At 40.6% G+C, this 132546-nt stretch overlaps 6 protein-coding genes across 16 annotated transcripts in view; 3 read left to right on the plus strand and 3 right to left on the minus strand.

Moving 5' to 3' along the window:
* The window catches only part of stbd1 (starch binding domain 1), a 7562-nt gene extending 3051 nt beyond the window's left edge, over nucleotides 1-4511 (plus strand). The window contains exon 3 of the mRNA XM_051413375.1: nucleotides 649-4511. Coding sequence (XP_051269335.1) covers nucleotides 649-3174 — 2526 coding nt within the window. The 3' untranslated portion in view covers nucleotides 3175-4511. The remainder of the gene's footprint in view (nucleotides 1-648) is intronic.
* Nucleotides 4512-9347: 4836 nt separating this feature from the next.
* On the minus strand, nucleotides 9348-23627 carry LOC127370893 (phospholipid-transporting ATPase ID-like). The gene is made up of 28 exons (XM_051413373.1): nucleotides 23265-23627; nucleotides 21986-22069; nucleotides 21739-21797; nucleotides 21511-21624; nucleotides 21187-21285; nucleotides 21003-21064; nucleotides 20782-20854; nucleotides 20501-20571; nucleotides 20276-20358; nucleotides 19381-19539; nucleotides 18476-18564; nucleotides 17775-17968; nucleotides 17459-17667; nucleotides 17319-17362; nucleotides 17056-17221; nucleotides 16609-16797; nucleotides 16098-16213; nucleotides 15850-16014; nucleotides 15346-15457; nucleotides 15034-15139; nucleotides 14480-14630; nucleotides 13845-14028; nucleotides 13502-13725; nucleotides 13177-13260; nucleotides 12809-13054; nucleotides 12389-12527; nucleotides 12005-12135; nucleotides 9348-11499 (listed from the first exon to the last, which is right to left on the minus strand). Exons 2-28 carry the CDS (start codon nucleotides 22038-22040, stop codon nucleotides 11233-11235), a joined length of 3591 nt encoding a protein of 1196 aa, XP_051269333.1. The 5' UTR covers nucleotides 22041-22069; nucleotides 23265-23627; the 3' UTR covers nucleotides 9348-11232.
* Nucleotides 23628-25137: 1510 nt separating this feature from the next.
* Nucleotides 25138-92217, minus strand: LOC127370892 (protein unc-13 homolog B). 10 transcript variants are annotated; one of them, XM_051413362.1, is made up of 42 exons: nucleotides 91953-92217; nucleotides 83688-83717; nucleotides 75721-75820; nucleotides 73571-73688; nucleotides 73090-73213; nucleotides 69508-69581; nucleotides 69170-69227; nucleotides 68757-68786; nucleotides 67314-67527; nucleotides 55358-65599; nucleotides 53761-54054; nucleotides 53559-53649; nucleotides 45834-45880; nucleotides 45541-45619; nucleotides 44508-44582; nucleotides 44072-44291; nucleotides 43668-43895; nucleotides 43427-43568; nucleotides 43018-43187; nucleotides 40972-41087; nucleotides 40664-40827; nucleotides 40030-40180; nucleotides 39768-39836; nucleotides 39218-39307; nucleotides 38881-39018; nucleotides 38601-38731; nucleotides 38334-38419; nucleotides 36516-36642; nucleotides 36289-36385; nucleotides 35936-36079; nucleotides 35261-35338; nucleotides 34883-34960; nucleotides 30843-30931; nucleotides 30572-30718; nucleotides 30149-30272; nucleotides 29970-30023; nucleotides 29750-29827; nucleotides 28995-29142; nucleotides 28756-28812; nucleotides 28445-28537; nucleotides 28169-28328; nucleotides 25138-27775 (listed from the first exon to the last, which is right to left on the minus strand). In XM_051413362.1, exons 1-42 carry the CDS (start codon nucleotides 91972-91974, stop codon nucleotides 27490-27492), a joined length of 15063 nt encoding a protein of 5020 aa, XP_051269322.1. In that variant the 5' UTR covers nucleotides 91975-92217; the 3' UTR covers nucleotides 25138-27489. The 10 variants fall into 10 exon arrangements, with proteins under 10 accessions (XP_051269322.1, XP_051269323.1, XP_051269325.1 ...); XM_051413363.1 differs by lacking the exon at nucleotides 68757-68786; XM_051413365.1 differs by lacking the exon at nucleotides 28756-28812.
* LOC127370896 (uncharacterized) lies at nucleotides 47421-51813 on the minus strand. Its single transcript, XM_051413378.1, has 2 exons — nucleotides 51476-51813; nucleotides 47421-49343 (listed from the first exon to the last, which is right to left on the minus strand). Exon 2 carries the CDS (start codon nucleotides 49273-49275, stop codon nucleotides 47515-47517), a length of 1761 nt encoding a protein of 586 aa, XP_051269338.1. The 5' UTR covers nucleotides 49276-49343; nucleotides 51476-51813; the 3' UTR covers nucleotides 47421-47514.
* Nucleotides 92218-93390: 1173 nt separating the features above from the next.
* stoml2 (stomatin (EPB72)-like 2) lies at nucleotides 93391-97796 on the plus strand. Its single transcript, XM_051413382.1, has 10 exons — nucleotides 93391-93561; nucleotides 94379-94531; nucleotides 94644-94743; nucleotides 94848-94906; nucleotides 95010-95111; nucleotides 95221-95355; nucleotides 95693-95837; nucleotides 96025-96104; nucleotides 96217-96345; nucleotides 96453-97796. Exons 1-10 carry the CDS (start codon nucleotides 93520-93522, stop codon nucleotides 96558-96560), a joined length of 1053 nt encoding a protein of 350 aa, XP_051269342.1. The 5' UTR covers nucleotides 93391-93519; the 3' UTR covers nucleotides 96561-97796.
* Nucleotides 97797-98160: 364 nt separating this feature from the next.
* pigo (phosphatidylinositol glycan anchor biosynthesis, class O) lies at nucleotides 98161-107381 on the plus strand. 2 transcript variants are annotated; one of them, XM_051413377.1, is made up of 11 exons: nucleotides 98161-98489; nucleotides 98830-99308; nucleotides 99827-99970; nucleotides 100127-100250; nucleotides 100536-100695; nucleotides 102013-102195; nucleotides 102313-103909; nucleotides 104019-104222; nucleotides 104724-104908; nucleotides 105113-105183; nucleotides 105873-107381. In XM_051413377.1, the coding sequence occupies exons 2-11, from the start codon at nucleotides 98831-98833 to the stop codon at nucleotides 106000-106002; spliced, it is 3276 nt and encodes a 1091-aa protein (XP_051269337.1). In that variant the 5' UTR covers nucleotides 98161-98489; nucleotide 98830; the 3' UTR covers nucleotides 106003-107381. The 2 variants fall into 2 exon arrangements, with proteins under 2 accessions (XP_051269337.1, XP_051269336.1); XM_051413376.1 differs by having other exon boundaries at nucleotides 98163-98489; nucleotides 98824-99308.
* The last annotated feature ends 25165 nt before the right edge of the window (nucleotides 107382-132546 follow it).

Below are 132546 nucleotides of genomic sequence, written 5' to 3' on the forward strand. Positions count from 1 at the left end.
TAACAAAATCCGACAACTGGCACCTATAAAGCTCACTAATAAACACGTAATATCTTATTTCTAACCATACCAAAACTGAAGTGTAAAAACAATAAAAACAATGGCAACCTCAGAGAGGGCAACCTTAACAAGACTCAAGGAAGTCACAACACCCGGCCTAGAAATAGACAAACACATAACCCCGTGTTCCACCACACTTATAATATAATATAATGTGTTCATTTTGTTACCTTTGGACAGAGCCAGGTTAGCTGTTAACCTTGTTTTCCATTCTAAACTAACCTAACCAGTGGCATGGCTGTAGCTCCATATTTAGCAAATGTATAGAGTGGCGCCAATCTTCTCATCTAACTCTCGACGAACTTCTGATCTACCACTCGGCAAGAGAGCAAATAAGTATAATTCCCAATTTGTCTGAACTGTTTCTTTAAGGATTTGGAGCACCAACACACATTTCTCTCTCACCTACATATCCGTTATCCTTAGACCTCATTCTCTCTGTGGTTTCAGACTAGTGCAGACCAGGGAAATTACAGGCAGTGTTTCTGGTTTACCCCTGTGTACTTTATATTTTGTCTTGTATGCATTTTTATCCACAGTCTGACAAACTTAGACCTGCAGATACTAACTTTCTATTCATGTGTCTAGGTGTTAAAGGGAGAATGCCAGGAAGATGAGGATGTGACCACAGACAAGGATGTTTCAAACAAGACCAAACAAGAGGAGGAAAACTTTGAGTGTGCTTTGAACAATCCAGTGTGCTGCGAACAAGCCCCTCATATGGGTGAAAAGGGTGATGAAGACAGACAACAACATAATAACACCACACTGAAAACAAATTGGGTGGAATCCACCTCGGAGGAGCCAGTCATTTATACTGAAGATGTACCTGTTTCTTGCATCTCTTATAGCAAAGATGAGAAGTTTGAGGAAGAGAATCCACATAGTATTGATTACTATAATTATTCCTACAAAAAAGAAGTTTCTCCAGAGGAGGAAAAGAAAAATGAAGGTGAGGAGGCCGTAGAAGAGTGTGAAGAATTCAAGGTAATTGCTCAACAAGGTGAGATGTGGTCCTCAACATTTGAAAAAGAAACAAACCTGCCATCTACAGAGCAAGACCTGTGTGACCATGTAATGGACAAGGTGACACCGCTTTGTCGGGATAGTGATTGGGATGAAGATGGTCGTCTTGCTGCTGAGAGATATGGCGACCACTTGCCGCAGTTCAACAAGCAAGAAGCAGTGATCGAACAAAAGGAGGAAATTGGTCTTAAGTATATTAAAGAGGACAGTGTTCTTTATGATGGTGCTGATCAAGTAAACGAGAATATGCTGACTAGTGACAACATTGTTGTCTGTGGTGAAGAACATGACAGTTCAAGTGTGGCACTACCCTGTTTGAGCGTACCTATAAAGGTTGAGAATCAAGACGATAAGATAAAAGAAGATAGAGCTATTTTATCTCTGGATGAAGATACTGATTCTACTACTCCTGGCCCTCAAATGCCATCACATGAGACAGAAGATTTGCCTGAAAACAGTGGAAATGGCACAACCGTGGTGTTGGCTGAAGAATGCAATGACCAACTGTATGACCCCCATATTCAATCTTGCTTCAATGACCAACAAAGTGTCCAAATGATGAATGACGTTTTTGACAAGGCAAGTGTCGCTGCTGATCCTGATACAGCTGAAAGCATAACTGCTTCTGTAATAACTGAAGAAATATCTTGTCCTAACCTGCCATCTATTTGCCAAGACCAACAAAGTGACCACATGGAAAATAATGAAACTTTTGATGAGATATGGGTTAATTCTGCCACAGATGCACCCGCCTGTGATAATGCCAACATTGTCCCACCTAGAATGTCTGAAGAAATATATCATCCTGACATGTCTTCCTCCCAAGACCAACAAAGTGACCAAACAAAAAACAATGGAGATTTTTCAGAAGTTACCACTGGTACTGCTCCTGTCATGACTAAGGACATTAGCCCTCCCATGTGTCAAATTCACTTGCTGTCTTTCGAGCAAAGTGAGCTGAGGGATAATGACATATCATCTCCTGGTGTTGGCGAAGAGAGTGGGATTTCAAGCATGGCTGTCAGCCCTGACTTGCAGGATCCTGGTAAGGAGTTTGATATGACCGTTGAAAATATGGCACTTCCGGTGATTGATTGTGATCTACTGCCCAAGGGACAGACAGAGGCTCAAAACAGCATATTTGCTGATGATGTAGCTATATCTGTCATTGAAGAAGATACAGTAGGTAGAGTGTTCGGGCCTTACCCTTCCCAGCCACCCCACAGTGAGCACACAGATTGGACTACTTATGAATCATTTGCAGCCAATGAGGACATGTTTGGCCATGAGATTGAAGATAGTTACCACAGAGAGATGGATCAATTTACAGCTCAGATTGCAGCCAGCATTACTAGCTTAACTGATGAGCTGAAAATACAGACCGACATGAAAGCTGTTGTTGAAGTCGTAGAGATTAAAGAGAAGAAGGCAGGAGTCATTGTTGAAAAGAAAGAGGAAACAAAAGCAGAGGAGGAGGAGGAAGAGGACAATGAAAAGACTGAAATCAGTATCATGGAGGCAACTATGGACAATAACGAATGGATCACGGAGAGTAACTTCCAAGTCCTTCCCTGGATGAAGCTTTCTCCCCCATCTTTTTCCCAAGAACACACAAAAACCAGCCAGCTTCCCACCGAAGACAGCCAATGCAGCTCAGCTGTAACAGACACCACTTGTACAGATACATCAGATACCCCCCCTTCCACTGAAGTCAAAGAAAACAACACCCTCTCCCTAGTTGACGAAAGCATGGGAAACAACAAGAAGGTTGTGGCAGTCCAGCCCATGCCCCAGAACGTCAACGTGACCTTCTGTGTCCATTATTTTACCCAATCACCATACCAGACGGTGGCTGTCACAGGGAATCTGCAGGAGCTGGGAAACTGGAAGGGATTCGTCCCGTTAGAGAGATCCAAGGATGGGCACTGGGCCACGGTGGTCAGCCTGCCCGCAGAGAGCCATGTGGAGTGGAAGTTTGTAGTAGTTGACAAGGGTGAGGTTTGTCGCTGGGAGGAATGTGGCAACCGCCTCCTTGATACGGGTTTTGGAGATGACCTGCTTGTGCAAAAATGGTGGGGACTCTTTTAAGAGGTGAGGTGAAAGGAATATTGTGAATGATATGTACAGTAAGCTTTGGTACTGGACACTGGACCAGGTAAAAGTCAAGTATTTCTACAGCCCATCACAAGACCCACATGATGATCCAGTATATTAAATGTCACCTAGGACCCTTTTGTACTGTATCACAATATTATGAATACATACTTGTAAGATTTGGTAAATTTGGGGGACAAAACACATCTAGAGGTCAAGGATAACAACTGGGTTTAATATCAAGGTAACTAACCAATGTTTCAGCAACAATTAAGATCAATTGGATATTTTTTTAAGCAAAAAGCTGGAGTTTTGGTCGGACAAAAGCAATTTAGAGATGTCACCTGATCTTGATAGGCCTTTTTAATCACTGTCTGACACTGTATTGACTAAAGTTAATCAGTCATTAAAACAATTGCTGCAGCACTATTATGTTTCAACATGTAGTTAGAACCTAATTCACACTGAAAGAGTTTTACAATTATCTTTTAAATTTTAACCATATTTAGACCAGATGTCTAGACATATTTTGACCTGCAAATTCCAACAACATGATTACTGGGATAAAGCATCGTCGAATGGGACTTTTCTTAGAGGATTTCTCTCTAATAGCCAATTATTAGGTGGATCTTTCAGGGAACTGAAAAGATTGCCATCAGAAGACAGAAGTAAATCGTCTTTCTTCTTCTTCTTCTTATGCAAACTGCACCCTTTTAAAAAGTGGGTGATTTAATGCAAGTGTTTAATTTGTATAAAGTGAGACATTATTCTACTGTCTATATGCTGCTTAAATAACCCCCAAAAATCTATGAGAATAAATGCACATAGTTCACTTTTACTACAGCAATATCAAAGCAATAATTGTTCTGTTTTCAGTATGACTGGTGTTTTATCAGGTATTCTATTGTGTTTACCACTAAACTGTGATATAGTTGTAACTTTGATGCTGCTTTTATCTTGTGGGACTTTGCATGCAAGATTGTCCCATTGTTGTTCTATGAATGTGCCTTTTAAACATGTTTTTCTATTAATGTGTTACAATGCATCAAAACAGTGTGGCTTGTCTTTTTAAACACCTTTGCTGGGCATCATTTTCTCTGTTTCACTACAACTTTAAGTGAATTAGTTACAGTATATTCATTATTTTCTCAGAACTGATGCTGTCAGTTTATTTTCTTGTTGTTTCATTACTTTATTAGTGTCAAATATAGTATATATACCTTAGATAATATCAGAGTATCTTATTATGCAAAATTGTGATGATAATGCAGTTATTGATTGTCATTAAGGTGGAGTTGGTGACCAAATAAACAAGTCTTCTGTCACGAGTATTTACGTTTCTTATACATGTTACTTTATTGAAAGAAGGTGTCTCACTCCCTAAATAAACTTGGAAATTCATTTTCAGTGATTTTAGTTACTTGAACTACTCCAGTATTTTATGCAAGCTAAACCAGATTAAGCTAATTTCAAATACTTCTGTATTACTCTGCAGCTTGTTTTTGACATGATGTGTTTGGTAAATGGTAAATGGACCTGTACTTGTATAGCGCCTTTCTAGTCTTCCGACCACTCAAAGTGCTTTTACAATACGTGCCACATTCACCCTTTCACACACATTCACTCAGTGATGGCAAAGTCCATCGAACAGAAACTAACATTCATACACACTCACACACCGATGCACGGCATCGGGAGCAATTTGGGGTTCAGTATCTTGCTCAAGGATACTTTGACATGTGGCACCAGGAGCTGGGGATCGAACCCACAACCTTCCGATTAAGGATTAAGCCTTTGACCTCTTGACCTTTAAAGTATATCATGTTGTCTCTTAGAGCAAAGATATTATTTAATATAGATAATATATAATAGGCATTGAATAGAGACATTTGCAGATCTCCCTTCCAAATAATTATCATTTTTTTTACAATTCAGTATGGCAGGTCTACTATATTATTTTTTAACCAAGCCCCAACATGTACAGATGACGTGCTGTTGAGTCTACATTTCTGTGAATCATTATCTGCTGTTGCAACAAAAAACACACACAGATTCAGTCTTGTGAGGTCTCTCTAAACCGATGCTGAAATCTTCTTTATTTCAATATCTGTGTTTCGAACAAAAAGCCAAGACTGTGACCTTGTTCTGATTCCAGCTGGCTCAGAGGTGGATCATGCAGGCAAAGCGTCATTAGCAAGCGTATTTTCATGCCAGCTTGTCAACTCCACTCAGCTCTGTGAAGGTGACTCTGCTCTATCTGAAAAGAGGGTGCTCTTCATCTTCCAGTCCAGGGACTCCATGGATGGTAAATAGCCCACACACACGTGTACGCATGCACAAGTGCAATGTTGTGCCAGTCCTGTAAATGATTAATCTGCACTGCAGGAAGCTAGGAGGTTTTGTGGGGTTATTTCAGAGGAGAAAACTAATGGGTAAGCAGTGTTGGAAGAGGAAAGGGGGAGGCATTATGGGAGGAAAGAGTGAATTGTTAATGGTTCATTTGAAGTCCAACAAATAGAATAAATTCATAGTAAGTCATGCACAGTAACAAATTAATTATCCTTCACAAAGGCAAACAAAACATTCACTGTTCATTCAGAATGAAAGAAGACTTTGTAATTGTTAAAAAAAGAATTGAACACACATTTTACCAGCCTAATAGGAACACTCCCCATGTTGACCTGCCACTGTGTGCCATTTACATGTAAATGTTACAAGTGAAATGTGATCCCTGCTGTGGTTCCACATTTGAAAGACCCCTCCACTTCTGAACCATCAGATTTGACCAGTACTCATGGGAGCCTCAAACCCTGAACCATTGCAGGATTAACACCATGCACCCCTTAGCCAAACAAGGCCTCTGGGACTCATTTGACTCACTTCAAATGGGGTCAACAGAACTCTGCCCACCTGTAAGTCACGTGATTTCAGTTTCAAAACAGGAGTTCAGGGAACTTTTGCCTGTTTGCCCTAGTGCAGAGGGCCAAATATAACAACACATGATGTTATATAGAGGCTCTGTTTGCACTGAAAGCCTCACAGCAGTAAAAAAATCTTCTATTCCTGTGTCCTGCGTCCTGATTCTAATGAACTAAATAGATAAATTATTAACGCAATAAGCTGTCCATTAGAATGACCTATAACACAGTAGTGAACATAACTAATTAGAACAGTTTGAGATTATTAAACACCTTAATGAAAAGCCAGCAGAGATTATTGGTAATATTAATGTGATCTCATGGGTCATGTGTGTTGGTTTTTGTGGTGTGTAAATGCAGCACACTGCCTCACTAGTGCTAATTTGGCAGCTGGGAGTGTGCACACTTTCTAAGGTTGAAGGTAATCCTTTATTTAGACACAAGGCTTACAACTGACACCACTTACAATCTACTCATAGGTAACGCTCTCTTTGTATGTCTCTCTCTGTCTCACATAGACGTACACATATACACACACACTATTTGTCAGATATTTAAACAGTTAAGCCACCATTGGATCAATGTTTGATCTCTGGTAAGGCAAAAGTCTTAACACTGAGTCATCGCTCTTATCTAACGCCCCTCTGTCAGGCTCTTCACATATAGAGTTAGGTTATCTAGAGTGACGAAAGCCTTCAAATCAGCACCCTAAAATGTTTTTTTCTTCCTACAATTAACAGCTAAAGAGCCTGATATTTCCCTCAGGAGTTGTTAGAGACCAAAAACAGAGCTAAAAATGAGTCAACATGGACTTACATTGGCCAGGTGGCCAGGAATTTGACTGTCAGTTTTGTGGTCATTTACTAAACATGAATGTAAATTTCAGAACAATCGTCCAACTAGATTTTGATATTTGTTGTATATTTGAAGAAATATTTTTTTTAGAATTTCAGAGACAACAAATACAATTGAAAGTCTTGCTCTTAGATTTCAAAGAACCTTTTTGTGTACCCAAGTGCTGGCCAAAGGGAAACAGATAAAAAAAAGAGAGAATCATGAAAAAGCCAGCCTCTGAGGACCATGAATGTCCATACCAAATAAAATGGCAATTTGGCAGGAAGTTATTAAGATTATTCTCTGAACCAAAGTGTTGGATGCACAGACTGAGTCACCTAACCAGGTAAAACATTGTTCAACCAACAACCAGCAATAATGTCATTTCTGTGACTGAACATTTACATGATGTCTGCTTCCTCTCCATGTTCAGACACTTCTGGAGGTTGTTCTCTCCACAGAGCTGCAGAGTGTTGCCTGTTGCCTGGGAGACTGAAACACACAGTGATCCTCAGTCCAAGTTGGACGACCAAGTGTGAAATTCTCTTTAAGTCGAGTCCGCTGTCTCCTCTTACAGAAGCTGACCAGTCCTCAGCTTTCCACTTGAACTTCGACCTAGGGAGATTGTATGATAATACCACAGCATGTGCATGTGTCTGTGTGTCTGTGTTCATTTGTACTTTACAGTGTCTTTGCCACAACATTTGTATGCATGTCTATATCTATACATGCTCACTGTACTTTGACTCCCTTTCATTTTCTTTTCTCTTCTCTGTCCCTGATTCATCCGAGTTTCTGTGTCAAATCAAACTGCTTTTTATTCCTGGCACAATAAATGTCAGCGTCTATTAATAGCACAGAGTTTAAGAGTTGAACTGACTTCTTTATTTGTCCCTGCTCCATCACTGGCATCACTGGCTTCCCTTTTTCAATGATATGGGCTGAAAGGTAATATTACGGAAGGTAATATTAAAATGACAATTCTCTGGTTAATCAGAAATAGGATCTTAGGTTGTTGCAAAATGAAAAAGTACACGGTTGTGGTTTGGGTGTTCCACACAGGCAGGCTATTTATAAAGCATACCAGTCCTCATTCCTGTCTCATAATGTGGGATCATTCAGTGACCTTCACTGTGGAGCCTGCTGACTGTGCTGCGTGGCCATAAAGGGAGGAGCAGAGCGAGGGTTAAACTGGAGGGGAAGGAGTATTATTTTCTAACCTTTATGCTGAATATGTATGGTATTCAGGCGCATCAGCAAGGTTGATTTTGTGATTTTACGACACACGGTTCCACAATTAAGTTGTATTGCATTCATGCTACACATACATATACCATATATACATCTATTTCACCTAGAAAGTTCCATGTTTATTTATTTATTTATCATGTCAAGTGGATATCTGTCTATCTAAGTGAGGAGATCTGATTTGGAAAATCTGTAACTTCTTATGGTCCTTAAAACATAATTTAAAAGCCAGCTTTTATACAATTACTACATAATTTCTCAGGATAATTTCTCTCTCTATTCCATTTTTATCTCTTTTTTTGTATTTGTTCATACCTGTTATTAACCATTGCAATTGTTTGTTATCATAAACTACTTGTTTTGTCTGTAAAACGCAGTCTCACTGTGTTTCTCAAGGTGCGTATTATTGCCCACAGCCATAAACTGTAATATACGCCAACACGTTTCTTGTTTTTTGCAGATCAGAAATCAAGCTTTTCTGGAACTGTGCCATGCTGGGACAGCCCTCTACCAGTGATGTCATTGCTCAGTAGCCCCAGAGGACACTGCAGTTGTAGGCTGAATACAATATGTCTGCAGATGTAACGGTACAGTATATATGGGACGTATGAGTGAAGATGTTGGGAGAGGAAGACGGGCAGAGAGCGAGAGAGAGAGAGAGAGAGAGAGAGAGAGAGAGAGAGAGAGCATACATAATGCAAACAAATCTGCAGGAGGTTTGGGTTGAGGCTCCCTAAAAGAGGTCAGGTTATAAAATATTTACAGTAATCGGACATTTTGGTCCTTCATACAGATTCTGACGTCTGTGTATCTTGTCACAGTGTGTATGTACAGGTTTGTGAGGCATGCATGTTTCTATCAATCAATACAACATTTACAATATCTACATAGTTTTAACTGTTTGTTTGAATCTTTTATTCTCAATTTTTATGATATGTTGTATCTGTGGGGGTTCCTAAGTACAGAAACCACAATTTGTAAACTGTTTCCCATGTGTACTTGACCTTTTGTCAAACATTAGATTTTTATCAATCAATTTTTATCATTTTTATTTGATTATATCACTCTTTTTTAATTCTTCCTACTGTATCTTTATTACTACCTTTGCCCACAGCTTTTTTGGTTCGCCTTAATGGTGAAACAATTTATCAAAAAAAGGCTATGTAAGTCAGTCAAGTTATTAGTTTTATTCACAGATGACGTAGAAACTTTGTGACGATCAAAACTTTTATCAGCCATCAAAAGTCTTATCAGATGTGAATCAGAGGAACCCGACCGAGTATAATGTGCTATCTGTTGGTCGTTGCACTGTCACTCATATGACACTTAAACCATTACTGTAACTAGTATATTTCAGTTACAAAGACAACACTGACCCCTGGCTGTACTTTGAAAGTACTGTGACGACGTGGTACCGATTGTGATAGATCCCGTCATACACAGACAGATTATTAACAAAGAGCAGAACAATAATAAAACAATGTTTAAAATCTTCATGTGAATAATCATGTAAACAAGAGTGAAAATAGGTTCATTGTAGATTTCAAATGAAACTGAAATCACAGTTTTATCTTTTCTGATGACACCCTGAGTATTGACAATTCACTTGAGGGAAACGAAAAAAATTAAAAAGGTACAAAATGCAACTTCAAGTTGCAGGCAGTGTGGTAATCCAGTTTCTCTAGATCAGATAGTGGCAACCTTTACATTTTTTAACTTCACTTTCTAAAAAAAATCACAGATCACAATACAAATTTGCATGACACAACGTTAATCTCGTCACAGTTTCTGCTTTTAAATGTTTTATATCATTAAGTACAAACTGCATACAGTTTTTCTGGCTGTTTCCCAAAGCTAACCATACATTTACTACTGACCTTCTACTGTCCAGGCTGCCTAATCATGCTTGAGACAGGTGACACTTTTATTTTTCTGTCAAATCTACATGATCTGCCCTGGCACCGGTGGAATTATCTTCACAGGTTGCACTGTCTTGGAATGACAAGACTAGTTTTGGTGTGAACTAGTCAGTGTAATGACAATAAAGTTGTTTTTTTTTAAGTATTTTTTGGGGCTTTTATTGCCTTTATGATAGTGACAGCGGAAGACAGACAGGAAAGGGGGGCAGAGAGAGGGGATGACACGCAGCAAAGGGCCACAGGTCGGATTTGAACCCTAGGCTGCTGCAGCAAGGACTCAGCCTCGTGGGTCACCAGCTCTACCCACTGAGCTAACCAGGCGCCCCCTAATTATGATAAAGTTAACAAGCTGCTGTGAAATAATGTGAATTTAATCTCTTCTTTTTGCAATTAAAAAGGTGCATTTCAGCATCTGACTCTCAAATTGCAGATAATGTATGAAGTGTGCTTGAATGTAGATTCTAGAAAAAGTCCCTGTTGACAGTGACGAATCTTAAGGCAATTAAATAGAATTAGAAATATCTGACTAAAACCTACTGGTATGCCAACAGTAATGTAGACCAGCAGTTCCCAAACTCGTCAAGGACCCCGATAATAGATGCACATTAGACAACTGACCACCAATTTGAGAGGACGATGTCTTACGGAATCCCCTCTAAGTAATTAAAACATTTGTTTTTTTTATTTAATTAAGTCTTCAAAGTTAACCAATGATCAAATGGGCAACCTTATTAATTCCCTTGTTATTCCAACTCCCCAAAAATTTGTTAAAAGTTCAAATATTTTATTCTTTCTTTTGCTGGGGACCCCCTACAACCCACTCAAGGGCCCCTGTTTGTCCCTGAACCCCAGTTTGAAAACCACAAAAATATATGAGAGTTGTACTTATTAAGCTAAAACATTCAAAAGCACCAGTGCAGTCCTTCAAGGCCGTATGTGCTGCCATGTTCAGCATTTTTGAAGTGATATCAACATTCATCCGTTAGACTCAGATTTAAGTGTAAAGGTCTGGAAACAATCCAGTTAGTGGACTTTTACCCTGTGCATCCTCTAATGAGTGTGAGCTAGGCTCCAAAATAAAAGCTTAATATGCAGCTTCCACGCACTCTGCAGTGTCCCTGCATACCTCCCGTCTAAGGGCTCTGTGACTCCTCTGGCTCCTCTGCAATGGTGCGGTAATGCTGTGGCTGATTCTGAGCCAGGGGAGAGTCTGTTTGGGTAAACGGGGCCTGCCGACTCCACAGGGGTAGTCTCTGCAGGAACTTCCGAGATGTCACCAGATCACCGTAGCCCTGGCTGTGTGAGAAGGCGTAGCCAGACCGACGGGTGCTGATACGCCTGGCAGGTGGACGGCGAGGTGTAGGAGCTGGCAGTGCCTCCTTCCGCACCTTATGTCTCACCTAGAAGGGGACAGAGGGGCAGGTCTTTAATGTGGTCTTAATATGGATACATTTCCTCATTCAGGACAGTTTATTTTTCATTACTTCATATGCCTCTTGCATATGTGCACATATTCTTTATAGTTATAGATTCTAGCATTTCACACTACACACAAACTCCTGGCTTGTGTACGATTTTATGTAACATGTCACAGATGCAGGGACGGCAGCAGACAGAAAAAGTGAAGAACAAAGAGACAAAACATCAACAAATTTGTAGAGGAACATTTAAAAACAATGTTTTTTTTGTAACATGTATTTTCAATAAAACAATCTGTGCTTGAAAACGAGACCAAATGTATTAGTGTCTAAATAACTCCATTTAGTAACCCACAGGGTAATATGGGAAGGATTGAAATGACATATTGCCATTTAACATATTTGATTGTTCAGAACACGATAACTATAAAAACAGGGTGCATATAAGACAGGAGGGCTTAATAGTCTGTGTCGTGCATTATCTGACCTTGTCGTTGATGGTGGGCCGAAGCTGAATGAGAATGAAACGGAAAGCCACCACAGGCAGAATACAGAGGAGGGAGGTCAGGAATATGGTCAGCCAGACGTTAGGCTGGTTCAAAGAGTTTCTTGCTGTTCCTGGAGTTCCAAAAGCATCACACAGGCAGTCAGAATCACATAGTAAAAGGGTTTATTATACTCACATTATTGAATATGGCTAACTTTCAATGCATAAACAGCTAACAATGGAAGAGTGAGGATGCAGGTTTGTAAATGGAGACTGGCAACCCACTTCTTGCCTATTTTTTTTTGTACTGTTGGCCTTAATAAACCATATTTACCTGTACATATATAACCTCTCTGCCTCTATAAATGAGCTAAATCTACTCACCTATGAAGGGGAACGAGGAGGTGAAGATGAGAAACATGCCGTTGCTGTACATGGTGAATGTGACGGCAAAATAAGCGGCCAGGCTGCCCCATACAAAAAACTGGTTCACTGCCGTCCAGTAATCGGTGTCCAGACAGAGCTGAAAATTTTAATTTTGAATAATATAAATACATTTTATTAGTTTGGTGCTGTAAGAGGGGGTGGTATGAATAAAATCTAGTACATGTCATTTTATTGCAACAACATATATGACAATATGATAAAGACATTAATAAATAAAATAACCAAACTGAATTTTTTGGGGGGCTAATTCAGTGTATTCAATTCTTTAACAAAATCAAGGCACTTCATCACACTGATACAAACATCCTGCAGCTTTAGTGTGCCCATGCTTCTGGTGACAGGAACTGTATTCCTCACCTGTACGTTCATTACAACCAGTAGACAGGTCTGTGCCAATAAAGCAAAGGACTGATAGTCGGCGATGTCCTTCCCATCGTCTCGGACCGTGTCGTAAATGGCGGCCCACGGGATGAAGAACAGGATGAGGGAGCTGTAGCAGCTGTGCAACATACAGCGCACAAAGGCTTTCTTACTGAAGTACAGGTTCAGCTGGCCTGGAGTGTAGAGCTGAGGATACTGGAAACTCCAGCGGTCATTCACATCCTACAGAAACAGACGATTAGAGAAAGGGAAGAGAATTTGTCAAATACTGACAAATTATATGATATTAAACCATAAAAGAGCTATTTCAAACTCATGATTAATTGTCCCGTCTGAGCGCATACCTGGTCAAAGAGGCTCAGGCCAAGGACAGGAAGGGCTGTGTAAACCAAGTTGTACAAGGTGATGAACCACTCGTCGTATACAGTCTGTGAACAAGAACAACAAATACAATATTAAACAAGTACATACAGCATTAATAACATTATATGTGGTTATGTATTCTGGAACATTTTGAGAACAGTTTACAGTCTTGTATCCGTACAGTATACATCAGTATAACAGGTCACCAATAAATACTAGTGAATACTGTGTGCCTTACTAGATTCCTTTCTTTTTCACATGTAACCCATTTAACTATGTTCCAAAATTCCAATCCATGTTCCTCACCTGCGCAGAGAAGCCACAGAAGAAGGCGTACCAGAAATGCACAAAGGTGAAGGTGAAGTTCTTGTAGAAGAAATATCGTAGGAACTTGCACATGCGTAGGTAGGACCAGCGACCGTGCACCAGCAGGAGGCGCTGAAGGTAACGGAACTGGGCAAAGGAGTAGTCGCTGGAGAGAACTGCCTGCATGCCCTCCTGACCGCTGATCCCGACACCGATATGAGCAGCTGAAGGACAGACAGAAAAGGAAGAAACAGAATTCATACAATGAGAAACTAACTATTTTTCAGCTGTTTTATTTTTAATACAACTCTCTGGATCTTGTAATAGTGTTGAATGAGCTTACCCTTGATCATGCTGACATCATTGGCCCCATCCCCAATGGCCAGAGTGACAGCCTGCTTGTATTTCTTGACCAGCTGAACCACCTGGGCCTTCTGCAGAGGGGTGACCCTGCAGCAAATCACCGTCTGACACATACAAGCTGTCCTCAACAGCTCCATCTGCAAGTTCTTCTCCAGTGCAAAGGCCTGAGAACAATAGAGAAGGAAGGGTGTACAGGACCGTACTGAGGTCAGGAGTCCCCCCAATGCAACCATACCCCTCTAAAAAACGTCTAACCAAAATGAATGTCTGCGCCACACTGTCAGGAATATTGTCAATTCTAGTGAGAAAATTATGAATCCTCCCTTTTTCGTTAAACTAAAGGCAAATGTAAATTTACACAGTCTAAAAATACTGGAATCAGGCTGTACATTTCCAATGGTTATTTTTTAATTGTACAATGCCATCCCCCAGTGTGGTAACTTCTCAGACTGAGTAACTGTTTGGGCCCAGCCAGGCAACTTAATTTTTTTTAAAAACAGGACATCCAGCAGGACATTTTCTGTATGGAGGACATGTGGAGAGAAAGGGTACAACATTTCTTGTTGATTCAGCTACTCCTGAGAATAGTAATGTGCCTGAAAAAAGCCTTCTTACCAGACTGTGTCCATTTATAACTAGGCCATAATCTCCATCCACCTTCTCATCCTGCACAGTTTCTGTCCTCTGAAGCCAAAACAGGCCTGCGCGGGCCTTGATCACAGATGGCTCATCCACAGAATCTGGACACATTTTCCTTCTTGCATTCCTGACAACAGGGACATGGGGGCGGTAGGGTGAGTTAATAAAAAACATTTTTTTTCATTAATGGTATTTTTGGTGTTGTTTTTTCAAAAGAATGAGTTTGGACAGAAACAAAAGCTTTAACATCAACTCATACCTGCCAAAAGACTTAAAATATGATGCCAATAGGGCAATGCCAGTTTTTTTGTCCAATGATATTAAATTAAATTTAATCAGCCACCGTCAAAAGCGTCTGGTTTCAGAGTTTGGAGAAGTGTAAGCAATGTATTAAACAGTGTGTTTATCTGCTGTAAAGTAAGCTGCAATTGTTAGCATGTATAGCTAACTAGCTTAGCCTACTGCATCACATACAGTAGTAACTGAGTGTTACCTACTACACTTTCATCAATCTAAAATGACTGACTTACTGTAGCTCCTCTTTGACTCCTTCAGCTGTATTAGCTGCCACAACAAAAATGTCTCTCATCTCCTCCCTCAGCATGTTGCAGGAATAGCCGATATTCTCTGCCGTCTCTGTTTCACAACAACAACAATATTCAACAGGTTCATTTACAGGTGACACAGAATGTTTAGATGTGCCATGTGAACCCTTGGAAATGAGGCACAATGAGATTAACAGTGAGAGAATATGAGAACATATTTCACATTACATTCCTGTGTCACATCACCCATCTTGATATGTGTGATTTGACAGGGTTTATAAAATATGTGACACTGACCCTGTTTATCCCCAGTCAGCACCCAGATTTTGATGTCTGCTTTAGCCAGTTGCTCTATGGTCTGGGGCACGCCGTCCTGCAGCTTGTCCTCCACAGCTGTCGCTCCCAACAGCTTTAAAACACAGAGCACAGGGTGGCAATGGGAAAAGGTATTAGTCTGTGATTCTGTGTATTCTGTTTATGTTTAAAGCAATAAGTTTAAAACCATGTTATTTCTCTGGCAGAAAGAAAATTACTTAAAATGATAAAGCAGTGCTGGTGCTGGCACTTACATCTGCACAATAGATCTATTTGTTAGTCTGAGGCAGTTGTTTGATGGTGTGTCATCATTATTAATTTATGTGTTATGTGTATTTACGTGTTATGGAGCAGGATATACAGTATAGACTATCCAGTTATTCTCCAGATAAGCCGGCAACTAAACCACTAATGTAAAAGTTAACCAGCCAATTGTTGAGACATTCACACCAGTAATGTGTCAAAGTATTCAGCAGGTGAACTAACCAGCAGGTCTTTCTCTATCTCTTCATACAGTTCATCCAGTCTCTCCTCTCGTCCCTCCATGGCAGTGCTGGCCTCATGGTGGCGCTGTTTCCAGTCCTCCAAATACCTCTCATCCAAGTCCTTGTATGCCAGAGCAAGGGTACGGAGGCCGTCGCCTGCATACTCCTATTTTGGTTGGACAGTTCCAAGCAGTTAAAAACAGAAATCCTGATACATACACATCACAAAAGTCCAACTGCATCACTCACGTTGAGGTGTCCGATGGTAATTTCCTTTAGTTTGTTACAGGACGGGTGGAGTCTTTCAAAGATGATGGTGTCTGCTCCTTTGCAAAATAGAGTCACCTTGCCTTCGGGGCTACGCACTGAAAATCATGGTGGAAGTTGCTTAGCCAGGACAGAGTCATGAGGTTTGACAGGTTTGACAGTTTTGAAACTTGTTGCTTGGATCAACTTTAAGACAGATTACAAAATTTAAAGTATGAGTAATTTATAAAGTGTAACGTGACTTTGGTCATTTCTCATATTTACAAGGTTGCAGTTGACCAGTTGAAACAAAAATCATCGAAGTGTCCCTGAACACACTAACAGGATTTTTTTTTAAATGGTATTTTACCATGTGATTTTAGCTAGGATCAAAAACATGCAGACAACAAATTGTTCAGAGTGATAGTTTAAATTCCCAAATATGCCCTAAAAATATAGCAACTCATTCATTATTTTAACTATAACTAGACATTCTGATGCAACCTTCTCTTACCTATGACTGACATTCTCTTGCGCACATTATTGAAATCAAGAACAGCCAGAAGTTCATAAGTGACTGATCGGTCCATCTCCACGGCCGTGATGGTCTCTGGTGTGCGTGAGCGGAACACAAACCCGAAGTTTCTTGCTGCGGTCACTAGAGCACCCTCATCAGGAGACTGAGCCTGATAGTAGAGCTCCCCTGCCAGGAGATGAAGATGACAAGAGAGGAAAGGAAGAAAAGAAGTTATTACTACCACCGGAGAGCACCAACGTTATCAAATCATGTTGGCGTTAATACTTTTTGAAAAGACAGTTACTTAGGAATTGAATCTCATCCTGGAGTTGCTAAATGGTTAATATAAAGAGAAAAAGAGGAAACTGTATTATTCAGAACTGAGATCTAATTGTTATTTTTAAACCTTTTCAGTAATAAAAATGTCCATTAGAGGACGCTCACCCTCTTTCTTTTCCTCAGGCATGACGGTGTGGCACAGAGCCAGCAAGCGGAAGAAGGCCTGAGCCTCCAGGTTTCCCTCTCTCACCGTCTCCACCAGACTGTAGTCGTGAAACATGAACTTTGGATCCGCCAGCCTGTTCCAGGAGAAGTCCACTCTCTCTGTCTTCTGCAGAGAAAAAGAAGCAAAGAGAAGAAACAAAACAGAGTAATACAATCTTGACAAAAATCCAGAAAAATATACAATCACGTGTCAGTCATCTTACCTCTGTTATTTCCACCCTTTGTCCAGAAAAGTCAAACAGCTCCCCTGAATAACAGAGAAATATACTACAAAATCAACCCTTCAACCCATGCTGTGGTGTTCATTCAACTCCGTAGTTTTTATATAAGCACAGCTGCTCACCGTAAGCTTTCCCATTGATTGAGCACCTGTTGAAAGTCATGATGTTCTGCGTCAGGGTGCCGGTCTTGTCGCTGAAGATGTATTTGATCTGGCCCAGCTCCTCATTGAGCGTGGTGGTCCTCGCCTGGGCAGGAGTGTCATTCTTGGGGTAATACATCTTCCTGTCCCAGTCTATGTAGAAGCTGTTCCCCAGACGGATGATCTCCACACTGACATCAACACACACAGGGTCAGCGCGAGACAAGCCGGGACGCACAAAGACGGAACGACTTTAACTCTGAGCTTGATAACTTTGGTTGTTTTCTGGTTTTATTACCTGACGTAGAGAGAAATGGGCACCACCGTATTGAGGATGATGACGTAGGACCAGAAGGAAAGGAAGGATGAGAGAGCAGCATTAACCCCTTCATCACGAGGGAGGAAGACTGTGAACACTGACCCCTCCCTCACCTCCCAGATTCCATTGCCAATGGCCAAAACGGTGCACATAGATGCCAAGAAACCAAAGATCTGATGGATAAAAGATATCATACATCTTAATATTGCATTGATATCAATCGGGTTAAATTACTCTGCATTTAAAAATTAACACATTTTAATAAATGTAATGCATAAGTGAACTAGAGGGGCGTTAAGTAATCACTGACTTTTAATGACTTGTACTCTATCAGGAACAAGTAGGAGAGGAACAACACTGACAAGTTCCCTCCCAGCAGTAGCCATTGTAATTTTATTTTATTCTTTTTATTACTAAGTTTATTTCAAGACAGAAAGGACAACAGTCATGACCCAACTGCGTGTTTGTATATATTTTTGTCAGACACATTACAAATGTAACTTTTTAGTGCCCCCAATGTGTGTTACATGTATATACATAGCAATTAAAGTAGTAAATGACTCTTTAGGTGAGAGAAATGCGTAAAACATTTAAAAGTCACACCATGGAAAATATGTTTTCACCTAAATTGTACATGTGAGCTTATGTGTATTTGTAGTGTGCATAGACACAGGACTCACACACAACACCAGGACATTCATCAGGTGGTCGATGCTCGTCCGTTTGAATGTTGTCTTTCCACTGTTCTGCATCAGCTTGGTGTCGGGACCTGATAAAGGTTCAATCTCTTGTTCAGATACAGATACACTGACAATAATGTAGACAGAGGCATGTTTGCAGCATTGGCAGGGACTGTTCTGAAGGTAAAAAACCTGCCTCATATACTATTAATTATTAATAAGCAATGTGCAGTGGATTCTATCATAGTGTGAGTTACTTTCTTTCTCATCCTCACATGTCTATTTGTACTTCAGTCAGTCACTTCCTAACAAACAAGTGCATAGCTAGGGTTTGATTGAGGCTGCATCCCATTATTAAAACGTATGCTGTCTCAAACCTTGTGGTACAGCTGCGCTCAAAATATCTTTCTTTTTGTTTCAGTTTCAGTTTAATATGGTGGTGACTCAAGATTCACTGAGCAGTGACCAATAAAATAACGTAATGTAGGGTAAATATTCGGACCAATAAACTCTTATCAGTCGAAAGTCCAAAGTTAGTCCAAAGCATATATAAGGCTAACTGACTGCAGTTTATAACGTACAACAGCCAAAGATAAGTAGTAAGAAAGCAGCTTGGAAATGTTAATGATTCTACTTACCATTACCATTAGCCTTTAAAATGTATTTTTTATTATTCACTACGGTATTTAATACTGTATTTTCTGTCGGTCTCGTTGAATTTCTTCACTAGAACTGCTCTGTTAGTCGTGTGCAGCGTGAGCGCCCTCTACTGGGCCCCTGCAGAATTGAGCGGTGCACCCCAAATGTACCTGTATGCCGTCTCTCTCCATATGTCTTTGCACCGCGTTATCATGATGTCGTTAACGGTTGTAATAGGGTTTGAGCTTTAGCTGGTGAGAGTTTACCTCCGAAGACGACCACGCCGAAGCACCACTCGGTGTTCCTCAGGGTACATCCTCTGAGCAGAACCTTGTCGTTGTCCAAAGAGTAGGTCTGTCCGTCCAGAGTCAGGGTTCCTTTGAATTTGTCCAGACGGTTGTTGGGAGGCTCACATCGCACCTCACCTGAGAGAGACAGGTTAGCGTCAGCAGTGCAGGCTACAACCCCTGTGTGTGTGTGTGTGTGTGTGTGTGTGTGGTGAGTGTAGGCCAGTCAAAAACAGCATATTTTCATCTGGATTATAGTTAGAGCCCGACCCATATGGCATTATTGAGACTGAAAAAAAATCCACCGATTACAAATATGGCTGCCAATATAGTGAATTTCTGAGGTGGTTTTCTATGTAGATTTTCTCAAGATATACTCATGCAAAGCTACTCAGAAGCTGCTTTCTCAAACACATAACTTTTATTAAATGATAAGTAAAATATTCCTTAATGTGTTAAATGATATTTTTAAAAAAAAAACTATGTTTAGGGAATAATTGGATAACATATACGCTGATACCGATATGTCTGCGATAGGTCCAAATCGTCTGTAATTCCAGGCTACAGCTCCTGTGTATAAAAACATCTATATACTAGTGATATTATATATAGTGAGTAAAGGCCAGCCTATTTTCACCTTCATTATAGTGGTTTAAATGGCCATATTGGTAGCCTAATCAATCTTTTTATTTAACGCTAAATAGTTGACTTACCACTCTCTCTGTGGTGTGCAAAAAGCTTCTCATGCACCATCAATGTCCCAATGTCTTTACTGAAAATCCACCATAACCCTTTCCCCCTAAAATGGTAGTTAGTAAAGAATCCAGATTGCAGTTCTAAACATCTGTTTTAATGTCAACCGTTTTGAGCTCACCATTGAAGTGAGCCAGTGCCTCAATTCTGTCTCCCATGTCTCCAGTTACAGTCAGGGCCTGTTTCACCTTCAGATTGGTTTCACTGGGGGAGACCAAGAGGACATGAGAAGGATGCGACTGAAGGGAAATCCAAGACAGTGTGAGACATCAGCCGTCAGCCATACGCACACACACACACACACACACACACACACACACACACACACACACACTACTGCGCTCACCCATCTAATTCTGCTGTTTCTACGTAGACCAGATTCAGAGGCTCACTGCTGGACAGCAACAGAAGGTCCGCCTAAAAAAGCATTAAATGCAATTAGATGAGAAAATCTTTACCATCACTTGTGAGGACTTTGTCTTGGCCTGTTGTTATTGCTATAAACTTAAAGCATCAATGTGTATAGAACAGCAATATACTCTAAAATGCCGTAACGCGCACACAGTTAACGTTCCCTGGCAATTAGAAAAATAAATCAGGTTTTAATCGTAGCATCTCCATACTCACTGTGACAAACTGATTGTTCTCCAGTTTGATTATGTCTCCAACCTGAACGTTCTTCCATTTTTCCTTTCTCAGTCTGCCAAAAAATATATACATAACACATGCCATGAAATCACAACACTGCACCAAAATTCATGCAAAACATGACCTTTGAAAGCTCACATCTGCTTTACAGCTGTACATTTGTATTAACAAATAAATAATGTGAAATTGAAATGACTTACTCCCCATCGATGAGCACGTTGACGATGCGGTTATTCACTTGATTGTCGCTTTTGTGTCTGTTCTACTCAGATGATACAGGATGAGGAGAAAACAGTGTTCCTTTAGTCGCGACATTGTGACTGTTTTCTGTCCTAATACTGAGTTATTTAGATATTTATTCTTAAGGTTACAATTCCTGCTTACTATGTCATCGCTGGCGTCCTTGACTGCTGTCATAGACAGCACCAAAATGAGAGGGACAGCCGTGGTGAACCAAGAGAGAGAGGAGACTTGTGGGATTAACTGTCAACAGAACACACACATTTAAAATGCTTTAATACCTTAAATCTGTAGCATTAAATCTTTTCACTGGAATCCCATATTCTGTAAACTAAATTAGGCCAAATTGCTTCTCGGAATATTTTGTGGATTAACATTTTGCTAAATCAGTGGAAAGTCCAGTATATATACAGTCCACATTAACATCCATCACAGCGCTAGAGGAGGTAAACGAAGAAAAATGTCTACCTGAAGGAGCATGAGGAACAGGAAGTAGGCATTGGCGAGCCTCCGGAACTGCTCGAAGAGGTTACAGGGCAGGAAAGAGAAAATGTTGTATTTGGAGGTCTTGATGGCATTGTTCTGAAGCAGAGGAAATCGACACGTGACAAATATAGCTGACAGCCACAGTGGTGTTTACTCCCCACCTTATCTGTTGAACACACACCGTTTTTCTTTCTACTGTTTTCTACTTACAGCATAGTTGTAAGACAGGTTGAAAGGTCTGTCGTTAGCTCGCAAGTGTCTCTCCTCCTCTGTGACAAAATGATAGATTGAAAGCAAGAGAGGGATGAAGATGTTGCAGCAGCATTGGGAGAAAAGGGTCTGTCACTATAATCATCAAATACAAGTAGCATGTAAAACGTTGGAGTGCTTTTAGTCCACCCACTCAGAACAAGATGAACTCATATTTGCAGTGCAGTTTATAAGCGTCAGGCCTCACCTTTCTTTTCCTCTCCTCCACACAACTGGCCAAAGTATGACGCTACTGACCCCATCTTTAGCTCAGCGTCTCCATATTTCACACCTAGAGAAAGAGCATGTACTTATCACAGAGTGGTGTACAGTCGGTGAAGCACAGAGCCATTTGTTTAGAGCTAGACTCCACCGAGATAGCAACTGAAAGGGGAAACTGTGGCAAAAGTGAGGGGGAACCAGTTTATTTATGGTCACGTATGCGACTATTATGGTTCAGTGCAAATATCTATATACTGTATATAGGTATTAGCAGAGGGACTGAGTGATATTTGCAATATACAGGAAACATCTGCTGAAATGCATCGTCGTGAAGAAGAGCAAATGAGGGAAGATTTGTCCACTGAGTCCCCTTCCATCATTAACATTTGGTGATGTTATTACTGTAATGGGCTGATTACCTGATCCCGGAGACCATCATTTGACTTCTAGCTTTCACAGCCAACTGTAAGCTAAAGCACCCGAACATCACAGCATACATACAGATATAATGTGATTCCTGAGTCTGCAGTGAAAATGTGGAACTGTGTCGGGAAAATGGCGCGTTAGCTACAGTGCTCGAAAGTAAGGATGTCCCATTGTCCCGGGGACAATAAAAATAGCACTACAGATTTATCGACTTTTCGCTTCTCCAGCTCTCTTTATTTCAGCTTTATTTCTAAAAAAACGACAAATGTAACGACTCATTGAGACAATCAGGAAAAAGGTATTCAATTCATTCCCATCCTCCCATCCATGCTGCTCTGAGTAATCGCAGTCAACTGCTCTCTGGCAACATTTGGACTTTTTTAGATCAGGAAGAGAGTCTCTCTTCAGGCAACATCCTCGAGACTTTATCTGTGCTGCAGAGCTGTAAAGACATTGAGCCACTCCCTGCTCAACCCTTTGTACCAGAAAGAGATCTATGGCAGACAATCCATAACCACAAAGATTGAGATAACGATATGACCATGAACATTTGACTTGCTCAGAATCAAGCAAGAATTCAAAGACCTCGAATACACAACAGAAGAATCAGAAATAGTGTTTTTCCTGCATATTGGAAAAGCAGATCATTTCCAAAACGGAACAGGAAGAATTGATTTGGCATGTTTAACTCTCTGTTATCGTTCCACTCGTACTCACACAACTATGAAATTGAAGTTATTGTTATTTTAAAGTGATAAACCACTAGGCTTGGACTTTGATTAGTCATGTATTTCATATGTTTCCCAGTTCCTGAATGCAAATGAAAATCAGCCACATACCTCAAACAAAAATGTGATTTATTGTGTCCTTTAAGTCCTGCCCACACATCGACACAGGAACACAAGGCCAAAAGAAAAGAGAGGGGGAAAAACTACAAGTTACAATCCTCCCTCTGCTTCCGCCTCAGATAAAGGAAATCCAGGCCCTCGTCTGTGCTCCGTTTGGACGTCCAGGCTCCGACCTAGTCCCACACAGAGAAAGGGGGTTCAACTGGGGCCTCCAGTCGGATGAAAGACACGCAGGATGGACGACAGGTGAAGTGGTGTAGTGGTGAGAGAGGCGCCTACAGTAGAGGTTTCAGGTTCGTGCAGGAAGAGCTGGGATCCCCCTGCGCCTAACAGCTCAGGGCTTGAGCAAACAGTGCAGCGATCTTTGGACCTGGATGGTGTGGAGGGGCAGTAAAACAACAGTACAGGTGAATGTCTGTGGCCAATCAGGGCCAGCATTAAGGTTGGGATCTGGGCGGTCAGGTATGTAACACGCCTTGTGATGGGTGCGCATGCTCAGACTGAGGACTGATCTTTGCCATATTTTCAATAGCAGCTCCTTTAATCCTAGTCACATTCAGCCTCTTTCATAGGTGCAAGAAAGCCAGGCATCTGTTGCATTCTTGAAGGATAAAGAAATGACTTAATAATAGTGAGTTATGACAGCTCTGACTGATATACACATCCACCAGCTTTCAGAAATGGAATTTAATACCTGGGCTCCAACACAAAGGAACGCTGTGTAGTCCAGGGGACCTCAACATGAACCACTTGCTAAATTAGTTATTGTGTGTGTGTGTGTGATAGGTGTGTGTGCACGCAAGCACACAGACATAAACCTTTACCTGCAAGTGTGCACAGATGTGCATGCACAAAAATACACATAAAGTGGTAAAATAGACGTGATGATTGGAAGATGCAACTCTGACCTCAACAGGAAACACTAAAGCACGCTATGTGGTCCAATTTCCAGTCAAAGTGATTAAAAAAATTTCCTGGGCTGTAAACAAAAGAACAAATTGAGTTTCATAAGCAATTCCTCTGCCTGTTGAACAAGAGTTACCAATAGGAATATTCTCACTGGCTTTTCTGATTTGATTTAGGGATTCTGGTGCAATAATTCGGTATGTTCGGTATGATTTAATTAAATACATCTAAGTGTGTGTCTATGTCTACAGTGAGTGATTGCGCCCCAATAAGGAGGAATCTGTCCCATTTCTACAAAGTTAAAAATATTATCTATGAACTCAAGACTGAAGTCTTAACCAAAAATCAAAATAATAATACATAATATTGTTTTACTTGCTTTTAATTTTGCCTGTGCACGTAAATACTTTCACACCGCGAAACATATGACAAGAAGTGAAAAATTATACTTACAGCTGCCTGCAGCAAAAAAGATGTCCCATGTTAACATTTGAGTCATTTTTAAACGTCAGTTCACCCAAATTACAGGGGGAAAAATTGATCATTTTGCTATTATATCTCCTGGATTTCTGCTGCCACCAGAAAAATTCAACTTAGACTTTTTGTCTTGACAGTCAGACGCCTGACTAGTTCCATGATGTTATGGCTATGAATGAAATATTGATACATATTACACATACATATTCTTTAATTTATGTTCGCTACAGTTGGTGAAGGGGACAATAAATCTCGAGTTGATTTAATTAATAAGATTATTCCCCTGCAGTGCAATCTTACCGACTCTGTATTCCTAATCTAAAAAAACTGCACTTGCATTCAACTAGAGGAAATTAATTGGTGCAGTTCCAACTAAAGTGGAAAATAAATAAAAACATTTAAATTGTTAAGAACATTTCAATCAAAATCTGCAGTCAATGTCGTATCCTACTGTAAAAGAAGAGGTAGACTCATTAATAGATACTTCTCAAATACTTTATGCAAAATTCATTAATTGGAATGTTTACATGGTGACAACAACATTTCAGAGTAGTGACAATACAAAGAAAACACCACAAAAATTCAGTTACTGTGACTGATATAGTGTACTTGTTAACTATTGCAGTGACTTAATGATAGTGCAAGGGTTAACAAATTTAGAAAATGTAGAAATAAAAAAAAAACAACTTGGCACAAGGAACATGTATATTACAGAATGGCTTTGAAACATTTGCCCTCATAAACCAATAACAAAAATTATTCACAAAAGGATAATGAACTGTAACAAAGAGGAATGTGAATTTGTGATTTCTACAGGGTGTGATCAGTTTAAAAATGTGCACACATTGAGGTTCTCACATTATAGCAATATCTGTCCTTCATTAAGAGTAACATTTTAATATTCTTCAGTTCAGTTATGAACAAATTCACTGGCACACGTCTTGCTGTATACGACTCCTGTCCATAAAACTGAAACATGTCTTACAATACAGTGATTGATATTATTCCAAACTATTAAAGAGGATTAAGGATGAACATTTACAAAACACCGGAAAGGAACAGAACACAAAATATAACAGACTGCTAAGAAAACCCAGCCTAGATATAGCTACAACGTTTGTAATATCATCAAAGATAAAAAGTACAAAATGATGAGGAACATCACTTGGATTTGACATCATTATGGGCAGAGAAGTGGCCAATCCTCATTGCTGAGAGCCAAAGGAAATACAAGGATTAAAAAAAAAAAAAAAAAGATTTAAAAAGACATTTTGTTTGTTTTTTCACCAAAGTAAGGCCACTCATAGGAAGAGTAGAAGAAAACAGAGCAGGAAGATATATGTAAACCATGAGTAAATCTACACTCCTGATCAACTCAGTAGCCGAGGAGCTCGTGTTCAAATGTTCAGATATTTTTTTTGGAAGAAAAAGTTGTTACCTGAAAGTTCCAACATGTAATATTTCTTCACTACAAAAGAACAATTCTAAAAGACGGTTATCACTATTTTAAGTCGAGGACACAAGTCGCCAGCTTATTTAATAAAAAACACTAGGTTGTCGCTTTATTCAGAGGGTATGTATCTTGGTATGCAACTCTTCAGTTGAACTGCAGTTTACGTGTACAGCACTGCAGCAGCAACCTCTGTGCAAATTCTTCAAACACATGTCTGTTTCTCGGCAGTAAACAACATTTTAAATCGTGGGCTTTGAAAAAGCACAGACAAAACAAAATAAATATGTATAAAAAATAAATAAAATGGCTGCACCATTATGGTTTACACCAGGCCAACACAAGATAAGAGTTGTTAATGGAGCTGATACTAAATGAATATGGCCAGAATGAGTGTTCACATGGTTGGTGTTGTTTCTCATGAGGTTTTGATTTTAATCATGTTGTTCTTTGTTCTTTATTATTTACTGATCTAATCACTGCTGTCATTCCTGGGGGAACAGGAATGGAAACGTAACATGGCAAGGCACACATTTAATTGAACAATCCTTTAAATTCAGGGGTCAAATTATGGGTCATCATTAAGTACCTTCTTGTGACACAAAATTAGCTTCTTTTCCTCATCTTCACTTCCACTTTATTCAATAATTGACAAGACTTAAAAAACTAGAACGTTATTCATTCATCAAACAAAAGACCCCTTCATAGATAAACCATACAGTACTTTCACATTTACTCAAACCATCACAGTGGAGCTACCGAACAGGGCATTCAAAAGACTTTTTTTTTTTTAACTTCACATTCACAGTTTGTAGAGTGTAAGGCATCAAACACACGGCCACGGTTTGAGGGGTTTAGGTGGGGTTATTGCACAACAACACTGGGGGAGGTGTGGGAACTTGTTTGGGCCCTCCAGCGGGGCCTGGCATCCTCTGTTCCCTTGAGGCTATGGCGTGCACACTGACAAGGACGGGTAAAAGAATAAACACAAAAAAAAGGTTTAATGACTGAGTACGTGGTCACTGGCAAGTAAAACAGCTGGTGAATGTGAAGGTTGAGTGAGCCGGTGTCTGTGGTTGTGTGCTGTACAGTAGCTCGGTTAAATAATGGGAGTGTTTGAGAAACACTAATGGGAGTGTTTGAGGAACACTAAAAGCGTGTTTGTCCAAAATACCCAGAGTGTGAACGTGACAGTGTGTCGGTGAGCTTGGCAAGGCGCCACCAAACAGTCAACAGCAGCTAAGACACATCAAGGGTCTAACAGAGTCCATATGGCCGTCTACGGAAAATAATTCCCTGCTTTTCGACATGAGATCATTCTCTTTTGTTAAATTAGGAAACCTTCCATCCTTTCAGTCTTTCTCCCTCCATCTCCAGCTCTCCTCATCTGCCCTCTTCGGCCGAACGAGTCTCTGATTTCAGCCTCACGAACTCCTTGGCCACGTCGTCGTTGGAGCGCTGGGACAGGATCCGCATGGCGGTGAGGCCTGTGTCGTCCATCTGGATGCGCTGGCCGAGTGGGCACCAGCAGGCGCAGTTGCCCTTCCCAGTGATTTCTCTCAATTGTATCACGGCCAAGCCGACCACTCTGTCGGCGCGGCCGAAGCAGTAGTCTTTGACACAGACCTGCAGCTCGTAGCACTCGAAGCCTTCCTGTTTACCCAGAACACTGTGGGGAGGGAACACAGATGAGCATTCAGTCATTCAATAACACAACAGTTGGTTAGTAAACTTAATGTTGCACTAGACAAGAAGTTTTCATTCTTTCATTTCTGTCGATGGACTAATCGATAAAGCAACTAATTGTTGCAGCTCTATGAAATCTGATGTCACATACATCATTCTAAGCGTCACATTTTTTAAATATCTGCTTCTTAGAGCCAGTTGGGGTAACTAGTTACCAAGTTTCCTCATGTCGCTGTGACTGTGGAAAACATACTGTACATGTGTACTGTAAACGAAAGAGAAACCTTTACATAGATACTGATGCTGCTGAATAACAAAAACAATATAAAAGACCTATCTACACATCTGTATAACTTAAAAAGCAGTGAATGCTTACAATTGGAAGTTCTCATTGAACTTGGGAGACCAGCTGTTATTCTTGGATTTGGTCTGGAATTTGCGTTTCTTGTCGCTGAGGTGAGGCCCGAACATGGTGATCTCCACAAAGGGTCGGAACATGCCGGACGTCTGCCATTTTAGGTCATTGGCTCCCACAACTAAATGTGTAAAAACACAGATACACAGAGGAAGAGGATGATGTAATCAGAAGGGAACACATGGCTATGTATTTTATGTATGAATTTAGCATCATGGTTTGAAAACTCAACCAGACCTTTGACGGACACTTTCCGCTCCCCATTGCCAGGATGAGTGTGCAGTTCGATCTGGACAGCCACCTCACCTATTGGCTTGTCCACGCCTGAACCTGGTTTAAGGTACATCCAGATACATAAATTAGCTAAATTGTTACAGATAAGGCGGAAAGAAACATTCATTGACATTGCAGAGTCAGTATGAGAAGGTGGAGAGGTTGGGTTAGGGTTAGCCCCACCCACCTTAGCAGCACAGAGTGACAGAACCAAAATGTACAAAGGGAGAGCGGGTGGGGAAGGAGGGGAGGGCTGGCAGATCAATGAAACCTACCCCTGCTGGGCTGTATTTTTTCATTGGGAGTTAACCGAATACCCTTTCCATTGTGCACTGGCACGCAGGCAGCACAGGAGATAAAGAGATAACAGCAATAACATGTCAGCATCAACAACAAATACACAAAATACAGATGCAAACCTTAAAAGTATTCAGTGAAAAGCCTCCATTATCAAACACGCACATAGTGCCCTCTCCTGGTCTAGATGTATTATTAAAGCAGTGGTCTGAAGTACCTTGTGCATGTTGGGTGGTCACAAAGGTCTTGATGAGCGTGTCTGTTGTCTGGGTGTAGAGGGACAGAGCGTGGCGTAGTGAGGACAGCTCAGGACTCTTCTCCAGGAATGCCTTCTTCAGCCCGTTGCCTCCTGCATGGAAGTATTGCTATAAAAAGGAAACAGATGGTGAGTCAGCACTTAAACATCTGGAAGAACAACTGGAGGTTTGTTGTATTTTGGTCAAAATATTAGGATATATTCAAGTTTGATGGTTTGGGGGTGTTCAGTGTTATAAGAACATTACAGAGATCAGCAGCTAAACAAGTAAACAAGGTGAGGTTTTTGCTCCTGGTAGATACATGTTGAGTCTCACAGTGAAGTCAACTTATTGCATTCTGAATACAATCAATAATTGTGGCAGCAAATAAGGTCCGAGCTTGAAATGGACAGAATTTTCCTTTAATTTGGAAAAAGATAACTGCAATTCCATGATTTGAAACTAAAGAGTAAAAACTGAAGGTTAGGTTTAAACCAAATTAATCTTTCCAAAATTATCTGGCCACTAATCCTGCTTTGTAAAATTCACCCCTCATTTCAACCACTTTACCCTACACACACTTTCCCCTGACCTGTTAAATCACACAACTTATGGTCACAAGCCGCTTACATAACCTTTCAGGGTCCCTGATTAATGGATGAATAGTTGATGAGGCTAATTTGACCCGTCTACCCCTGGCATCCTAATGAAACCAAAACCCGCAGTATAAACTGACCTTGATAGTGTCCAGTGCCACATCCATGACAGCGCACTGCCTGGGAGAGAGGCTTTTAGCCTCCCCTGCCATGTGATCCTGCACATGCAAACAGATTGGTTAATTCTACAAAAATAGATTTACTTCCTCTCAATGAGTCATTTTGTGGTCAGAGTTTGGTGAAACTGAGCCACAGGGGGACATTTAACATGGTGTTAAACATATGAAGGCGTTAAAATACCTTGAGTTTGGAGAGCTGACCCAGTTCTTTTGCAGCTGAGAGAATCTGTGCACCCTGGAAAAAAAGAACAAAGAAAAATATGAAATTTGAGTTGCTGCTCTTTTTCTCGTTTCATTTCTGCACTTCGAAGTCACACACACAAACATTAGACTGATGATGCTGCATGTTGTTGAGCTTACAAAGGTATCGTTCCCCTGCGGCAGGACAATAGTCTTCTCCAGGCTGCTCATTACAATCCTCCACAGCTCCTTGAGCACACGTTTCAGTACAGTCTTCTCACAGACGGTGGCAAACAGTGTCAGCCTGCAAAAAACATGCAAACACACACAAATACATAGACACAAGTTGATGAGAGCGTGTTAACCCTAATTGGTGCAAGTAGGGTTGAAAATTGTTCTAAAAACTAAATTATTTCTGCTGGATCATAATCGGGACAGAGATTTAGGACACGAAAGAAGAAAAAGGAAACAACAAACAGGACAGAAATGAATTAATATACAGGGCGTCAATAAATAAATAGACGGAGGAGATTGCACCTATCGAAGTGGCTAAAAACATGGTAATATTATCAAACAGTCTCAAATCTTAGTTAATCCACTCACCTTCCATCCAGGAAATCCATGAGTGGCCGTAGCATGTTGTCAGAGTCGGCGTCCACCTGGTTTTTGTTGTTGGCGTTGAGCGGTCCTTTGATCTGGTACAGCAGAGACGCCATCTGTCGCATGCATTCATTGATACGGCTCTGGAAACTGTAAAGAGACAAAAAAAAAAAAAGATCTATCAACACAAATGCTTGTGATGTTACTGATTTAACTGTAAATGTATGCAAGTGTGTGTGGTTGTGTGTCTGTTTAGGGGTGAGGATTAGGCTACCTGTTCCCGAATGTGCTGCTGAGCTCATCCAGCACGTTGTTCAGCTTCACCTGCAGGTCGTTCAGTAAGTCACTGGCCTCTGTGTCCATCTGCAAAAAGGCAAGCAGACAGAATCCAGTTAGTGAGGATTTGATTGATAAAAGCACACTGGCGACAGTCGATCTGTCTCGCTTCATAACAAGGGAATCAAAGTAAAAGGTAGGAGAGGGTGTCCTGTATTGTTTGTATTCTGTACTCCTGTAGCTGAGAAATGTCCATCACAAGCACCATGATTGTAGTTTGTAGGAAAAAAAATGAATACAATTGAACACATACAGCTGAGTAAACCCACCTTTTTACCAGCAGTCTCCAACTTTCAAAGGGAGTGCATTGAAAAAAAGTTTAAAGTTTAATGCCGCAGGAGATGTATGTCTTACAAGTAGTGAGTCTCACAAGCACAGGGTGAGGGAACAAGTAGGAAAGTGAAAGATCCATGAATTAACTCCAGTATACCTAACACAGGTATACCTTGGCATCATCTAAATAAGCACAGCCTGCAGGGGAGCTAAGCCATACGGATGAAGCCATGGTGTGGCTCATTAAGTCAATGATCCATTGGCCTTTTGATGCATGGTTTGTCAGGGCCGCATAGCACCATTAGTGAGGAAAGACTGAAACATTTCTGCTACGCAGCACAAGGGAAGGCTTTGGGGGACAAAAAGGCAGCTAGAAATGGATGGTGTTCTGTTTGTAATGTGCTGTATGCTTTTTGTTTTGCCTGAGAGTGTTTTTGTACGCATGGGGATATTAATATGCATGAGTCTGTACACCTACACTCACCTTCTTGTCTTCAAATGCGCTTTCAGTCTACGACAGCACAGACAGGTGGAGGGTAACAGAGGACAACCTCAATTAACTCAATGAAGTCATTTACCATTTGGAATTTGATGTTCATTTATATCATGTGGGAAACTACAGAGGATTGATGGTCATCATGTAAAGTGCTGTGGCAGCAGATAAACCCTAGGTGTGCACGTAACCTACCTTTTCTACCGGAGCATCCATCTATGTGTGGTAGGATTTTTTTTTTTTTTTTTTTTTGAAAACAGAAATAAAATGAAAAACCGTCAAAACAAAATCCTGTTCTGTTGTGACAACACTGAAGGAACTATGTGATCAAACAACTAGGCAACAAATAAATACTAGAGGATCTCCAACATTAGGTTTTACTAAGAGCCACTTGAAATTAAACTTTCATACAACACCACAAATACTGCAGGTTTTATCACACTGGAAAGCATTATGCTCTGTTTATAACACTGGCACCCACCTTCTCTGTGTCAGTCTATTGCAGACAAAAAAAAAGAGTTACAAAGAAAACATAAGTTATAGAAAAGATACAATAAAAAGTTTTGTATTTCGGGGGACATGAGTGAGCAGTTTAGAGGAAAAGTCAGGGAAAATGCCACTGTTAGAAGGTGAAAACTCGAGGTGGAAATCACCACAGATGACGGTAAAAACTGCACACAATAAACTGCACCATGATAACCACAGGGACGTCTTGTTTTAGTAGGACTGAGAATCACTGTGATATTGCTGGGAGTAGGAAGAACGATGGACGAGAATGAGAGGTTAAAACCACTTCAGACTGTAACAAACCTCAACCTCAATTTTCTCCCCTGCTTCCCCTACTTCCTCCTCCTCCTTCTCCTCCTCCTCCTCCTCCTCACTCTCCTCAAACTAGGAGGGGCAGTGAAAAGACAACACAGAATAATGAAGTTTCAGTCTCCTTGCTGCAAACACCACAACCACATTCAACAAAAGGATGCTCTTTCAAGCTAATTTCGGCGTCTCTACTTCCAAATAAATATTACAAGTGATGCAATATTTCCACAAGTAGTGACATGAACATGTGAGTATATGCAGTCATGTATCACGAAACATGCCTGCATATACAGTGAACTTGCCTGCCATGCTAGCATTCTATTGTTGCACTAGGAAAGAGAGGAAAAATATTGTTACTTCACTCTTCTAAAAAAATATCTTCTTTTGTTAATATATTATACAATTGTATTGTTTTATTTATTGATCTGTTCCATGTTTTAAATAATTATGCCAGATTTAATCTGGTTTGATTTTTCCCTAGCTGTTACATGTAAAATAATAATAATATCTATTTTGATGGAATACTGACATTGATGCAATTCAGTTTGTTATTCCGCATTACAAAATGAGGGTAGCTAAATCTAAAAAACCAGGGAAACCCCCCCCAACTCCTGCAAAGGGTAATTAATTAGCATATCTCAGACAGTACTGTAATATGATCCTCAAACACCATTCTACCATTCTACCTTTTCTCATTCTCGGGATTTCCCTCCATGTTAATAAGCCACTCACTTCGAGACACAAACTCTAGTGATCTCTCACGTGTAACATCTTTTCACTTCCACCACATTATGACATGATGCGATAATCATTGGACAGGCAAAATTAGAAGAAAACTTTCCTCAATGTGACTTTTCCAAACTACTAACTTAAGATAAAGCTTAAAATCAAGCAGGTTCAGGAATACTAACACTGAAAGAAACACCAACCAATTATTATTATTAGCCATGAAAAGACTTTTTCCACCTGTGTATCCTATTATGTAGGGATAGTACCACAATTCTGTACATTTTGGTTCTCAGACAATGATTCTCTAATGACTTGGTAAACCTGACTTTTCCTCTAGCACTACCATGAGCTTCTATGTAAAGATTTTTTAGTTTAGTCCTAATACAGTGCTGCAACTACACCACGGCTGCATGACTTCAACATCACCACCACTAAACTTTCAACTTGTAATTAAATGTGTAATTAAATTTCTACAAGTTGGAAAGTTTGAGTCAGAACAGTTTGTAAGAGTGCAAGTGTAAACACAACAAGGCTGTAAAGACAGACTAGTGAGAAGATTAGTCTTTTTGTTCAACGTGGCTTTGAGACAAGGGCAAAAATGCAAACTCATTTCCCGGGTTATATCTTTTTTTTTTTCTATTAGCAAAAGCTACTAGACTAGAACAGTTAAGCTACTGTCAATGCTGAAGAGGGGTTGGCTATGTAAGATTGGGGATCTATTGGTCTCTACACTTAAGTTCAAACTACTACTTAAGAACCTAAACCGCTACCATCCACAGTACCCACCACAGCCTTTGCTTCCTCTTTCTCAGTCGCGGCCTGCTGTCCAAGCCAGACGAAGAGGGGGGGAAAAAAATCAATACAGGGGTGTACTGCACACCAATAAACTGATTAAACAACTTAAAGATGTACTTTCATATGTATAAATGCCTGTTTAAGCCCTGCTCAGATTATGATGAAAACCTACCTCCTCCTCTCCTGCCTCCTCTTCCTCTTCCACAATTTCTGCATCTTGCTTGAATTTTAAGTGAAGACAGTGGTTGAAACTTTAACTACAGTGTCCAACAGCTACAACCATACAACCGACCTAGCACTACAACAATATATACTATGCTACAGCTACATTAAAAGCATAGTATGGATTCAAAGCAGAGGGAGGTCAAAGCTGGAAAAGGAGCTATTGATTGTCCTTACTGTAGCTATACTAAGGACACTAATACAGAGGACATGATTTAATTAAGTCTCCGCCTCAATATGTCCTAGCCCATTAGGCAGTGCAGGGTTTAATCTCTGTCAGTGTTGATCTATGGTACAGCATCACATCAGACACCGAGAGGGCATATAGACCATTCTAACAACCTGAATGCAACATAAAATAGCATTCACAGCACGAACAACTTCCACTATGGCCTTGTCTAATCCTTCATAGGCTCTGAACTACCACTACTGTACATACCCGCGCTTCTTCTGTTGCAATCTGATATGCGAGAGACACAGATACAACTGTTGTACAAGTAATCGCCCCTAAAATATCATATGCATAATCTATTAGTCATTTTATCTTCTTTTTTTAGCTATTAAGGCATCAGCAGTATCATGCTGGATATTTTCCTCCATCCAGAAGAACGCCATAGCAAATTCATCCACACCTTTGTCATTAGACTTACCTGTTTGGCACCCATTGACTCAAACATCTTCTCCAGCTGGATTCTTAACTGCTGCACATTATTCAACAGGACACATGGCTGCAAGAGGACAGAGAGATTACACACATGCAGGAACTATTCAGTATCTGAAAGTGATTGCAATGACTGCTGTGTAAGTTATCTTTTAAACAAAGAATACATATATTAGTTTTTATTTAGGTAATTATTAAACTTGGGAAACACAAGTGTAAGTCAAAAAGAAGTTCTACGACATAGACGACAGACAGCAGGAGACGGGAATTAATAAGTAAACAACAGCAATGACTTCGAAATGGCATATTGTATAACGCATAAAATAAGTTTCACAAAATGATGATGCTATAAAAGGTGACAACTTACAATCTTCTCTTTGTCGATATAAGAAGGAAAACTCTTGGTCAGAATGGCGCTGTACTGCAGGAGAACTTTGGCAATAGTCTGAAGATGAAGAGGAAGAAATACATTAAAACTGTGGCAGCAACAACATTTTATTTGAAACAATTTAACAGTTTTATATCCAATTACTTTTACAATGTTGACAGAGGGGATTATATTGGACTTTCAGGGAATATGTCCCAAAGATCATCTCTCTACAGCATTATAAACATTCCCAGATGTCCCTTAATGTATTCTCCGGCATGCAGGAAGGAAAACCTGGAAACACAAAACTGTGCTGTCCCTCCATCCCCCCCAGGAAGGGGGTATTATGCCCAATTCAACATTTATTTTAATGAGCAAATGACAAATTCCCTTAACAAAAAATGTGAATTTGCCTCTAGACAATGGTGTAGCTGTTCTGTAATTTCCCTCATATGTTTTAATCATTCTAAGAAAAGAAAATAGTCACAGTCATGAGCTGGTTTTGGAAGAAAAAGGCCAACATGATCCCTGACAGTCAATGCATTATCAATTATGGATATTTTAGACCCAAAACCGCAACATGTTTAATGTAGCTCCAGCAACTTAAAAGATCAAATCAATGTAGTGTACTTGAGAGCAGGTGTTAGGCGTCACCATCTAGTGAAGTGGGTTTACCTTGGAGAAGCGGCGGCTGTACTGAGCCATGACGTTAGGGTCGGGACATTCCAGTTTCTTAATGATCTCAAAGCTCTGGTTGAGCTGGGTGAAGATATCCACCACAGAGCAGGAGAACAGAGCATGCTCAGACGTCTGCTGGAACTGAGACGGTGTAGAGTGGGCAAGGGAAAAAACACAGACAAATACATAAATAATACTTAAATATCTACATGCTAGCTGGTAGCCGATATGCTGATGCTGTGTATTTGTCTGTAAACATGGACTTCGGTCTTTTCCATTTTACCATTATTATGAAAACATAATCATGGCAGAGGTAACAACATATCAAAGGTTTATCTGAATTTTCTTACTCCGTCTTTTTTGTCTCTCTCTAGGGCTCCATGCATAAACTCCATAGATACATCCTCATTTTCTTCCAACCACTGTAGCACAAATTGTAGGAACCATCTACAAGGAAAAATAAAAACAATCAGAGTTAATACATATATTTTTAAATAACTTTAAATTAGGGGGTTTACTGCTGTTTTATCCCTTACCAATGACTATGTTAGAAAGAAAATAAGTCAAAAGCACTTACGATGGGTAGTCGGGAACAACACCCTTAACATTTGGCAGCTCCTTGACATATTCATTGTAGAGCCACTTGACCTTGAAGTGCAGGTTCATATAGTCTGTGCTCTTACACAGTCTGTGCTTCTCGTGTTCTGCACATACAAAGACATGAAGAAGAGCCTGTGAGCATTGTGGTGAGCTTGTGCCAGAGACTTGGGTAGATACCATCAAGTTGCATTGTGGGAAGGGTAGAATAAAGTGTGTTTGGGCTGTGACTCAGGCTGTATTCGAAACTGTGTACTACATACTACTGATGAAAGCAGAATACTATAATAACTAATAATAAATAATTAAGAATAATTACATAGAAACAGAAATATTCTCCCTGAAGGTCATATAGGGGTATCAGTATTAAACTGAGACTGTTTCCTAACCAGTTACAAACTCGTTGTAGTACGTTTAACGTCAGGCTAACATCAGAAGCCTCTGCTGCTTCATTTTTTACCTTCATTTTAAAATGTTATCCTTTATACCTTTATTTTTAATCTGACCCAGACATGGCATAATCCTAATTTTAGGATTACAGGATAGGGTCAGATCATTTAAAGTATTAAAACATTTACTTTACTGACCGCAAACAGAAATAATTCCACAGTTAGCAGAAGCAAATGTGAGGAGTAAGGGATCAATTCATGGCCAGGGTGGACAGGGGGAACCATTAAAGCAACCAACAGTGATTTTAATGTATATCCAACAGGATTATTGTTCCAAGACAGACTTGAAATAATGTGTACCTATCTTTTAACCCTAAAACAAAGTCATCTCTAAATTTACCAAAAGCTGTAAAGTCAAAGCATAATTATAAAATATCCCCATAAAAATAGCAGTATTAAAAATATTTTCTCTGGACAAAATGTCCTCTGATGGTTTTATATTCAAACAAAGATTGTATGTCATGTATACGCTCGTAATGATAATTTTGCATAAGCAATAATAATGAGTAGCTTTTGAGTACCAGGCACTTCAGTATTTTTTTCGTGACCCACTAAAAACTACTACTACTAAATTTAAATTTAAATTTGAAGAACTCTTTGGTAGTGCTCCTGGAGCAAAATCTCTCAGGACTCATTTCTGAACACATTTTCCTTCACTTTTTATATTAATGCATGATTGAAAATGAAAGGGCCATCACTTCTGTGCTGGAGTATGTGAAACAGATATTTCACAGTGATAGTCTCTGTAGGGGATTCATCTTGAGGACAGGGGCTGGGATAAGAGCTGACTGCCTCTGGGGACTGGTGGTTCTGTACAGTACAGTAGAGCAGAGAAAAATCACAGAGAGGCTCCTAGGAGACATAAGCAGCTTTCAAACCCTGCAGTTATTACTGCAGTTATTATTTCGCTCTTTCACTTCTTCCATGCCACGTTATCATTTTTGCCCCAGAACTTCTCATTTCTTCTTGCCATTTCCAGTTTCAGTATAATAAATACGTATCTGGTAAGTATAGGATACTGCACACACATATATGCTAATACTATCGTATATTATTTAGTGAGCCAAGAGTGTGAAGCAAGAGACACATTACAATACCTACAGTATTCACAGTACATTAAGACAATGTTTTGTACTAGATTTGGAGCTGGTGGTTTTTGCCAGCGTAAAATGTCTCGCTTGAAAATGATGGTATTAAGAGTTCTAATAAATGAAAACATGAGCAAAACATAAAAAAGCCGAACAATTCATCATGCAGAAATGATGATACTGTACACTTCTGTGTGTCACTGATAGACAGCAAGCGACTATGAGTGGGATAAAGGATATATGACAATGAGTGTGACTTGCCTTCCATAGCATACTTCATGTCTTGAGCAAACAATGTCCACATGACCTCCGCCGACACCTTCCCTACATTCAGTTCTTGAGGGAATCTGAGAGAGAGGCAACAATATGACAAACTTGTGACTTAGATTTCTGAGACCAAACATCATCATATATATATATATATATATATATAAAAAAGTATCATGATTTAAGCATTCATATTAAGTGTACATCTTGAGCTAACTAATCTCCTCCTACTCTCAATATGATCAACATTTATTTACTAACTGGTTAAGCACAGGTGTGTAGGCATTCCTGTCCTCTTCAATGATGGAGACAATGAGCATGATGAGTTTGGGCCAGAAGTCCAAGTTCTTGATGCTCGGACCCTGCTCCTCCAGTGGGAGATCCTCCTTGTTCTAGATTAGAACACAACACACAGTCAGTCACTCACTCAAAGAGAACTTGACAGAGGTTAAACACAATCAATATAATGGATTTTATTTCTGCTTTAGTAAACATACAGTCACTGCAATGCCTTGCAGTCAGGCTTAAGACAATGACTCACTGTGTCAACAGGTTGGTACTGCCTGCTATACAGCTCGTGGCAATTATTGAAGATGTAATCATATGTGGAGTTGAGGCAGGCCTTGACACAGTCCTTCACCACCTGGCTGGCTCTAGGCGGAGACTGTAGCTCCTGGACCTGAATAGCAGATGGAGATAGAAACACTGGCTGTCAATGACTGCAAGCAGTATTTTAGAGTACCTGACGACAGGGTTGTCCTGCATTGAAAGAGTTCAAACATGGAATACTTTCCCATTTAAAAGCAATGTATTTGCTAAGATCTTATAGGGAGCAACTACAGTAACTAGGTGACAATAGATTAAATGTTTTTAGCTACCTTCATTCTGAAGAAGGTGATGCTGGTAAGAAGGTCCACGGTGGATTTCAAATCCTGCAGGCGTTCCTTGCTACTGGCAGGAAAGTGGTTCTACAGACAAGAAAAACAAGTTTCATTTAATAAATTCAACATAATTAAAGACCATTACGGGCGTATAGTACATATCAATAAGGCAAGTGTAGAGAAATTATGCTCTTCACTCCTGTTCAAGACTGGAAATCAGATTCCTGCCACAGTTTGTACTTGCAGACAGACATTAAATGAATAAGTAACATGTCACAAAATATAGATTAAAACCTTAGACTACAAGGTTTCTCATTTAAGGACTTTGGTAGGTAGTGCAATTTGCAAACTTTACATGGGTTAATGTATACCTTAAATTCACAAAAACAAGTTATTACAGTTATTTATCGACACTGCTAAACGATATTTTGATGTCATAGGCAGTAATAATAATAATAATAATAATAATAATAATAACAGTATACCTTTTGAGAACAATATCAGTCATTAATAGCAGTGCTATTTATTTAGTACAATTAAAATTTACCCTGTAGGTTGAGAGGTCAATGCGCAAGGAGTTGTGTAACTGGTCTAAAAGCTTCACAAAGCGTTCTTTCTGTAAATAAAAGAAAAAAGAGAGATTATATGAGTATTAAGTGGATATGTACACAACAATAAGCAGAAAGAAAAGCTGCATACACATGTGTATGTATAACTAGTAGAGAAAGGAAGAGGGAGGCAAAAACACAGAGACAAGACATATTTATTGCCTGTATGTGTGTATGTGTGTGTGCTACAGTAATACAAACCCCAAAATTGGAGGCAGCAAAGCGGTCGGAGGCGGACACATTGGTGGAGGCGGTTGTGTGAGCGTAGAAGGCATTGATATTGGCCAGCAGGGTGCTCATCACTGCAGGAACCCCGGGACACATGTACTTAGACGATAGACAGGCAAAGTGCCTGGAAAGAGAAGCATAAGCAAAGCTTGATAAAGACCTGAGCAGCAGGCCTCCTCTTCCTCCCATTTACAAAGACACGTCATAGCTGTGCCTTTATTTGGTCAGCCTGTGTCCTTGTTTTCACTAAATGATCCCTATTACGAACAGTCATTTCATCTGGCCATCAGCTAGCTGGCACATTTAGGCTGAAGGATGGCCAATTGGAGTGTGCTCTCTGTGAATGATGGGCCCTAACAGGCATCTGTATGGAGCATGACATTTCAAAGAGACAAATCCATCCTCATCCCATTTATAATGGATTTTCTTTCATTTGGAGGCAAACAGGCAATGAGAACAGCATTGAGAGGGACTTTGATATGTCTGCAAAAGGCATAAAGGGAGGGCCAGTAACAAGGGGGGGTAAGGAGGTGACAAACACATGGACGGGTAGAAAGAGAGAGCTAGTGAGTGTGTTCTTCTGTCCATTGTGATATGTCAGACTCACGTCATGGCCTGGTAGATTGACTCAATCCCATAGCGCATTGCAAACTCGTCCACTATTTCTTGCCCCACATCGTCAAAGTAGACTTTCCACGCATCATCTCCACGTGCCTCTGGGATTTTCACCACACCTTGGCCCAGCACGTCAGTGGAGTGGTGGAACAGGTTCTGTAATGGACAGAAACATTGTGTTAATGTCATTTAAATGGCTATTAAAGATTCCTGTTGTGACTGTTACCTCACTGACGCACTCCTGAAAGCTTAAGGTATAAGTACTAGCCTGGGTGTTTAGGTTATTGTAGAATCAAATACCTCATGCAAACAGGTGTACTGCACATGATATGGAGCCACTTTCTCCTCTCCTTTGATCTCCACATTGATTTGGAGGCGAATGGCACCTGACACAGCTGACTTGTCTGTCCTCTTTTCTGTAATTAAACACAAATACACACGTTCTTGATTCATAACTCCAATCCAAATCTGTGACATGGACGCACATGAAACCAGGTCTGTTAACACAACAGTAATTACTGACTATTAACATGGCAGTTCTATTGTAGGGGGTTCTGTTTCTACAGTTTGATGGCAGTGCAGAGCTAATAGAAGTCCTCCAGCTGATAGTGAGGGAGACAATGGCAGTGGGCTGTATGGGTCTGTGGCTGATCACTGAAGACACTTGAGCCGGAGCTTCTCTGGAGGTGGAGTGCTTGGCGGCTCACCCCTGCTATTTGCCCTGACAGGCACATCATTAGGGGTAATTTGTACATGTCGGCGGAGCGGTCGATTTCCGACTGGAGTGCTGCTACTTGATAATCACACATCAGGAGGAGAAAGGGGGAGACTAAGGAAGGGAGGGGAGGGGTGCTTTGGAGCACAAGAAGATATAGATGAAGAAGGGAAAATGGTTTAAATGGATCGGGCACATAACATGATTGATCATTAATTTTGCTTCAAATTCTAATTCCTAATGATTCTGAAAGGGGGTATTTTGTTCATGTAATTATCAGATGGATATTAAATCGTGCATTCATGTCTCAAGAGTTTAAAAGAAACAACAGCAGATTTATAGGCACATTCATATTCACTGCCATGCTGTTCCAGTGGCAGATTTATTTATTGCCACAGTGTAAATTTTAGCACTTTAATCAAGTAGACACAAGAGATGTTTTAGACAGACATCAAAACAGTATGGCATAATGCTAATGCATGCTATGTAATGGTGGGTGAGTTACTCTATCAATTTAGAAGTGTTCATAGACCAACAGTGAGTTGATGTCTGGATAAAAGCTGTCAACTGACAACACCAAACAACACAGGAGGCAGATCTTACAGAGATAATTCAGAAATATAATTCCAAAGACAATGCAGTTTGTCTGCATGATCAAACTGACACAATCAGGAAGAGATATAATCCTGAGATGTATCCACTGCTACCTTCATTTGTGCTGTACAACCAGTGCTAATACAAAAAAGCAAAAGAGACTGATACATCAGTTCCTGTGTACTTGTAAGACAGAACTCAGGCCTAATCCTAATGAAAATATCTTCACACCCTGTGGAATAGTACTTGGGATTATAATGAAACAAGTTATTTATCGTAAAATGAGCAAGTGCAAAGGGACTTCATAGAATAAGCTTGCCAGGAAAAGCCACTATTTTCAAGCAGGCCAATATGCGCCTTGGGGCCACTCATTGGCTCTGTAAAAAAAAAGAAAAAAAAACTGCTGCAGGCAAAGGAGACGTGGGTAATGAGCTTCTGACTGGACTTACTGAAAATGGAACTCTTGGCACCAAACACAAACACACAAATGTGGTAAGACTGTACGCTTCATCAGAGGCAGATCCATCCTTCATTAAGAGAAAGTCACGTACAATAAAATCTAGCTTGTTGTAGATGATTTCCTTGCATGCCAGGGAGAAAATGCCTGAGGTAGTATTAAGTAAAAAAGACATGGCACATGAGGAACAACATGATGTATGTCATGATCTAAGGGCCCTGGGATAAAATATCTTTATACTGTAATATTTTAGGATCCAAGAAGTTGTGTTTCTCACTATTAGACTACCAAGAGAAACAACATGTAGCTGTTACTCTTGATACCTGCAAGAGTTAAAGTTGTAGCAGTTATTATTTACTTGTAGTATTATATACTTTCTTTGCCTGTTGTGGCAACACTACATCTCTGCTGCTATCACACGTGAATGAGAGAGTTTCTAAGTTTGTGACTGAGTTATAACCTGGTTCCATTAAGTCCTTCACATCTACACACCAATAAAACAGACCATATTTCATTTCACTCCTGGTATACAAACAGTATACTTTTTACTGTATGTCCATAAAGAACACAGCATACTGACCAAGGTTGTACCAGACATCCATTTCTCCGCTCAGTGTTCGAACTTCAATTATACTCTGGCCCAGGAAATCATCAGATTCCCTCTTCAGACGCTGCTTCACCCTCGACTTGATGTCATCATCCTCGTCCCACACACGTACTTTAATTCGGTCTGAGGAATTGTGGCACTCACTAGCGCAAAACAGAAAATGAAGAAAAACATCAACTAAAGAATAATATTTTAGAGGATGCAATTCCTTGGTAGTGTTTATAAAGAACAAGCATGACGGCAATATGTGGTCTTTGACTCCAGGCTAGTGTATGCCCTGCTATTATACATACACACTAACTCTATTAGGAAGACCCTTGCGCAAGAATGAAGTTTTACATTTATACACACATTTGATAACAAAGACATTTTGATGACTTACAAGTGGAACTTCTCCTCCCAGACAGGGTTGAGGTTGCCATAAATGGTCTTGGTTCTCTTCTTGGTCTTGCCCACCTGAACAGTGACATATGGATCACTGGATCCTGTCTTGTCCTTTGCCTGAAGTCCTTGAGCACAAACGACTATTGCGCCAAAGACAAAACGAACAAAAATTAGCATTACTAAGAATCGCCTGTGGTACTGCTGAGATCGATGCTGAGGAGTAAACTTTAAGTTTATACCTGTGATGGTGATCTTGGCTGACCACTTTGAGGTGCCGTCCAGTACGCTCTGCTTGATAGTCTTCATCTGCTGCGCATGGATGGCTTTGCTGATGACATATACTTCCCTGATAAGCTCAAAGATTTCTGGTTTGTTCCTTTCCCTGATCTTCATCCTGTCCTTCATGGCCATGATAATATTCTGAGTCCGGTCTTCAGCTCCATGCTTAGAGCTCTTCTCAGCAGCACCTAAATAATTTAACAAAAGTTTTAAAAAATACTGTCTCACTAGTAGCAGTGCACGTGAAGAGATACCTAAGCTATTAACATTTTCTTAAGGAAATGAAAGCTTGTCAATGTGAGGAAATATGTTAAACTGGTCAACTGCTCAGAATCCTTTATATTCAACAACATTCAGTACTCACGCTGTAGACAATCAGCATTTAGCAGCTCTTGACACTTCTCATGACACTTGACCCCACACTCGGAGCAACGCATGCCTTGGCGGGCTATTCCCCACAGCAGCCCCTCACACTCATAGCAGTATGTGGGCGTAGTGGCAGTCCACACCTCAAAGTTATGTGGTGTAGTGCAGGATATGGGATAGATGAGGGCCTGAAGGGTCTTCTTGTACACATGGTTTTTCTACAGAGGGGAGACATTTTTTAAATGTATGGATTTCCTGTTTCATTTATAAGGAGAGAAATGGCAGGTAAGAGAGAAGGCACACAGCACCTACAGCACCACAAGCATGTGAAATGTGCACTGGTTTATTAAATCACCATTAAAATCTTTTGGGGGGAACGGATGATATTATCATCCAATTATGAAGGCAGAGAAAGTATATAGTGTTGTACTCACCAGTTCCTCATCCTTGATTGAGGACCGTGCAGCCATAGCAGAAGCGATCCCCGCCTTCCTGGCTTGGACAAGGGACTGAACAACAGATGACAAAGGACATTTTGGCTAAGTTAGCATTTATTAAAAGCACCTACAACAACTTAGCGTCTATTAAAAGCACACACAACCCACGACCCAAGCACCTTACTAGAACAATGAAGGTCAGTATGGTTAAAAAGGTGGCTGGGGTGGTTGTAAGGGTGGTGAGTAGGGTTAATAAAGTATTTTTTTCCCACTGATGAATTCTCAACCGATGAGCGTAAACCCCATGTGAGTATTATTAGCTTTAGGCAACTAGTGAAGAAGAAATTACTAAAAAGGATAAAGTTATACCAGTATCAACACTGTAAAATAATAACAAAACCATCATCCAAACATTTTTGTGACAGTGTTAGTAGCATATTCTACTCGTGTGCCTTTATTGTTTGCCTCTACATGGCTGAGGTGAAGGAAAATACAAACCAAAAAGTGGGGGAATGATTTGGTGATTATATATCATAATGATAATATCAAGTAGGAAGAAAAGCTACCCATGACCAAGAGAATGCATGCAAATGTTTTTTTTTTATTTGTATAAAACAAGAGGTTTGCCATCAGAGAGATCAACATGCTATAGGCATAAATGTTTGAGGCAACTGCTGTTTTATTTGTCCTACTTGATATTTTGCAAAAGGGAGTGGCAACTGGGTTCTATTAACTTACCATAGCCTGACCAAGGAGAGTGTATGCATTCAAGAGAGTTGTGGGGAATAGTTTCGGGTTTAAGAGAGGAGGGAGAGAGAAATTAGCAGTCTGATTTCATATTTGTCTCCATCTGTTGATAACAATCTCATCCCAAATTCAGCTCAAAGGTAAAAGAATAACTGTGACTTCTGTGGTGGTCTCATACACAGAAAGACATGCATTCACAAAGAAAGAACAAAACAAACAGGATGACATATGACATACAGTATATATAGTGAAGGAGTGACATTAGTTATAGGTTAGTACTGACCACATCGCTGACCAAGGGGATAGGCTTCTTTTTACGCAGGTCTGGCATGCTGTCAATTCCATACAGACCAGATCCACCACTATGTACCATCAAAAAGAGTATTAAAGTTAATAAAAAAGTCCTCACATACAAAAACACAACAGGGCATTTTCACAGTCATCACAACAGGGTCGCAATACTATAGCCACACTTGTATTAATATGCAAGTGTATTGCTACTACAGTTATTATTTAAGAATACCTAACATTATTTCCAAAATTGTGTGTGAGCAAACTGACCAAACAGTGACTTACCCTGGTTTGACCCAGGCCTGTCGAGCATTGGGTTCTTCATCTCGAACCTACAAGATTTCAAATATGAGAATTTAGACTGTTGAGTTACAACAAGCCTGATGCACAGCAATATATATCATAAGAAGAGGGAAGTAATGGAAAGTTGTATTTGGTTGAGTTTCACCTCTCTGATGTTACAGAACATGCAAAGTCAAATAAAAAAAGAGTGATGATGCCTTTAAAACACAGGTTCAAATACAACTGACTCTTTAATTGTAAAAGATGGTGTATGAAATGCAATGGTGGACCAATATACTGATACAAAAACCACAGAGTAAGTTGTATTACACAGGTTGAGATGCAATTGTTGATTGTTAAAATAACTTTTCTTGCCACAAACTCTTTTAAGAGACACTCTACATAACTTTACAAGGACTTCACAAAACCACCAAAACTGTAAATAAAGAACTACACATGTAGTTGCTTTACTTTTCCTCAAAGGTAAACTTTTCATCAGCATCTACGTATCTGTCTCTCAGATGACAGATGTTGAAAGTGGAGATCCTTCTGGGTTTCACTCTTACAGTATGAGTTTCTGATAGTATTTGAAAAACTTCTGGGGAAAACATAAAGCAGCTGCTGTAACACGAGCACTAGAAAAAGAAATGGGGAATGGTACTCTAAAGATACAACATGAATTAAACCAATAATAAACTATTTATTATGCAGAATAACTGAAGTAATGGAGCCAATTGCAGAATTGCAAGATTAAGTTTTCAATAAAACCCTGCATGCTCTGGAGGGTACACAAGCATTCCCTTTGACAAAGACAAGTAATGGAGAAAGAAAATGAACATTGTTATCCCACAACATTGAAATCAACAGAAAAAAATAACTATAGCTTAAATGCGGAGCTAATGTTATATGAGTAACCTGATTATCTTCTTTGCCACACTCTGCAAAGAGAAAAAAATTAAAGAATTAGAAATTGTGGAGAATACTATGGAAGCGCAAACTACTTTGGACCATATGTTCAAGGTAGTGATTTAAAGAGACAATGGATCAACTAACAATTCTCTAATCAACAAACAATTTATAGATGATACCCGTACAAGGCTAAATATATATTAATCTCAATGCAATAGACGTACATTTAATTATATAATTTCATGCTTTAAGGTGTATTTTTTTGCTGCTATGACTGGGCTTGCCAGTGATTATAGTCAAAGAAAAGATTATACCTGGGATAAATTCGTCTTGAGATTGGGATCCCTGAGACCCTTGAGAGCCATAAGACCCCTGGGACCCCTGAGCCGATTTGGACAGTCTATGACGGGTTTGCCTCTTTTCCTTCAGAATGCGCTTGAAATTAGCTATACGCTCTTTGTGGCTGGCATCAGTAGACTTTCCTTGATTAACCTCATCAAGAATGTGGTTTTCCCTAATTGGACTTAACCGCACCTCATCTGTACTGAGCACTGGAACCAGTGGACTCTCACCCTGCCTTTCTGGACAGCGGTCTGGTGTTAAATCAAGGTTGGACAGTTCCCCATCTGTTGGACATTCTCCTTTGCCCTGGGAAATCTCAACAGAGTGATACTCAGTTGGGGTGCAGGGAGAGTGGCTTGCTTCACGGGGAGATGCTTGAAGAGAGCATTGCAAGTTATCATGTGTCTCGCTACAATCCACATAGACCGAAGCCTCACTGGCCCTCCTTTGGAGAGTCAAATTGAGTGTGGTTTTCTGTCAGACTAACCTCCCCCTCTGTATACTCTGTACTGCTCTGCTCGTGTACACTGGCCTGTCTGAGAGGGGATGGAGATGCCTCAGACTCACTATCATCTTTTACCCCTTCAGGGTTGGGTCCTTCCAACTTTTTCAAAGCCCCTTTCAAAGCTGACCTGAAAGTGAGTACAGCCTTGCTAAAAGTTGTTACATCAAAGCCTACATTGGGGGTCTTGGCACTATCAGGATCTATTTCAGAAGATTCCTGTGACAATGATTCTCCTGCTTCATCCCTGGAGATGCTGTGATCTGTCCACTCCCTGTCCAAACTGTCTGCGGACCCCAGATCAAGAGTGTCACCAGACGATGGATCATCACACGGTGAATGTGGCTCCAGGTAACCATCATCACAGTCTGTCAGAAGCACTGTGGAGCAACTCAGACTCCTGGAGGGCCCACTACCAAGGTCATTTGGACAAGCATCCATGGTGTGGTAACCAGAGCTGCGTGAGTATGGGCAGTTTGCAGAACAGTCACACTCCAAGTTTTCTTCCTCAATTTGCAGTCTAGGGGGCCTCCAGTCCACCATACTGGAAGAACTCGAAGGAGAGTTGTAAGGGTGTCCAAACAACAATGAGAGATGCTCAGAGCTGTTTTGTGAAGAATGACCTGGTGTGCTACTTTGTGTCTCCTCTGTGGCACACCTGTCCCAAACACGTAGACAGTTGTCTAGCTCTTCTGCACTGTTTGCACAAGAGCAGATGTCCTCTTCACTCCAACCTCCTTCTCCACTTACACTGTGCTGCATATCAACAGAAGTCCACCTGCTATATTCTGTGTCACCAGAAAGAAAGCCTGCTTCTGGACAGTTGGAACTGTGACACGATGACAAAGAGCTGGTGCTGTGGTAGCCATAACCATGATGAAGCTCTTGGTAGCAGGGGTCAGGTTTTGTAGGGCCTAGCATGTTCATATTTGAACTTTGCTCCGAGTTCTCTTGGTCTGTTTGCTGGTCTGACTGGAGAGTGACTCTATCGACATGCCATTGTTTGGGTGATCTATGCGAAGGTATATATCCTGAATCTTTTCCACAATCTTTGCGATCCAACAGTGGACTGGCGTCTTTGTCTTGAAGAGATGTTATGGCATTCTGCCTACCCAAGCTTCCTTGTCTGATGCGAGGCGTTTGAGAAACAGGACTAGGATGGGGTGCAGCTGAAGCCCCAGAGTACAGCTCACCTATTTCACTGAGCACTGCATCAACACAACAAGATACTTCATCCACAGAGCCTCGCACAGATGTTAGATACTGCCTCAGGTCAGATATTTCCTCCTGGATCTTGTTGATACCTTTCAGCTCTTTTAGTATATGTTCCACTATGTTACTAGAGCCTTGTTCTGCCTCCTTATCCTCCATCTCTTCTTTCTCTTCTTCATTTCTGATCCTTTCAATGAGCCTGGGAACAGAATCCTTCACAACCCCAATGCCATCCTGGCAATCAGAACTGCTGTTTTCCTCAGACGGGGTAAGTTCAGCTTTGGTATCCACTGATGACAGGTCATGAAGGGAGTTATCCTCTGGCCCCTGCAGAGACTTCTGCAGCTTTCTGCACAGACTTTGCCCGACTTTGGGACTCTGCGATCTCTTCTTCTGCAGGTCTCCCCTCGTGGGCGAGAGTGAAAGTAGCTCTGATTTGTAGAGTTCATCCTGTTCACTGATGCCTCCTCTGGGGAACATCCCTGAGAAGTGGCACTCTTGATCAGCTGTTTCCACACATGGACAAACCACTGTCTCAGTGACTCCTCCTTAGGATGGTGTAAGCATAAGCCAACATTTTAAACTTCAAATGAGTACCTGCACCATGACTGACAAGATCAAGTAAATTATTTTGTTGACAAAGCAGTGAAAACTCCAAGCACTAATCTGCATTTGTTGTATGTAAATTTAATTTACTGAAGAATCTAGCTCTGCTACATCTGTGCTATAAAATAACAAGATAAAGGCATTTTTCAGTTATCATTTATTTTACTACTTTAACTCATAGTGGAATGAAAATGCAAAGGATCAAATAAATAGCTTTATCATTAATATTAATTCTTTTGAATTTACTGGAATGCATTTTCTATGACCAACAGACCAGACAGTTAAGAGAGAGGAAAAAAAAGAAGTAACTCTGACACATTATTAAGCATTGGTTTCAACAGTCAACAAATTCTGGCTATGTACTATATGCATTTTCTTTTTTAAAAAAATAGGGCAGAATGTTGCTTTACTTGCAGATAAAATAGTTTAAAACATTAAGAACATATGAGATCTTAAACTAATATATAGGGTCACTGTGAGAGACTACACTACTAAGTACAGTATAGAAATAGTATAGATGGCGTTGCTTTAACTGACCTCCTCTCAGTTAGAGTAGCAACTTGCAGAATGAACACCATGCAGCTGCTTGAATCTCTGTAATTAGAATGCTTTGGAAAAGCAGCTCAGTAATTAGATGACAGGTCAATTCTCTTGTCTAAGGCCATGTCATTCTTTCACACCCATACCAGCTGCATGGCTTGATAGCTCTGACCCATTGCCTACAGTGTACACACTAAAGGCATCTTTGAATACCTCAAAAATGACATAAACATAAATCTATCTAATGGCATTACATACTCAAGGGAAGTATGTAGTCGAAATTCATTTCTGCAAGTGAACCAGTTGGTAAAATTGATAAACATAGTCTTGTTTACAATACTGAAGGGGCACATGTTGAGCAATTATATGGATATGTCTCATATGCTCCTTCCATTAAGTCATAGTATATATTAGACACAGCTCAGGCATATTAATTTTGTACACTGAGCCTCACTATATAGACAATCAGACAACAATCAGTTCAGAAAATCCTGTAATTGTCATGGTCCTGCTGACTGCCCTTAAACTAGACATAGTAGGATTTGTTAGAACTAGAGAATATGAAGTTCTTATTGGATTTTTTTTATCCTTAAGCTGAGTTGACTGTTCAATGCCACCTTTTCAGAACAATAAATATATAGAGTGAACTGTTAATCTTATTTTGTTTTTTTATTGCTTTATCTTTGTAACTGAAAATGGGGCAACATCCATTGTTTCCTAACTTGTTTAAAACAATGTCTTAATTACAGCCTTTAACAAAACACAATTATTTTATTCTTATTAAGAAGGATGCATGCTGATTTTATGTTGCATGCTGCAACTTCCTTACTTCACCCTCCCATTCCAAGCCCAAAGGGGAAACTACAGTGTCTGGAAATTGCCTGAAAATATGAATGGCCCTATCTAGAGCCAGTGTTTGGTTTCTCCATTCTGGCCTACTGTAGAAACATGGGAGTTCAACATGGCAACCGCCATGGAAGGCAACCAACGGTGTCTGTAGATAAAAAATGTCTCACTCTAAGGGCAATTAAAACATAAAGTGATGATACACTAATGAAGACATACCTCTAAATATTATATACCATTTCTTTTTAGCAATGCACTGGAGGTCTTCAATGAGCACTTGAGCACAGAAGTTATGGATTTGCCTGATAGGGGTTTAGTAGGCAGATAAATATAATCAAGCCTATCAAAATAAAATGTTTCCTATCACTACTAAATTTTAAATTAATTATCTTTTTTCTCTCCGTAAAAAATGGTCTGTGGCCTGGATAAAAAAAGATGTCTTGCTTTTGAAGTTTTTAAGTTGACTTCTTCTCAAGGAATTTTCTTTGAAAATGAAAATCACCTGAGTACTGAAAAAGGCTAAAATTCGGTAGTACTAGGTACTAAGACACATAAGACCTTTTATATGTACATTAACCAAACATTAGTTGTGTATAACATGGAATACCATATCATTGAATCAAAGTCTAACCCAAACTTAACTCTAAGTGCATAAAAAGACAAATATATATTGAAATGTAAGCCTTACCTTATAAGAAAAAATTATAATCAAGAACAACCTGTAGATAATGTCTTGCAAGATCCATTAAATCTGCGTGGCTCGGCCAATAAATAATAGTAATTTTCCTGTCCTTCTTCAAAATGTATCCCCAGGTGTATTATTGAATGTCTTGCTCTGCCTCAATTAAACCAGCAGATCTTCTTTAACTGACAGAGATGTAGAAGTGCTGAATCCCTCATTTCTACCACTGGAATGGCAAGCACGATAGTGGTAGACTACGATCACACAGCAGTTCACCCTCAGTTAAGTAGCCATCCCTACTTCCCTCCCACCCTCTTGCATGCTTTCTCTGCTCTCTCTCCCTCTGTCCTCTGGCAATGTATTCCAAGCACAAAGCTAATCTGAGGCTGTGAGACTGCCAGCTCTCAGTCTCATTCACTCTCTCTCTGTGTTTCCACATCTGCCAGTTGCTGATATTTGTGATTTTTCTATTTCTACTTATAAAAAGTGAAAACAGTCCTTATAAACATATCAGTAACACTGGTTTCCCTGCACTCAATGATAGCCTTTCCTTGTAAACGTAAAATTGTAAAGACAAAGTCAATTCTACTCAAAGATTGCAGCTCAGTCATATCAAATATGGGTGCTGAAAGTGAAACTGGAAAAGGGTCTGGCAGCTAGTTCCACTTCCTGATCTAGATTTTTCCCATATGCCGAGGAAACTGTAAACAAGCTACAAATCTCATCTCATTCCAGTCTTTGAATGTAAGCGAGCATGTGAGGATGTTTTATCATGTCAAGCCTAGCGTTCTGGCCACTGTTGCATTGCTAGACAGATTAACAAACAATTCAAGTTCTTTACTGTCTTTTCAGCCTTTAGACTTGTGTCCAGTGTTTCCCTCCATCCTGTAATAAATAGCACCTACAGTAGACAGCTTTCACCTTCCTTTCCACTTATATTCATGTCTTCAATCAGCCATCATTTACAGTACATGTTCGTCTCAACCAGGCCATGCAAACCAATCATTATAATGGAGCCAAGCAAGGTTCTATATGAGCCACACCTTTACTGCTATGCCATAAAAAGCTTAATCAAGGGGATGAACTCCAGTTAGGGCTGAGAGATTGTGATGTTTTTATTAGGACCACCCTCAACATTTCTGATCTAAGATTCTGGATTAGATTCAACATCGTTTGACATGCAGTGGATACAAATTCTCCATAATTGTACTGGAGATTGGTTCAATATGAGGTTATATTGCAACAGCCAAACATGCTATGATAAAGATCAAAACAATGTCATGTGATCTGATCAAGAGATAAACAGCTCCGCTGATGCAATTGCCACACCTTCTCATCTCTTAAATCCTTCCCTCTGATTCGATTGTCCAAATGATGGCACAAGTAAACCACATTATTTTTGTCATAGTAGAACATCATAGGTACCTGAAGTAATGATTCATGCAAAAGATGAAGTGATGGACAGTCAACAGTATACTTGAGCCTCCCAATCACAGTGCCATGAACAGAGATACAATTAACCAATCTAAAATTAATTACAAATGCTATGTTACTTAAAAACTAGGCAGGACCATCTTACCTCTCTATTCAAGCAGCATATGTTGGCTGGACAGCTTAAGCAGAGAGAAGCAAGCTTATGACAAGTTGGCTGCAGGCACAGGTGGGTTAAACTAAATCAAATAAAGTCAACCTTTACTTGAAAATGAAATCCCGGGTGCCTTTGATGATGCACTAAATCCCTAGTAGTTTTACTGTTGCTGCTCTGAGGCTATCAACAATCTGTCTGCGTACCCCACTGTTCCCAATAATGAATGTGTGTCACCACAAGGGCACAGAGGAGCAAATGGGTTTTGTTGCAAAAAAATTAAAAAAACAATTGCAGTTGTAATATTATTCTTATACATTTTAGTGCATCATCTTAAACAATCAAAGAGGTTAAACTCAACCACTTTAAAAAAATTGCAATTGGTTGTATATGTCTGTGTATGCATATGTGCAATCTTTGTATATGTGTAGTAGAGTGTGAAAGAAGAGGGTAAGGAAGTCAGACTTCAGAGGTGATCAGAGATCAGATACTGGTGGTGCCTACCTCCCGGAGCTGAACCCTGACTTTATTGATGGCCTTCAACCAACGAACTCTGGATGGGGAAAAGGGTAATGGCGGCCCATCATCGTGGAACCTGGGTTACATGGATTTAAGAGTAGAGCAACAGAGAGATAAGCTCTTAGTGTCCATGCATGTTCATTATAGCACATGCAAAACTGAGTTGAATTCTGAGCAGAAACCATACCTTTGGAGTTTAGAGGACACTCTCTCCACTGGAGTGTCATTTTTCAGGCCCTGTCCTACTTCAGGGGACAACCTATGTATCTCCTGCTCACCGACAGAAGAGTGTCCATTGGTGGAAAGATGTCCATTGGTGCGTGTCTTCCCATTGGCAGAGGGGTGAAAGCCAGTACTGTGGTAGGAGTGGAAGGACTCCTCTAGTTCTGACCCGCCAGTGCTCTCCTGGCCAGTCTCACTAAGGTGGGAGCTCGTCTGGCTCAGGTTTCCTGATGACCCAAAGCGACTACTTTCCACTGGACTACAATGGTGAGAGAAGAGTGAGGAAAATATTCAATGTCAGAATACTTTTTCTGAGATCAGAACTAGGTGAAACACTATTTCTAAATATTTTTGTGTTTAATATTTTTGGCTAGATAAGTGGGGATTGTTACATATAACAAGTTTAAGTACTTATAAATAGTTTCAATGTATCATAGTTTTTGGGTTGTAATAAACCCCACTCATCTACTAAGAATTGTGTCCAAACAGGACTTAACTATCTAGCAAAGGTCTACTTTAATTAATAACGTCTCTGAATTATCAATTGGTATACAGTAGCTACACACACCACATCATGCCCTAAAAATACCCAACCTTGCACTGAGGCTGTTGCATGTTAGAAAATAATGAAAATGTGAAAATTGTATTAATGCGTTAGCTTGCATATTATACACTGCATATGCTTATATTGGACTTGCTTTTTTCAAACCAAAACAGCACACATAAGAGTATGCCTTATTTTGTGGTGCAAAGTATAAAATCCACTGTGACTGCCTGTCCTTACGAAAAACGGTATATTTATGTACATTTTATTCTCAATATTTTCTTTTCACCTGTCAACGAGACAGAACACATACTGTATATACGGTGTACAATGGTTAGTAAGCTTACGGAGAGGCAGGGTTATAGTACAGATGGGCGATAATAAAAAAAAAAATGTACCTGTGGATTTGAAATTTTACCTTTTATAAAGTCGGACCTTATAACCAGTTTCATTTTAAGGGGCAGAATGCATACTGGCTACATTTATAATGTTTTAATTTCTGGGCTAAATTGTAAGAATTTACAAAATTTGATTCACGTAACCTAATAAATCAAAAATAATTTCCACCATATCAAATAATACACAACACAAATGATATGACAGAATTCCAAGTGCAAACAAAATTTACATTATTTATAATGTCACAGACATAAATTCTTGTATTGGTTCCTATAAATAGGTATTTTATCTCTCTTTAATAAATTAATAAATGATTAGTACATTATCTTGTGAATTGCTTATAATTATAGAAATATGCAAATTTTGTTTTGGAATTCTGTTTTGAAATGACAAAAAATGTAAAATAACAGATACTACAGATTTACTACAAAAAAACAAAAACCTACATCAAAGTATATACACACACACACCCACATACATACATACACTCAAGCTAAAATACTACATTAAACTATTGAGGATGGATGGACTGCAGAGCTGGACAGGGAATACATTTTTTGTCAGTGTCAATGCATCATAAATGGTGAGGGGGAATGCCATTTATTATGCTTCTACTAGCCTTTTTGCATTCAATAGATCCATCTTGGATTGGTTGTCCAGCTGCACTCCAGAGGTAGGACCTGCAGAGGGGGTTGTTTCTACAAGCCTTTCCTTCTCCTTTGGGGTCAGGGATGCTGAAGGATCTACTTCAGGAGTGGATATGCAAATCTGGGAGTTTGCTATATCATCTGTGGAACCTACCGATTCAGTTTTATGAGCATCAGATGTTGCAACATTTTGTACAGTATGTGTTTGATCACTTGGTGGCTTGCTGTTAGTCTTGGGTTGAGATGTTATAACTGCTTGTGGCTTGGGTGGCTCTGCCTGCCAAGGAAAACTTATTTTTGTCCCAAATAATGAAGTGGTGGGTGGCTCTTGTTTTCCAGCAACAGGTTTTTCCTCTTGAAATAGGCCACCAGAAAGGGTTTTTAATCCTGAAAACAGACCACTGCCCCCTTCTGTTTGAGGCATTGACAGACCACCTGTTGGCATTGTTGGTGAAAATAGGGATCCAAGAGATTTTCCTGCATCACTCTGTGTCGATATAAAACCAAACAGAGATTTTGCTTGAGGGGGTTCTGCATTGTTGGGCAACTGATTAACTGGAGGAGCTATATTAGTATTGGCTTCTTGGGTTTCAGGTGGGACTGATTTGTCACTTTCTTCACTCTCAGGGTCTCCTTTAATGACAATGGGCTTTTCATGTATCACCTCTCCCTCAACAGCTGACTGTTCTTTTTCAGTGTTATCTACCTGTTGGGTGAGGTCACAAGAAGTGCTTATTGGAGCACTTGTGACAGCAGAGATTTCCAGACAAGCTGTCTCAGATGCCACAGCACTACTACTTGTTAGGCTGCTCGATTGATTTTGATTGTCACCTGGTAGGGTTGAGTCCACAATTTTATTTGTACTAGTCTCTGTGCCAAATGGAGATACTTTAGGTGGCACACTTTCATTCTTAATCTGTGGCTGTGGAGTAGTGCCAGGTCCTGGCTTGGGCTCTGCTGGCATTGGTTCAGATGGCTTGGATGGTTGTCCCATACCCCCAAATAAAGATCCGCCTATGCCCCCAAGTATAGATGCTCCAGTCTGTGGTCCTGAAGTCTGAGCAGAGACTCCTCCAAACATTCCTCCAAGTAAAGAACCACCAGGCTGTGATGTTGTCGTAGCCCCTCCAAACATACCGCCGAGTAATGATCCTCCAGTCTGGGGACCTGCAGATTTAGCAGTGGATCCTCCTCCAAACATTCCACCTAATATTGACCCTCCAGTGGTGGGGGTGGTGGTTTGAGGACCAGACTGAGGAGCAGACCCCTTGAATAAGCCTCCCAGTAATGATGCTCCTGTCTGGGGAGCTGCTGTCTCTGTGTTTGACCCACCAAAAATACCTCCCAATAGTGATGCTCCAGTCTGACCAGTAGCAGCTTGGGGTGCTGTTCCGCCCAGTCCAAAAAGTGAGTTCTTCTGCTGTTGTTGAGGACCTTCAGGTGGTGCAACTGATGGTTTGAAAAGGGAAGACATAAAGCCTGTAACAGTGTCTGCTGACGAGTCACCAACAGATTTCTCTGGCTCTAGTGGCTTTTGTTGTCCCTGGACCACATTACTTGTTGACTGAGATGCTGGTGTTTCCTGTTCTACTTTAGGTGAGATTGTATCATGACTTGACTGACCACTCACAAGTTCTGGTTTTGCAGGTTGTTGTGCCTGTGCACAGATGACAGATTCTTTAGACTGAATATCATTTGCCAAAACACTTGGCTTGCCAGTATGTTGGCAAGTAACGTCTTCTATGACACTGGGATCAGCTTTGGGTAAGCTTGTTTCAAGATGCTGAACTGTACTGTCAGGTTGCTGTAGTGCTTCTCCCTGCTCTTTGCTTTTGGTAGCGGTATCGACTACAGATGTTTCCGGACTAGCTACAGCTGAAGCAGTTTTACTCTCATCACTGGGTTTTGGTAGAACAGTTATATCTGAAGTGGTAAGAGCTGTAGTTAACGTTTTGTTGTCATCATTAGATTTTAGTGTAGCTGCTGGGGTGCGTGTTGCAGGTGGAACAGATCCTCCAAGCGTTGAAAATAAACTTTTATCAGGTATCTCATTCGAAGCAGAAGCTCCAGCTAAAATGCCACCAGAAGGAGATTCACCAGTCTTTGCAGTAGGTGTTTGAGAAGACAATCCCCCCAAAATACCTCCCAATATAGAACTATTTGGGGATGCTGAAGTTTGGTTTGCAGCCCCACCAAACATTCCACCGAAGGACCCACTATTCTGAGGTGCTGTAGTTGAAGTTGCTGATCCTCCAAAAATCCCTCCCAAAATAGACCCTCCAGTCTGAGACCCAGTAGCCTGGGGAGCAGATCCACCAAATAAGCCTCCAAGTAAGGATGCCCCTGCCTGAGGTCCTGTCTGGGGAGCAGAGCCTCCAACCTTAGTGGGGCCAACTTGAGGAGCAGCTTGAGCAGCAGGCCCCCCAAATAAACCACCCAGTAATGATCCCCCTGTTTGAGAAGCTGTTGTCTGGGGTGAAGAGCCTCCAAACATGGATCCTAATAGAGAACTTCCAGGCTGGGAAGAGGGTTGAGGGGTAGAACCTCCAAACACAGAGAACAAACTTTTGGCTGGTGCATCCTTTGGGCCTGATGATCCAGGTGCAGACCCTGCAGGTGAAGGACCTACAGTGCTGGGCCCAGAAAATAATGAAAGCAAACCTTTTGCTGGACTATCTGAAATGAATCCGGCTTGTGGGGATGGAATCTGTGGGCCTGATCCACTGATCATAGACAAAAGGCCAGGAGCTGGTGGTTCTTTAGAGGGAGCAGGGTCCTGGGATGCACCTTCTGTGCTTCCTTCCTTTTGCACAGTGACACATTCTGTATTTGGTGTTGTATCTAGAGTAGTAGCATCAGTAATAGTATCAGTGGATCGGCCGATATGTACTTCACTTGATGTATCACTGGTAGATGCTGTCACTGGGACATGGCTACTGGAAACAGATGGTGTTTGGGAAGAACCCTGTTGTAAAGAAGTAGTTGGTGGCTCTTTAGTAGCAGATGATGAATTGGGAATTTGTTGTGGAGGTGACACAACATCATTAAATACAGACAGTATACTCTTTGCAGGTTCTTTGGGTGCTGTTGTCCCTGGGGAAGAAGACAAATTTGTACTTCCACCAGCCCCTGTTGTTTGAGGAGCACTGGGGCTACTAAACATAGAGAATAAAGCTTTTCTTGGACTTTCACTAGAGGTAGACAAGCCACCCAATATTCCCCCAAGAACAGAGGTGGCTGGCTGCCCTTGTGCTTGAGGTTGTGCTTGTGGTTTAGATTGTATCTGAGGTTCCCCTTCCAGTTGAGTTTGGGATTGAGCTACTCTTTGTTGAGATAACGATGTTGGTGGCTGAGGTTGTGGAGGACTGGGATCACTAAACATTGACAACAGTCCCTTCATTGGGCTTTCAGTTGAGCTTGATGACCCAGGCAGAATCCCCCCTAGAAGAGATCCTGTTTGGGATTGGGACTGTTGAGGGCTGGGACCACCAAACATGGAAAGGAATCCTGTATTTGTGGGCTCTTTTGGAGGAACATTTCCCTGTTGTGGTACCTCGGCAGCAGGCTTGGTTTGAGGAGGAGGCTGAGGAGGACTTGATCCTCCAAACATTGACAATAAACTTTTACCAAGAGATTCCTGTTGAGGAGTTTGTGGAGCTCCACTTGATGGATATGCCTGAGGCAAGGGCCCAGTATTAGGTGAAGGCTGTGGAGGATTTGGCCCACTAAACATTGATAATATACTTTTACCAAGTGATTCTTCTTGTGGAGCTGTAGCTGATGCAGGGGGTTGAGGTGTAGGTCCAGATTGGGCAGCTGCTGTTGATCCTGCCAGCATTTCTCCAATTGAAAATCCAAACAGTCCACCAGATGATTTAGTTCCTCCGTCATGTTTAGTTTGTTCTGTTGGTCGTATAGTTTCTGATTGGCTCGTGGCAGGGCCTGTGGAAGAATTGGGAAATGCTTGAGATATACTTTTGTTTGGGGGTTGGCTTTGTGTGGACCGAGAGGTACCACTTTGGTCCATTGTTCGTTGTCTCTGTATACCCTTAGCTTTAGATGCTGATGTCAGTGAACCCTCTGTAACACTAGATTTCATTTGCTGTTTCTGTGGTGGAGAGGGCTCAGTACTAAATAGGCTGCTAATTGATCCAAAGAGATTTGAAACTCCTGCAGTCTCTTTATTTGAAGAGGCACTTCCTGGTAAGGAAGCAGTGCTGCCAGTTTTGCTCTGCTGATTAGGAGATGTCTGAGAACATTTCTGGGGATCTGGCTTTGGTTCATCTATTCCTACTGCAGATTTCAGAAAGTTCATGATGCCTGGCTGTGGTTGTTCAGAAGGTTTTTCCACTGATATATCCACAGGCTTGTCAGATGCAAGTTGTCCAGGTGTTCCAGGTTTAACAGGAGATTCTTTTGATCCTAAAGGCACTGTGACATTGGGCTGTGGTGGTGGGGTTACTTGTTGTACCATGGTAGCCTGACGTGAAAGTCTTGGTTTCTGTGAAGTTGTATGGGATTGTATTGAGGGATGAGTCACTTGAGCAGTTGTTGGTATTGTGGGCAAAATTCTTCCCTGCGTGGTAGCTGGTCTCTGCATTTGTTGTTTAACACTTTCTGGCGGTGTTACAACAACAGTGGGTTCTTCTTTGATTATCTTCGACTTCAGACTTTGGAAACCTGATGAAAGAATGTTTTTCGAATTTTTGTCAGCGCTTCGATCACCAGACGATATGCTAGTTTTGTTTAATTCCACTTGTGATGTTTTGCCCACAAAAGAGGATATGAGAGAGGAAACCTTTTTAGTTTGACGATTAGGTTGTTCTTCTCCTGGAGACACTCTCTTCCTCCATTCTTCCTCCAATACATCATCTACATGCTTTACTGTAACCCCCGTGGATGAACGCCGCCGTTGGCTAGGTTGGTAACAGTTGTAAAGTACCTGCTGACTCAAATTCGCAGTAGCAGTGGAGTTCAGGGAAACAGCAACCTTTTGCGCAAGAAATGATTTCATTTCCTGGTTGTTCCAATAAGGGCCAATGTGGTCTTTGTTATGACAGGAAAGGTCAATAACATCTTTGCATTGGTCTTCATAGACGTAACTGGACTGTCTTGGATCCATCCGGACTTTGTTTAATCTGTAAGATGTGAAATCTACACCTTGTTGCCCTTGTGACAGAAATGAATTTTCAAACATTTGAGAGAACTGCTCAAGATTCAAATTCATAATCTGATTTCCTTTTCTATAGGCAGCAGACAAATCTAGGGGGGCATTAAGAAGTTGAGAATCACAGTGATCTTGACCAGGTAGCCAAAGAAGCTCATCCTCATTGTAAAGTGGAATTTTAAAGCCACAGACACAAACCGTTTCATTGTGCAGCCAAGCACTGGGAAAACCATCTAATTTCTGTGCATTTCCCCAAGGCTCGCCTTCAGGGCCACACGCATACACATATTCACCTGCTGCATCTGTAAGCAAGGCATAAATGTACTCATGATCTGTATAAACAAAGTAGCCACAGTCACCATCTTCTGCTGGCCACCACATTCCTTGTTCCAAAAGTGCAAGCCACTGCTGATACCATTCAGTGTCTTCGAGGTACAGGGAGTCTTCCGTCTCAGTTTTGGCACTTGGAGGATAGTTTGAATTTAGTGGTCTATTTAAATTAAACTGACTTTGATGGATCATGCCATCTGTATGAAAATCTTGTAGGACTGCATTGTCCATTTCATATTGCCAGTTAGCCGAATAAGATAAGCTTGGTGCAGTCTCCTCGTAATAGCCTTCATGATATGAAACCCCATTCAAGCTGTAAGTGCTACCATCATTGAAAGAGTGCCATTTCCCAAACTTTGAATTACTCTGTTGAGTAGTTAAGTTCAATGCACCCTCTTCATTAGATGAATATTCTATGTTTCCCAAGTCTTCATAACTATTCCATAATTTCCTCTTGGGATACGGATCATTTGTGCGTCTTTCCAGCTGATATGGTCCAATTTGCTCTTGATGACAAACACCTTGCCATGGTGTAGAGGAGTTAAATGGCTGATATGAGCTGCCACAAAGAGCAGATCCCTGTAATGAGGCAGCTTCACAACTCTGGTTATACACTTGATCCCCTCCCTGGAATTGATAATTTAGTGACTCATTCTGAAACTGCTGCCATAGAGCACTTTCACGAATCCACTGGTTTTCATCATAAGAGGGACTCATACCATAAGGAGACAACTGACCTTGGTAAAGATTTTGCCTTGTAGCTCCATACAAAGAGGAATTGCTCCCGCCAATACATTGCTGCGTGGTCATTACTGAAGAAGTTGCATGGTTTTGTAAAAGGGAATTAATATTTCCTGTACTATAAGCCATTGGGTGAACTGATTGAAGTGAGCCAGAATAATATAACTGAGATAAATTTCCTGTGCTAACTGAGGAGTATGTTGCCTGACTCTGAAGAGATCTTGCAAAAGTAGCTGATGTTCTTAAGTCTAAACTCTCAGTATCAATTGATGCAGGTGCACCGATTAAAGTGTGTCTGCTCTGTCCTGGATTAAGAGAATCTGAAACAACTCTTTGACAGCTCTCCTTTCCTAAGTGTGAGGAAGCACTTTTTAACATGCCCAAAGGTAAATCTGCAAACTTAGTTGAGAGCGTCTGTTCTATATTCTGAGTTAAGGGTGTATGTTGTTGTGTATTCTGACATGACGTTTCTACTTGTTTAGGAGTAGACGTGTCCTCAGTTACATTTTTGCTAAACAGTCCAGATAAAAACCCTTGCTGGGCAGTTCGAGGAATCCCCTTCTCCTTTGCTGCATGTTCTTGAGAGGTTACATTAGTGTGTAACTGTGTTTGAAGTGGGGTCTTTATTGTGACTGTATAATTATTGGCTTTCTGGTGCAGTGATTGTCCTGTTGATGTCTGGCAGATGGGGTCAGTATTTTCAGATGTTTTTGTTAATTTGTTAAACAACCCTGAGAGTACTCCAGGTTGACTTGCTGTCTCAAGTTCTACTTCGGCAGTCTGGCTGCTTGAAATTTGTATTTGTTGTTGTGTCTCATGGATGATTTTGGGCTGCTGTTGTTGAGCCATATTTTCGGAGGAGGATTTGAATAGTCCAGAGAGTAGACCACTTGCTTGAGCTGTTTTTTGTGTTGAGCCATTTTGTGGTTGATTTTCATTGGAGATTGGGTTATTCCTTGCTCTTGTTTGTTCATGACTTGATTTACTTGGGGTAATTCTGTGCTGTTCAGCTGATGGGTGCTGTTGTGTGTTTATGTTGTCTGCTGAAGCAAATTTAAAAAGACCAGATAAAAGACCACCTTGTTGAGATGGTGATTGCTGAAGTGGAACCGTGTGTTGTCGAATAAAGCCTTTACTTGTCTCCTGTTGGACAACTTGCTGACTTGATAGTTTATTCCTGAAATGAGGCCCTCGATTTGGACCTTGAGTACTCTGTTGGTTGAAATTCTCTTGATTATGTTGAACAATGCTTTGATTGTGCTGAACGGTTTGGCTGCTTGAAATTTTCTCAGAGGATGCAAATTTAAGAAAGCCAGACAACAGCCCCTTTTGCTGAGACTGTGTTTGAGTTTCATCTGAAGTCTGCTGCTGACCTGAATAATTACCAGGGATGTTCCTCTGCTTTTCAGCTACAGAAGGCTGTATATTTTGTGGTATATTTTCTGTTGATGAAAACTTCAAATGTTGTTGTTGTGGGGGAGGGTGATGAGGAAACTGTGGGGCGTTGCTGCTCCTGGGTGGTTGATTGTTATGGGAAGCTTGCTGTGGTAAAGTGCCAGATAGGTCATTTGTAGAGCCAAATTTAAGAAGTCCAGATAGCAGTCCTCCTTGTTTGGGTTTATTAGAGCCCATGTGTGAGATGTCCTCAGTCGAGTTCCCTTTAAAAAGACCTGTCAAAAAACTTTGTGATTCAGGCTGACTGGGAGCTTGGTGCAACATTCCATGATGGGCAGCTGTTGGTTTCTGATTTGATATATGTTGTGCATCAGATGGCACCTTGCTGTTCTGAGACTGCTGATTACTAGTAGAATTCTGGTTTGAACCAGAGGGAGTAGAGGTAGGGTTAAATATGCTGGAAAACCATCCTTTCTCAGTGTTTTCCTGGGGCACAGCAGAATCCTGTGTCAAGGTAGTGGAGGTTGTTGAAGATGAATCATGACGTGATTGCACATGACTCTGTGTGTTCATGGAAGTACTAACATCTTCACTGGATGTTAACTTTAACAAACCAGAGAGCAGGCCTCCCTCTGCTTTGGGACATTGCTGAGTGGAAACATTTTCAGAGGAGAGGAAAGGCAGTTTAAGCTTACTACTTAATGATGGGTCCTCCACTGGTTTCTCTAGTTGAGGATCCTCTGTGGATCTAAACACTGGATAAACTGCCAAAGGTGGAGCTCCTTGGGGTGGGACAGGGACAACAGGTGTGATCAATGAATTTAATGACTTCCTAAAAGGGCTAAAGAATCCAGTGTTTGCTGATTGCGTTTGGCCCGTCGGCCTCACTGGCCCTGGAACAGGCACATTATCTTGTTTGTAAATCCTCTGATTTTGTCTGCCATACATATTTCCATCTTGTTTTTGTCCCACATGGTTCTCTTGTGATGGACTTCTTAATTTATCTGATTTCCTACCTTCTTCTGCTGTCATCGACGGTTTACCTTGATGAACACGTTTCTCATCCCATTTCTCATCCAGCTGTGTATGGCCTTGAGAATTGGAGGACTCTGGTTCCTGTTTGTATTCAGCTGAGTTCCCATTATCTCCTGCTGAAAAAAGCTTTAAAGGATTCAATTTCCCCAACACTGAGTTTCCTGGAGCACTTTGAGGTTTGGTTACTAACTCAGGTACATATTCCTTTGTACTTGCTTGAATCTGATTCCTTGTGGGAGCTTTTGTTTCTTGATTATGACCTGGTGTCTTGGCATCACGTTGAGGCTGAGAAGGCAAAGAACTCAATGATTTTTCAGGAGAATTTTCTACTGGCGATACAACAGCTACAGGAGCTGAGCTATTTGATTTAGGAATAAAGGATAACAGTTTGGTAAATCCAGATTGTGAGGGTTGTGCAGATGGTGCTTGTGGAGACGGGGCAGGCTGTTTAGGGCCTCCTCCAACTCGGTCAGTGAGAGAACTAAATAATGAGCCAATGGTATTTTTTACTCCTGAAATGCTCTGGTCAGACGGAATGTGTGATTGAGTTTCTTTAGGATCAATTAATGAACTATTTTGGTCCTCTCCAAAAGAATCAGTTCTATTGCTACCCTGAGATGATAACCTAGATTTGCTTGATTTAGGAAGGGAACCATATTTGCTAATTTCCTCCTCTTTTTCAGCAAGGTATTCAGAAACAGTTTCAACTAGACACTGGAGCTCATCCATAGGGTCTACATATTCATCACTTGGTTCTTCTACAGGAGAGAGCATTGCCTCAGTAGCCCATCCTCCAATTTTTCCAGCTTTTCCACATTTCTTCTCTCGAAGACCCTGAGTATTTTCTATGTGGCCCTCATATGAGAAGGAATACTGGTCTTTGTAATGTCTTGTGTTGTCTGGGTGAAAGTCTTCTCCTATAAAGGCAATATCATCAATATCCTCCTCTGCTCCAATGGAGTATTGCAGATCCTCAGAACTCTGTAAATCAAAATCAAACTGTGCCCTCATTCTAGCATCTTGCTCTTTTTTGTATGCCACATAATTCTCCAAAGTGTGGTCCAGCTCATTTTTAGCCCACATTCTTGTCTTGTAGAGAAGCCCATTCTTATATGGCCTGAGGCATGATGTCATACGTTCCTCCTCTTCCTGCATCTCCGCTACCTGCCGCATAAACAGCTCCCCTCTCTTCTCACGGAGCAGTGCAAGGTCAGAAGGAAAAGCCTCTTCTCTCATTTTGTCTGTCTCTGTACTGAGTAACCCTCCTGGGTCCCTTATCTTTTTCTTTCGCCGCCGATCAATAGTGTCATAGCCCTCAGGATAGGTAGCAGGCAGAAAACCACTACGTTGAGTACTTTGACGGATAGAGGTGTGTGATGGCTCAGGGTAGGGTCTTCCCATTCGAAGGATAACATTGTCTTCTTCATCATCTAAGATGTCACTCAGCTGAGGCTTGCCCTGCCCTTTGTATTTGTTTTCCCAATCTTCAACCCCCATGCCAGAATCTACAGGTATAATTCTGACCCTTCCTTTCTGGTTTAATGATCTAATTTAGGTTTAAGAATATATTTAACAAAGGGATGGGAAAGGATAGAAAGGATACAGGGACAAAAAAGAAGAAGAAAACAAACAAGAAGAAAAAATGCAAACACAAGTTAAGCAGTATGATAAATGAAGAAATTAAGATGAGAACAGTTTCATGCAAATGTGAAAACACAATAATGCTTTTCAACTTATTAATAAATATGGTAATAATACTTTAGAGAGATTACAGGCTATAGCAGTTTTGATGATACTGTAAAAACTGAAAATGACTTTATGTAATAAAGCCTATGTAAGGTACAATAAACTAAAAATGGATGAACTCTAAGTGTATCTAAGTGTGAGCGTGTGTGTGTGTGTGCCTCCATGTTTGCACGTGCCTCTGTGAATTTAGATCTTTGTAAATCCCTACAACAGTCATCAGCACATCAATACTCAGTCTGCGTGTTCATAAAAAAAATGCATGCTAAATCACCACCATATGGTGTACATTGAACAAGTTTTTAATCACTGACCCACACCCCCCATGTGTGACTTCGCCAGTGATCTGGCTAAACCAAGTTCAGAGCCTTTCAAACTACCAGGAACTAACCAACACAACAGACCCTGAAGACAAAAAGAACATAAACAATGAGCTTTCCCTGGCGTAATTTTTTTTCTGATGTAGAATTATCCGGATCAAGTCCCTATCAGTCCACACAGGCAGATTTGCAGCAGTCTCATTGGTATACATGTATTCCATGACAATCCAAGAGTGCACAAAAGTAGATTCCATGCATTGAGACCATTCGTCTAATGGACTAAAATTTGCCTCCAAACAGCTGTGTAGTGGTAATACTAATACTAATAATAATAACAATAATAATAATAATAATAATAACAATAATAATAATAGGTGTTATTGATTTTATACCAGTAGTATTACAGATATTGTCTTTCCCTCTAATAGTCTTATAACTTCAATGTAAATATGCAATGTATGTGTCACCGCACACACCTTTGTTCATTTAAACTACGTTCTGACTTCATGCTAAGCAAATACCTCATATGCCTTATGAGTACAACCACAACAGTAAGAATTAAAAAGCAAGAGAGGATACAGCGTGGGACAAAATCCATTCGGCCTCTAGAGCACAGATCCCTCCTGAAGCAGCTGAATGAACCATCTAGTATGGCGCATGACAAAGCCAGCTCTCAGACAAAAAATAAAAGCACAGAGCTCCAGTTAGTTTCTTGGGCAGGCAGAAAGAAAAAACGAAAGAAGCATTACAATTAAAATTATACTGTAGATCTGTAAGTGGATGTCTCTGGCTATACATTTTATAGGGAGAGAAATGAAAGAAAAAAAAGAAAAGAAAGTATATTGGCAAAATAATGAAATAGCATACATGGATTTACCATTTCATTACTGAAGGTACACTTGTCCATCCTAATGCAATCATTACAACGATATATCTTACCTTTAATGGGCTTTGTGACACTGTGTCAGAGGTGTTGATTCAACTCTGGTCATTCTGAGGCCATAGTTAGGGGTCATGTTGTATAAGACTACCATATAACCATTTTCCCCCCTTAGGTATGTTAATGTCAAAAACATGCATATTCAGCTACACTGCACACATTTTTACATTTGTAACAAATATTGTAATAGGTCAATTTTGATCAATTTAAATTTCAGATAACACTGCCTACTTTGACTAAACAAATGAGATTTATACCTGGTTCCTCTCTGGTCCCTGTAGTCGAGGTCAAAACTGTGGACAGAGTCTGTGCAGGAGTCTGGGTGGTGCTGCTGCCGAGGCCCCATGGGATACTGGTGCATCGAGGAGTTAGGCTGAGCCGTTGTGTGGTAACGCGGAGGCAGGCTGTTACTCGTCTCACTGCGGTAATCACTATCCCGGTCATCTACAGCACTGTCCTGGTCATCCAGAGCTGCAACAGGATGAATAAATGAATGAATAACTGTTTCTTTCCTAAAACATTAGTAAGCATGTTTCATGTGACACAGCAAGCTTAAAAAAATATCCCTGCTCATCATTAACTCATGTCAAAGATGAGGATGCAACCTAGTTACGATTTTGCCTATCTGGACAAGACTTTTAAGAGCTGAAGAAATAAATAAACAGAGGTCAGCGAATGCCAGGTTAATAGTAAGGTTGACAAGGCAAAGGTCATGCTCTTTTAAAAGATTACAGCCCCTTATACATGCAAGCTCTCCCGCTAAATGGAAGACACTGAGCTGCTCTTAATCTGTGTTATCCTGTAGATACTGTTGTTGTATCGTCAATGCATAAAGACACATTGAATTCACGGATACAACTGCAATTGTATATAATTCTATTTCTATATATTCTAATTTTCTATAAGACAGATATGGACAAAGTTAATACAGAATAATTATATTCAGTTGTTACCACAGTCCTACCAATAATGAAAGACCAGTGTTTCTTATGAGAAGAGCACCTACATAAAACATTTTTGAAAGTGACATTGCCAACCCCAGTAATGACCCTTAGAAAACTTCTATCAAGAGCCAACCACAGGTTTGGTGTCTGCTGGAGGGGACAGCTGAGCTGGGGTTTATCTTTTAAAAGCGATAAAGTGAGAGGGTGAAGGACAAACTGATTCTGTTGATATCTCTTAGAGTAAAGTGGGAGGACAACAAGACGTCAAGGTGACATATCACTAAACTGATGGTGGCAGTTTTTGCTGAACTATATAAATATATACACACGCACACGCACACACACACACACACACACACACACACACACACTTACAGTTTAGCAAAGAATGTCACCATCAGTTCAGTGATGCAACAACACATTTGATAAGGTATTATTACTCATATTCAAACACGTTTGATCTCGATATTATTATATAATCAAATATTATTATTGAAACAAAGTCTTTCTAAAAGGAGTATACAAGGTATACATGGGTTATGAATGTTATACGACATAACTTAGAAAATAGGAAAACAGCAAGACCAGGAAAGGAAGTAAAACAGCCAAAGGGATTAAGGAGGAGTGAAATCATGACAATAAAATGCATGGACATCTTATAGATTACATGTTTTGGGGAAATATGGGCAGTAGGACATGCAGAGGGCACTGAGGATTGGCCAGGGGGAGAATTTCATCAAAGTGTGTTTTACATACTCAGTGGGTCAGCCCATCCGAAATAGTTGCCTGGTGAAAGTGCAGACGTTACACGTGAGAGGTACATTTACAGGAGGTAGGGGAGGTGAAAACAAAAAAGTGTCCTTATGTTTTAGTAGTGGGAGGATGAGGGAACCCCATCAGTGGCTCTCAGAGTGGAAAACAAACTGACAGACTGTCGTAAGAGTGAGAAAAATTAATCTCAGTTAAGTTTGTGAAAGTATGAACAGACTCAATTTGAAATGTGTTGTCTTCATTTTCAACTCTGATTAAGATGATTCAACTGTTACTACATTAGGCAGTACAACGGGGTCAAGGATGAGATAGGAAATAATATCAAAGCCTAGAGAGCTTGAAGAGTGGAGAATTGGCTCCATCTAGAGGCCAAGAGCAGTATGGGCAGGCACACTCACAGCACTGGGAGGCCGCAAATGGCAGTGGGCGACTCTGAACGTCATCCTGAAGAGTGTACTAAAGAGGAGAGAGAGCGGAAAAACAGCAGGCATCAAGTATGTATTTCATGACGTCATGTTGTTATTATTACCACAGTAATTTACTAGCGTCACCCTATCAGCATAAACAAAGAAAACAAATATAGCACTTTGTGTCAGTGGTACAAGTGGAAACAGAAACATACAACCACTTCAAACTAGTAAAATTCAAACTAACAGGACATAGAGTATGTTTATTATCACAACACACTAATGCACTGTTCAAATTTCAAACAACAAAAAAAAGCAGTAAAATTTACCTCATCATCAATTCCCATGGTATTGATGCGTACCAGCTTGCCTGTCCAGTACTGAGCCTCATCATCTGGGATGTCTGGTACCGAAACATGCAAAACAAATGTGAACCTGTTTTTGAAGCCAACATCCCGCTCACTCATATTCCAGGATGGCATTATAAGACATTTATGACTTTTTTTTTTATTTATTTATTTTTTTCATTTATGAATTTCTCATGAGCATCTTAAGCATAAGAAAATGAAAATACTTTCTTAGCAATGGCCACAAACTGTTAAGGGACCAGAAATGTCAAGAACATTTTCCATCACAGAGGTACATACAACTAGAGCTACACACTGCATGTGGCTCAACATTGATGTATCCATAAGCAGAGTGTTTTTACTCGTACTTTCCCCACTTAACCCAACCTCTGCAACTACTGTATATCTATTACCTGAGACTAGATTACTGTCGTATTCTTGGTCCCTAACATGAGTCTTCATACTAAAGTAAATAACAAACACATTACTTTATAACAAAGTCAATCAAAGTTTTAAAACTTGGACTGGAAAGAAAGTGGAACCGCACAAGCATTTTAAAAATTAAACTGGGTAATGATCAGATCATTTTCAATGGTTGTAGTGTTTTATACTTGTCTGAATTAGTTCGGGGTTGCTTGGACGAAGTGCATTTTTAATTGTGTCGGGTGGAAATTGGCTGTTGAGATAACCCTGACACACTGACATTGATGCTGTTACCGTCAGTGTTGATTAATGTGCACTATAAAAATAATAGTAATAAATAAGTATCAGATCAGGTGCTCTCATCATTCCCACTTTTCAGGGGGATTTGCGCTGCTCTGTTGACAGATGCACATTAAAAGGCCACACACACAAAAGGCCAGGGCTTCAAAGACACACCGACCCACAGCTTTAATGAATGGCTCTGGTGGCACAGAGAGAGTCATGATGGCCTCCTGCAACCTTGAAAGGTCTCCTCTTAAAACAGAGAAAGAGTCTCTCTCCCACTCAGCGGACAGACACCCTGCTTTAGCTTTGATGCCTTTTGATCACAATGCTGAGCCCTATGTGCAGAGATACTGTAGGTAGAGCTGCAGGAGGAGCACAGGGGACATTTCACCCTCAAATCTTGAAGAGCATGGGAGGAATAACATGAAATTTATAGCATAAGTCGAATGATACTGTTACTTATCAGTGGGACTTTCAATCTGAAATCATTTCTATCATGTTAATCAAGTAGTTTCTAGGGGGCTGGATAATAAAATCAAACAGTGTAATGAGCTCTTCTGATCAATATTTTTAATACATTTACTAAAAGCATTCCCCCTCATATTGAGTATCAGTGAACTAGAGCTCTTTTAGCCTCTTTAAGGGTTTGGTTTGGTCTCAGTGCTCTCATCAACTATGTTTCCAACAGCAGGCTAACCTTGCATGGCACTGGACTCGAAAGATCATAAACTCCATCTTGCCGGGCTTCAATCTATGCGTTTGTGGCCAAGCTACAGTGGTACCAGGTATCAGTGTCCTTTGACTTCCCAGATAGTTCTTAACCATCTGAGGCAGTCAGGTTAACAGCAGGCAGCTGTTTTCAGGAAAAAAACCTGCACACTAGCTTCCCAGCACCAAACAGCAGACAGACAAAGTTAGTGACTAGCTGGTGAAGCAAGTTGAACATCTAGCAGCTCAAGAGTTGGTGGAGACTAAACAAGAGCCAAAAGGGGTGAATATTGGACATATTAACAAGATAGACAGAAACACAACAACAAATGAATGCTAATGTTGCTGGATGTGTAAATAGGAAATTGTTTTCCAACATGTTACAACATTTATAAGACATGTCAGGGTTATGTGTCTGTGTCTGTATTTCCTCTGCCCCAAAGTGGCCAGAAAAGAAACAAAAAAACAATCAAGGCAGCTTTAAATGAATGTATATGTAAATATTGCTGTGGATAATTCCAGAAAACAGTTAGTAAGTGGATAATGGACCTAAACTCAAGGCTGTGAGTTTGTTTCCATTAGTCACTTACTCACTGCTCTCCTCTTCTTCATGTTAGCAATATATATAAAAGCATTCTTAATGGTTCCTTAATCCTGTTGGCCACAATGGAAAAACCTGGAAAAGACAAAATTATATTTACTGAACCTAAGTTAATAAAGGAGGATCTGCCATTGATGAGTCAGTGCCCTCAATTTAGGCAGGACAGAAACTCCTCATCCCCAATGGAACCAGACAGAGGACATTAGACAGTCAGACGTATATCTAAGACGATAATCTAAGAGTACCCTGGTGTTAGTTCAACATAGAGTAAGTGTCCTTCTGTGTTTATATGGTCCCTGGTATATTTTCTATTTAAGTTGAGATGACAGATCAATGCAAGATATGCTTGCGTAAGACTACAGGACACAAAGACGTCACCAATTTGTTACACAGTGCCTCAGGCTGGATATTGTTCCCTGTGTAGCCTCAGAAACAGACTGCTGACATTTCAGCAGGAAACATTTGCGGCCTTTGTGTAACTCAGTGGGTCAAGGTTTGATTTGCCCTAAGGTAACCAGAATCCCGAATGTACTCCATCACTCATCACGCACTGTAGTCAGGGAAATGTCTTACAAAAGAACCCGAACTTTTAAAAAGTGTGGTTTACTCATTGGAAATGTGCCTCATTCTGGAAGTATAACATGCTGCAAAAAATACAAAGCAACTGACAAAAATGGTAAATGGACGACACTTATAAAGAGCCTTTCTACTTTTCCAACAAGTGCTTTACACTACATGACACATTCACCCATTCACACATCGCACCAACTGCTCATCACAAAAATAAACTAATACTATGACTGGTGAGCAACGCACTGTACCTCCAGAGCTTACAGATTGATAGTTCTTTCTCAATTCTAGGGGTGGTGGTGCACGGCCGTTCTGAGTTGGTGGAGTGATTTGTCTGGTTAATTCTCATATCAAACAAGACTGCGGCATGCTAACTAGTTACATGGCCCCGTGTGGTCGTGGTCCAACTAAGGGCCTGTCCTCACGGATACGTTTTTCTCGAATCCGGATAAATACTTTATCGTATCGGCCTCGCGTCCAGACGGATACGGCGTTTTCGGGGTGTGAAAACGGTATTTTTTGGAAATGGGTCCCAGAGTGTGAAAATCCGAAAACGCCGGATTCCCCGGAGTCGTCTGGACGGCGAAAACGGATTATCCCCGCCTCTCTAGCCTTTAAACTCAGCCGCCGCCGCTAGACGCGTCATAACAACAACAACAATGGCGGACTACTACTACTTGTTTGTAAACAGCACATGCTCCATGGCTTCTCTTCCGGTTTTAGTGTATTGGTGTGGCGGTGTCACAGCGCCACATACAGGCCTGGCATATGTACTACAGCGTTTTGGGTCTTTTCAGTGAATCCGTGTAGACGCAGATAGTTCTGGAAACGACGGCGTGTTTACGGAGATTTTTTTGAAACGACATCGTATTGGGTGAGGCCGCGTATTCGTGAGGACAGGCCCTAAGAGAGACAAGTGCCATTCAACCATAAGAGATCTACTTGACAAAAAGGGATCTGCAACTCTGATATCTCACCAAAAGGCAGCTCGAAGCGAGTATCCAGTAGGACTCTGTGAGGTGTCGGGTTCTTGGTGCCATATATCTCATCCGCCTTCATCAGGACCTCTGCATCCAGAAAGATCCAGTCACCTGAGCCCTCCTGCAATTACACACATATATTGATATTTACCTCGGTAGAAAATGTTACCTTTTTTGGGTCTATTCTTTGACCTACTCTGTGCCTTTATTATCATTTCCAAGAGTAATGTATCTCAGGTTGCCTTATTAATTAATTTTTTTGTGCTTTTGTATTATGTCTAGGCTAAATGACACTGAAGCCCCACTGTTCCTATGGAGGTAAAAGAAAATGCTAAAGTGAAATAATACATCTTTTTATGAATGAGAAAACCAAAAAGCAGCCCTGTTTTTAGATGACTTTTTTTTTGTATTTTGAGTTCTTGCTACAGTATGTCTTTTGTCTGGGCTGTGTGATTTGTGTGTAAGTGCATATTCTAACCTCCTCTGACTGTTGGATACTTTTTAGAGGAATCCAGGCTGTCCCCACCATGGTGTCCCAGATGAGACCTTTGTTCCACACCTCAACAATGAGGCCGAGGTCCAGCCGGTTGATCTCACTGAGGAAAAAAGCAATATTCAGTTATAAAGTAATTTAAAAAAAAGAAAAGAAAAAACCTTCCTGATAAACAATGTGGGAAATGTCAGCAGATAAAAGAGCAGCACAATAAGTGTTTAGTTTGAGGCTTTGCTATTACAATAAAAAAAAAAAAAAAAGTTCCAGTGTGTCATTCGATTCACACTCAATGAAGCAGAAATCTCTACATAATTACTGCCAGGCCCTACCACTGGCTGCTAACAAAGGCTATTTCCTCTTTTTGTTGTGTATTAGCTGTCATAATCCATTCAGGCCCTGTTTTGTCATTCAACACGCTATTCAAAGGGCTCAAAAACAGCTTGATGACAGCAATAAAATGGGATATCAAATTTGAAAGGAGCCGCGTGACAAGGGCATTTGCATATTCTCATCTGTGGCAGTTTACAACTATTGACAGGCCAAACAAAAGGAAGATGAGAGAAAAGATAATCAAAGAGAGCAGCTAATTGAGAGAAGTGCAGGGGAGGGCGATTAGTGTCCAGGGTGTCCAGGTGCAGAGGTATAGGCTTTCTAAATCATGTGCTCATTCAAAATGGCACAGAATGAATTAATCTAGTGAGGGATTGAAATCCAACTGTTGCTAATTTTAACTGAGAGACTTGCATTGTTAAGGCTGATATTTCATTTAACATTATGGATCATCCATGCACATCCAACACACACAAAAATAATAATAGAGAACAAAAGTGAATTTGCAGTAACTGACTGGACTTACAAATGCCTGAAATCTGAAAGTAAGCACTTATCTAAACAAGATGTGGCCAGTCTCTCCCACATCACTTTATAACCACTTTAAGCAATTTAGAAATGCATTAAGCTTAATTAGAGGTTCCCATTCTGGTGCAAACAAACATGAGCAATTTCAGTGCATTAAGCAACAAGGTGGATTTTTATAAAAGCATATTTTCACCAACTTTTTGTCCTCAGTGGTGGGTTTAGTACCCACAACTTGTACTTTTTGGACTGAGCCAGGCGAGCTGTTTCAGCCAAATTCCAGTCTTTGTGCTAAGCTAACCAGCTGCTAGCTTCATATTGACCAGAGAGACATGAGACTGATCTTTTCATCCATCTCTCAGCAATGTCGAATTCTTAACTAAATAACTTACACATCTTTCAAGTGCATAAAAAAAAAAAAAAAAAAAGCAGCGGAATAAGCCGCAAGTTAGCTGCTGGAAATGTGTAATTCCTTTTAAATGATTATAGCTGAGCTGAGTCATCCTCTCGGAGTGTTTAATGAACATATTTTGTAATACCAGGTGGTGCTGAGCATTTGCTGGAAGCGCAGATGAATGATTATGTTTTATGTTGAATTAGACCTAGCGGACACATCATTAATGGACAGTAGAAGGATGAAGGTCTGGAAAAACAAACACTGTTGCAATGAGGGAGTTCACAAAAGACAAACAATGACACACATGCAACGACGTGGTGACTCTCTCGTCACCATAGATACCTTTCACAGGAAAAGTAAAATGAGGAAATTAAACCAATGAATTACCAGGAGGAAATGAACAGCAGCTGTTAATCAAGATAATTTCCTAGAAAGAGTTGCACAGACATCTTTCCTATAGTTCTAAGCACTACGCAGGAACTAGGGTGGGGAAATGTAAAAACTTATAAAAATAACGATAATTAACAAAGAATATGGCTCATATGGGGTTTCAGAGCTCCTGAACCATTTCTTTTTGTATTCACAGCACAGAATCACAATAAACATGACTCAAAGGACAGTTTGGATACACTGTATGCATGACACAGAAGGACGCACCATGTACTATTTCTCATAGATTGTCTTTTTAAGATAAAACGCCAAGCAGGTCTTCTGAAGTGCACTACATCAAGGCAGTGCAATTTCACCAAATACCTAAAACTTGTGTTCTCACTGCAGAAAGATGGCTTTCAGGAATGACTTTCATGGCAATACATTTAAATTAAAGTTTAGTATAATATGCATGTGTTTAGTTCAATAAATCCTACTGTGTTTAATAACTTACAACATGAAATCCTGTTCCCAGCAGGGCTGGTCCCCTCGAACAGTGATAGTCGTGCTTTTGACATTCTGCACCTTCAGTGTCACGTAGGTGTTGAACTTGTCTGAAACAAAGGAAAAGGGAGATTTTTGTTTAAATTATAGTGAGGTGGAAATAATATAATGAGAACATATGGGGGTGGGGGGGCGTTACAACAAAAAAAAAAGGAGTATGGAAGATTATTAGTACAGTGTTAATAGGCAGCAGATCACACGTTTAAACTGATATAAGTAATATTAACCAGGCCAGTTTTACTTTGGCTTTGTGTGCGTAAAAAAGACATCAAGCGCTCTAGTGAGAGTGAAAGACGATAAGTCTTCCCCCCCCCACTATGTCAAGCCAAGCCAAGCCAAGCAAGGTCAGGCCAGGCCAGGCCAGAGCAGCAAACTGACCCTGTTAATCTCCAAAGAGAGCCAACCCCACACAGCAGATACAGGATACAGCTGCCTGGTATGTCTCCCCTGCACTGTGAGTTACAGCTTCTCTTGACACTACTCTAAACATACAGTATGTATGTAACAGGTCTGCTCATGATGTAATGAAGTCACTCCTGACCTGTTACTTTTGCAGAAAAGGTCTCTGTCAGCCCTGATACCATCAAGATTAAAACTGAAACTTAGTTAGGTCATAGGAGACGGCAGCCTGTGCAAACAGCATGGTCTACAAGCAAAGCCTAAAGATGACAGCTAGCCATTTTTGTAGTAAGTGATCACTGCTGGAACTCTTCTCAAACTGGCAGGTGACATGGATTCAAGTGCCTATCTGACAGTCTGTCAGTCTGTGTAGACAGCTTTCACACCCAGTGATCTCCGTCAGCCTCCTCTCAGCCGCTAGTGCCGGACCGCAGAGTCACAACAACAGTCTGCACCAGCTGTCAGCTCTGGGCAGGGTGATGGGTAACGGGGGGTGGAAGGGGATTAGACGGCCCGTGACACAAGCGCCACTTTCCATTTCCTGCACTAAGGCGAGGGAGCATCAACACGTGCCCGTTGATGTGCTCAGTGTCGCTCTAGTAGTTACCGGTCCTGCAAAATTCAACCCCCTACCTGGGCACAAGAGCAGCTGGAGGAGCTGGAAGAGCTGGAGGAACGAAATGATGGTCTTGAGTATGGGTTGTATGACTGACTGGGACATATGACTGTATGGATCACATTATATCCCACTTCATGTTTTTAACATCAGTGTATATAATACAATTTTGGAAATTCAATTGTGAAACTGTGTCTGTTAATGGCTGACCCACTGAATTAAATAACAACAACCGAAGATAGTTCACCACATTGAAGTGGTACCATTCAGTGATTTGCAACATTGTTCACAATGCCCTACTACATCTAGAGATATTTAAGGGACATTTAAGGGCGGTCTAAATATTAGAAATCATGTCTAGTTGTCTGAAAGATGAAAATATCAACGGCCGAAATGTCCGATGGTAAATATGCCAAATGAATAAATAAATACATATATTCATTAGTAGCATATTAAATAGCCTAATATTGTGTGATTTATAAGATATGTTGCCAAGACTAATTAAAAGGAAACTAATTATGCAAATGTTTGTTTTTTCCTTAGCGGGCGCTGAGCATGGTATCTGTCTGTAGCCTCTGTATGTGTATGCGTGAGTGTGTGTTCTTTACTTTTCTGCAGCTAATGATTATTTTCTCGATTTCATGTTTGCTCTATAAAATCTCACACTGATGTCTTCCAATTGCTTGTTTAATCTAACCAGAGAACTGTCCCAAACCCCCAAATATTCAGTTTAGTATCACAAAAGGAAAAAAAAGTAGTAAATCCTCATGATTTAAAAGCTGGAACTCAATACTGTTTGAATTTGCTTGAAATGATTGATTATCAAAATAGACTAATAAATTAATCAGATCATTTCAGCTCTTGAAATTACAAACCACAGTAAGAAAATGCAATAATTATAGTATAAGTTATACCTAATAAAATGGATATTGAAAATTAAAACAGGGTTAACCCGAAACCCAAATATAGAAAACCTTTAAAAAATTATTTTACCTTTCAGATGTTGTTGAGTAGGCCTTGATGCAGAAATTAAAGAGTTTTAAAAAATAATGTTTATGTAAGTTTATAGAGAAATGTTGTAATATTGCAACATTGGGCTTAGGTGGGAGCAGAATTCTGCATTTGTACTCATGTTGTCTGAACAACAATTCAGAACAACTACGGGTTAATTTGCAGGGTTGATTGCTTACTTAGCCCCATAAAGGTATATAACATTAATAATAATCACACATTAGTCATATTTTTATGAAGTCATTTATTAAAAACTGTTAAACAGGATAAAACTCTAGCTTTTCTAGCAACTTCTTCATTCCTTTTTTCTTTTCATGACTGACTTTCATTGTTAGTGAAAGTCACAAAACAGTTCTTGTCCTCTGAAAAGCAAAGGCGAACATCACACTTGCTGCATTGGTGTTGGTGTATCCTTTATTGCAGTGTCTGCAGCGTCCCTCCCTGTCTTCACTGGGAAATGGCAACTAGGTCCTTGCGTACATCCAATGTAAGGTGTGCACATCTCTTGGATGGTCTCTTCTGAGCATTCAGAGGGCTTTCTGATGTCACTGTCTGTGATGCTGGGCTCCCTTTGCCTGAAGATGGTCATCCTCTCTTTGGATTTCAAGTGTTGTGCCTGAAAACTGTCTCCTGTTCATTGTCTCTTTGCTAGACATCTTGAGAGCTTTGCAGTCTCGCTTGGAGGAGCCAGGCATTGACCACAGCGAGGATGATGGTGTGCCAGAAGATGTACATGTACCAGCGACGGGATTTGATGGGGAACTTATATTTGGCTGTAAATGAGTCCAACAAATCCATACCTCCCATGTACTTGTTGTAGGCACCAACAATGTAAGGCCTCTCAACTTCAGTGTAGGTTCTGGTGGCTTTGTCCCAGCGTTGAATCTTCTGCACAGGTTCAGTTCAAGCAAAGGATGTGTACGGCCCTGTTGTCATACCATTTGACAGCACAGATGTTGTGATTCCCCTCCACTCTGACGTCATAGCTTCATCTCCCCTTTTTCTTCAAGCTCTTCTCGTCTTCAAGGTTACAGTAGGGTAGGCGCACCTGCCTGGCTGTTCCCACGTAATGAATTCCCGATCAAGGAGTTTCACTAATAATGGAACACAGGTGAAGTAGTTGTCTGCATACATTTTGTAGTTCTGACCTTCTGATGTGTGGAAGCAAGCTTCATCACAACATCACCTGACAATCCAAGTTCAGATTTGGCTCGTATTCCGTTGACATTGCCTTGGTAGACGTCACACATCATGCCAGAGATTCCAGTTCTCACCCACACTTTGAATCCCCATGGGTTTGGCTTGCCTTGCATATATTGCTTGATGCTGCTGAATTTCCCTTGATAGGATACTTTCATACTGCCTTGACAGCTTGTTATGCTCTCACTTATCATGCTAAAAGAAATATGCATCCCAATCACCAGCCATTTAGTCAAACAATACTGCCTTGACATAACAATACTGCGTTTTGTGCTCTCTAATTATCATACTAAAAGGAAAACATGCATACCCCCACTTATATCCACACCCCACATTCAGGAACATTTTCACCTTTCCCAGAACTGAATTGTCTGTTGATATCCTCTTTGTGGACAAAGTCATGGAATTTTAGGTCAGTCTGGTCAAATTAACTACATTTTTAGAGATAAAACTTTTAAATCAGTCAAATTTGACCAGAACACAACACAAGGTTAGAATGTATACTGTCCATGTATAAAGAAAATACTTTGTTAGAGGCAGTGGTGTAGTGGAGGGAATGCAACCTGTTTGGGCCCACTGCAACAAGCCTGCTATTTTGACTACCACACTCACCCAGTGTTGTAGAATTGCAACAAATATATAACAAGCTCTAAATGAAATTTGATGAATCTATTCCACAATAACTACATATGTACATGCTCTGGACATTGTAATAACAACCAAAAAAATGTAAAAGACATTTTACTTACTAGAATCTGATGAATTTAGTCCAATGAAACAAAGAGATGTTGTTCGAAAGAAACCTTGAGAAGTTGAGTGAGTTCATGGCCATAAGGCGGGACTTATAAACAAATGTACCATCCAATAGCATTTTGAGACTGAACAATAGGACCCAATGACTATGTAAATGTGGTAAAACATAAGATAAAATATAACAGATTGTTTTTTAGAATGGCTAAAGGTAACGTTGTAATTTTACAACAAGGGGTGTTACAGGGTTAAACGACTGTTGAATTTTCAGCATGCAATATACTAAGTTAGTTGGCATTAATAACCTTTTTTGAACCCTGAGTGTTGACCTCCGCGTGCACACACACACACACACACACACACACACACACACACACACACACACACACACACACACACACACACACACACACACACACACACACACACACACACACACACACACACACACACACACACACAAAATCCACCGTTTGGTCTATGGGACATAAAAGTAAGGCATCAGCTGCTGCTGTGTAGACTGATCACATGACCACACTAAACAAAGATATTGCTGGTTGCCCTGGCAACATATTGAAACATTTACTCTGCACATAGCCGTTAACACAGCAGCCTGATAAGTAAACTCTTGACACAATGAGACAACAAACAGTAGACACAGCTGGATTGTTACAACATTCCAATGACACGCAACATAAATAAAGATTAAATTAGGCCCCAAAACAAAAGTCTGTACTGAAAGGACCCAGTGATCCCCCATGACCTGACGCTGTCTGAAAGGATCGTCCATCCTACAAGTAGCATGAGTGACGGGACGCAGACCTAATTACTGTCTTGAGAGGACAGTAGCAACAAAACGCAGGCATTATTACAAAGGAGCCTGGGGGATGCTCAAGCCTTTCCCTAATTAGATAGTCCATGCCTTGTGCCACATTTGGGCCAGCTCCCATGAATAGAAGAGATGAGATAAGGGAAGAGGATGTATGGATTAGATAAGAGCCACTTATTGGCTGCGGGCCCTTTACAGCAGGTGCTGTCCACTATATGGCTGATACAATCGGCACTGTTGAGGAGGAAGGAGCAATAGCTGCCTGGAGGTATATACCTGCACACTATGGCCTGACTGATACTGGATTTATCAGGTCGATATTGACTTAATCATCAGCATCAGGGAAATTGACAAAAACACAAAACATTTTTGGCAATGATTCCTTAAATTTTGTTTTTAAAGAGTTGCGATAGAGGTCTTATTATCAGTGATGACTGTAAGAGTTAATATAAAATAAGAGTAACTTTTGATTAAATGAGAAACTTTACTGGAAATATTCTTACAAAATAAAATCAGCCAGGCTGATATATCTACTGATATCAGCTTATTGCAGATAAAGTGGTATTGGTACATATGTTGGCTGATAAACAACAGTGCCTCCATTAGATTATAACCAGAAAGCAATGCAAAGTTTGTTTTTCAACTGAAAAACATTACACTCAGCACATAGTATATCTTGGTCACAATTATTTAGAACCAAATTTTAAAAATCCATACAAAAAAACACTTAAAAAAATATTTTTTTATCAATAAATCCAAATTTTTAAATTTTCAAATTCAATTTATCAGCCTAAACATTTTTTTTGCCATGCATATTAATATATACATACATACTGATGTATCCATGGTAATGCAGTAGCAACTGATACTACCGGCGCTGACAATATCCTAGTCAGGGTACACCTAACCTAATCTCAAGTGGACATTGTAAAAAGCTAGCTTTGCAGGATCTTCCTCAGCGTGAGAACTGGTCCTAACATATTAAAATGCTTGATAACGCACATGTCTATGTGCACATACTCTCATTCTCTCCTATGTCCATAATGCACACACACACACACACACACACACACACACACACACACACACACACACACACACACACACACACACACACACACACACACACACAGTGAAAGTAAAAACAACGGTCAGTGTGCTGTAAAGAGGAGAGATCAGTTCGGGTGAATCGTGGGATGATGTGGGCTTCCTGTCCTGTCCATGTTTTGAGACACCCACTCACCCCTGAGCCCCTCAGTCAACTGTCTTCATCCATTATTGACTGATGATGAGTTTTTTCAATAAATTAGTCAGGGAAATGCAGGCAGTTGGAAGGGTGACATTTCAAATCCAGACCCCTCATCAATATTGCATAGACATAAATCTATTGGAGGAGTTTTCTACCCTTGCTGGGACCACCTCATGAGAAGTCTCTCCATCTACAGTACATATTCTGAACTGACCGTAATGTGAATGGTATAGCTTGTGATGTGTATTCTGGACACACAAGTGTATTGTTGAAAGAAAATAACAAAATAACATACATATCAAGACAGAAAATATGTGTGCATGCATACACTCAGAGACTGAAAACGCACACACAACCCTTATCAAACCCCAGTTTCCTGTGGCAATCAGTGGAAAGTCAGACAGCTAGCCACTGGCCCATCCAAGGTCACCTTAAATTGTACATGTACAGTATTCTCCATAAACAACATAATATAAGAGTTCCAAAGTAAGGCCTAAAAGCACATTATCTAAAAGGTGTGGTGAAAGCACAAGGCAAACACATATCCCAGACCAGCCTTATGTAAACTTTGAGGGCTCTTCCAATAAATCGTCTACCAATAAGACGTCTACCAATGCAGAGCGAGTTAGGGTTATCATGAGCAGAGAGGAATAACCTTGAAATAAATTATTAATTCATTAAACCAGCATAAAAGTACAATGGGCCAGTTCCTAAGAATGGGGTGTAATAATGGCCGAGAAAGAACATAAAAAGTAGGAATCTGACCTCCTATAAGTAAAGAGAAGATTAGGTGCAGATCCAAACAGCAGAATTTGCAACTCGGATGCACAATCCATTGTACTGGCAGCTCAGGATAGTGAGATAAAATAAAGCAGTGTAAGAAGGCAACCCTAGACTACCCCTACAACTCCACTTTACTGTAGAGAACAATATTTACAATCACTTACAGTACAAACACAACCTTCTGTATTCTAAATCTCATGTAGGACTGTGCTTGGAAAAAAAAATCCATCTTTGCCCTGTAGCCAAAAAAACAGTGACTGATGTTTACATTTCTCCTAAGGGAGACGACAGGCTTAACTGAATTATCCCTGATGTTTGCTCTGGGACAGGTGTCACACGTGGTGCGGCCCAGGGGAGGGAGGAGGCCACAGACAGACAGAGAAGGCTGGCGACCTAAAACCAATATCTCAGTGCGATAGAGCCACTTGTGACACAATGCAGACACCTAAAAACATTTTGCCCAAAGGTGAAAGGGTGGGACTAGAAAGAATATACGCTGAACAAATGGAAAGACCTGCTGAATAATTAACATCAGCAATTAACCTTACAAGGTCCGTCTGGGACTGAGGATGAGAGTGAAATGTTACTGGCAGATCCAAAGCCGCTGTGACTTTCTGCCATGCTGCTGCCTGCTCTTGCCAGAAACGTTACAGGACTTAAAGGAAGGCGTGGGGCTGAACACTAGATCTGTTTAGGTGGAGGACGTGGGGATTTGGACTTAGCAGCCACTGATCTAGGCTCACCTGTGCGCGGCCTGGCGTGGAAGGACACAGGATTACATAATGCAATATCAGGCCTAGCTCCCAAGTGACTTGCCAGAATTTGACTGATTAACCTACATGAGAAAGTGAGTTCATGTGGCACATTTCCAATAGTTGTCTTAAAACAACAACAATAGCAATTGTAAAACAACTCCCAAGAAATTGAAAACATAATCCGCAACTTTACAACTTCCTGTTCTCCAAATTCAATGTTTGTGTTAAAAAGGTGAAATATTCCGACATTTGGAGTGTGTGTGACCAGACTGAAATAATAAGCATAAGATCATAAAATGTTATGAATACAAAGGCAGGGACTCACCTGGAGGTCCTTGGAGCTTGGCTTTTTTCACTGTAACACAAAAGAAAAACATTGATTAGGCGGATTGGAAACCAGATTTATATCAGCTTATTTGGAATCTAGTGAAACATAATTCTTTAGCAGGACTCTATAAGTTGATGAAAAAAATCAAATAAGATGTTGAGTGCACCGGTAGGGAAAAACAATTCCAAAATGCAAACATAACGAGGCATGAATAATGAAAAATGGACAGCATCTCATGTTTTTGAAGCCTGACAAATTCATTTATATGCAGACAAGAGAGCCATGAGTCGATGACTCGTGACAGCTGAATCACACAGACACATCAACGGCCTCACGATGTTGTCGTCTACAAGAGCGGTAAGGCTCCACGCGCAGCTTGATCAAAAATAGATGAGCTATTTGTTTTGGTGGGCAGCTTTGGGTCAAAATGTTATTAAAAAACGAAAGCAGTGGTGTGTCACCATGTTTGACTGCGTAGCTTTGTGATGGAACAAAACACATGAACGTCATCGCTCGTGAAATTATCATGTAAATTGCCTTATTTCCAATTCCTCATCACTTTTTTTAACCCTTACTGTCCTCTAACCGTCACTGGAGAAGTAATCTTTATTTAATCTGCTGATACACAATCTATTCTCATGAAAAAGCAATCCATCGAGAAAACTCTCTGGAACAATAATCCTAACCTCTGCTAGAGATTACAAGTGAAATGACCATATTTGTTCTTACATAAAGTTTATTCTTTTGTTCTCACATCTAAATATTATATCTCCCTAGAAATGGCTTGAAGATCATACTCTCAGAAAAAGACAAATGACAGCTCAGGTATGCTAAAAGATTATTGGAATATTTGTGATCTTGGTATAAAGATATAATAAAAAAATTACATTGAGTAAAATTTATAAATTATATAAGTGGAAAATAATCTACTAATGAATTTTTCAGGGCTGACAAACACCTTTTATTGTATTGCACAATACCAACTTTAATATAATCAAGAAGCATAAGCCTAGACAGCTGTAACACACAACACAACAGCTGGTAAACAAACACACAAAAAACTATGGCAAAAGTGAACCGGGGCAGATGGGTATTAAGATAATAAAACAAAACAAAAAAGAAAGAAAGAGAACTTTCTGACACCAGCTGTCATTTACTTAAACCTGAAAAAATATTTAAGTGGCGGGGGGGTGTGTTATTTAGTTTATTTTTAGACCCACCATCTCTAACCCCTTGATGCATCTATACAATAACGTTTATGGGATTTTGAAGCGCTTTGGAGGGGATTAATTGTGATTGCTGTGGCAGGGTTATGTGTTCAGGCATGTAACCTACTAAACCTCTGGAGCCTGATGGCAGATGGGCAGGACAGGATGATGGAGGCACAAATGACGCTTTCATATTTTCATGCAACATGTCCGTCTTCTCTCTGAGCACATTAAAACAACTACGTGGGAGTGTTTATTTGTTTCCCACTATGTAAATTAACATGCAACAGTGATTCCCAATGTTACAATTTTAGTTTGAGTTATTTGAGTCCAACAAGCCAGAAAAGTTTTTTTTCCAGTGGTGTCTTTATGGATAACACTGGGGGGGACCCACTTTGCTATCACAAAGAAGGAAAAAAAAATTGTCACTTCCTCCGAAGTGTTTCCTGTCTTGTGCATACCTCACTGTGAAGCGGAAAGGGAGCAGTGGAAATGTGGAGAGGAACCAGCAATGTGAATATTCAGGTTACTATCAATATAAGACAAAGGAAAGCAGCCAATCCTCAAAAATAAAAAGCATCTAGATCAGTCTTTGCTTGAAAAGTAAACTTTTATTGATTATCATAAGAGTTGCCAATACATTTTCCATCAAACTTAGGCTTTTCAGTCGTGGCTTCCTCTTTTTGTCACTAGGCAAATGAGCTGGCACAGTGACCTTATGTACTAATTTCCATGATGTTATTTAGGGCCGTGGCACGGAGCTGAGGGCAATAAACCAGGGGGCCATTATGTGTGTGTGGAAACTGATGCTTATCATTTTCTGTCCCGGGCCCTCCATGGCATTAGAGGCCGTTTAGCTGACTGCTGGCCGGGGCTAGTTGCACAATTAACCTGCTTTTTCTTTCCTTTCCTTGCATGCTTATTTTCTTCTAAACATCCTTGCAACGTGTTTATATATGTATATTTAAGCAGGTGCATGCATTTGCTCACAGTTGATTCTGGGGCATTTCTTTGTTGTTCAACTTGACATACGTAGTGAATAACATAGATTCATAAATATCCATATGGGCCCTTAAAATAAAAAGCATACGAGCCAAAACAAAATATAATAAGACTAATTAGTTTTATGTTGCCCAACATGTTCCATATTTGTCCCCTCTATGTTAGCAATTAAGGCTCATAGGCCTTCTTCACAGAGGACAATATGACATGTAGCAGGAGGAAAAGCACAGGTGTAATTAATTAAATTCATTATCTGAATTCCATTTAGCGGCTTTAGTTTCAGGCTCCTGGTGTTGTGCATGCTGGCTCACGGTCACTTTCAGCACTCACTGGGACGCTGCAATACAACGGCTCCATCATTAGTGGCATTAGTAACACCTGTGTTTTTCCGACTATGACAAGTCCAAATGTCTGGAAAAGGCCTATGTTTCCACAATATGGTCACTTTCACTTTAGAAAATATTAAAAACATGATGATGATGATGTTGGGGTCTGTATCAAACAGACGTGTTTTCTTACATCTGAAGAACGAGGTTTGTAAGTCACGGCGTCTTTGCAGCACTACGTTAGTTCAATGAATTGTGCCATGTTTCAACATTTCAACGTTATTTGGACCACAGACTCCATAGTATTAACTAGCTTGTTGTTAGCAATAATTAGCCCATCAACCAACGCCACAAAGCAACCAACGCTATATCCACACTGCACAGCCAGTCAGCTAACCCCAGTTTAGCTTAGGCTAACTAACTAATGTTAGTCGGATGCCCCTGCCTAGCATCGCTCTTGGCTAGTAGCAAGCAAACATTTGCTTTGTACCGTTACATAAGTTATTGTTGGCAGAAATCATAGATCACGTTAGCTGGGAAAGTAATTTTGTAAGCTAACGTTAAGAAACCAACATATCCACCCAGATTTATATTACGTTAGAGAAAAAAAGTAGTATTTAGTTAGCGATAACGTTAGCAAGCAAGCAGGCTCAGGTTAACAAGCTAGCTGCAACCCAGCCACGCTGAATAATGTCATCCTTCGCTAGCCGCACTCCAACTCCAGCCAACAAAGTAACCTGAAAACGGCAAAACTTTAAAACACTTTAGCTAGCTACTAATTCGTCCGCATTAGCAAGCAAGCTAACATTAGCCAACTTGAACTTTATGTTAGACTTGGTCTTGGCCGTTTGTATATACATTAATGGACTACATTTATAAGACAATCTTAAATAAACCTTAAACACTTTTATGCATTATTTAAGAGTTTAACAGTCAGATATTTAGTTATTAAGTGTGATTTGATCAAACTGAATTAACAACATGAGCAACAAGCCCGACTACAGTCATCCGATTTTGTTTAAAATATTCTTAAATCCTGATTGGTGCATGGAAATACATGACATCAACAGAACAAAAGTCTTGTGAATTAAATCAACCAAAATAAAATTGTGTTTTTTTTACGAAGGATTTTAAAAAAAAATCGGTTGTCAGGGCGTTTAAAGAAGTGTGGTTGTTCCAAAATAAAAAGGACATCATCGTTGGAAGGTCAGGCAGAAAGGAGGATAGTAGAAACAGGAAATTACGTCAAAATCTACTACAGGCTGTGGTGTACTTCCGCTTTGTGCTGGCTGTTGGATCTGATCAGGTGGGGCCAGTGGAAGAGGGAGAGAGAGCAACAGATGGCCAGGGGATTACTCCCTCAATCTCTAAGCGCTCTCTCTGCCTCTTTCCCCGATAATTCCACTACTCTGCTGCTCGCTACGCTCAACCACTTTGCCTGTTAGTCCTGTCGTTTTTTAGTCCTGCAGGGCCTCTGTTTCTCATTCTTTATTAAATCATTTTCTTGTGCAATCTCCTCGCCTACTCACTCTTCTGCAGAGTCAAATAAGCAGACTCCAGGCAGAAAGTGTTGGTTCAGGTCTGATAACTAGTGATGTAGCTTATTGTAACCGTTCTTAATGTGTGTGTCGTGACAAAGAACTGCTACATCACTGTTTTCAATTGAGGAGAAAAACTAAGTCGACCGCATGTCAAGAGAAGACTCCGCGTACAAAAGGCGCGATGATGCATGAAACAAGCTCCCACATCCTGTGTGGACACTGTTCAGCTGGCAGTAAAAAAATAATGTAGGAAGCGTAGCATGGAGCCATTTTACCGGTGCCAAACAATTATAATGTGTGTATGCTTATATGTCCCACATCCTGACACCTTCCAGCACAGTCTGGTCAACAACCTCCAGTATGTTCAGACGTGCAGATCATCGTCTGTTAGCTTCCCTCCATCGAAGCACTGCATGATGGACAACAGAGGAAATATTGCCATTAACTCTGTCCACAACCACTTCCCTCAAAAGAGACCTTAAAGAGTCTCTTAAGACCAAGACCATTTGTTACCTCAAAAGCTCCCCTCCGATAGCTGTGTATGAGGTCTCACTTAGCCCGACCCCTTTTTCAAAACAAGAACAATCTGTGTGTAACCTAACCTGTCCCAGTCACCACTCTCTGGTCTCACAAAATACCAGATTTTCTGTCACAAAAGCAATCACGTGTCTGAAACAGCATCTGTACACCTCCGATACTGCGGCATCCTGGGGTTCAACCATGTGAGCCATGTGTCCACTCAGCCCTGCCCTGATCCACAGCAGGAGTCTCCCCCCACATGTCCACTTGTGAGGGCAACCACTTATCTGTTGTGTAAAGACATCGCCATGGAGATGAAGCATCTCGACTAGCAATAAATAAGCAACACTGTCAAGCTGAGCTACCGGGGGGTTGAGTCACAACATCAGCTAATCACACTGCCCCTTACCACAGCAACCCTTCCTCTGATATCTATGGGCTGTGTAGTTCCTACCAGCTTACATTCGCCATAATCAATACATGCACAGTGTGCAAGCTCTATAGTGAAAGGCCCCATTTAGTCCAATAACTCTTGATTACCAGAGCACATTGGGCTGAACTTTCTCAAGTGGGACAAGACGGACTTGGCTCTCTGTGACCTTTTCCCTGCCAGGAGCCTTTCTCTTTCCCAGCTTGGTGTATTGATGCCCAGCTCACTCCTGAGGCTCATTGTTTTACTGGAAAATACCTTGATTTTTCACTCTTTTTAGCAGACAGGTTTAAAACTGATTTTATGTTCCTCGCACATGCAAACGTTGCTGTGTTACACTGATCACAGCCGTTTCTATTAGTGACAAGATAGCGGTGACAGCATGACCTGACATTGCCCTTCCTTTATGGAATATCTGCAGTGATCTTTGTGCCACATATGAAGGAGCGGGTGCTTATGTTTATGCACCATAATAGCACAATTGCATAAAAGTAAACTGAGTAGCAGTTTGCCACTTCTTACAGTACTTGCAAATATAATTTCAAGCTATCTATTAGCTACCCAGCTACTAGCTAACTGGCTATCTAAATTAACCAGTAGAGCCTGTATGATTGTTATCATTGTTGTACGGCCTGGCTCAGGTTAAAACCTTTATCAGTGTCAGAGTAGGGCGGGTCATGACTCCACTATCCTGGGGAAAGAAATGTCCCTGTAATTGGGACACTGCTACTTCCCAGCAGTGTCCCATTGAGTGGCTGATAAATGACGCAGGCGCACCCACCGATACCAGATTCCACATTTTGGGCAGTATTGCAGGAAATTCTGATACTGGTATCAAAATAAATCCTGCAAGCTAAGCAGTTTAATCTCACAGAAACTCAGGCAGAAAGTTTGGGCAGACACAAGGAGGATAATTTTAGAATAGATTTATGCTACTGCTGCTCTGCAATGAGGGTCGTGACAGTCATTACTCTTCGGTGACTTGGATAACATTTGAACAGGCATTAAAGAAACTTCAGATCATGACAGACAGTGTTTGCTCGATTATGTAAACATTTACAAGTGGAGTTATCTGATGGAAATTTGAACAGAGTTACCCGCGTCTGTGATAGAAACGTGTACAGTACTGTATCCAAAATGGTGAATGCATTCATACATGCAAGGTACAAAAGGTATACTGTACCAACATTTGTAGCTTTCAACACCCAAGTGACAATACCAACACAAACCAGGATGTATCCGACCTGGGATTTACATACAGGGATTTTCAGAAGTCTTCAGGATATCTTTAAGGAGTGCACTATTTATTCACAACACAATACTGACTTGTAATCTGCAGGTAAACTCACAACAATAATATAATAGAAAGCAAAAACAGTCAGGCTAATCTACATCAGACAAAGTGCATTAAAAAAAAATCCATGTGTCCTTTCAACTGGCATGACAGGAGAAGAAACAACGAGAGGAAGGAATATTCTCCCGGCTTTGGGACCAGAAAAGCTGCAAACATGTGGTTTGGACTTGGTTCTGATCTCAAGTCCTCTAACCAACGAAAGTTCATGTTTTGATCCAAATGCTTGATGATATTTCACGCATCAGTTCTGAGAAGAAGGCCATCAATTTGACAGACAGCCACCAAGGAGACAGATGGTAATCGAACAACCACAGGAAAGGGTACTAGATATCAGAGATGGGACTGACAGGTATAAATACACTATTATTATGTTATTCTTAATACTGGCATTTCTTTGATAACCGGGCGCATAATTTAAATCATTTTAAAAGCTGGAAATGTTGTTGTCTTTTAAATAGTATTTTCATGGTAAAAGGGCTACAGCATTTTAATGGCATGTATTTTTTATCAGCATATCCTGACTCCATTTATCACAGAACTGGATGGATATTTGTTGCCCACACTTCAGTTAACTACACGAAGAAAATCTTCCTATGATACACACTACAGAAAATGTTTAAAACAAGTCTTATTTAGAAAAACAAATTATCCTATTAACATAAAATAAAAAGAGGAAGAAAAGTGTTTTCATTAAAGCTCTCTTTTTAAATGATGAAAATATCACTTTATATGAAACACTGTGTTACAAGAAGTTTGGCAAGGGACTATAGATCAATACAGATGTGCACACGTGTGTGGTTAAAAGGAACGAAGACTGCAGCTCTGCTTTGAATTTGTAGCGTGATTTTCTGACGTTTTTTTCGCCTCTTGGCAGCACTGGACACAGTTGCTGGGCATCAGTCTTGTTGTCACAAAATAGGATATTACATAATGTGCTTTGCTGCTGTAAAGGATGCTTGTGCAGGCGAGGATTGTCCTCCTCATCCTTTTCGTGTTAACCCACCCCAGCATGATTTAATTTTGTTTTGGCCTCAAAATGTGTCCATGTAAAGAAGATTTTAATCTTGTATTTAAAAGATGCTACACACACAAAGTCAATCATTATATATTTACTATTTGGACCCATGCACGTTTTTTGCATCATTTATTTGTTTTATTTTTATTTTTGTTTATTATGTTAACAGTTCATTCAAGGGATAGTAAAAGCTCAGCCATTTAGTCATCCACTGAATTCAACAGTGTGCACCCCAAGGAACCTTAAGAGGGTCCCTTTAGAAGGTCCCAAGAGGGCCCTGCACCAGGGTACTGGCATTAGTTTTATTAAAAGAAATTAAGCTTTTATTATTATCATATATTAAAAAGTAATATATGTGTCAATCAAATTAAAATACCCACCACTAACCCTTAATTGACCCTAAATTCACAATTTATAAATCTGTGTATTTGTCTCCTAATCTATAACTCTTATTCTGAACTGGGATCATCCCAACCTGAATCATACTCATGGCTACTGTTTCTGTGTGATATCTCAAAGTCAGTATGCACCACAGTTTAGCGGTGGTTGAAACAGCTGGTATGGTCGCCTATGGAAGGCTCCAATAAAACAGGAGGTAAAATATCATATCCTGGTTAGAAAAACAACCTAAAATATACTTATTGTTATTCATTATTCTTGTGGAGACTCTTGTGCGGTTTTTTAAAACGTAAAATCACAACAGGACAAATATTCCAGCCACTTTTCTAGGGAGGATGCCTGCTGCCAGAGAACCTGTTCTGTAAGATTTCTTTGACTTTATCTGATTGAATTGAACAAACTCAAGTTTTACGTGTAAAACTAACACAGAAAGTCGTTTGTGACCGTAAAAACAAACGTGAAACTTACCTCTGACACACAGTAACGACATGGCAAAGCGCTTCCAGCGACAAGCCAGTAGTTTCACAGTTTGTAGAGCAGGCTCTTAGCGGAGATTTACTCTGTCCGGCGTCATTTTAACGCCCATTAAATTACTTTTCAAACCGTCGGTAAGCTCCAAGTCGGTGTTTACAGGTGGTTTTCTGATGCTGGACTCGGGCAGAGACCGGCAGTCCCCCGCCACGGCCACGCCATTATTAAAACTCTCATCACAGCTTTTCAGACTGACCAACAACCTGAGGGCACCGAAAGAGACTGGGGATAGGCGGGGCTCGGGGCACCTGTTAGTGGCGTCCGGCGTGTCCAATCAGAATACAGTACGCCGCTGGAGGGCGGGGCCGTTTAAAAGAAATCCGACCAATCGCTGACAGGGACAGGTTGGAAGAAGAAACAGGTGACGCAAACAGACTCTAAGCAGACCAACTACCTGTAACTTTTTATGAGTTAAACTTCGAGAGATATCTAATATTTTGGGTTATTTTTAATATAACTAGTTTCCTATATTCATACATTTGTTTTTTCAGACAAAATGTATTTTTCGTGGATATAAATGAGTACTTCTATTGTATCTGCTTCTAAATGTTTGTTTATCAGTTTATGGTGTCTTTTATCCTCAGTTTTATCAATGCATTTTCCTCATGTATTTAGTTTTATTCCAGTTTTTTATCTGTAGCATTACTGAAACTTGTAACTAAGTGTCAAAATAGGTGTCATCACAAAAAAAAATTCACAGAAAAGCAGCCCACCTGATAATCAACCATACAAAGACATACAGCATTTAGCTTAGTGGGTTTTTTTTTTGCACCTATACAAACCTAGGCTCACACCCCCATGTGCTCCAATAAACAACAAGAAGTTAGAATGAAGTAAATCTGAGTAGCCTGTGTGTGGTTTTTTTTCTGAGGAGCTTCCCAGCTGAAACAACACCAACAGCACCCCCTTGTGTCTGAAGTGAGTCGTTTATTCAAGCCTTTAATGTAGCCATGTAGGGGGATGGATAAACGACACAAACTTCTATAATAACAGTGGCTGGTCCAAAGCTATATAGGTGCTGTAGATCCATTAGTCACTATATGCTGTTTGCTGTCTTTCCTTACGTCGGAGTTTGTGTTTGTGAGACCTGTAGGTATTATTAGTATGTCACTTCTGCACAAATCATCATTTTCTCCTTCACCCTCTCATGTGTGTGACATTTAAAGAAATGCGGTTGTAATGCTTTGGCTTTGAATTATCTTCAATGCAGACGTCTACTGTGAAAAAAGAAGTATATATATATATATATATTTAAAAAAAAAAAAAAAAAAAAAAAGGTAGTATTTGTAGATAGCCCACTACTATGTTGTGCTAGCGGAACCATAGCCCTTTTGCTCTTGTAGCCAGCACTGGCGGAGTTATTCACCGTTGCACCAATGATGTAACGTTCATTTCCTGATCGGCAAGGGTCACACACACACACACATGAGTAAAGAGTTTGGTTCAAGTCCAGTTCACTAAGCGGAATCTTCTCTATACAGCCACTTTGGGGTGTTTTTAAAACATGCTACGGACGCTGTGTCGGACCGGCGGGGCCCTGCTGCAGGTAAAGGAAACCCCTTAGAATCCCAGCCCTGCGCCGCTGGGGAAGTGGGTGTCATTCAGAGTACATCCGTGTGTTCATAATGTGTGCAAATGTCACTCTTCATCTTTATATTAGTCTCTATGAGTCCGTACTGCATTACCAACAGAGGTATTAGTGTAGCTGAGCACTGACTGACAGGATCATTAGTCATTCCTTACACACAGTTAGCTTATGTTAAACCTTTAAGACCGTTTACTTTATTATATACTCATGCAAGGATACATACTGTGTGTTTAAAAGAATAAAATACATGGAGCAAATCAACTGAACCAGAAGTAAGAAACAGTACAATATAGAAAGGGAGTTAAAGCTATATATTTTACATAACAACACATTTAAAAGTGGTTCTGTGTATTTATTTCAATGTGTTTTTGAAAGCTTTGTATTTATTGCCTTATCTTAGGTTGTGTTTTATTCCTTTTAGAGCTGGTGTCAGTACTCGTAAGTCATTTATGAAGCAAAAATGTTAAATATTGGCTGCTTCCTGAGTCAAATTTCTGCTTTTCTACTTGTCAGTTTCATATATTTGGGTTTCCGACTGTTTGGTTGGTCAGAACGTACCATCTTCAGATGGCCAGCTCTGGCCCTTAGAAAGGGATTTTTGCCCTGACTGTTTTGATAAATACATTTAAAAAATGCTAATAATGGTTAATTGAAACTCTATCTTCTTTAATTATAAGTGACATAATCTTAGGGTGTGTATGTCATGTTTTAGGCTAGATTCTAAAATACGGGATTCAGTCTGATGCACTGTTGTTGTAACTCTGTGTCTCTGTAGCAAACCCAGCGGACCGTGCCGAGGTTGTGGGTCACACCAGCTCAGCAGCGATGGGCGTCCAACCTGCCCATGAACACGTTGGTCCTGTTTGTGCCCCAACAGGAAGCCTGGGTGGTGGAGAGAATGGGTCGCTTCCACCGGATCTTAGAGCCGGTATACCCTTTTATTTTCAAAAGATTCCCGATCAAAGAGCGCTAGTGCTGAATATTACAGTGAGGGAGTATCAAAAGTTCTATAACCTTTTTTTTTTTTTTTTCTCTTTCAGGGTTTAAACTTCCTCATACCCATACTTGACCGTATTCGCTATGTGCAAAGTCTCAAGGAGATTGTCATTGATGTCCCAGAGCAGTCTGCAGTATCTCTAGGTAAGGGATGAATGAAACCAATATTGTTGACCAATAATATACAGCTTAGCTTGTGTTAACAGCTATACAGTATTATTATAAACAGGTCTACCTTGTTTTCACAGATAATGTAACACTACAGATTGATGGAGTACTTTACTTAAGGATCCTAGACCCTTTTAAGGTATGCTGTTAAGAATCGCTTCAAATGCTGGAATGATTGTCTGCTCCATCCCATTGTTACACACTTATCAAACCTAATTTCTACCAATTGTGTTCATTCCCAGGCCAGTTACGGTGTTGAGGATCCAGAGTATGCCGTCACACAGTTGGCACAGACCACTATGCGCTCAGAACTGGGCAAACTCACACTGGACAAAGTGTTCAGGGTAAAGACAAACTACTGCTCTGTCTCTCACATTGTTCTGTAGGATTGTAATGAAAGGTGTCGGAAGCACTTTGGATGTTTAAAATGTTGCTTTTTTTTTTTTTTTTAAGGAAAGGGAGTCTCTCAATTCCAACATTGTTCACTCCATCAACCAAGCTTCAGATGAGTGGGGAATCCGTTGCCTCCGTTATGAAATCAAAGATATACATGTTCCACCTCGTGTCAAAGAGTCCATGCAGATGCAGGTGGGGCGAACAGAATGAATATGGATTGATTTAGATCCCTGTAGGTACTTAGGACGGTTACCTCATTCTTATGTTAATAAATCAGTGTAATTAAGGGGTTTAAAACTCTTTTTTTATTCCTTCAGCAACAAATGCAGATTCCTAAATCCTCCGGGTCTGGCATAGACATTTCATTTTGGTACACATAGCCCGAGAGATCTCATTGTTTTAAGTGTCTTAAGAAGACAAAAGCCACTGTAAAATTCAGTGCTTTACTGGTGAGGCTCTGGGCAATCTTTATAGAGACGCATAAATCCGGAAAAAATTTTAACGCATGTTTTTATTCACTCTTGTGTAGGTGGAGGCTGAACGCAAGAAGAGAGCCACAGTGCTGGAGTCTGAAGGGACCAGGGAAGCGGCCATTAATGTGGCAGAGGGTCGTAAACAAGCTCAGATTCTGGCCTCGGAGGGTGAAAAAGCAGAGCAGATCAATAAAGCGGCTGGTGGGTGCACTCAAAGAGCCAGTTCAGTTGTTTTATCTCTGTAGTTTTCTGTGCTTACAGGGATGGTGTTTTCTCCCGTATCTGCTGCTCTTAGTTAGGTTTTGAGTTGAGGTAAAGAAAAATACTTGAATCACCGATGTATTTCAGATGATTACACATCACTAATCTGTGACTGTGTTCCCTCCAGGTGAGGCCCAGGCCGTCTTGGCCAAAGCAGAGGCAAAATCTAAGGCTATCCGCATGCTGTCGGAGGCTCTTACTGAGCAGGTGAAGAGTAGTTTTTTTTACTTTTTAATGAGATGACCGTGATCATAGTCTTATTTATGAAAGTTAGACAGTTTTCAGTTCATTCAGGTCATTTCTATTGTGCGTTGTACAGAATGGAAATGCAGCAGCCTCGCTAAGTGTGGCCGAGCAGTACGTGTCTGCTTTCTCCAACCTCGCCAAAGAGTCCAACACCATCCTCCTGCCCTCTAACTCCGGCGACATCAGCGGGATGGTCACACAGGTATTTCCTTCTCGAAATGATATGTGAATTAGCCCCCAGATACAGTATCTTTTTGTTTTCTTCGGTCACGAATACACCGGCTTCACTTTCTGTTTTCCCACACTCAGGCTATGACCATTTACGGTACGTTGGCGAAGACGAGCCAAAAGGGGGCACCGGAAGCGCTGGACGAGATGAGCGAAGGGCCTGCGAACCAGTCGGCGGCGTCTCAATAGCGGAGGGCTCGGTGAAAGAACTCAAAGCAGTAACATGACACAGAACCAAGAGGAAGCAGTTTATGTTTCAGTTGTCGGAGCTCCAAGGCGTCACTTTGTGAGCAGAGTTCACCGACCTTCTACTGACAGGACAGAAGGAAAAACTTTCTATACTTCTGGGTTGTTTTGCCTTGGAGTCCTTGAAAAAAAATATATATATTTTTAGTCTGACTGTTGTTTATGCTCAGTAATTGTCAGATTGGGGAAATTAACACCAGTTTTCAGCCAAATATACTACCAGTGACTTGGAGAAATTTGATGCCGCTGTGGCCAGTGGTTGCAAAAATAAACCCTGGGTGCCGTCAGCACATGATTTATTATCATAATTCATTACTTCTGAAATGTCTTTTATGCATCAGATCTGTTGAGGTATGTATTATTGCATAAACCCAAATATAATTGGGTGTTAGGGTTGGAATTTGACAGCTTTACTTCAAAGTAAAACATACGAATGTGTTTTCTCTTTGTTTTCCACGCCGTCCCAAATGACCGATTCTGGTTCTGTGGGTTCATTAGTGTTAGGGTGGCAATCACAGAACCATCTGCTATGATTTGGCTGACAGACATCAGTGACAATCCTTCAACTGTCTTCAGCATCATCAGGACCAGGGACTTGGGAGTTGCTTCATGTGACGTCTGGCTGGACTCCTCAGAATGTTGGAAAGTTTCCCAAAGTGTAGTTAATTCACAATTTGGCCCATGTTGGATTAAAACATTATCTCCCTGAAAAACTTGATCCAGTATTCGTTTTAGAAGTGAGGAGGTGTACCGTTTTAAAATGACTCAGAAACTATTGCCTCTAAATAACTAGTTAGTATGCAACGTCAGCCCTAGGAACACATGTTTGTGTCCTCTTCGTGTTTGTGTTCACCTCTTATGTCTTATGGGATATATTTATTACATTTAAGTGTTCTCTGCAAAGACAGAAAGTTTGTCATTTCATAGCCTTCACTGATGCTTACAGGTTAATGAAAAATAATGCAAATATAAAACGCCTGTCTTTAAGACAAAGTAAAGAGACCTGACATGGAATGGGAAGTTGTGAAGCACTTGTTTAAAAATATGATTATGTTAGAAAAAGATGAAGACACCTGGACTACTTCAAATGTAATATTTGGATGATTTGGATGTTAATTGTCCTCCATGTTTTGGGTCAGCAATGTTAAATTACCATTAAAAAAAAAATCTGATGGTTAACACAGTATGTCTGTCAATAAATATATTTAATGGGCTACTGTGATTGTAAGAGGGTTTGGTACAAACCATTGCCAGGGGTCATTCCATGGGACATGATGGGAGGAACAAAGAATTGAGCAGGTTTTGTTTGTTTCCCAAAACATGCCAAATGTGGTTAATAGGATTTATAGAAACTATTTCTGGTAGAATATGAAAGCCAAAATAGGGCAAAACGCTCTTTTTTATTTATTGTTTATTCATGTAACAACAGATAGCTGCTTTAGAGAAGTGACAGACAGGTCTTTTTTCTTTTCTTTTTTTTAACTATAGTTCCTCCCGCCTCCCTCTTCTACACTTTATGTAAGCCCTTCACTTTGTCTTGCAGGACACAATAATATGAACGGCTTGAGTCTGTCCCACAGGCTGAGCGCAAGGTATGCGACTCCTGAAAGTCCAAATTCAGGGCACAAAATAAACAGATACACGGTGTTACAAAGAAAAACGTCCGCCGCATACTTCCTCTGGGTTGAACGCACGCTGAAGTTCCTAGCCGCCACCAGCCCTCTAATCTCATTGTACCGGTGTCCCAATGAAGGCGAACGTGGTGTCGCGTCGTTCTCTGTTTACCTGAGACACCTGTCCCCGTGTTGTGAACGCAAACACTCACGTCCGCCCTCCGGCCGAGAGAGGACGAAAAGCCCCGACTGCTACAAGGTCAGTGAACAGAGCGGGGGCGAGCTAGCCGCGGCTAACAGCGTCAACTTAACAACGTCTCCTCCTCTTAACGTTAGCTAGTTAGTATTACCTGTCACGTCCGAGCACAGTGAGCCATTTTATTAGTTTGAGTGGAACTCGAGTTACCAGCATTAGCGTCTCTTGTAGCAGGTGTTACCCACAGACAGCTGGCCCTTGACTTGACTCTTTATTTTTTATTTTATTTTTTACCTTTGGTGTGAAGCAAGTGTGCCGGCATTATTTTAATAAGCTTTGCTGCTGTCACCTGTGTGTGTGTGTGTGTGTGTGTGTGTGTGTGTGTGTGTGTGTGTAGGTGTAGGATGAAGGGGCTCCCGGTGCTGTCCCTGCTCCTTTGGGTGTGTGCGGTGTACTTTGTGGGCATCTACCTGTTTGTGGGTGGATTCCTGCTGGTGAGGCTGGAAGTGAACAGGACCAGCACCTGCGGGGACGTGCTGCAGCCCGGAGAGGAGCCTGGGGATTTCTGCCGCGCCCGGCCGCGGTTCCGCAGGGCTGTGCTCCTCATCATTGACGCCCTTAAGATTGACTTCGCCCGGTTTGACCCCAACAACACGGCGCCGCGACCTTACGAGAACAAGCTGCCCGTGCTGGAGGAGACGGTCTCGTTCAGGCCTTCCCACAGCCGCCTGTACCCTTTCCGTGCTGACCCGCCTACGACCACCATGCAGAGGATCAAGGGCTTCACTACCGGCTCCTTGCCTACCTTTGTGGATGTGGGTAATAACTTTGCATCCAGTGCCATCTTGGAGGACAACCTCATTCATCAGTTTGGGCAAGTGGGTGAGTAGTCCCACACTTTTATCAATGTTGCGCAGGAAAGGTGACATTATCTGTAGGACTGAAGAGGAAAACTACCTTTAAAACAGTTTTTTTAAAAGAGCAGAAACAAACTTGTGCACAGCTTCTCCACTTGAAGGGCACCCTAGAGGGCACTTTATCATGTTTCTTTGCACACTGGGCCACCGTAGAGGGAATTTTATCATGTTTTATCTACTACTTTTGTTGCAATCTGATAAGAAAATGTACCATGGTAATGTGCCAATACTATAATGTAAAACATCTGATATATCACAGTATTGAATAAGAGTTTCTTTTGAAGAGTAATTTCACCATTGGGGATTAATAAAGTAAATCTTAGACCTTGAAGTTGCTGTTGATGGCCCTGAAAAATAATCATCTAATGCCTACATCATGCTTTACACACTACAGAATTAAAACTAAGGTGAAAATATGTTGGAATAAACTAATGGCATTGTCTGATTTAGTTCATTTTAAGTGTGTGTGTGTGTTCCTCACAGGCAAACGAGTGGTGTTCATGGGCGATGACACTTGGGAGAATCTTTTTCCTAAGAGGTTCCACCGCTCTTTGCCCTTCCCTTCTTTCAATGTCAAAGATCTGCACACTGTAGACAATGGGATCCTCCAGCACCTCTACACAACTAGTATGTATTTACTTAATATGACTGAGCTGTACCATGATCAAAACGCAACTGACATATTGTTAATGGTATGCAAAGTAGAGTTCTACAAGTGGGTACTCTGGTATTGTACTCGCGCTTCACCTCTCTCCGTCTGTCACTTGCTGTTGGTTTTGACAGTGGTGGGGGATGACTGGGATGTCCTGGTTGCTCATTTCCTTGGAGTGGATCACTGTGGTCACAGGTTTGGTCCCGACCACCCGGCCATGGCCGACAAGCTCACCCAGATGGACGGAGTCATCAGGTCAGACAATAGTGCAGCTGCTGCGGGCTTGTTTCACAGCATCCCCCCCACAATCACCATCATGTGGTGTCACAGTGCACCTGTAGTACTGTAGAAACGTCATGTCAACCTATTAGTCCAAATTATAGAAGGAAATAGATGCTAACAATGACTGCAGAATGCACACTGCTGCTAATAATTCAACATTAAAATCAGAAATTCAGAAAATCATAGATTATAAATGCAGGAATCCTAGTTAATCTCTTCTTTGAAACCCCTCTGACCATATTCATCTATTTTCTCCAGGTCCGTGATGGACCGTCTGCAGAATGACACCCTCTTGGTGGTGATGGGAGATCACGGGATGACAGACACCGGAGATCACGGCGGAGAAAGTCAGAAGGAGACGGATGCGGCTATCTTCCTCTACAGTCCTTCCCCTCTGTTTCCCGCACCGCCGTCCCAGGTCAGTAGAGCATCTGCCTTTTTCACAGTCAGCTTTAACATGAGATGATTGATATCGTGCGAAGGAAGGACACAAAAGAGAACATTTTGTTTTGCGGTCAAATACTCGTACGTTGCTTTGGACAAAAGCATCTGCCAAATGAATAAATGTAAACGTAAGCCCGCTTTCTGCAGCCTTTATACTGCTCTAATTAGCTTATGTCAAATATAGAAACAGTAGAAACATAGTGTAAAATGTACTTTGATACAGTATGGAAATCACAAAATCACAGCCTACGTAAAAACAACAAAAAAATTCTAAATAAATTACAGCTTTGACCCACTATTTAACTGAATAAAATAATATAATGACAAAGAAATAAAGGGTTAATAACCAGGTTTGCAAAGTCTTAATTAAGACTTGATTAACCATCAATAACCAAAGCCTTGAAAAGTTCTATGAATTAGTAAGAATAAATGAATATAAAAACTCCAGTGATGGCTCGTTTGAACTGATTTTGCCGACTGTCAGATTTCCTGCGCTGTCTCTGCTGAATGCCAGTAATCAGTTAAGTAAATGTAAATGAGATGCAGAGTGAGCCATAAATGCTGTTTTTAAATTGCTGAACACTTACTGAGCAGACTTATTATATTCCATTCATAACTGTCAGAGACATTTCTGACTCCTGGACTTTTTGAAAGAACATAAAATGCTGTCAAATAACAAATAACATATTCCATCCACAGATAAGCTGATAAGGAACCGGGGGGGGATCCTATGACTGTTAGCTTCTATCTGTTTCTGTGTTTATGTTTCTTTTTTACTTTTATCAGCAAATATCCATATACATCGTGTTTATCACGCCAAATCAACAAGAGTGTTAGCTGTATTGTGAATATGAAACATCAAACCCTTCAAGCATGATCCTTTCTGTTCACGGTTGGCTGTGCAGTTCCCCAAATCTGCCAAATTGATGCTGGCAGGTGGTCTTCGCCTTTTGAGGGATAAAAGTGGATCTCGCACTAGAAATCTGAACTTCAGCGCTGATTTCCATAATTGCAGTGTAATTGGAACATTACATAATACATTGTGGAAAAATCAGGGGTTACGCAAGTACACAGAAATAGCAGTACTACAAGGAAAGGGGAGTTTATTAGACACAATGTCCTATTACACTCACACTTTTATTAACTCCTGAACCTAACCCTGGGTTAAATGTCCGTTCATTTCACACAGTATCCTCTAAAATGTGAGAGCAGCCCTTTAAATCACAGATAATTCAAACATTTTAACCACATAATATTAACACAGCGGGCTTTTATTTTCTCATGTTTGCAGAGTGAGCCGGACGTGGTGCCCCAGACAGACCTGGTGCCCACCCTGGCCCTGCTGCTGGGAGTTCCCATCCCCTACAGCAATGTGGGGCAGGTTCTCCTGCCTTTATTCCCTTCTCACGGGCAGACCAAAGATGTAGTTGGAGGTCTCAGCCAGCTGGAGGCACTGTGGATCAATGCAAAACAAGTAATCCGCTCAGTTAGGAGCTGTCTAGCACCGCTTGTTAATGCCAGACTTCACATATTCATGTTCAGTAACTGTGTGTATTTAACTTCATCTCATGTGACCTTTCTATTTCTGAAGGTCAACCGTTTCCTGGAGACTTACTCTGGCATGGCCAAAGACATCCCACCAGAGAGCCTGTCTCAGCTGAAGGATGAATTCTCCCGCCTGTCCTCTGAGTACCTCACCACGGTTAGAGAGGGTCGGTCCCCCTCCCCACAGCTGGCTGCCTCCCTGCAGGCCTACCTCACCTCCGTCAGAGACACCTGCCGAGCCACCTGGGCTCGATTCAACCCGCTCAAGATGGCAGCAGGTTTAGCCATCCTGGCATTTGCCTGCTTGATGTGTTTTATCTTATCTGAGCTGTCCCTGGCGCTGATCAGGGAGAACGGCTCCGGACTGAAAGTCCCGGTTCTGGTGGCACTGACGGCGGGGGTTTGCGTGGCTGCCGGTCAGCTGCTCACCCAGGGCTACGTCGAGTTAGCGTGGTGCCTGGCAGCGGCTGCCCTCAGCTCTGAACTTCTTTTTCTCTGGAGAGCTAGTCAATCCAGAACCAATGCTGTGGCAAAGAACGAATCCAAATCTCCAAAGTGCACCAGCTGGCTGACCCCACGCCACCTCCTCGTCCCCCCTCTCTTGGTGCCGATCCTACGCTGTGCCTCCCTGCTCTCAGACAGCTACGTGATTGCTGAAGGCCGCGCGGTGACTTTTCTGGTGTTCTCTCTGGCGCTCTACATTCCCATCCATCTCAACTGGGATGGCCTGCTCCTACCCCCCATCCATGACCCCCTGAAGGCTGCGGGGCTCCTGCCTTCCGCAGCTTTGCCACCATCAACTGTGAGGAAAGAAAGCAGTACGCTCCTAGCCTGCTTAGGTCTTCTTGTTGGCAGCCTCTACCTCTCCCTCTCCTTCCACGGCTGTCGGGAAGAACAGGGCTCCTGCCAGCCGTCCCCGTTCCTCTCGCCTCTTTCCCGGCTGCAGGACACGCAGCTGAAGAACCTCCACTACATCCTCTCCGTCTGCTCCCTGGGCTTGTGGACATATCTGCTGAGACGCTGCCTCCGCCACTACGGTAACCTCAACTCCTCAAGTGGGACGGTGTTCACGGCCCGCTGGATCCTGCCACTGCTGTCTGTGTGCCTGGGGCTCCACTGGGCTGTTAGCTCCACCCCAGAGGACAGCTTTAGGAATCTAGCCGAGCTGATCAGCCTGGCCCAGCTGGCCCTCCCTAGGGTTGCCTTCTTTCTCCTGGGACTGGGGTTGCTCCTGATCTGGCTAGACCCTCTCACCGTGTTCGTGAAGACCAGGGCTGCAGCTACAACCAGGGGTCCATCCTTACCCCCGCCCCGCTACCGAGCAAGCACAGGCATCAGCCCGCAAGCCGAGCTGCACCACCTCATTCCCCAGATCTACCAGCGCATGCGTCGTTCCTTGGAGGACGGAGAACCAAGCGGGGGCGGTGAGGTGGACAACAGGCCCGCTGTGGAGGCCTACGGACTGGGAACTGTCTACTCTGCCCCTTTGCTGCTGTTTTGTGGCCTTCTGGGAATTGGTCTGCTGCTGCTGCACCCAGAGGGCATGGCTCTGTCTTTCCTCCTGCTGTTGCTTGAAATGGGAGCTCTGTTGCACATTCACGCCTCCTCCACCACCCTCAGTGGCCTGCATGGAACATATACTGGTGAGATCTTCAGAGTCACACATCTTTCCTTTCTTTTTTTGTCTGTTTGTTTGTCCCTCATGACATGGTGTCTCTCCATTTTTAAACCACCTCTCATTGTTTTCCTCAGGTGGCTTTTATGTTCCCTGGACTCCAGTGGTGCTGTGGTCCCTGGCTGCCACCCAGTTCTTCCATGCTACAGGTCACCTTCCCACCTTCCCCTCCATCCAGTGGGGCGCTGCTTTCGTGGGATTCCCTGATGGCCACACAGGCACACTACTGCCCGCCTCACTGGTTACCCTCAACACTTTTGCCTCGCACATCTTGTTCGCAGGTAGCTATTAACCGAGAAGCAGCAATTATTGGATTAGTGAGTTTAATGTGATTAATATGATTAGAAAGTCACGATCCCTCAGGGAAATTAGGCTGTTGCATCTGCAAAAGCAAAAGGATTGAACTGGGACTTAAGACAAGGTACATTATGAACAAAGAATGAATATACAATAAGCAAGTACTAATAGTATTTAATAATTATAATTATAACCCAATTAAAAAATATGCATTAAAATGTGTTATTTATAACAAAATAATACTAAATAGGAATCTTAGTCTAATAGTATATATAGATGTAACATATTTAAAGATATAAAGTCATTGTGAACTTATAGAAATAGATAGATATGTATAGGGGAGAGATTTTTAGTTTGGTGTAAGGGTGCAATCTTGGCATCGTGCAGTTAATTATCCCTTCAATGTTTTAAATCTGTACTGTTAACAGTAGACAACAGTTTTGTTACAATAAAACGTATTTGTTTCCGTGTCTCATTATCTGCAGTGGGTTGTCCGCTGCTGCTGTTCTGGCCTCTGGTGTGTGAGATACGTGGCAGCAGGGGAGGAAGAGGATGTGGGGAGGAAGGAGAGGATGCTGTGATGGAGATGAGACTGAGAGAAAACCCCCAGCAGTTCAGCTCTGCTCTCCTACAACTCTCAACACGCTACCTCTTCATTCTCGGAGCACAGGTACGACCGTGAAATGTTTGTCTGTATGGGTCTGTATAGATCTTGGTAACCAACCAGGTAACCAACTGTTTGATCGCCAATCTAAAACATTTAGTTAAATTTAGGAATCTATTGTCCATTTTGTGTGATTTTCTTTCTTTTGTTCAGTCCCCATGTGTAGCAGTATCCCATCACTCCAGTCAGTATCTGTTCATCTATTCACAGGTCTTTGCTTCAGTCTGTGCAGCTGCTATCCTCAGGAGACACCTAATGGTGTGGAAGGTTTTTGCACCCAAGTAAGTGCCTGAATGGATTTTCCAGCTCTCACAAAGTCACTAACAGTAAAGGCTTTTGAGGATATGTAACTGGCAACTACCACGGGGCTATTCAGTGAATGCACATTAGTGAAGGTCTGCTTTTCTGTAAACGACCACTGTAGAGATACTTATTTACATCTGCCCATCGTGAAGGTGGAGTCCATGAATATTACCTAATGAATGAATTTCTGTTTCACAAGTCTAATCAAAGTCTGAAGCAAATAGCTTGGTTTTTTTTTTTCATTTGAATTCTGCAAAAGATTTATTGCTAATACAATGTCCAGTAGCTGTTAAAGAAATACTGATTTCTCAGTATTTTGTATAAGCATATAAACACAATTTCTAGAGCTTGCGTTTGGTTTTCCAGTCATAGAAACACCTGGAAATTGATTAAAATAAGCAAATATCCTGGAAATAATATGTTGTTTTGGAAAAGTTTAAATGTTTTTAAGCACTTCTCTCAGATTGCCTAAATTTTTGTACGAAACTTGAACCTGCGTGGTATGACACTTCGAGGCAGGTTAACGAGACATGGAACGAACTTGCAGCCATCTTTTGGAAGTAAATTTTTTCCGGGGTCCGCGATCAGAATTCTCACGAAAGCCCACTGTAAAAATGTCCCCCCACCACCCCCACCACCATTACCGTCCTCTGTTTTCTCCTTCCAGGTTAATGTTTGAGGCCTCAGGGTTCGTGGTGAGCAGTGTGTCTCTGCTGATCGGGGTCACGCTAGTGCTGAGGGTAGACGTGGCGGTGGGCCGCTGGTTTAAGAGACTCATCCCCGATGCATCCAGGTAGCGACGGTGCTGCTGCTGCTGCCGCTTTACCACAGAAGCCCACCAGAGCTCCATGTGCCACAGAGCAAACAGAAATGGTGGTCACTGTAAAGTTTTTATACGGACCTCCCACAAATAAAACAAACATTGCCATCTGTGTCTAGCATAAGGATCCCCACAAACATGTCACGTGAGGGTACCTCTTACTCTTTTGAGGGCTATGTTGCGTAATGCTGACACTGGGGCTGCCTCCATTTTCAGCCAGAGGGACTCACATTGAAGATGGGGTTTATAATATGATGTGCTCGTAAACCACCTCACTACACTTTCTCTTGTGAGAGAAAACCAATGTCTGAATGTTTCTCCTCAACTCCTGTTTTTCTAACTTACAGTATGGATGAAGCCTTCCCAGCTCTCCAAAACCACAGTCTTGCAAGCGGTTCATAGTGCAGCACTCAACAAGCGTCACTAAATACAAACAACAATATGGCTGATTTAACAGTTTTAATGTTACTGGGGGGGGGAGAAAGAAATAAATTCTTCAGCTACAGGATGACCAATCTCCCACCCCATGTCTGCAGCTACTTCAACATCAACTCGCAAGCAGGTCTGCTCCGTTTGGTGAAATCCATCCAAGTGCATTACAGCATGTCTGTCATCCAAGTGTCTGCTGGAGGAACTTTTCCATTTTCTTTTGTATGTTTTTGTATTTTCAAGATTTTGAAATAACCAGTGTGTCTGGTAACTGCCAATTCATAAAGTATTACTGTGCAGTTAGGCTTTCCTTCACACACTTTTGGGTCTTTTTTTTATTATTTTTTTAGGGTTCTGATTCCTAACTCTAATGCCTATTTATAATTATGATTTTTTTTAATCACTGATAATTCGTTTTTTTAATCTCAAATGAAACTTTTGTCTTAATTAGGTCTCGTACACCTTTTTCCCCCCCTGGAATGGGTGCTTAGCTTTAAAGTAATGCCTTTTTTTTTTGTCTATGATGTCATTAAGTTAACAGGGTCATTAAATCCAGGACCTCCAGAAACACTGTCAATTCATTTATTTCTGCAGGATGTCTGAGTCAGTGTAAGATCTGTTACTGTAGTGCAGCTGTAGTCAGCAGCTGAAGCTCATTAGCTAATGCATGATATGGAAGGGGAGGCTGAGCTCAGGTTGAATTAGCTCCAGTGCAATTGTACTGCATTTCTCAGGCTGTTGTACGGGAGTGACTGGTCATCCGCGAGCGGTTGCTGACATCAGCCCAAGTGATGGTTTGGCTAGGTTGTATGATGAAGAGACACCTTTTTTTTTTTCTGTTCTAAAATGTTTAATATATAAATAACTGATTAATTAAAATGATTTTACATTCTGTGAAAAAAATTGAATAAAACTTTTTTTACATGACATCTTGGTCTCATGATAATTTAGTATTACAGATAAGAAATATTCATATTAGTCTAAATTCTTTCTTGTGATTTATGTTGCGTACAGTTTTAGTATTATTTATTGTTGCAGGGCAAACAATCTATACGGTGCATTAAAGCTGTATTTAATGTTTTCTTTATTGATGCAAGGACTTGATGGAGGAGATGGGTGCTGCCAAACTTTTTTACAGGCCATCAGTCAAGGTGCTTCATTCATTATTCACTGGGGCTTTCCACGTTTCCAGTTCCCATAACTCTGGAAGTCGTCAAACATCTGACTTGTACAAACCGGCAAAGGACAAGATTATGTTCAAGTATATTTTATGTTCTTGCTGCAGCCTGCCTCTGTACGGTACAGTTTGAATTCTATGTTTCCATATATTTGAGATTAAAGCGCACTGCAAGGAAGAGCTTCAGGCCCAACAAGAGGTCATGTACCAAATCAGTTATGATTCATGTATTGTTATTGCAGCTGCTTATTTTCGTGATCTACTTTTGATTCATGTGGGTAAACCTGAAACATGACACTATTTGAATCACAGACAAAATGTGCCACACAGAGTGAGCTTCAAATTAAAAACCTTTTTTTCCCAATAGATATCCTTATATGAAAGATTACTGAGTGAAACTTGCATTGCATTGTGCTCACAATGTGCAATTGAAGGGGCATTCCTTCCAAAGTAATAACCGAGTCATTGATATCAATCAACAGGTGTTTCAAGCCACCGCAGTTATATTATGGTGGTTTGAGGCGATGGAGGAGTGAAAATCTCACTGCACGTTAAAACTTATACTCCTCTCCTATCTCTTACCCATTGGAGCCAAACACACTGGGGTCAGCTGTTCAGGTGTTTGGGGAATGAGATGGATGGATATGTGTGTGGGACACATTTTATAATGACATCAAGACTTTTCTAATGAGCTGAACTAATTTTCATTGGTCATTATTCATTAAAAACAGTGTATACATTCAATAAATCAGTATTTAAACAAGTGCATTTCCACGTCTAGTAGTAGTTATTTGTGTTAGATGGGGTGCCACAGCATTGATCAAATGAACAAACTTAGAATTTCATATAAAATATTCCTTTGCAACCAGTTTTATTATTACTTAATAATGGTTTCAATGTACAGTTGATTGTGACACAACATAAGTTGTTGCTGGCTAGCTTGTCTGCAAGATGGAATATGTTGTTCAGTGATGGATGCCAGGGTCTACATGGACCCTTAACAATACTTCCTGTTGGACAACAGTTATATTTTTTGCAAAATGTGATAATGGGCTGTCTACTGGAAGGCTAATTTACACCTAAAGCTTTAAAAACAGCAATGTGCTGCTTCAGCAATTATGGCATGACTCACCTAATGAATTACATATTGTATTTCAACATCAACTTAAAGCCCCTACTTTAACTTTAACTTTAATTTTTCGTTGATTCCACCGCCTCGTTTGGTCTGATTCATGGGAATCCGACCGGATCCGTATAGAATCTTCTTGCTAATGCTCTCGTTTGTTTGTGTAGGTCATATATGGCATCACTAATACATTGAGACTGTTGAGACCAGTTAAAAACTCCTTGTATCCAATGTTGTTGTGTACAAAGAAATGTGTGCCATTATATACCAATAAATGGCTCTAGCCATAGAAACTATAATTGAATTAAAACTTCACAGTAACTTCCGGGAAAACATCACTCACTGCTGCTGTCTGAAGCTTTGGAGCTCTTATTATTTTGGATATGAAACACCATTATGACTGTGAAGCTGTAAAGCAGATTGCCAAGCTTTCATTCAAAGCATCAGACCTTCTCTAATTGCTCGTCATTATCAGATGAGCAGCCCTTTGGACAACAATCCACCCCATTTCAGCTTGCATCAACTATTAAAGTCAGACCAATTTGTGTTATGGGGATGGAAAATCATCCAGCTGGTCTCTGATGTTTGTGCTCTGAGTTCAGTGAGAAGGGCTTTCCGCAAGGGACCCGACATAAAATTGTTTTGATGATATCCATCATCACTTTCCGTGGCTCCTCTGATGAGAACGAATAGGACTCTCAGAGTGAATTTAAGGGCATAGCATATTCAGCCATTAGACCACTGACTCAGTTACCGGATCTGTGGACACTTACAAACACAAACTCTCAAAAAATGCCCTCTTCAGGTTAGCCGGGGTAAATTGAGCAACCTATTTCAGAGAGAAGAATAAAGGTGTCCAATCTGATCTGTTTAGATTACAAGTAGGATAAAGTAAAACGAGTATTTCTAGTAAAATCGAATGGAAATGTCCACATAATTTCAGTTTTCAGGGCTTTGAGATTGACATTTTCTGTGGATAAAGTAATTATTTTACAAACTCATCTGATATATTTTATGTCCTCCTTTTACAATGTTCATTATCAATACACACCCTTTCTTAATTCAGTACACTCAGGGGTTTTAGTGCTAGCAAGCACATCAGTCAGGTATGACCACTAGCTAACAGCTGCAGTCAGTAGTGGCCAGTAAATAAATGATGTCCTTCGGAAATGTAAACGAAAATACAAGTCTACAAAAATAGTATCTCAAGCTTGTACCAAGGAAACATACTTAGGTTCCTTCCAAAATTCTGATTGATTGTGATGCCTGTATAATCAGAATAGTACAACTAAATTATCTTTCCTCTGACACCACGTTAGACAGTAACATTTGCTTCCTATACAAATGACATAATAGATCTGTGGCTACACATATAACCTTAATTTCTTTTATTTCTTTACTGACAGGAGAAGAACGCATGATTGATGCTGATGTTCTTGTCATGAAATGACTTTGATGGTGGCAGAAATGGAAGGAAATGTTAGGTTTGCTGTAGCATTAACTTAATCCAGCTCTGATACGGCTGTGTGGGAGTCAACAGTAAGCACTGAGGCTGCATCACTGAGATAAAAATACAAACAAAATACATTGTTTCCTTTGAATGCCTTGTGTGTATGTGTGAAGGAAATTTAAATCCAACATGGGAATGGCGGACTCCGCCAGAAACTATGAAAACTACTATATAGAAAGGTAATCACAGGATCTATATATATTAAAGGGCTATTGTTGAAAAATTACAGACCACAATTCCATGAACATCTTAAGGATTATAAAAATAAAACAAAACAAAAAAGTGTCTTTTTTAAGTGGGCTAACAGTAGAAATGTGCTAGGATGATGTCTTGTAAAAGCCTTTTTGATTTGGTCTTAATTAAAGAGATGAAATGCTGTACAATCAGATTATGTGTATCTGAAAATAGATACATAAATAAAAATATTAGATTATTAATAAACATGTTTGAAGTTAGCAGTTCTTTGAATTGTGTGACAATTATTTATCCTATTTTAATATTATGAAGGATAAAGATGGAGATAGTGGAGTGATGGGTGATTAAGTGAACATTAATTTGCATTGAAACATCACACTATACATATTTCTGAATTCATTAGATCAGAGACAGAACTTTGGGATTTAAGTAGCATATCATCACTCATCACAAGGGTGCAGTTGTTTCTGAATTTGTACTTTTATTGCTTTTATAGCAATCTGGTATATAATAAGTTATCTGGCACTTCATGTCTCTTCCAAGTCACGTTTACCTGTGTGTCTCACATCTTTTTTGGTTCCCTAATAACATTTTACCCAACAAAGATGAGAGCAGCCACTGAGAGTAAATCTGAGAGTCCACTGTGAAAGATGATACAGTCTTATTTGAAAATAAAAGTTCAGTTGTCATTTCGGCAATCAGGAGAACAAGATGAAAAACAGCACAAAATGCAAACACAAAAAAATACAAAAATGTGTCCTGTACAGACAATATACAGAACACAATAATACAACAAACAATCTCTAAAATGCTAAATAATGTGCAGATTAGGCAGAAAACAATTATATCAGCGTTGTTTTCAGTTTCTGGCTTCCTGGGAACATTTCCACATCATTTTGTATTCTGCCTGCTTGATCACTGCTGTGATAAAACACAGTTTTAAAGAGACATTTTATTTTGGGATAGTTTATTTATTTTTATTTTTTAAATGTATAAAGTCTGTTTCTAGCTCAAACTGAAGAAAATTAATATATAACACATTTGCATAAATAACAGGTTGTTGGTCACAGATATGTTTACACTATGCACTATATTATACACTTTCACGGTTTAAGTTCATTTTCAGTGTACAGGGATAATGTACTGTTATATCGAGTATGATGCCAACAAAGTTTAACCATGTCAGCAGATCTGCCAGAGGGCTCGACATAAAAGGAACATGTTCAAAGTAAAAGGCTGAGTGGTTCTAAAAGGGTTGCACACAATAAATACACAGTGATGGCAGCGGGCTGTACAAGACGTATGTATACACTTGGACAGGCTGTAAATACACAGCAGCAGTACACACACACACACACACACACACACACACACACACACACACACACACACCAGGCACTCTGTATTATAGCTCCAATGAACTTAAGGTTAAGTCTGGTCCGGTTTTTGAGACTGAATCAGGTTCTTGTGCACATGAGACACATAAACAGCTACCAACAGCAGTCAGTTAAGCTTTATGTATTCACCTAGCAGTAGTGGCAGACGCATGGTTAGTGTTAGGGTTAGTGTTATAATAATGCTGAAATTCCTCCTCCCTTATGTGTCAAGCATTCCTTTTATTTTGAGGTAATACTGCACAAATTCTATGTTTAATGTTGGGACACACACGTGGTAGTTTCTGTGTAATAACAAGGAGTCAAAGCTTTTACTGTACTGTAACATACAGTGAATGCAACTTCATCTATCTTTGATAGTCATTATATGTCGCATTAATTCACAATAAATTAAACTGATGCAAACTGACTGCAATGCAACAATGGATTTATTATGTATCAACATGAAAATAATGAAACAAAAAAAATGAACAAAGGAACAATTCAGCTGAGGAATAGTGTCAGTCTATCTATCTAGTTCAAACAAGAAACAGCAGCAGAGTGTGTTTCTGATCCAATCAAAGACGCCTTGGATTCCACCCTCAGTATTCATTCATTATTGATGGCAGAGACTTTTTCGGTGTTGTTCTCCAGTCCAGGTTCCTCTGCACCATTGGCAGCACCAGTAGAGACTGGTTCTGGACTGTGTTCTGGCTGTTCCTCTGTTTCCTCCAGGCAGATTTTGGCAGGAGGTCCAGCACTGTTGTTCATCACGACCTCTACTGCAAAGCTGTTGAGCCTCTTCACCAGGACATCTTGAGTATAACCTTTAGCCTCCTGCTACTGCTCTGTCAGGCTTCTGCTGTATTTCTGTGCCTGGCTGATGAATTTGGGATGTCTGTAGGTTACAGTCATTCAAGTTTTAAAACGGCTTTCTGACAACACAGAGACATCCCTACCACTGTACCTAAACTGTCAAATATGATTCACTGAAACTGAGGAGGGACAGCCTCTGGAGAGCTGAGCAGCCTTCTGGCTTCAAACTCAAAGTCCCTCATCTTCATGCTGTTGTTCACTTCCCATACCTGCAACAAGGAGTGAGATCTGATGAGCAGATCTGATATGTTTACAGAATAAATCGACAGTTGACTCCAAACTACTGTCGAAACTTTTCCGGAATGTGGTCTTACCAGCTTAAGAAGAAGCCTGGCTTCAGTATCATAGCCTTCAAACAGAAAGAAAACTTAAGCTTCATCTCCACAACAGACATGTTGGTGTGAGATGAGCAGAGATAAGGTCAGAGGGCTGTTTCACAAAACCTGCTCCAGACCAGGCTAAGAGCTGGGCTTGATTAATCCTTGTGCCTTATCTGTTCAGTCAGAAGGCTAAATATTACCATTATTATTTTCACAATAAAATACCACAGGTAGGACTACTGCCATTCAGTTTAGTACACTACTGCTGTTTTAACAGTGTGACTATTATTATATAAAGGCATATGATATAAAAAAAAAACTGCAGGTAATGAATAAATAGTCTGTGTCTACTCTCTTAAACTTTTCCTGACTTAACACACCGAAAATATAGCCTAAATGTTTATTTTTAGGCTACTCACCCATTTAGTCTGTCTGTCATTTAGAACATGAGAACATCCGGCTATTGGTCAGCAAACTTTCCAAGAGAGGACTGCTGAAGACAACCAGCATCTCAGAGTTAGTGAGAATGATGGTGTGTGACCCTAAAAACAAACCATGCATGGATTGTGTATGTCTGAAGTGCTGCTTTGATGAAATTGAATTTCCTGACACAGACTGCAATGAGATTTCTTGGGAACAATGGGAGCGGGTAACATCAACAAATGGTGAGAAAACCTTTGCAAATGTTTTAAAACAAACCTACACAGGGACAATCCAGGACTTAAAATAACTATTTCACAAAAAGCTAGAAGCATTGGCCATTCATCAGTTCGACTGGATCCACCAAACAGAAGTTCTGTGACCTGAAGCAAAATCTGACTGAATCTGTTCTTCACATTGATTTCTCTGAAAACTATGCCTGCAAGATGAACACAGAAGTACAAGCTTATCATTTTGGAGGCAGCCGAAAGCAGGCTACAATACACACTGCTGTCCTCTACAAAGCCCACAGCACCAAGTCGTATGCCACAGTATCAAACTGCCTCCGCCATGATGAGCGGGCAGTGTGGGCACACCTGGAGCCCATATTAAAAGAGCTTCGGGAAACCAGCCCACAAATTACAGTTCTCCATGTTATCAGTGATTGACCAGTTACACAGTACAGGAACAAATCCAACTTTTACCTACTTAGTACCGTGCCTTTCCTTTCTGGGTTCAAGCATGTGACATGGAACTATTTGGAAAAGTCCCATGGAAAAGGTGCCCCGGATGGCATTGGTGGTGCTGTAAAGAGGGATGCTGATCTCTATGTTCGACGAGGAGGTGAGCTGCAGACTCCACTGGCCAAAAAATCAGGGTCAACTATTACTCACCATTGGATAAACGAAGAGAGCATCCAGAAATATGATGAGCTGATTCCAGAAAATTTGACTGCTGTGAGAGGAACCTTGAAGATACACCAGGTTTTGTCTTCACATGCAGCCCAAATCACTCACAGGGAGGTTTCATGCTTCTGTTACCAGCCAGTAAAAGTCAACCTGAGAGAAACTATGTGCCACACTGAAGCTGCAACAAGCAGTCCCGAGCCACCAAAGGAACAAGCCAGTCTTCAAGACTTAAGTGGCAAGTTTGTGATTGTGAGCTATGATGAGCTTCCATACGTGGGCCAGGTCCTTCAGGATGTGGGAGAGGAAGTTCAGGTTAGCACCATGCGGCAGTCGGATGACAAGAACTTGTTCGTATGGCCACAAGCTCCAGATGTAATCTTTTACTATAAGAAAGATGTACACGCTGTCATCTCAGAACCTGAGCCAGCAACCTCACGCTGTTTCAGCCAAGACTGGGCGAAGTTCACGAATGCCTGGGGCTAAAAACTGCCTGCAGTTAACACCATATACCCCACTTTCACATGGACATTAAAATAGCCAGAAGTAATATGATGATATTCAAGTTTGATGAAATCCTTATGCATCATCACAAACCGTTTTAATAGGAGCACTCATTTGTGGCTTTGTGAATGATTACATGATTTATAATACATGGTTCTGATGAAAATAACATGATAAACATAATTGATTCATTCTCTTGTTAGTTAATGCACTTACTGTCTGTTTGATGGATTTAATTTTTTTTTTAAATGGTTATGAAATCTTGGTTTAAAACAAAGCCAATCTTTTGTGCACTTATGTTTGAGATTTTTTATTTTAAAAAGTTTATAAAACATTTTTTTCAGGAAACCAAGGCAATGTGGTGCACATTCAGATTTTTATTGTAAAATATGAAATATTTGTTCAAAACAAAGTGCATTTATGTTTGAGATTTTTCATGTTTCTGAAAATGTAATTAAATTGCTTTATTTGTATTGTTATTATTGTAATTGTATTGTTATGGTGTAATTTTATTTTTGTATTAAAAGTATTGTTTATTGACCTATATTTATTATACAATAACTTCAAGTCATTTTAAGATAAATCATCATGCGCACCAATAAACTACATGACATTTTTTAAGGCCAGGGCTAATAAACACAATTCATATAGATGAAAAAACAAAAAAAAAAAAAAAACACTAAAAATGCTTCATTTCATTTTTAATTTTAATTTCTGTGTGCACAACATTCCTAATGTTTGAACAATTGCGATATATATGCTAATTTTTTGTATTTTAAATTTGGCCTGTTGAAAATCCTTATATGTCATTGACCCTTAGCTGAGACAATCAACTCACCTGGCGCTGCTCTCACAAGCCTTCCCCACAGCTCTCTCCTCTGCAACTCAGTGCAAGCCACACCCACCTCCACAACTGTAGTTTCACCAATCATAGTATTCCACCCCACAAACACATACAGTAGGCTATATCACCAAACTACTAGCAATGTTATTCTCATTGGAACAAGCTGCCTTCAATTTTAATTCACTAACAACGACCACGCCATCGAATGTATGAAATAAGAAAAGTTTATTGCACATAATGAACAAATGTGAACCAATGCGGTATACTGAGGGATGAGGGGTGAAGGGATTAGGGATGAAGTGATGAGGGATGGAGGTAGGTTCGAGGGACGAAGGTAGGTTCGGGGGATGGAGGTAGGTTTGATGGATGAGGGATGGAGGTAGGTTTGAGGGATGAGGGATGGAGATAGGTATGAGGGATGGATGGAGGTCGGAGGAATGAAGGTCGGTTGGCGGATCGATGAATAGATGGAGGGGTTTGGCGCGATGTAAGAGGGAACTGAGAGGGTTGCGAGACACTGAGTGGGGGAACTGTCTCTTCGTATCTCTTGCAGAGAGCCCCAGTGGTTCCTGTATTTGGATAAGAGAGGGAGAGAAAAAGAAAGGGTTTGGGTGGGAGGGATGTGGAAAATGAGTCAAGGAGGGAGTGAACGGATAAGGTGTGCTTAAGTAACTTTGAGCGGAAATGAGATGATTGCAGGGCATTGTCTTTGTCCCCGAACCTAGTTATAAAACATAATTTAAATTATACAAAAAAAGCAACTATTTGTGCAATTTTTGCTTACTCTCGCAATTTCATTGCAAAAAACAAAAACAAAAATCTGAATATTTTTAGAGAAGCTGCTGTTAAATCAGACATTTTACAAGACACAATTCATGAGACTGCTATTTTATTTTGGTGTAGACAAGAAAACTATAGTGGGTCTTATCTGAGACTTGTAGGAGCCGATGTGCCAGCAGATCTGCAGTGCCCGCTCATATATGTGTGTGTCAAACAATACCTGTAAAGGAAATAATATTGTTCATTAGTAATTCAGAGGTTTAACTCCATCTGAACCCTGATGGGTCTGCAGATGTCTCTACTTCCCTCTATTAACTCCATGGACATGTTCTTGCTGTATATCAAAATACAGAACATGTTTAACCAACAAAGCGACAATTACATTTTCTAAATTGTTTTTCACTTCAACGATACACTCGAGTACTCGGACACAGATGAACAGAGTGTGTTCAGGTTGAAGAGTGTGAAGTCTGCAGAGAGATCCTCATTGTTGAGTCACTGGAATCAATGTAGAACTCTTGTCTGTATCATGTAGAGTTCTAGATTGTTGATTCCAATCTAGTGTGTGTGTCATTTTATATCCTCCAAACACCTCCTTACACACAATCCCACACATACACACACAAACACATAAACACATCCATACATCCACAGAGGCAAACACACAGACAAACATGTCATACTGTGCTCGAACACTGAAATGCAGTGCGTATGCAGCACCCACAGACACAACATGAAACAAACTGGACTTGACTTACAAAAATTGGTACCTGACATTCAGAGAGAGTGAAAGTGAAATGCTTGAAGCAATTTGTAGCAGCAGGCCAGACCTGACCAATCAGCTGAGTCACAGCGCCTGCACACATAGAAGACATACCCAGAGAAGCAATAAGACGCCACGTGTTTGCACATGAATGCACTTCTGTTGGCTTCGGTCCTGTGGCACCTTTCTGGTGAGATCAGCCTCAGTGAGCTATATTAAAGCCAAGGAGGGATTTTATTTCAAAATGCAATGCGTGTATATCCACTGTGGGATATTTGTTGCTTGAATGCTCTGACTCAGCAGAGTTACTTTTTTCTGGAAACAGATAATTAAACGCTGTAAAAGTGAAATGCAGTTTAGGAACTTCAGAAGAACATTTCATAGGGTTCATCCTTCATACTAAAAACAACTTAGTGGGAATAAATGTGCTTTTTAGACAGTGTGCCGCACTTTGTAAATCCATTATCTGAATTCAAGTTCACGTTTATCTTTATAGCCTAATACCACACAGCGTGCCTCAGTGTGCTTTCAGACACAGCAGCAATCATGGTCTAGGAACAACTCGCACTTTACCCAAGTAATGGAAGAAAGCTCAATTCAGAAAGAGCAATAACCCCATACTGTTTATACTTTCTGCATGTACACGTGTATAGGTACAAGTAACTGTATATTTTATTTTATTCTATTTTTATTTAAACATTTGTATATATGTTCTATGTGTGTAACATGAAGGGACTACTTATGTTTAATTGTGCAACCTTGTGTTGTAAAATGACAACAAATGGATTCCTTGATCTAAAATATTTGCACTGACAGTAAATCCAATTTAAGAATTTCAATAAATAAAATGAAATAAGCCCATTTTTAGGAAGAAGAAGGAGGTGGGAGTAAAATGTTAGTTAAAGCTGCACTTTATCAATATTTCTACACTAACCATTGATTAAAATCACAGCGTGTCATATTAGCTGTCAATCATTATCACACAAACCCACGCTGAACAATCAGCTAATTCTGCTGTTCCGGACAATTTTACCATCTTTTAGCTAATTGTTTTCCTGTTTTGGTCCACTCTCACCGCTCTAATCAACTCCACACTCAGCCATAGCAGGTATGAGTGAAACCCACTGAATGCTCGCTGTTCAGCAAACCGTACACAGACAAAGTTTCCAACTAACTGGCGAAAATACCAGAGCATTTAGCTGCTAAAGAGCTGGATATTTTCCTCTGACGTCGGTGGAGGCCTGGAGTTAGGATGCTAATGCAGTGTGAATTTGATGTTACAGATGGCAAACACAGATGGGCAGGACTATAATACCCATGCTCTTTTGCCCAGATGGCACCAAACACATACAAGGCACTGACTGCTGCTTGAAAATAAACAAGAAAGGATTATTCTTCAAAGTGAAGAAAACCTCCAGGATTCAAGCATCAAGCAGACACTGCAAGAAAGCTCCCACTGCGACAGTTAGAGTCAGCATCCTGTGTATGTAATGTGACATATTCTCACCTCTCTGCTCAGTCAATTCTCTGGTCTTTCCATGTTTTTCAGGTCTAGTCTATAATTGTATCTTTGCACTCAGGATTATGTTCATGGTGATCATGCATTGTTCTCTACAGTATACAGTGCCTCGCATAAATTGATTTTCCCAGGAGGATGATATCATCTTGAACTGGAGGAAAACGAAAACAGACACACAATAGACAAAAGGTTTAAGAAAGGAGCGAGTGGTTATGTTTCAGTCCTTAGGAGCAGAAATTGCTTGTGGGCGAAGTGTGGAAGAGAAGTATTGGCTGCCATAAGATAGCGGATCTCATCCAACATTTTGGAGTAAATATGAAAGGTTTTCATTGCCGCCTTTGAAAGCTGGTAAAGGTTTGCGTGCTTGTGGGAAACCTCAGCTTGTCTAATGTCTGTGCCCTACTTTTTAAAGGTCACAGCGCTGAGAAGATCCAACGAAGAACTCTTGAATAGCTGCTAAATGAACCGCTGAGGTGGTTCTACTTCACCATTGATGCTCTGAAGTGGAAAAAAAGACCAGATAGATCAGGTGCTGATGATGTGTCATTGATCCTCCTGAGGACAAAAGGTCACAATTCAGGTTGCTGAGTCTTGAGTCTCCCTGCATCAGGGCAAATTAGATCAAGTAATTTTTGTCTTTATAAGAAGAACTTGTGGGTATCATGGTTTGTATTTCTCTATTATTAATTGTCCATTTCCCCTCAATGACATAGCTTATAAGTAGTGTTATTAGGTTGTATAAAACTTACTGAAAAACCATATACAGCACATTCAACTCTCCTGTGGTCCATTACCCAAGTTAATTTTAAACTTAACTTTCTTATGAGGAATGTGTTTACAAAAGGCCTTAGGTTTGTTCCACTGGAGTCAAATAGATTCAGTACCTTCGAGGTACCCCAAACAAACATACACATGCTGGTCAGACATTATTCCTTGGGTGATATCAAAGCACTTCCACCTTAAAACAGAATCCAGTATTTGACTGATGATTCAGAACGCTCTGAGGATATCCCTGACTTCTCACACTTGAGATACAAGTATTGAGCTGCTCGCCTCCTCGCTCGCTTCCTTTGGGGCCTACAGAAATTTCTAAATTTGGACAAGCATTGAGCTATAGCTAGGATTACAGGAAATTTGAAGGCTGGCTGTGGTTTTATGGAGATACATTATCAGTATTTAGTCAATCAGCGCTGTTCTGTCAATCTGTTATTACAATTATGTATTTTTCCAAGAACAATGAAAATCACATTGATGTATTACAGTATGTTTTTAAAAATCAGAGATCATTGACAATATAATTTTTGAGGTGATATAGACTTTACTTACATAAAGTAAGTCGGTAAGTCAAGACCACAGTTCAGTTTCCAGTCTTCCATGAACTACCATTTAAGTAGTGAGGACTCACAAGAACTCAAGACTCACAGTTTGTCAAAGGTAGATGTCTACAACAGGGCACACAGTCAGAGCAGGCAACTGTAAACCAAAAAGGGCATAAACAAGCAGACAAAAAAACAATAAGGGCAGACAGGGGTCAAAAAAACAAGGGAGGCAGGATAACAATAGAAGCTGGAATAGACAATATGACAGGGAGCTCCAGCTACGGGGAATAAAGACTGGGAGAGTTGATAGGGAATTGGGAGCAGGTGTGGAGATCAGGTGATGGTGACAGGTGGTAATAGGTACACTAGTGCAGGACAGGGAGGGAATGGCAGGTTCTGCCTTCTTCACAAAGTACATTTTTGACATGTTAGAGTAGAAAAACACACAAGTAAATAATATAATTAATAATGAACAGAGCCATTGTTGATGTTATTAGTAACAGCCATGCTTTTCTTGCCATGAAAAACAGCTATGACAGAACAGATTAGTGATTGGCAGACTGGCAACAGAGAAAAGACAAACGCTGTGTCAAAAATCACTCCTTATATGTCGCTGGTGCACTATATTTAGCCTCTGCCTATTGTTTGAGTGTCCGTGTTCTGAGCGTTAAAAATCATGCTCCATATAGTCCCCAAAGATTCCCATGGCACGTACAAGGCTTTTTTCAGTCCCACAATGCAAAGTCTTCATCAACATGCTAACATACTCACATTGACAAGGCTAACGTCCTTATGTTAATCAGGCTTAATGTTTTGTGATATTTACGGGTCAAATACAGATATGTTGAGACGTTATAATACCTGATTAAGATGTATGTGTGTTGCGTATGCATGGCGGCTTTCGAACACAAAAACGCAACTTAATTGTAATACATTTTTCACCCTGCTATTGTATTTTTAATTTGTCCTTCCATTGTTGATGCCCAGTTTCACTCGTTCAGTCACAACATGTCTTTTTACATGAGGAAGAAGGAGACCATGATGAATGGTGAATGATGTGACCATTTTGGTGATTTTACTTTTAAAAACCCATCACATCATCACAAATACAACAGTCCTTGCATTCACATCCATGGTGCACAGCCAACGCTCTCACATTAAAGTTTAGTTTGTTGGCTGCATTAATTGCATTTGGGATAAACAAACCCTTGTAGATCTTTTTCTTTGCCAAGGGTATTCTATAAATCAGACGGTTGGATCACTGGCAGTGATATAGTGTTACATTTGTGATGACACCAGACTCTGCTTGCATTGGATGATACCCATGGTTGCTTGAAAGAGCTCAGATTAGATTACGGAGTTTGAATCAGATTGATGAAGGTCTATTGATTGTAATACTGACCGTATGAATGGAGTGCATTATAGCCCTCCTTACCCTTCATATACTGTAAGCACCCTTTTTGCCAGACCACTGAGTGGGCTGATCAGACTGAAATGGTCATGTATGTGATGTTTGATGTGAGGCTGAGAAGAGGAACCATATCCAGTTCACCCCTTCAATGTGAAGTTTGTATGTAGATTGTAATTGATGTTACAACAGCATTGTAGCAGCAAACAGTCTTAATCGCCCTCTGATCACACAAATAAATTAGCTGACTAGCTGTTTAACAGTGGGTGTTGATGCCTCGTCAATTTCCATTAATGAATATAATTACCCTAAAGGCAGTGTTCAGTAGGTGTATAACTAATGTATCATTACAGAGGTTTTTGCATAGACAGAATATCATATCATATGGGATTTCACAGTACAGCTGTTAGTGAGATGCTGTGCTGTGGTGGGCTGAGTCAACAGTGTGCCAACCTGCTTCGGTCCATTCTGCCATCCTTGCGGTGATTATGGCTTTTGCATTGGTATTAGCTGATTTCATGGCAAAACTGTCCCACACTTAAGGGCCGGCTCGGCTCAGTGGGTGGTGTTGCTGTCAGTCGGGCTCGAAGAACAAGGCTATAATAAGGTCTGAAGTTATTTTCAACACCAATATTTTTTTTTTTTATTTTTTTTTTTTTGGGGGGCACCTAATCAGTTAAAACCAATTTTCCACCTTAAGAAAACAATAGTGAGGGAATGAGTTGCTCACTAGAATTCCTCTAAGTGCCTTCAGAAAAGAAAAAGCATTTTTGTATAATTGATAATCCAGTTTTCACATCTTTTTTTGGTACCTAAGAGTTCACTCAGTCCTTGGAAGACTATGAAGGGAATCTCAGCTGGCCAGTACAAACGACCCTGCTGTTGCTTCTCTTCATTTGGCAAAAATAACCCCCAACCTTTTGCCTCATTCAGGTGCATGTAGTCGAATTTGCTTGGTTTGACTGTCTGTCTATCAGTCTGTCAGGCAGGAAACACCTGAGCTTGACAACGTGAAGAGACGTGCCCTGAAAGAAAAGTAGTCTTGCTTTTGCAACTGACACCTGTGAGATACACGCTCCCACTCACACACACACACACACACACACACACACACACACACACACACACACACACACAAATATGAATTGCAAATTAAAGCAATTACACAGCAAAACTTTTGGGTTATTTGGCGTCCTACTTTTTCCCCCAGCTGCCAGGTAATCCGACAAATTAGTCTCAGCTGTCCCTTCTTCTTCTCTGGGGGAATATTTTTCTTCTCTGTGGCTCCTGAGATCTCAGGCTTCCTCCAAGAAGACACACACATACTTTTCAAGCACACTTCAGATGCTTCCCACTGCCTGGGGCACATGAAGCAGCGATATCGCCTCTAAACTCCAGTTTAACGGACCAAATGAAAATAATATAATTGATTTAGATTTGAAAAACTGATGGACAGAGAGAGTATGTTGGGGTATGTTCCAGTTTAACAAAACAGGAGGTTCTACTGTACATTTACAGCTGTACAACAATCTGAGCCAAGACAAATCTTCCTCACTTCAATGCTTCCAGAGGTGAAAAGAAACAAAAGAAAAACTGAGGTTTCTGATCATTAAATCACTGCAGAAGACAACTGAACTGGACAACTCTGGCTGTAATGGGAGGCTGAACCTGGCTAATGACACTCATTATTTTCTGACACACTGTGTAGCACTTTCTGGCAGCACTGTCTTTTGGTGTGTGGGTGCAGGTGGTTGGTGTCGTCTTGCTGTGATTTTCAAGTTTTTATTGAAACATTCTCTAAATATAACATAAACGTGACTAAGAGACTACAGCCAGCCAAGCAGTTGTACTTGGGCACAATGGTGCTTTGAGATAAATGCCAGCATGCTGACATGCTCACAATGACTGACGTGAAGCAGGTTTACCATATTCACCAACTTAAATGTAGCATGCTAACATCTGGCATTAGTTTTCCAAGAATCAACATTATTACAATTCATCCTGAGGAAGGATATAAATGTCTGTACTAAATTTTACAGTGGTCATGCAATAAACCTCTGGGTGGCACTAGAGGAAATGTCAAGGGATCACCAGAGTCATTAGCATTCATCATGTGAGAATCATTAATGTCTCAATTTCTTTGTCAATGTATCAGGTAGATGTTAAAGGTCCAGTGTGTAACATTTAGGAGGATTTATTGGCAGAAATGGAATATAATATTCCCAGGTATGTTTTCATTAGTGTATAATCTCCTTAATATAGGAATTGTACTGTTTTTGTTACCATAGAATGAGCCGTTTTGTGGAGGCCATCGTGTTGAACCAACATGTTTCTTAAGTCGGCCAGAAAGGGACAGCGGAAGCAAAAACTGGCTCTAGATTGGGGTGTTCATGCTTTTCCCCTCATGCTTGGAAAGGGAAGCTTTACAATTAGATTTGAAAGGATTAGAATTGGATTGGAAGTGATCATAAAGTTGGGATAAAAACCTTCTCACCTGGTTCTAGTCTGTAAAATGCACATTTGGCATTTTCCAGTGAAATTTAGACTGTAGCAATGTTCCTGGAGTGAGCCGGATATTCTCACTTTTTCCATGAAATGATGACGCATGGCTGATCATCGAATGTTTGCATATCTAAAACCTGGAGCAGTGAGCTCTCGACCTCTCAGCAGCACTGACAGCTGTGAGGCATATGCTGTTGTGGCTGTGGCAGATGCCAGCAAACACAGTGACACATCCACTGGATACTGTTAGACGGTCAAGACACTTCCACTGCCAAAAAAATGAGTGCCGAATAAGAATGATGTTGTTCCAGTGGGGCATAGAGACACATTTCTCACTGAAAACTAAGCAGTGCAGAAAATAATTAACGTCTTGAAAATAATGATGTTTTTGCCTTGATGTTTTTTGGTTTTGACCTTGCATATGGAGGCCCCTGATTGTCACATTCATTTGGTTGGGCAAATGCTTTTCTCATTTTGGATTCTTCCAGCACCTGACCCATTTACACTCCCTCATTATACACTGCATCACATTTTTACAGCTGTTAATGTGTGCTGGTAATCGTCTGCCACCTTGCTTTCAATAAAAATAGGCTGTGCTATCTGATCAAATATGCAACGACTAAACTTATTTTTACAATGATAAGAACTGTATTTTCTTTATCAATGTGCCTTTTCTTCTTGATGGCCCCAGCCATGTATGGGTGAGCTATATTTGTGGGGATTGGCCATTCTTTTTAACCTGACTGCACCAGATGGTTTGTTACACAGAACCATCTGGGAAGACATTGTTGGTAACTGTTTGGAAAAGGGCAGGCACGTAAAAAAAAAAAAAAAAAAAAAAACGCTCAGCTGATGGTCTGTCTGTCACTGCTGATCATGGACGAATCAGATCAACAAACCATATAAGGTATTACACAAAGGATCTTTTCCACTTAGAAAATCCTTCAGTGCGGGTCTTGCAGCATCTACATTAACCTCTATGGGAGCCCCCATTGATGTTTAAAGTGTCTTCTTGCTGCGTCACACATATGTGTAGTCTGAAAAATGTCCCACTGGCCCGAAAGCTCATTTGTCCGACACCCCAGTATCCCAAAAACAAAAGCCTGTTTTTCCGAAAATATTACTAATATGCTAATTTTGTTTTTTGCCCTTAATATCTTTGTATTTGGACGTGAAGTAAAGGGTCTTGGCTTTGTATTCAGCATAAAGTTACTATACAAAGTTAATATCTGATGATGACAATGAGAGAGCATCTGCCTTTCATCTTCTTATTCTGAGCACCTTAAGGGCATTGAGAAATGGAATAATACAAGGGAATATGATCCATTATTGGCAAATAGAGGAGGCATAACTCTTTAATACAGTGCGCTATTTTCTGTCTGATCTCCCCAAACACAAAGAGGTGAAAAGAGAAGAGCACATGACAAAGTAGTCATCGGGGCATTGAAGGGACTGGCTATAGAGCAAAAAGAACACATTAAGCTAATGGATGAAGCCGGTGGACTGCTCTTCAACCTCTAAACACCATCTACAAGCTCTGCACACTAATGTATCATTCAGCGAAGACTCGTGGACAACTGCTGTCCTCCTTAAGAGACTATGCAGGATGCTTTTTATAGGTGTATTTTGGAAGAGAATGCTCTCCTGAAGGGAAGTCAAAGATTCATATCAGCTGCAGACTGAAGCATAAGTAAAAAAAACAGCAAATCCCATTCTCAAATGTGAGTATATGTGAATGCAATAATGCTATCAGGAAACACAAAACTGTAGGCACTTTGACCAACCATTTTTTCCAGATCCTTGTAGTGTCACACGCTGCAGACTGACTCCTTTCAGAGCTCTTTTAGAGGTTCAAACAGTGACCCTCATCACCTGTAGTCCTGACAGGGGGTTCTGAACATTTTATAGCCAGCTCCTTCATCAAAGACAGCAGCTTTGGTCAGATTCACAGCAGCATTCAACCTGTCAATACATATTAAAACCTCCATAGAAATGTCTCAAACCACTTCTGCAGCATCCTGTCTTTTGATAATTTTTCCCCAGTTTGCGTCTCTCATATAGTGTTACCACATTATTACAGGAGTTGGGTTTTCTGAAAAATAAACACACAGCCATCTTTAAAAAATCAAGAAGGTTCTATTAAAAACAACTTATTCTGATGAGTATTTCCAAAGTTGGAACTTTTTTCTGGACATTTCTCTGATATATCTCCTTTCTCAGCTTGTCCTTTACCAAAAACTTTATAAGGGTACACGTGTCTTTCTAATATTTTGCTTGTGTTATACAAAGCAGGAAGTAATTCTGGGCTGGTTGAAAGATCACTGGGTATATAATTGTTTCATAAAATCCAATGCTTAGCTCTGTGACTGGAATGTAATAGTAACACATGAGAGGCACAAACGGGGGTTATTCATCTGTGTGTCACTTTGTTAATAAATAGCTAAATATACTAGCTCCAAAGCTATAACGCTCTATTGTGGAGACTAATCTAATATAAGCAGTGGCATCACAAGTGTCTCTTGATGTTTTGTTGCTTTTTTGTTTTACTTTTGGGCAGCTGTTATACATTTAAACCAACTACAGTCCTGCTGTGAAGGAGTGAAGCTTTTCAGAGCCACCGTTCGAGCCTACAAGTGGTGAATGATCAATAATAGATCATATAGATTCATGAATTTGTCAACAGAAATAAAACTTGTATACCTTTAAGGGCATTTGATTAAACAACTGAAGGTACACCCAGAGGACAGAATAACCTCCTTCTCAGTGAAGACAAGGACAAAGGCTGCATCATGAGACATCACGTTATTTTAGAGCCAAAGTGTGACAGCAGAGGTCTGATGGGATTCTGTAAACCGAGCAGAATTATTGATATGTGGTTAGTTTTACTGACATACCCATAGGGAAGGTAGATTCACCTTGATTCAAGGTGGACTGACAGCAGGTTGTGCAACAGATATTCCACTCAAGCAGTTTCTCTGAAAAGCTTTTGATTTAACCATGAAAGTGGGTTCAGGGAAGGAAAACAAACATTTGCAGCCTGACTTTGATGTGAGTTTTGAGTTAAGCTCATCTTCAGACTTACCCCCCTGAATTTGCTAACCCGTTTCGGCAGCGAATGCATAAAGAATAACATTCACACTGGCACGCTGAAACGGGATTCAGAATCGATGATAATGCTCGTCAGCTATTACCGACGATAGGGAGGGTGCGCATACGTGCCATGGTTTGATGTGAATAATAAGCCACAATTAGACAGAATCACCAGAATAGGCTGCTTTCGTTGCCCAGTGTGATTAAGGGCTGGCGTCTCTTTTGTCAACCTTCAAAGAGCACTTTTCTCATCCAGCTGGCATGTTGTTAGCTGTCAGGCTGGTTGGCTTTTAGAGTGACGCTCGCCTTTTAGAAGCACTGAATGCCTTACACTTAGGAGTCAAAGGTTACGGGGTCAGTAATTACACACACATCATGTAGGTGCAAGGGTGTCAGAAAACAGGGCCTAGGAAAAAAGGCAACGCCTGCACACTTATTCCATGCCACAAAACTTTAAAGACAACTTTTCGATGGCACGTTTCAATCCTACGTCTTTTCAAGAATGGAAACCACGCCCATATTTATACATGGCAGGCCTGGTTAACCATCCAAACCGCCCAGTGGCATTTTTAACCACCAGAGGGAGACACAGATAAGTACTGGTGTCTATTATCTTAAAAACTGAAATGCACACTGATTATCTAAAATCACATTTAATATGTTGGCAAATTATCAAATTTTTAAAGCCATTATGACAAAGTCATTGTGAGAGTCCAAATTAATCTAGAAGTAGTCTGTAGCCAATTCTAGTAGACTTTATTTCTTCTTATTAGACTCAGAAAAACGTTATGAACGATGAACATTGTCACTTCCTTTGGAAATGTTTCGAGGGGGCGCCCGTATAGCTCACCTGGTGGAGCTGGACCACCACATACCAATGCTAAGACCTTGCTGTAGCAGCCCAGGGTCTGAATCCGACCTGTGGCCCTTAACTTCGTGTCACCCCCTCTCTCTCCCCCTTTCCTGTCACTCTTCAGCTGTCACTATCCAATAAGAATAAATAATAAAATAAAAATCCCCCAAAAAATCTGGGAAAAAAAGAAAATCTAATGAGGTTGGTATGTGGTGATATGTGGAATGACAGCATTTCTTTAGAATAGTTGTGGCGACATATGGGTGTGAATAAACGAGGCAACACTAAGGAGATTAGTTGGTATGTACGGTTCGCCAGAAGTTGTCTGAACTTCAGTCTTCGGTGCACGCCCACATTGATTAAAACTGTAGGCTGAACGATCCCTCCTAGAATGTTCAAAAGGCAGAATATAAAAAAGACATGACCCTGAGTACAGCTTGCAAGTCAGAAATGGTTGGCAAGAAAGTGCGTGAGTGTGATCTCAGAAGAGCTCCAAAAGCTGCCAAAACAGCTGGAGAAAACTGAGGGAGCTTACTCAGAAAGCAGCAATGTGCATGACTGGGATCGCAAGCTCAAGTCTCACTGCTAAATTCTGTGCACGTGCACTCTCAGATGTTGACTTGCAGACCGAGAAGCACTCCGAATCTGTTTAGTTCTCAAATCTTTTGTTGTCAATATACTTCCATAGCTGGCAGACCTGAGCCTAGTGTCACATACCCTTGGGGACTATAATCATAACAGTCCATGCATTGGGGAACGGGGCCAACATGGCCAGGGGCGGTCTATCACATTCAGATTATTACTGCAGTTGTAGGCAGCCAACAGACGACAGAGACGGATGTGAGAGCAAAACAACATGGTGGAGGCTCCCTCACCTCAGCCACTTATTTCCAGATGGGAGGAAGATCAATACAGTTAGTGAGATTTACTACAGCGGAGAGAGATCATTTACACTGAGAGCAGGACGGTGTTTTTAGTGTTCTTTTTTTCTTTCTTTCACTCAGTCTACTTTGTCGAAAATATCACTAATGTGTTTTCTGAGCTGGGAAAAGCTTTTAACTCTTTTATTTCATCTTTTAAGGACAATTATCCCTGCGAGTACAGTATTTTTGTTCATATTTTTAGCAGCAACTTTTTTTTCGTAACTTAATCTATGTAATGATTTCAGTTCAATCAGGAGAGTCTAATTGAAATAACTGAAAGAGGTGCTAGAGATAAATAAATAAACACATTTATCAGTCAAACCACAGTACTTTAATGGTACTGACCAGTGCTTGGTACCTGACTTTGATTAAAACTTTATAGTAAAAATTGTTTTTACAAACGTTTTTGTCACATATTTGATTATTGTACAGTTGAAAAAATATATATTTTAGTCTAGTATTTGTCAGTGACATTTTGTTTTCTGTATGTTTAATATTTATGTGTTCTAAGCATTTATTTTTTTATGTGTTTCTGACTGTGTGTCGAAGAGACACAATCATAGATGTGGATTCGCCTTCAGTAGCACTGACTGACACAAAGATGTGATCCGGCAAGTTGAAATTGTTTAAATTTGAGTGGAATTGTGTGTGCAGTATTCCAGGACTTTATGAATCTGCTTCACATACAACCAGAGATGAGACAAAGAAAGAGGAAACTGAAGGGAATTAACAGAAAGAACAGTACTTTCTGAACACGAACACACAGACACACTCCAACAAACACGGCTGGCATGTCTGTTGCTAGCTGTTTAAGGGGAGAAAAAACCCCACAAGCGGTCCAGTGGTCATACCTTAGGGCATACCTTGAGGCTACGGCTGTCACCATCTTCAATGTGTACAGTGCCCATTGATGTATTACACGGTTAGCTCTCCTTCGTAATGCAGACCATTTCCAAACTCTGGCTGTTCCTGTCCCGTTGGTGGACAGAGCCGGTCACTCACTGCTGTTCTTGTTCACTTGACATTATTGCAGCCATCTGTCCTCTCCACTGCACAGCACTGACTGAGTCCATTCACCCACTTGTTCACTAAAATACTATTCACTGTCTGAGTTTAGCTTCAGATGAGCAGATAACATGTTGGACAACATTAATGCAAAACTGTTCTTATAGCCGAAGATTTAGGTGGTTGATAGCCTAAATGAATCCTATTGATCCCTACCAATAGCTTATAAACTTTAAAAGATTGGAAGATAACACAGATATTATACATCCATAGGTTTTGATAATGTTACATTAATGGTGGCTTAGTTTTTTTTAAATTTCTTAAGGAGCTGTTATCAAGATAAAGTTTAGCTGCAATATACAATATTAAAGCTGCATATGTGATATAAAAATGACAACATATTTTATGTTAAATATATTAAGTATCAGGGATTGTCACTAAGCTAAGAAGGTGTTACAACGGTGAGATTTTATGATTGAACATAAATTGTGAAGATGTTAAAATTACATTGTTTTAGATTAATTCATGAATTAAATATTGTAAGGCTATAGTACAGTAAACCTGTCATCAAACACATGTTGAACCATCAGTGAAGTAGAGTAGAGAATCATTCAGGCTGACTGCTGTTGTGGTTTGGCCCACTGTTTAGTTGCTGCTTCTTACATTATTTTCAGTGGGAATGTGTAAGTATTTAGTTATTCCAACAATCTGTAACATTAGCTAACATTAGCCTACTGAAAGAGATATAACAGCACAAAAATTAAACAGCTAAATCAACTTCTGAAAAAGGGATATAAGAGTACAAGTCTGTTATTTTTACAGATATGTGTGTTGTTCAATGAGAACATAAAGTCTCTCACATTATCATTTGTTTTTTATTTGTCAACAAAAATTGGAATTTGTTTTGTCATAGGTTTTGTACACGTAAGTAAACATCTTACAGTGTATTTCTAGTGTCTCCAGGCCACAGTCTCTCACTTACCTGACTTAATGTGCATGTTTTACAGATGATATCCGTGATATGTTAACACCTGGCATTAACCTTTCCCTCAGCAGTTTGTCAAAGACATCATATCCTTTCATTAACATTTGTTGTAAATACCCTGTCTCTTCCATTCAGCAATGTCCTCACAGACACTGTATGCTATGTCTCCTGTCTGAACAGCTTGTTGCTCTACCATGTCTGCCAGAGTGCCTTTAAATTTCATTGTTAACAATATGTTTCTGACCACCTCCGGAGGTGGTTTGGGCGGTCAGATGACTCTGCATTCTCAATGTGTCTTGAGTGCATTTACACCTTTTAGTGAAGTGGTTTCTGGTTACAATCCAGTCAACCGAGTTGCATGTTAATACCAAGTAAATGGGGTCACGTTTGGAGCGCACCAAAACACTCCTTGGCTAATGGTTTTACAGAAATAGTTATTTGAAGGTGTTGAGTTGCTACAATGAGGAAAAACAGCTTTTAAGTTTTAAACTTCTGTTTGAGGACTGCAGGCATTTATGGATCAGGGACTCCAAACATTGATATGATAACAAATTCAGGGCCACAGGTCTCTTAAAGCAACTTGTAATTGTAGATTACCAGAATCATGCTTTGACTATAACCTATGAGATTATAACAGCTGTAGCCTGGTTCATAATATTTTACAATATATTATGACTTTTAACCTAACCAGACTTGTCTTTTAACAAGAAAGGCTCTGCTGTTGTGCTATAAGAAGAGTCATGATTTAAAATAACAGGACTATATAGTATCTTAAAGCTGTCGATGCACCAGTGGGAGGTGCTAAATGAAACAGAAGAAAAGTAGTGGGAGTCAAATTATTGGACAGAAGAATTTATTCCACTCATTGATGGGCCTTGGGCTTTTGTTGTGAAAACCCTAGCACTGTGAATGGCCAAAAAAGAAGAAGCTCGACTCCCTCTTAGACATCTGCCTATCAGCTTTTTTGGATGCTCTCTTTGGTGCAAACTCACATTGGGAAAAGAGTAGTCATCCACTGAGGACTTGTGCTCATTTGAGTGCCAGTCAAAGAGCCAGGGAGCTCAGTATGTGATAATTGCAATACTAATGGCACCGGGTAAGCTTTGATTACAAGCATCCACCAAAATGCAAAGTAACTACATGTGTCACTTTCCATTTTAGAAACCATCCTGAAGCAGTATGTAAGAGTAAATGAAGGACAGTAAAAAGACTAAAGGTGGCCAGAAACACGACCGTTATGAATCCAAATCATTCTGTGCATCCGCTGGATGTGAAAATAGGCAACTGTTTGCTATATCACTTAGTATATCAGAGATGTGTGTTAACGGTTTGTTTCCACTGCCCCCCAAGTGGCCAAAAAATAGTAATTGCAGGTTTAAAGGCAACATGATACATAAACAAGGCACAGAGAGTGGGAAGAACCAGGCGTCCACAGGGGCCCACAGGATGAATCTGGTCCTGCTGCTAGAAGTGAAGGAAAGTACTGGAAGACTGTTTTTTTGTGTTTGTTTTGCAAAATGCCACAGGCAGTCTATTTTGCAACATTTTTGCTATCTGAAAATCATCAGTCAGAAGCAGTGAATTACAATAACAACACAATTCTACCATTTCTTGTGCAGTTTCCAGCAAATGATACAAAAACATACAACAGCCGATTACCATACACAAAACACCTCATTAAGCAAATAAATGAAG

This window comes from Dicentrarchus labrax, unplaced genomic scaffold, assembly GCF_905237075.1.
Source record: "Dicentrarchus labrax unplaced genomic scaffold, dlabrax2021, whole genome shotgun sequence".
Lineage (NCBI taxonomy): Eukaryota > Metazoa > Chordata > Actinopteri > Moronidae > Dicentrarchus > Dicentrarchus labrax.

What these genes read in the sequence shown, in the direction of transcription:
- stoml2 (XM_051413382.1), top strand. Translation starts at nt 93,520, where the DNA reads ATGCTACGGACGCTGTGTCGGACCGGCGGGGCCCTGCTGCAG. An exon ending in CCGGCGGGGCCCTGCTGCAG is followed by an intron (nt 93,562 to 94,378) that starts GTAAAGGAAACC and finishes GTGTCTCTGTAG; the next exon opens with CAAACCCAGCGGACCGTGCC. An exon ending in GCAGATCAATAAAGCGGCTG is followed by an intron (nt 95,838 to 96,024) that starts GTGGGTGCACTC and finishes TGTTCCCTCCAG; the next exon opens with GTGAGGCCCAGGCCGTCTTG.
- LOC127370893 (XM_051413373.1), bottom strand. Translation starts at nt 22,040, where the DNA reads ATGGGGTCAGTAGCGTCATACTTTGGCCAGTTGTGTGGAGGAGAGGAA. An exon ending in GCCTGAGCCTCTTTGACCAG is followed by an intron (nt 13,055 to 13,176) that starts GTATGCGCTCAG and finishes CTGTTTCTGTAG; the next exon opens with GATGTGAATGACCGCTGGAG. An exon ending in GGCCCACCATCAACGACAAG is followed by an intron (nt 11,500 to 12,004) that starts GTCAGATAATGC and finishes GTCCCCTTCTAG; the next exon opens with GTGAGACATAAGGTGCGGAA.
- LOC127370892 (XM_051413362.1), bottom strand. Translation starts at nt 91,974, where the DNA reads ATGTCGTTACTGTGTGTCAGAG. An exon ending in TCGCTTCGAGCTGCCTTTTG is followed by an intron (nt 69,582 to 73,089) that starts GTGAGATATCAG and finishes TTTCGGTACCAG; the next exon opens with ACATCCCAGATGATGAGGCT. An exon ending in AAATGCTGATTGTCTACAGC is followed by an intron (nt 43,896 to 44,071) that starts GTGAGTACTGAA and finishes TAAATTATTTAG; the next exon opens with GTGCTGCTGAGAAGAGCTCT.
- LOC127370896 (XM_051413378.1), bottom strand. Translation starts at nt 49,275, where the DNA reads ATGTTCCCCAGAGGAGGCATCAGTGAACAGGATGAACTCTACAAATCA.
- pigo (XM_051413377.1), top strand. Translation starts at nt 98,831, where the DNA reads ATGAAGGGGCTCCCGGTGCTGTCCCTGCTCCTTTGGGTGTGTGCGGTG. An exon ending in TGTGGATCAATGCAAAACAA is followed by an intron (nt 102,196 to 102,312) that starts GTAATCCGCTCA and finishes CTATTTCTGAAG; the next exon opens with GTCAACCGTTTCCTGGAGAC. An exon ending in TCTTCATTCTCGGAGCACAG is followed by an intron (nt 104,909 to 105,112) that starts GTACGACCGTGA and finishes ATCTATTCACAG; the next exon opens with GTCTTTGCTTCAGTCTGTGC.